We start from the raw sequence: 144179 nt of genomic DNA on the forward strand, positions 1-144179 counted from the left end.
GCCGCAGTTACCAAAACCCACAGTCCTACAGAGGGTGCTTGTCCTATTGGCACTATGGAACCAGCCTTCATTGCCAGATCCCGCAGCCCACATAGGAGTCACCTAAACTGCAGGCACCATAGAGTCGGCTAACCCGACCGCAACACGACAGGACAACGCATTGGAGGCAAAGTGACGTTGACACTACCCGGAAACAGCTGGCGTGCTGGAACCAGGCTGGGCAGGAGGGAGTACCCGTGCCAAAGACACTGCCGAGGACCAGCTGACGGTACTGGAACCCGGATGGGTAGCAGAAGATACAAGAGCAAATGGAACTACCGAGGACCAGCTGACGGTACTGGAACCCGGATGGGTAGCAGAAGGTACAAGAGCCAATGGAACTACCGAGGACCAGCTGATGTTACTGGAACTCGGTTACTAAGCAGGAGGTACCTGTGCCAGAAAGCACTACCAAGGACCAGCAGACGTTGGTGGAACTTGGATACCGAGAAGGAGGCACCTAATCCAAAGGCACTGCCGAGAACCAGCTGACGGTACTGGAACCCGGATGGGTAGCAGAAGGTACCCATGTAAAAAAAAAGTTCAAGGCCGCGAGCCGGCCGCAGTTACCAAAACCCACAGTCCTACAGAGGGTGCTTGTCCTATTGGCACTATGGAACCAGCCTTCATTGCCAGATCCCGCAGCCCACATAGGAGTCACCTAAACTGCAGGCACCATAGAGTCGGCTAACCCGACCGCAACACGACAGGACAACGCATTGGAGGCAAAGTGACGTTGACACTACCCGGAAACAGCTGGCGTGCTGGAACCAGGCTGGGCAGGAGGGAGTACCCGTGCCAAAGACACTGCCGAGAACCAGCTGACGGTACTGGAACCCGGATGGGTAGCAGAAGATACAAGAGCAAATGGAACTACCGAGGACCAGCTGACGGTACTGGAACCCGGATGGGTAGCAGAAGGTACAAGAGCCAATGGAACTACCGAGGACCAGCTGATGTTACTGGAACTCGGTTACTAAGCAGGAGGTACCTGTGCCAGAAAGCACTACCAAGGACCAGCAGACGTTGGTGGAACTTGGATACCGAGAAGGAGGCACCTAATCCAAAGGCACTGCCGAGAACCAGCTGACGGTACTGGAACCCGGATGGGTAGCAGAAGGTACCCATGTAAAAAAAAAGTTCAAGGCCGCGAGCCGGCCGCAGTTACCAAAACCCACAGTCCTACAGAGGGTGCTTGTCCTATTGGCACTATGGAACCAGCCTTCATTGCCAGATCCTGCAGCCCACATAGGAGTCACCTAAACTGCAGGCACCATAGAGTCGGCTAACCCGACCGCAACACGACAGGACAACGCATTGGAGGCAAAGTGACGTTGACACTACCCGGAAACAGCTGGCGTGCTGGAACCAGGCTGGGCAGGAGGGAGTACCCGTGCCAAAGACACTGCCGAGAACCAGCTGACGGTACTGGAACCCGGATGGGTAGCAGAAGGTACAAGAGCCAATGGAACTGCCGAGAACCAGCTGGCGGTGCTGGAGCCCAGGGTAAATACTAAAAACAGAAGAGCCAGAGGTGTATTTGGAGGAGGTTTTAAATCCGTACTACAGTGGATGTGGACAAAGCAGGAGAATTTGCCGGACACACAGCTGGGGATCAGCTGACGTTACTGAATCCCAATAACACTGGAGCAAGCGTTGACTGTGCAGACGGCACTTCTGAGCAGCAACTAGCGGTATTGGAGCCCAGGGTAAATACTAAAAACGGAGGAGCCAGAGGTGTAATTGGAGCAAGTTTTAAATAAGTAGCACAGTGAATATGGACAGAGCAGGAGAAATTGCCGTGAACACAGCAGGGGAACAGCTGACGTTACCGAACCCCAATAACACCGCAGCAAGTGTTGACTGTGCAGACGGCACTTCCGAGCGCCAACTGGCGGTGCTGGAGCCCAGGGATAAGAATGAAAACAGAGGAGCCAGAGGTGTAATTCGAGCAACTTTAAAATGTGTAGTACAGTGGATGTGGACAAAGCAGGAGAAATTGCCGTCCGCACAGCAGGAGAACAGCTGACGTTACTGAACCCCAATAACACGGCAGCAAGTGTTGACTGTGCAGACAGCACTTCCGAGCGCCAACTGGCGGTGTTGGAGCCCAGGGTAAATACTAAAAACGGAGGAGCCAGAGGTGTAATTGGAGCAAGTTTTAAATAAGTAGCACAGTGAATATGGACAGAGCAGGAGAAATTGCCGTGAACACAGCAGGGGAACAGCTGACGTTACCGAACCCCAATAACACCGCAGCAAGTGTTGACTGTGCAGACGGCACTTCCGAGCGCCAACTGGCGGTGCTGGAGCCCAGGGATAAGAATGAAAACAGAGGAGCCAGAGGTGTAATTGGAGCAACTTTAAAATCTGTAGTAGTGAGAATGTGGACAGAGCAGGAGAAATTGCCGTCCGCACAGCAGGGGAACAGCTGACGTTACTGAACCCCAATAACATGGTAGCAAGTGTTGACTGTGCAGACAGCACTTCCGAGCGCCAACTGGCGGTGCTGGAGCCCAGGGATAAGAATGAAAACAGAGGAGCCAGAGGTGTAATTGGAGCAACTTTAAAATCTGTAGTAGTGAGAATGTGGACAGAGCAGGAGAAATTGCCGTCCGCACAGCAGGGGAACAGCTGACGTTACTGAACCCCAATAACACGGCAGCAAGTGTTGACTGTGCAGACAGCACTTCCGAGCGCCAACTGGCGGTGTTGGAGCCCAGGGTAAATACTAAAAACGGAGGAGCCAGAGGTGTAATTGGAGCAAGTTTTAAATAAGTAGCACAGTGAATATGGACAGAGCAGGAGAAATTGCCGTGAACACAGCAGGGGAACAGCTGACGTTACTGAACCCCAATAACATGGTAGCAAGTGTTGACTGTGCAGACGGCACTTCCGAGCGCCAACTGGCGGTGCTGGAGCCCAGGGATAAGAATGAAAACAGAGGAGCCAGAGGTGTAATTCGAGCAACTTTAAAATGTGTAGTACAGTGGATGTGGACAAAGCAGGAGAAATTGCCGTCCGCACAGCAGGAGAACAGCTGACGTTACTGAACCCCAATAACACGGCAGCAAGTGTTGACTGTGCAGACGGCACTTCCGAGCGCCAACTGGCGGTGCTGGAGCCCAGGGATAAGAATGAAAACAGAGGAGCCAGAGGTGTAATTCGAGCAACTTTAAAATGTGTAGTACAGTGGATTTGGACAAAGCAGGAGAAATTGCCGTCCGCACAGCAGGAGAACAGCTGACGTTACTGAACCCCAATAACACGGCAGCAAGTGTTGACTGTGCAGACGGCACTTCCGTGCGCCAACTGGCGGTGTTGGAGCTCAGGGATAATACTGAAAACAGAGGAGCCAGAGGTGTAATTGGAGCAACTTTAAAATCTGTAGTAGTGAGAATGTGGACAGAGCAGGAGAAATTGCCGTCCGCACAGCAGGGGAACAGCTGACGTTACTGAACCCCAATAACATGGTAGCAAGTGTTGACTGTGCAGACAGCACTTCCGAGCGCCAACTGGCGGTGCTGGAGCCCAGGGATAAGAATGAAAACAGAGGAGCCAGAGGAGTAATTGGAGCAACTTTAAAATGTGTAGTACAGTGGATGTGGACAAATCAGGAGAAATTGCCGTCCGCACAGCAGGAGAACAGCTGACGTTACTGAACCCCAATAACACGGCAGCAAGTGTTGACTGTGCAGACGGCACTTCCGAGCGCCAACTGGCGGTGCTGGAGCCCAGGGATAAGAATGAAAACAGAGGAGCCAGAGGTGTAATTGGAGCAACTTTAAAATCTGTAGTAGTGAGAATGTGGACAGAGCAGGAGAAATTGCCGTCCGCACAGCAGGGGAACAGCTGACGTTACTGAACCCCAATAACATGGTAGCAAGTGTTGACTGTGCAGACAGCACTTCCGAGCGCCAACTGGCGGTGCTGGAGCCCAGGGATAAGAATGAAAACAGAGGAGCCAGAGGTGTAATTGGAGCAACTTTAAAATCTGTAGTAGTGAGAATGTGGACAGAGCAGGAGAAATTGCCGTCCGCACAGCAGGGGAACAGCTGACGTTACTGAACCCCAATAACACGGCAGCAAGTGTTGACTGTGCAGACAGCACTTCCGAGCGCCAACTGGCGGTGTTGGAGCCCAGGGTAAATACTAAAAACGGAGGAGCCAGAGGTGTAATTGGAGCAAGTTTTAAATAAGTAGCACAGTGAATATGGACAGAGCAGGAGAAATTGCCGTGAACACAGCAGGGGAACAGCTGACGTTACTGAACCCCAATAACATGGTAGCAAGTGTTGACTGTGCAGACGGCACTTCCGAGCGCCAACTGGCGGTGCTGGAGCCCAGGGATAAGAATGAAAACAGAGGAGCCAGAGGTGTAATTCGAGCAACTTTAAAATGTGTAGTACAGTGGATGTGGACAAAGCAGGAGAAATTGCCGTCCGCACAGCAGGAGAACAGCTGACGTTACTGAACCCCAATAACACGGCAGCAAGTGTTGACTGTGCAGACGGCACTTCCGAGCGCCAACTGGCGGTGCTGGAGCCCAGGGATAAGAATGAAAACAGAGGAGCCAGAGGTGTAATTCGAGCAACTTTAAAATGTGTAGTACAGTGGATTTGGACAAAGCAGGAGAAATTGCCGTCCGCACAGCAGGAGAACAGCTGACGTTACTGAACCCCAATAACACGGCAGCAAGTGTTGACTGTGCAGACGGCACTTCCGTGCGCCAACTGGCGGTGTTGGAGCTCAGGGATAATACTGAAAACAGAGGAGCCAGAGGTGTAATTGGAGCAACTTTAAAATCTGTAGTAGTGAGAATGTGGACAGAGCAGGAGAAATTGCCGTCCGCACAGCAGGGGAACAGCTGACGTTACTGAACCCCAATAACATGGTAGCAAGTGTTGACTGTGCAGACAGCACTTCCGAGCGCCAACTGGCGGTGCTGGAGCCCAGGGATAAGAATGAAAACAGAGGAGCCAGAGGAGTAATTGGAGCAACTTTAAAATGTGTAGTACAGTGGATGTGGACAAATCAGGAGAAATTGCCGTCCGCACAGCAGGAGAACAGCTGACGTTACTGAACCCCAATAACACGGCAGCAAGTGTTGACTGTGCAGACGGCACTTCCGAGCGCCAACTGGCGGTGTTGGAGCTCAGGGATTACAGTTCAGGTGGTAGAAACATGAACAGAACAGGAGACCTGGATACTGTTGCCAACCAATTATTTATTCTGGAAGAGGACTGGCAAATTCATGAGAGATCCAGGCCTTGTTCATATTGAGAAAAGTAAGCCGGTCAACGTTATCGGAGGATAGTCGCATGCGACGGTCTGTTAGTACACCACCTGCGGCACTAAAGACGCGTTCCGATAATACACTAGCAGCAGGGCAAGCTAGCACCTCCAGTGCATACTGACTAAGCTCTGGCCATGTATCCAGCTTACAGACCCAAAACTTGAAGGGAGAAGAGCCGTCTGGGAGTACACTAAGAGGGCAAGACATGTAGTCTGTCACCATCTGACGGAAACGTTGCCTCCTGCTGACTGGAGCTGTCTGTGATGGTGTAGACATTTGTGGCGGCGGGGACACAAAACTTTGCCACATTTCGGCCATACTGGTCTTGCCTTGTGCTGAGGCGCTGCTTCTGCTCCCTCTTTGTGCAGAGCTTCCTCCACTGCCTCGACGCACTGAGCTGCTTTGTAAAGCACTAGCAGCACTGCTCTCGGTTGGAATGGAGAACATGATGGAATGCACCAGTGCGTCTTGGTACTCCCGCATTTTACGCTCCCGGTTCAATGGTGTTATGAGGCTTTGTAAGTTGTCCCGGTAGCGAGGATCTAGGAGGGTGGACACCCAATAATCAGCCGTGTTGAGAATGTGGGCGATGCGGCGGTCGTTTCTGAGGCACTGCAGCATGAAATCAACCATGTGCTGCAGACTGCCAACTGGCCAAGAAACGCTGTCCCCTGCTTGAGGCGTGATCTCTGCCTGCTCTGCATCACCCCACCCTCGCTCTAGATACTGACTACTAGAGCATTGTGTACCTCCCTCCTCTGGACAGATGTCTTCCTCATCCATTGACTCCTCCTCATCCTCCTCACAAAGTGTCCCCTGCCTAGGCCTTTGTGAGGAACCACGTTGCGCAGACTGTAGAGAAGCAGATGGCATTTGTGACTCCTCATCCTCCACCTCTTCCAAAACCTCGTCCCTTAGTGCTTGCAGTGTTTTTTCAAGCAGGCAGATAAGGGGGATAGTCATGCTGACTAGTGCATCATCTGCACTCGCCATCCGCGTGGAATAATCGAAGGCACGCAAAACGTGGCAAATGTCCTTCATAGAGGCCCACTCAGTGGTGGTGAAGTGTGAACGGCGCGCACTGCGACTTGTTTGCGCCTGCTGCAGCTGGTACTCCATTACTGCTGCCTGCTGCTCACACAACCTCTCCAACATATGTAACGTTGAATTCCACCTGGTGGGTAGGTCACATATGATGCGATGTTCCGGAAGACATAATCGGCGCTGCAGAGCTGCAATGCGTGATCTTGCATTGCTGGAACGCCGCAAGTGAGCGCACTCTATGCGGACCTTGTGAAGCAGTGCATCAAGATCCGGATAGTCCCTCAAAAAACTCTGCACGACCAAGTTGAGCACATGTGCCAGACATGGGATGTGAGTGAGGTTGCCTAGGCCCAGAGCTGCCACCAGATTTCGGCCATTGTCACACACTACCATGCCTGGCTGGAGATTCGCTGGCACAAACCACACGTCACTCTGCTGCTTGATGGCATTCCAGAGCTCCTGCGCTGTGTGGCTTCGATTCCCCAAAGAAATTAATTTTAATACGGCCTGTTGACGTTTGGCCACGGCTGTGCTCATATCGGTCATCATAACAGGTAACCGTTCACGGGTCGATGTGGAGGTAGACCGTGACGGCTCCTGCAGCGCTGATTCAGAGGAACTGGAGTATGAGGAGGAGTCAATGTGTACAGACTGGATTCCTGCAATCCTTGGAGTTGGCAGAACACGTACAGCGCCACTCTCAAGATCTGTACCCGGCTCCACAACATTTACCCAATGGGCAGTGAGGGAAAGGTATCGTCCCTGTCCATGCTTACTGGTCCACGCATCAGTGGTCAGGTGGACCTTGCTACTGACGGCGTTTTGTAGCGCATGTTTAATTTTTCCCTCCACATGATGTTGCAGGGCAGGGACGGCTTGCCTGCTGAAATAAAAGCGGCTGGGCACGTTGTATTGTGGGACTGCCAATGCCATAAAGTTACGGAATGTGTCAGTCTCCACCAGCCTGAATGATAGCATTTCAAGGGCCAGTAGTTTAGCAATGCCAGCATTCAGAGCCTGTGCTCGGGGGTGGTTTGCCGAGTATGGGCGCCTTTTCTCCCATGCCTGTGCTAACGATGGCTGTAGACTGGCCTGGGAGTGTGAGGATGACTGGGAAAGTGGTGCTGTGGGTGGAATTACACTGTGTCTCTGTACAACAGTGCCAGAGATTCTTCCATGGCGATCCTGTGAGGAAGCCGAACCAGCTGTGTGTGAGCTGGAGGAAGAGGCTACAACACGAGCTGAAGAGGTGGTAGGTGGCGCGGTAGGTTGGCCTAGGTCTTCAGTGTGTTTGTGTAACTCCACCACGTGCTTGGTCCGCACATGTTTCCACATATTTGTGGTATTGAGGTTGCTGACACTTTTCCCTCTTTTCACCTTCTGATTACACAGCTTGCATTTGACAAAGCAAATGTCATCTGCAACTGTGTCAAAAAAGGACCAGGCACTGCAAGTCTTGGGAGCGCCCGCTTTGGATTTTGGAAGAGCCATGCTCCTAATGGGTGCCGAAGTGGAGGCTACAGGCAACCAAGTCTGCCCCCTCCCTCTCCCTCCTTTTTGGGCCGTTCGGGGAATCTCTTCCTCAGAGCTGCTCCCACCACCTTCCTGTCCCTCACGCCATGATGGGTCAAGGACCTCATCATCTACACCACCCTCTTCAAACAACTGCTTCTCCTGGGTAGTCTCGACAGCACAGTACGCACCAGAAAGTGGCACCTGAGTCTCATCATCAGATGCGTACTGAGGTGTGCTGCTGACCATAGGCACTGGCCCACCCGCCTCTTCAGATTCAGAGAGACAAAACGGTTGCGCATCACTGCATACTACCTCTTCTTCAAATTCTCGAATTCTGCTTGGCTGGCCCCCTCTTTCCAAGCCAAGAGATTCAGAGAACAGAAGTAGAGATGGCTCCTGTCCAGGGCTCTCTGACTGCCTGGGCAATTTGGCAGGTGGTGAAGAGACAGATGGGTGCTCTTCAGTGCTCAGGACCTGAGAGGATCTGGAACTAATTGAAGTCGATGCGTTAGCTGCCATCCATCCGACAACGGCTTCAATTTGGTCCTCGCGCAGCAGTGGGGTACGGCTAGCTCCTACAAAGCTGCGCATAAAGGACTGTTCCCTGGTAAAACTGGGGGATGCTGAGTCACTGGTGCCCGCAGCAGGCACAGAATCCCCACGTCCTCTCCCTGCAGGCACAGAATCCTCACGTCCTCTCCCTGCAGAAACTCCACGCCCACGCCCACGACCACGACCACATGCCTTACTCCCTGCCTTCTTCATCTTGGTAGACTGATAAAGATAGGCAGAAAAGTACTAAGGGCTTAGTGTGCTTATTCCTGAACAGCTGCTAACAGGTATAAGAAACACTAATTTTATAAAGTGTGGACTAGACTTTAATATGAGCTAATGTGGCCTACACAACTGTAAAGTGGAGTGTTTGGTGAACTTTATTTAGGTTTTTTTTGTCACAAAAAGACACTGGATGTGCCTAAAGATGTAATAACGATAGTATCACAAACTTTTTGTAGCTATTACAATGTAGGAAGGTAACCTACAATGCAATAGATGAGGCTGCAAAAAATAGGCTAATACTAATCTGGCTGGGGCTGCAGGGCCCAATGCTGCAGAAAGGCTCCTCTATCTACTCCTATATAGTGTGTTTGGAATCAATTTAGCTGAATATGGATGGAACCACCACACTAATAGGAGATATCAGGAAAAATTATGAATTGGCAATAAAGGACAATGTATGAGGCAGTGACACACACTGAGTGCACTACAACCAGACGGGGTTGAAGCACACACTACAGGGTGAGCTGCACTCACACACCAGACCTTGCAGACAGCGGTGAACAGTACAGATGCAGAGCACTGTGCACTAGTGCTGCAAGACGGAAAAAAAATTCTCTATCTACTCCTATATAGTGTGTTTGGAACCAATTTAGCTGAATACAGATGGAACCACCACACTAATAGGAGATATCAGGAAAAATTATGAATTGGCAATAAAGGACAATGTATGAGGCAGTGACACACACTGAGTGCACTACAACCAGACGGGGTTGAAGCACACACTACAGGGTGAGCTGCACTCACACACCAGACCTTGCAGACAGCGGTGAACAGTACAGATGCAGAGCACTGTGCACTAGTGCTGCAAGACGGAAAAAAATTTCTCTATCTACTCCTATATAGTGTGTTTGGAACCAATTTAGCTGAATACAGATGGAACCACCACACTAATAGGAGATATCAGGAAAAATTATGAATTGGCAATAAAGGACAATGTATGAGGCAGTGACACACACTGAGTGCACTACAACCAGACGGGGTTGAAGCACACACTACAGGGTGAGCTGCACTCACACACCAGACCTTGCAGACAGCGGTGAACAGTACAGATGCAGAGCACTGTGCACTAGTGCTGCAAGACGGAAAAAAATTTCTCTATCTACTCCTATATAGTGTGTTTGGAACCAATTTAGCTGAATACAGATGGAACCACCACACTAATAGGAGATATCAGGAAAAATTATGAATTGGCAAAAAAGGACAATGTATGAGGCAGTGACACACACTGAGTGCACTACAACCAGACTTGGCTGAAGCACACACTACAGGGTGAGCTGCACTCACACACACAGACCTTGCAGATAGCGGTGAACAGCACAGGGAACTGTGCACTAGCACTGCAAGGCACAGTGATTTAGAAAGTAGCTTGGGTAAAGCAGTATAGAGCAAATAGGTAGCTAAAACTGTCCCTCAGAACAACAGCGTCCTATCCCTAACTGAATTCACAGCAGAGTGAGCTCAAAATGGCGGCGGTGGCTTTTATAGTGCATCATGACATCATTTCAGCAGCCAATCACAGCCATGCCATTAGTTAAGATGCCTACATGCCTAACAGGATGTGCCCACACTTCTTAGGATCCTCATTGGCTGAATAAAATGAAAATGTCTCATTGCATTATGGGAACTTCCGATTCCGGTATACGATATTGCAATAGTATCGGAATTAAGTATCGGAATTCCGATACCGCGAATATCGGCCGATACCCGATATTTCAGTATCGGAATGCTCAACACTAGTCAGAAGTGACAGACAGTCACCCTGCAGTTGGTTGCAGGAGATCTCTTCATTTGGCATTACAGACAACTTTTTAGAAGCTGTATCTGTAGGACCCAGCGGCTACCTTCCTCTGGCTAATTAACACCCTTACCTGGGTGTATAAATACCTGCTGTGTGCTAGAGGGAGGTGCCGGGGATATTCATTACTCCTTGTGAAGGCTTGAGCAAGAGCAGTACTTCTTCCTCTCTGGTGCTAGAGGACATGTGCGCATTTGTCTGGAGTCGACTAAAGCTAAGCAATTTTCCCTTGTTGTCTTTAGTATTCAGTGGGGATCGGCTAGTGCTCACCCCCTCCCTTCCCTAGCCTGAGCCTAACGCTAGGGAAAGACAGGGCGAGGTATGCGTGTGGCGACTGGTGAAGAATAGTGTTGAGCGAGTATGCTCTGTTAACCCTTTCGCCGAGTATGCTCGGGCGAGCACCCAGTAGTTACGGCTGCTCGGTGTTATGTTTGAATCACTCCCGTGTACATGATTTACGACTATTTGACAGTTTTATTACATGAGAGGAATGTCTATTTCTTACACATTCCTCACATGTAATAAAGCTGTCAAACAGCTGCAAATCATGAACACGGGAGCGATTCAAACATATCACCGAGCAGCTATAAATACTCAGAGCTCAGCCTGAGCATACTCGCTCAACACTAGTGAAGAACCAATATAGGGACGTTAGTGGAGTCTGGGCTCCCTTTCCCTCTTCCATTTGTGTTGCACTTAGACTTTCCCACACCTTGTGAGACATCATGAAAGTAATAATAATAATATTTATATAGCGCTAACATATTCCGCAGCGCTTTACATACATAATTATTGCTGTCCCCATCAGGGCTCACAATCTACATTCCCTATCTGTAGGTCTTTGGAATGTAGGAGGAAACCCATGCAAACACGGAGAGAACATGCAAACTCCTTGCAGATGTTGTCCTTGGTGGGATTTGAACCCAGGACCCCAGCGCTGCAAGGCTGCATGCTAACCACTGAGCCACCTTAAAGTGATTTCATTAAGTCTAATCTTCCCAAATAAAAGTACAATAAAATAGCATGCGCCTGTTGTCATTAATATTAATCAGAATTGTCATTAATGTATCATATATTAGCATATTTTTAAAGAAACCAAAAAATTCTTCAGTCCGGAGCAACACAGTGAAGTACTGAGCAATATTTGTTCTATTCCCTATTATGCCAATAGATCAATGTAGAAAATATGATTGGCGGATACAATAAGGTTGTCACAGTGCATACTCTAGGTCCATATTGCCATCAATATGTGATTGCAGAGGGTCCAACTTGGGATTTTTAAAGGGTGACTATAAAGAGCTTTTAGAAAAAGCCACGTGGAAACAAAATGACGCAGCTCTTTCCCGGCACTTGTTCTTGTGATTAGTTGAGACCTCTACCGATAGATGTGGATGACTTATCCTACTAACATGTTCTTAAAGTTTTGGAAAACCCTTTTATATTTAGATCACTCATGCATTTTAAACAGCCATACTCAAGATAACTATTCTTTGCTGAGGTTTAAAGGAGTTGTCTAAGATTTTGTCAACATGGATTATAGCAGGGGGGTATGTAACAACTAAATAACTGTTACTTATATGGTAAATCCTCTGCTTTTCCAGCACCTAACAACTCAGTGGTCACTCAGGTCTTTATTATCAGTATGATGTTAAGACTACCACTGTTGCAGGAAACCACTGTCCTTACTGATGTTGTTAGCATATTTGGGATGTGACCTCTGTCAGAACTTGAGAGTAGTGGCAATGTCATCACTGCAGGACAATTAGACCGACGGGACCACCAGAGCTGTGGCGATAAAGTGGCAGAGACTTGCTATGGGAATATAGGTTGTCTTCTCATTTTATCACATCCTCTGTTATGTAGTCATTTTTTTTCTTTTTTATCAACTCTTTCAAAAGACTTCTCTCATTGTCTCCACAGGTTTTAGGAACAAATATTAGATGTATTCTTGGCAAGCAATTTGTTAAGAGAAAAAAGTCTTACATTGTGACTATAGTTACAGTTACCAGTGTGAGACATGTAGATCAGGAGAGCAGACTTTCAGTCATTACATGTCTCACACTGATAACGCCTCCTTTCATATAAAATAAGCTCTGGACGTAGATTCTCAGGGAGATCAGTGTCTGGCCCATAGATCTTAACAGCTCATATATATATATATTAAGAAAAACGTGGCTATCTCTGGAATAAGACCTCACATCACAGATATCAAGGTATCATGTTATTCAGTTTCCTATGACCTACATGTCTATATAGACGGCTTAGGAGGGACCATCCTACTGACAGATTCTTTTTAACCATACATATCTTTAGGATAATGGAAAAAAGGATTTAAAGGGAGAAGTAGAATGACCTTCAGTGGATTTAGGTATTAATCCATAAACCTATTTCTATACCAGACAAAACCACGAAATGTGCGCTTTCTCCCCCTGGCTAATAAATTTCTCTTTATTGGGCAATTTAGGGTGGAACTGCATTGACTGATAGATTATAAGCCCTTAGCTGTGAACGGTTTGAATAGGTTTGGCATCTGATTGGAAACTAAGCCTATATTCCAATAAAAGCAAGCAGAGATCTTTATTTGAAGTACCTTTAATTTCCATGTGAATAGCTAACATTATTAATGATTTCTGTCTTCAGTCTATAATTCTAATAATATGGATATACATTTTAATAACCAATTATGCCCCCAATATCTATAAAAATAATAACATTATATTATTGTTATTTACTAATATTTTGTTAGTTTGATAGAAGATTATCTTATAAAAATCCCATACGCTGCACTGATGTTAGCAGCTTTCTGGCACAACAGAGAACAGTGACAGATTTAGCATTAAATATATTAGTCACAGCCACTTTACCGAAAGCAATGAAAATCTAATTGCAGTAGTTGGTGGAGACAGCAGGGTGAATTCTAAAGCTCCAACACATTGACGATTTTCAAAGGATAATAAAAAAAAAGATGATTTGTATTATGGACTTAAAAGGGGTTTACTATTATAATACTTGTATTTCATCCCCGTGAAATGCCCTACAGAGATCCTAGAAAAATGATGCCCCTTAGAGATGTAAAACTACCTCTGTTGCATGGCCGTGAGGATGGGAACTCCTTGCTAAGATAGCATCAATCTTCTAAGCTCCTTCCCTGCTCCATCCTGCCCTCACCACCTCCATTAGTAGTCTTAATGGCATCATTATAACATCCCTGCTGAAAAGTGTGAGTATTTCTATAGGTTTTCCTATTTCTTTAGGTTTCCTATCAGGAAAATGGTGTCCACGTAGGACAGCTGCATCAGCTTCAATATACAGTCAAGGCTAGGTGACCATGCTGTTTGGTTTTATTTCTTATTGTTACTCCTATAGACTTCAATGATGAAAGCCACCTTTTCATTAGACCCATTTCAACAAATGGCTCCTGGGCGTCTGCTTAGAATTAGTAATCACTTGTTCTCCTGATAGAATATATTGTACTTGGTAATGTTCCCTAGGAATGTGCTTGTGATAATAAAGCACAGTCACTGTACATTTACAAATCTTTTGGCCAGAATGATAGCCATTAACCATTGTGATATATGGCATACCCCTGTATAATAATACACAATTATTATCAATCCTCTTGATTACCTGCCAATGAAACTGACTGTTTATACTGATGTAAATATTGGGATCTCGTACCCACAAAGCTGAACCAATTGGGAAGACAGATAGACTCAATGTAATTGCAAACCATGGAAGAAAACCCTAACATACTCAAAGTGCATGTTCTAAAGCATCACTCGCTGCCGGAGTGGTGCCAATTCATGTCCCCTGTCCATAGCAATATACTTACTGTCACGGTTTCATAACTGACTGTGGCCTTGGGATGCTGTGAGTGACAGTGCAGCTGCCCTATGGAATATAGAGTATGCTGGACTGTCTGTTTTGTGAGTGACAGTCCAGTCATCCAATCTGGTCTGGTCTCTGGGCGTTTCCCCTGGTGCCTCCCATTCTCAGATGATTTTCTAGGTATTTAGCTGGCTTGCTGTGAGCAGCAGATTGTCAGTTGTAGCTTTGCTTTAAGTAGGTGTGTGTGATTAGCCCTGTGTCTGACTTCTGATCTTGTTTTTTACCTTGGATCTGTTGTGACAGTTCTCATGGATTATTCCTTCTGCTTTTGATGCTCTCTGACTTCAGGTACCTGACCTCAGACTTGGCCTCTGACTATCCGTTTGTTGTACTCCCTGGTTTTGATGTACCTTCTAGCATTTGATCTCGGACTGTTACCTGACCACGCCTTTGACTTACTCCTTGTACTACGAGCCCTCCTGGTATCTGACCCCGGACCTCCTGACTACCCTTTCTCACGGCTTGCCTGTGAGTAGCAACTCAGAGTCACACTTACCTGCTAGCATCTTCTGCTGTTCTCGTTGCTGCTCTGATTGTCTTTTGCTGGTTGTGACCTGGCAGATCTCTCCAGTGTTTTGTGCAGGAGCTGGAATTCACTTCTCAATGTACATCTATGAGAGCCAGAATGAGCCTCTCATACTCTTACATTGAGAGCTTGTAACCATTAGCTCAGACTTCTGGCCAGTCAGGAGCTGCAGTCACAAGATGCCAGAAAGGAACCAGAGCGGTGCAGGAAAGAGCAGAAGACGGCAACTGATATTTCACTGAAATAACAAAAAGTAGTGCTTCAAAGCCTGTTTCATTTCTAAAATATTTCTTCATTATACAGAGTTTATATATGGAGTTCTCCTTTAAAACACAACTACCAAAGGTCTGAACAAATCAAATCTGGTTGCTCAGTACCAATTATCTGCAAGCTACTCAATGCATTGTGACATTTGTGTGTCAGCTACCCATAGTTTAAGTCATTGACTTTAATAAACCATTGATCTCTTAGCAGTGCCATACGCTGCAATATATTGATTTCACACAAATGTGAGTTTGCATTGTGTCCTAGCGCTACAGAAAGAAAGGTTCAGTGAACTGAGCATTCTCTCTGCATTTCTACTCCATTTGATAAATTGGAATTGAAATTCAGAATAATAGAGCAGAACAAATAATACATTTTCCTAACTATCTCCAATACATCAGATTTGACATTTATAACATATTATTTTCACAATATTCTTGGAGAAGTGAATTTAACAGTCAACACATCTTAACGCCTTAGCCATTTGCAGCCGGGGAGCTTACATAACCAGTCTATACACTCCTCAGCGGGCGTAATTGCCTGCTCTCTTTATCCAGGTATAGCAGCTGTGTTAGTTTAGCTATACAATCAATAATTTTGTAACTCCACTCCGTGCACTCTAAAGGATTAGTAGATTTAATCCTATTTTCTCTCCCAATGACAAATAGCCATGTGTAACCCTTAAGTACTAAAATTACAGATTGCTGACCCTGGTAAAGAAAACATTGAACTGCTTTCTCTGTCCCCTGACAATATCACAATTAACCATGGTGTGTTTTTTGTATTTGCTACAGAATTACCATATTTTGTAAATCCTATTGTTGTTGAAGTGTCATGCAATGTTTTCCATAACTATGACTATTGGGATTCATAAAAACTAATTTATGAAAAAAAATGTGAGTTACCCTAAGGGTATGTGCACACGGCACCTGTTAGTCTTTTTTAGCATCTTTTAACCTCTCTGTCTTTGAAAGCCGTGAAGTGGCTAAAAGCAATGACCTGACCACTTGACAGACCCTCAATAGTTTATATCAAAATGTCCACCCAAAAAAAGATTGAAGAGACACCAGAAATAAATGCTTCTGGAGAAAATATGCCAGTGTTTCCTGGAGGATCTTTCTCTGGCAAGAATCAGCGAGTACGTCCTGAAGCATTTCTGGTGGCTTTTTCAATCATTTTTTTATCTTCATTTTTGCCTGCATTTTTTAGGACATTTAAATAATATCTATTAAGCCGCTTCACAGCTTTCAAAGTCTGAAACAATTAAAAGAAGTTACAGAACACGCAAAATATGAACAGTAAGTGGTTTTGGCACTGCTATGCATATGTTCATGATTCTTAGAATTTTTAAGCGCTTTTTCAGGCGGGTTCCTGAGCAGACCCACCTGAAAAAGATAACGTGTTCACATACCCTAAAGCAATTGTTACATTTTTCCACTGGCATTTAGTGCCTGGATTATATTCATCTAGTCAGCTAACTATGACCATGCTCTCATTGGAGCTCACAACTAAGGTCAGGTCACTCACTAATCAGAAAAGCTTTGGCCATCCTGGAGGCCGAGGTGGGGCTTATCTTCACTTTGACCCCTACTGACAATCTTTTCACTTGCCCAAGATCCCCAGACCAGACACCAACTCTAGAATGCCTCATGTACACAGGCAGGACCAGGTATTGCCTCACTCTCAAAGGCAACAGGGTCAATCGGTCATTCAGACCTCCAGTGCTAGGTGCCTACTCCTTACTCAAGGTCAGGTGCTGCGTCAGTCATCCATGGACCCTAAGCCAAGGGTTCCTCCTAGTCCAGACACACAGGATCAGGTGCTACTCATAACCCACAAATCCAGAGACATCACTCAGACATATAACTATATACACACATACATATTTGTCTTTATGGATCTGTACTCTCTCCTGCATATCGCAATGTAGATGTCCAGGACCAGTTCAGGCACTTTTTAATAATAGCTCTAAAAGACTCAGGCCATCAGAGATAATTACATGAGGCAGGAAACAGTTATTGCTTCCTGCCATCCTCTCAAGTAACAGGAGCCATAAGGAAAAAGTGCCTGATACTGCAGGTCACTGACAGCTCAGCACAAGTTCAGGCACTGCTGGGGTCTTACTACTGGACCATCAAAGCTTTAGTAAGTGTGAATTAGTCTTCAGAGGTAAACATATGCTTTATCCTGGATCAGAGGCTGTTATTAGATTTTATATCAAACCATACCCATGAATGTATGGGAAACAAAACACCACATTCAACTATCCTCGTGTGGTGAAGAAAGTCTTCCTTTTTAAAGGGTATGGCCATCTTTTGGGACAATTTCGTTTTACTTAAATGCATGTATTTTTACTAAAAATCAATTTTACAAATTGGGTTCATTAAAAATTTTGCTTCGTTTGGATTTTACAAGCTCTTTGTTTCCTGTCACATGTGGTCTGTAGCGATAAATCAGCTCTTAGAAGCTCAGAAAAAGACAGATAAAAAAGAGTTACAAACTTTCCTGTTAAACCAAGGGTACACAATATGTGTCCCGGGGGCCACACGTGGCTCGCCATGCCATTTTGTGCAGTCAGAGGCAAGAATAGAAGCACATAGCTCAGGGGTGGGCAAGCACGAATAGAGCACTGTGTAACCAGATCTGAGACCCCCATACATCAAGAGACTAGGGTTCTTTGACCCCTGTTTAGCACTCTACACAGGCATGTGCAAGCTAGAGTCGTGGCTGCCTGTGTGTGTAACTCTCACTGGTCAATCCTCTACTGAGATAGTTACACACGTGTACAGTCTCCTACTCTCTAGAGTACGGATTGGAGGAAAAGGACACCCCCATTCTACAGATATGTGGGAGTCCTGGTATTGGCACCTGAATCTCACAGATTTTTAAGGCATATGTTGCACTTTTCATATGCCATAAACTTCTCAAAAGTTAATATTCCTTAAATGGAATGTATCATCGGAAAATTAATAATCTACTATATAATCGGCTTATCCTGTCTGTCTGTCCGTCCAGGAAATCCTGCGCCTCTGATTGGTCCGGCCGCGGCCAATCAGCGACGCGGGATTTCAGAACAAGATGGCGGTCGTTAGCGGCTCATCTGCCGCACGGTGGTCAGCGGCGATGCAGCCGGGAGATGACCGGCGCTCGCAGCAGAAGTCCCCCGACCGGCGGCCTAGGCAGCGCCGCTCCCCGGTCCTCCCTTCACACTTGCCGTCGGGAGATCAGCGGCCCTAGCCGCTGACCTTCCGACGGTAGCCACATGGAGGTCAGCGGAGATGCAGCCAGGAGATGACCTGCTGCTCACAGCGGAAGTACCCGCACAGGCAGCGCCGCTCCCTGGTCCTCACTAACACGGTTTGCTGATTGGTCGCGGCCGCCAGCCGCGACCAATCAGCGATATTGGCGCGAAATTTAAAACACCGCTGGCTGCCACCAATCAGCAACGAGCGCAGTCCGGCCGCGAATTGGCGCCGGATTTGAAACACGCTTCGCTGATTGGTCGCACCCGCCGGCCGCGACTAATCAGTGATATTGGCGCGAAATTTAAAACACCGCTTCTCTGGTCGCGGCCAGCCGGCCGCGACCAATCAGCGACTTGTGCAGCCCGGCCAGGAATTGGCGCCGGATTTGAAACACGCAGGCCACCGTCGGGGGATCAGCGGCGACGCAGCTGGGAGATGACCGGTGCTAGCCGGTCATCTCCCAGCTGCTCGCAGCAGAAGTACCCTGACCGGCGGCCTCGCTCCCCGGTCCTCCCTTCACACTTGCCGTCAGGAGATCAGCGGCCCTAGCTGCTGATCTCCCGACAGTAGCCACATGGAGGTCAGTGGCGATGCAGCCGGGAGATGACCGGAAGTACCCGCACAGGCAGCGCCACTCCCCGGTCCTCACTAACACGGTTCGCTGATTGGTCGCGTCCGGCGAACAGGAGACCCCTGGCTGCAGTCGCAAATAGTCGTGATGTAAGCGGAAGCAAGAGCCGGCTGCAAGAGCACGGGGGAATTACGTGCTGGCTGTGCGTGGTCAGCGATGTTGTCACAAGCTGTATTGACAACATGACGTAATTACAAAATTCATTAGGGTCCCTCTAACCATTGGGGCTTTTTTAGACTTTAACTTCCTATTGTTCTAGGTAGGAAATAGCACATATACAGTGCCTACAAGTAGTATTCAACCCCCTGCAGATTTAGCTGGTTGACACATGCGGAATTAACTTGGCATTGTGACATTTGTACTGTAGATCAGCCTGGAAGTGGGAAATGCACTGCAGCAAATTTTTTTTTTTTTTTTTTAAAGTTAATTCAGAGTGTCATTTATTATTCAACCCCTCAAACCACAAGAATTCTGTTTGGTCCCCCAAAAGTATTAAGAAGTAGTTCAGGCACCAAGAATAATGAGCTTCACATGTGTGGATTAAAGATCTCTTTTGCCAGCCTTTTCTGACTATTTAAGACCCTCCCCAAACTTGTGAACAGCACTCAGACATGGTCAACATGGGAAAGACAAAGGAGCATTCCAAGGCCATCAGAGACAAGATCGTGGAGGGTCACAAGGCTGGCAAGGGGTACAAAACCCTTTCCAAGGAGTTGGACCTACCTGTCTCCACTGTTGGGAGCATCATCCGTAAGTGGAAGGCTTATGGAACTACTGTTAGCCTTCCACGGCCAGGACAGCCTTTGAAAGTGTCTTCCCGTGCCGAGGCCAGGCTTGTCCGAAGAGTCAAGGCTAACCCAAGGACAACAAGGAAGGAGCTCCGGGAAGATCTCATGGCAGTGGGGACATTGGTTTCAGTCAATACCATAAGTAACGTACTCCACCGCAATGGTCTCCGTTCCAGACGAGCCCGTAAGGTACCTTTACTTTCAAAGCGTCATGTCAAGGCTCGTCTACAGTTTGCTCATGATCACTTGGAGGACTCTGAGACAGACTGGTTCAAGGTTCTATGGTCTGATGAGACCAAGATCGAGATCTTTGGTGCCAACCACACACGTGACGTTTGGAGACAGGATGGCACTGCATACGACCCCAAGAATACCATCCCTACAGTCAAGCATGGTGGTGGCAGCATCATGCTGTGGGGCTGTTTCTCTGCCAAGGGGCCTGGCCATCTGGTCCGCATCCATGGGAAGATGGATAGCACGGCCTACCTGGAGATTTTGGCCAAGAACCTCCGCTCCTCCATCAAGGATCTTAAGATGGGTCGTAATTTCATCTTTCAACAAGACAACGACCCAAAGCACACAGCCAAGAAAACCAAGGCCTGGTTCAAGAAGGAAAAAGTCAAGGTGTTGGAGTGGCCTAGTCAATCTCCTGACCTTAACCCAAGTGAAAACTTGTGGAAGGAGCTCAAGAATAAAGTCCACATGAGACACCCAAAGAACCTAGATAACTTGGAGAAGATCTGCATGGAGGAGTGGGCCAAGATAACTCCACAGACCTGTGCCGGCCTGATCAGGTCTTATAAAAGACGATTATTAGCTGTAATTGCAAACAAGGGTTATTCCACAAAATATTAAACATAGGGGTTGTATAATAATTGACCCACACTTTTATGTTTAAAATTTAATAAAATTCAACTGAGCAACATAACTTTTTGGTTTGTAAGATTTATGCTTCTGTTCATAAAACCTACTCTCGTTTGCAGTTTGAAGGCTCTAACTTATTTGCATCTTATCAAACCAGCTAAATCTGCAGGGGGTTGAATACTACTTGTAGGCACTGTATGATGTTCTGATCGTGACTATATATTTTGTATTGAAGAGTCAAATGAGCGTGTGCAAAGGTCATTGTGAAAAGGGGGGGGGGGGTCTGTGGTCAGGTGTGACATTGCCTATTGGGATTGGTGAATCCTGTGTTATCACCTGTATCTAAAGGTGTATACTAATAGAACAGTGGGTAAGGGTCCGCACTCAATCGAATAATCGATGGTTCGTACTCAGAAGGAAAGGGATAAATCTATAGTAATATTAACCCTTGGCACAGAACAAAGGAAGTAGTTTTGCTCAGAATATCATATTTAATAGTTCCAACACCAACAGATGATTCCAACACCAACACATGTAAAGATACATACACACCTGTCACATTGGTGTCCAGTGGAAAAGGGAGGCTGCGTACTTCTCTCTTTCCTTGTCCTCCACTAACTCCTCCATATGGTTCTTTTGTAATCTGGAGGACCATGTCAGTCCTTGTGCTATTCTGCCTGGTTACTTCTTACCTAGCAGATATTAAGCTAGATGATTAGGGATTATATATGATCCTGGTGATTCTGTGTTTTTCAGTATGATGTGAAAACATTTTTTATGTATATTTTTCTCTTTTCAAAGATTGGATATTATTGTTACTATTGCTTTTCTTAGTGGATTGGATATTGTTGGACCTTCAGAGAGACGATATAGGAACCGCACTTTACCAACTGAATGATTATATATGTATACATGATGACTACATCCTTTTGGTGTAGCTCTTTGCACTTTTTTCCTTTGTTAGATAAATGTGTTTATTTATCTCTTTATCTTCATGTATCCAGATAAATCTTGATGAAGGCATTTCAGCCGAAACGTTGAACTATTATATCTGGTTTCTACTGTTGATCATCTGTTGGTGTTGGAACTATTACATATCATATTCTGAGCCGAGGGTTAATATTACTATATAGGTGTATACTGTCATTGTAATCCTGCCTGTGATAATAAGGAGCCTGCTGAATACTCTTCCTGGAAGAACAGGAATTATGAGGCTATAAAAGCCCCAGTGGCCGGTGTGAAAATTGCAGTATTTCTATTCTTTTTAAATAAAGATCGTAACATTAACATTACCGTTTAAAAAAAAATACATGCACCACAAAAACCTAATTTAAACAATAGGTCATTTTCTGATGATGCACTCCTTTTAAAGTTTTATTGCGGCCCATGAAAGTCATTCAATTGGACAATGGAGCCATAGGATCAGAATAGGTTGTGAACCCTATATTAGACTGTCAGAATGAGATCACTGAAGGATTCTCAGTTAAAAGGGTTTGGCTACTTTCTCTTTTTAGTGAATCTTTCCGCACAAACGGACCGGCACTTCTGTCCATAAAATGGCTGCCGGTGGAGGAGCAGGGAACCCTGTCCTGTGTCTTCTCTACCTCCTCCAATTCATTACTAGTCCCTGTCCTGTCTCAATCACTACCACAATTCACTAATAGTCACTGTCCTGTGTCCTCCCCCCCAACTGTATTTAACTATGAAAAAAAGCTGAGCTGCTTCATTAGTGGTATAGGCAGGAATTCGACCTGCCTGGTGCGCCACTAATTGTGGAAAAAAGGACTTCCTCCTGGAGCATGAGGCCCTAGGCTGTAGGTCAGGTTGCCCTCATCATATTTTACTCCTACAACTTCTACAGGGGTTGAGAGGTCAGGGCTGGCTCATGGCTTCGGGGCCCACAAGGGGATTCACAGCTTTGCTCCATGGTGGGTTAGTCAGAGCCTGGACAGGTGGTGTCTGCTATATCCACTTAAAGTAAAAAATGTGGACACACCAGTTCATGCAGTGGTTTTCCTTGTTCTTATTGCCATAGGATTCTTATTGGAATGTGCACATTCTGAAGGCAGCACAAATACATATGGAAACAATGAGTAAAGAGACTTGTGTGAAACAAACCAGAATATTTGTTAAATCTTAGATTCCTCAATGTCCCCCCTTTTACTCTGATGATAGTGTAGCATCGGCGTCTCTGCCTCCTGCTAGGCAGAGACGCCGTCCCTCTCACCTTCCTGTTCAGCGCGCGGCGTCCTCCTGCGCTCCTTCCCTCGCTGCTGCCGGCGCGCGCTCCTCCCCGGGCACTGTGCTTAGGGCGCACGCACTCCCCCTCTCTTAAAGGGGCCGCGCGCGTCGTCCTAAGGAGTCCCCGGCCAATTGCCGGAGGACTTCTCATATATAAGGCACCTCCTCCAAAATGGAGGTGCCCGAGCAAAGTTGTTTGCACTGTGTCTCACCTGTGCTTCAGCCCTCAGGTTCCGCTGCTAGCCTGACTCCTCGTCCTGCCTGCCAGCCTGTTACCTGCCTTGCCTGTCAGACCGCTCACCTGGGAGCGTCCACTAGTTACCTGCCTGTTCCTGCTTCGTCTGTCAGACCGCTCACCTGGGAGCGTCCACCAGTTACCTGCCTGGTCTGTCAGACCGCTCACCTGGGAGCGTCCACCAGTTACCTGCCTGTTACCTGCTGTGTCCGTCAGCCCGCTCACCTGGGAGCGTCCACCAGTTACCCGCCTCGTCTGTCTGCCTGCTCACCTGGGAGCACCTGCCTGTTTCCTGCCAGCCTGCCTGGAGACCCTGCCGTCACTTGCTATGACCATCTTCCTGGTAAACCTAAAGACTGTTACCTGTCCCGCTTTCTCGAACTGTGACCACCTGCCAGCTACCAGAGACTTCCGCCTGCTTGCCGTGTCCATCCGCCATACCGGTCAGTCCCAGCCATCTGACCCGTGGGAGCCACCTGCTCTCTTACAGATATGCTTTGTCAAGAGTTCATTTGTGGAATCACTGTCCTTCAGAAAGTGATTGCGACCATCAAGTTTGTTTGGCAGAGGCTTGTTGGCCAGTCCATAGAGGACTGAGACCTATTCTACAACAGTTCTAAATCCTAATATGGCAAGAGCCACTCAAACTAAATAAAAAGAAATGGCAGTCCATTATTACTTTAAGACATGAACTTCAGTCAGTCCAGAAAACCGCTAGAACCTTGAAAGTATCCTCAAGTGGCGTCTTGAAAACTATCAATCACTATGATGAAACTTGCTCTCATTAGGCCAGAAGAAAATAATTATCTCTACTGCAGAGGATAAGTCAATCAGAGTTCCCAACACCTCAGATTGACAGCACTTATAAATGATGCAGAGACTTCAAGCAGCAGACAAATCTCAACATGAACTCTCAAAAGAGGTCAGCGAGAAGTAGGCCTTTATTGTTGCAAAGAAGCCACTATTGAAGATGACAAATAAGAGACTTGTTTGGGCCAAGCAACACAAAGAATGGACATTAGATCAATTGAAATCTGTACTGTGGTCTGATGACTCAAAATGTAAGATTTGTGAGAGTTAGAAAAGGTGAGCAGATACAGTAGTTCCTACATGTGTGGTGCCCATTATGAATCATGAAAGAGAGGTGTGGAAGTGCTTTTCTAATGATTTATTGCAAGTTTAAGGCACATTTACGTATCATGACTACCACAGCATTCTGCAACAACATGCCATCTCATCTGGCTTGCACTTGGTGGTACTATCATTTGTGTTGCAATCATGTGACCTCAACATTATTGAGATGGTTTGGGATTAGTTGAACCACATAGTGAAGGGAAAGCAGCCAACAAGTTCCCCGTTGGGAACTCCTTCAGAACAGTTGGAAAGCTATTCCAGGTAACTACCAGATGAAGCTTCTTTAGAGATTGCCACGGGGGTATAAAGCTGCCGCCATAGTATAAAGAGGGCACTTTGAGAAATCTAAACTTTAACACATATTCTGGATTGTTTCACACGTGTTTCTTTACTCCTTGTTTCCTTGTTCGAATCTACTATGTTCTCATTCCATTAAAAACAAGGAAAACCATTAGCTGAACAGATGTGTCCAAACTTTGCCTGGTACTATACACTGCATTCATATATATGAATATACAGTCATGGCCGAAAGTGATGGCACCCTTGAAATTGTTCCAGAAAATTAAGTATTTCTACCAGAAAATTATTGCAATTACACATGTTTTGTTATACACATATTTATTTCCTTTGTGTGTATTGGGGCGACACAAAAAAACTGAGAAAAGAGGCAAATTGGACATAAATTCACACAAAATACCAAAAGTGGTCCGAACAATATTGTTGGCATCCTCAACTTAATATTTGGTCCCACACCCTTTGGAATAAATAACTGCAATCAATCACTTCTTATAACCATCAACAAGCTTCTTACGATTCTCAACTGGAATTTTGGACAATTCTTCTTTTGCAAACTGCTCCAGGTCTCTCATATTTGAAGTGTGCCTTCTCCCAACAGCAATTTTAAGATCTCTCCACAGGTGTTCAATGGAATTTAGATCTGGACTCATTGCTGGCCACCTCAGAACTCTCCAGCACTTTGTTTCCATCCATTTTTGGGTGCTTCTTGTAGTATGTTTGTGGTCATTGTCCTGCTGGAAGACCCATGATCTAGGACGCAAACCCAGCTTTCTGACACTGGGCATTACATTGCGATCCAAAATCCTTTGGTAATCTTCAGATTTCATGAAGCCTTGAACACAGTCAAGGCACCCAGTGCCAGAGGCAGCAACACAGCTCCAAAACATCTTTGAACCTCCACCATATTTGACTGCAGGTACTATGTTCTTTTCTTTGTAGGCCTCGTTCTGTTTTTGGTAAACAGTAAAATTATGTGCTTTACCAAAAAGCTCTATCTTGGTCTCATCTGTCCACAAGACACTTTCCCAGAAGGATTTTAGCTTACTAACGTACAGTCTAGCTTTTTTATGTCTCTGTGTCAGCAGTGGGGCCCTCCTGGGTCTCCTGCCATAGCGTTTCATTTCAGTCAAATGTTGATGGATACTTCACACTGACACTGATGCACCCTATGCCTACAGGACAGCTTGAATTTATTTGGAACTTGATTGAGGCTGCTTATCCACCATCTAGACTATTCTGTGTTGCAACCTTTCATCAATTTTTCTCTGCCGTCCGCGTCCAGGAAGATTAGCTACAGTGCCATGAGTTGTAAACTTCCTGATTGTGCTGTGCATCATGGATAAAGGAACATCAAGATCTCTGGAGATGGACTTGTAACCTTGAGATTGTTGATATTTTTCGACAGTTCTCTTCTCCTCTTTCTGTTCTCCATGCTTATTGTGGCACACACAGACACACAATGCAAAGATTGAGTCAACTTCTCCCCTTTTTATCTGGTTTCAGGTGTGATTTTCATATTGCCCACACCTGTCACTTGAACGAGCATCACATGCTTGAAACAAAAGTTGTTTACCCACAACTTTGGAAAGGTGTCAAATAATTTTGTCCAGCCCATTTTTGGGGTTCTGTGTGAAATTGTCCAATTTGCCTTTTTTTCTCAGTTTTTTTCATGTTGTTCCAATACATACAAAGGAAATAATCATGTGTATAACAAAACATGTGCAATTACAATAATTTTCCGGTGGAAATACTTCATTTTCTGGATCAATTTCAAGTGTGCCAACACTTTCATACATGTCTGTGTATGTATGTATGTATGTATATATATATATATATATATATATATATATATATATATATATATATATACAGTACTACAGTACAGACCAAAAGTTTGGACACACCTCATTTAAAGATTTTTCTGTATTTTCATGACTATGAAAATTGTACAGTCACATCAAGAGAATGCCAAGAGTGTGCAAAGCAGTCATCAAAGCAAAAGGAGGCTACTTTGAAGAACCTAGAATATAAGACATATTTTCAGTTGTTTCACACTTTTTTGTTAAGTATATAATTCCACATGTGTTAATTCATAGTTTTGATGCCTTCAGTGTGAATGTACAATTTTCATAGTCATGAAAATACAGAAAAATCTTTAAATGAGAAGGTGTGTCCAAACTTTTGGTCTGTACTGTATCTCTCTAGGTACACACTATATACTGTATCTCCCATGCTCTCTCTGTGCCTGCACTATGTACAGCCCTGCTGGTGGGCGGCCAGTAGGCAGTTGCTGGTAGTTGGCGGTGGACACGCCCCCGCGGAAGACCCCGTCGCTCTCAGGTATATGGGGGCTCTGTCGCTGCTGCCCCAGGACCGATAGGACTTACATGGCACATATAGATGTTGGGGGTCGCACTCCTGGACTAGCAGTGACGTGTGTGGCTGGGTCCTTCTGTCATACGGCAGACAGGAGCCGGCCACCCCCGCACACACACGGGAGCCGGCCACCCCGGGCACACACACGGGAGCCGGCCACCCCGGGCACACACACGGGAGCCGGCCACCCCGGGCACACACACGGGAGCCGGCCACCCCGGGCACACGGGAGCCGGCCACCCCGGGCACACGGGAGCCGGCCACCCCCCGCACACACACGGGAGCCGGCCACCCCGGGCACACACACGGGAGCCGGCCACCCCGGGCACACACACGGGAGCCGGCCACCCCGGGCACACACACGGGAGCCGGCCACCCCGGGCACACACACGGGAGCCGGCCACCCCGGGCACACACACGGGAGCCGGCCACCCCGGGCACACACACGGGAGCCGGCCACCCCGGGCACACACACGGGAGCCGGCCACCCCGGGCACACACACGGGAGCCGGCCACCCCCAGCACACGGGAGCCGGCCACCCCCGGCAGCCTTACAGCACACACGGGAGCCGGCCACCCCCGGCAGCCTTACAGCACACACGTACAGTGAGCGGGTGTGAGCGCAGCACAGCGGCAGTGAGTGTCAGTCTCCTCCTCCTCCTCATGTCTCCAGCAGATGAGGCGCAGCCTCCGCCAGTGATGGAGCCGGACACACAGTGACCCCGCACACATCTGCCGCACACACCCGCACCGTTATCAGCCCTCTGCCGCCGGGATGTCAGAGGAGCGGGGGGCTGAGCAGCCTGAGGACGAGCCGGGGGATGGTAAACAAGAGCCCGGGGAGGAAGATGCCGGAACGGCTGCTGCCCCGGACACCAGGACCGACTCGGACAGTGTGGAGAGCAGTGACACCCCGAGCCCGCCGACCTGCAAGATCTGCTTCCAGGGGCCTGAGCAGGTAATGGCCGTGTGAGAAGCATGCGTGTGGGGGAGACTGGCCGCCGCTCCATCCGACTGCCGGGACCTGCTGCCCGATAACAGCCAACTATGGTGGCCATACAGCTGTGCCTGGCCAGCCCAATACACAGGTACCCTGCCCCTGACCAGCCCAATACACAGGTACCCTGCCCCTGACCAGCCCAATACACAGGTACCCTGCCCCTGACCAGCCCAATACACAGGTACCCTGCCCCTGACCAGCCCAATACACAGGTACCCTGCCCCTGACCAGCGACTATACAGCTGTGCCTGTGCCTGACCAACCCAATACACAGGTACCCTGCCCCTGACCAGCCCAATACACAGGTACCCTGCCCCTGACCAACCCAATACACAGGTACCCTGCCCCTGACCAACCCAATACACAGGTACCCTGCCCCTGACCAGCCCAATACACAGGTACCCTGCCCCTGACCAGCGACTATACAGCTGTGCCTGTGCCTGACCAACCCAATATACAGGCACCCTGCCTCTGACCAGCGACTATACAGCGGTGCCCTGTGCCTGACCAACCCAATACACAGGTACCCTGCCCCTGACCAGCCCAATACACAGGTACCCTGCCCCTGACCAGCGACCATACAGCTGTGCCTGAACAACCCAATATACAGGTCCCCTTCCCCTGACCAGCGACTATACAGCGGTGCCCTGCGCCTGACCAACCCAATACACAGGTACCCTGCCCCTGACTAACCCAATACACAGGTACCCTGCCCCTGACCAGCGACTATACAGCTGTGCCTGTGCCTGACCAACCCAATACACAGGTACCCTGCCCCTGACCAGCCCAATACACAGGTACCCTGCCCCTGACCAGCGACTATACAGCTGTGCCTGTGCCTGACCAACCCAATATACAGGCACCCTGCCTCTGACCAGCGACTATACAGCGGTGCCCTGTGCCTGACCAACCCAATACACAGGTACCCTGCCCCTGACCAGCCCAATACACAGGTACCCTGCCCCTGACCAGCGACCATACAGCTGTGCCTGACCAACCCAATATACAGGTCCCCTTCCCCTGACCAGCGACTATACAGCGGTGCCCTGCGCCTGACCAACCCAATACACAGGTACCCTGCCCCTGACTAACCCAATACACAGGTACCCTGCCCCTGACCAGCGACTATACAGCTGTGCCTGTGCCTGACCAACCCAATATACAGGTACCCTGGCCCTGACCCACGACTATACAGCTGTGCCTGACCAACCCAATACACAGGTACCCTGCCTCTGACCAGCGACTATACAGCGGTGCCCTGTGCCTGACCAACCCAATACACAGGTACCCTGCCCCTGACCAGCCCAATACACAGGTACCCTGCCCCTGACCAGCGACCATACAGCTGTGCCTGACCAACCCAATATACAGGTCCCCTTCCCCTGACCAGCGACTATACAGCGGTGCCCTGCGCCTGACCAACCCAATACACAGGTACCCTGCCCCTGACTAACCCAATACACAGGTACCCTGCCCCTGACCAGCGACTATACAGCTGTGCCTGTGCCTGACCAACCCAATATACAGGTACCCTGCCCCTGACCCACGACTATACAGCTGTGCCTGACCAACCCAACACACAGGTACCCTGCCCCTGACCAGCCCAATACACAGGTACCCTGCCCCTGACCAGCCCAATACACAGGTACCCTGCCACTGACCAGCGACCATACAGCTGTGCCTGTGCCTGACCAACCCAATATACAGGTACCCTGCCCCTGACCAGCGACTATACAGCGGTGCCCTTTGCCTGACCAACCCAATACACAGGTACCCTGCCCCTGACCAGCGACCATACAGCTTTGCCTGTGCCTGACCAACCCAATATACAGGTACCCTGCCCCTGACCAGCCCAATACACAGGTACCCTGCCCCTGACCAGCGGCTATACAGCTGTGCCTGTGCCTGACCAACCCAATATACAGGTACCCTGCCCCTGACCAGCCCAATACACAGGTACTCTGCTCCTGACCAGCGACTATACAGCAGTGCCCTGTGCCTGACCAGCCCAATATACAGCAGTGCCCTGTGCCTGACCAGCGACTGTACAGCTGTGCCTGACCAGCGACAGTACAGCTGTGCCTGACCAGCGACAGTACAGCTGTGCCTGACCAGCGACTGTACAGCTGTGCCTGCGCCTGACCAAGGACTATACAGCAGTGCCCTGTGCCGGAGCAGCGACTATACAGCAGTGCCTTGTGCCTGACCAGCGACTATACAGCGATACCCTGTGCAGCGCCTGACCAAGGACTATACAGCAGTGCCCTGTGCCTGTCTCTGACTAACGACTATACAGCAGTGCCCTGCACCTGACCAACCCAATATACTGGTACCCTGTCCCTGACCAGCCCAGTATACAGGTACCCTGCCCCTGCCCCTAACCAGCCTAATATACAAGTACCCTGCCCCTGACCAGCCCAATACACAGTGGTGCCCTGTGTCTGACCAGCGACTATACAACAGTGCCTTGTGCCTGACCAGCGACTATACAGCGGTATCCTGTGCCGCGCCTGACCAACCGACTATTCAGCAATGCCCTGTGCCTGACAAGCCCAATACACAGGTACCCTGCACCTAACCAACACCTGTACAGCAGTGCCTTCTGCTTGACCAGCCCTATACAAAGGTACCCTGTACCTGACCAACCAACTATACGGCAGTGCCCTGTACATGTGCCTGACAAGCCCAATAACCAGTAGTGCCCTGCACCTGTGACCAACCAGCCCAATATACAGCAGTGCCCTGTATCTGTGACTGACCAGCCCAATATACAAGTAACCTATACCTAACCAGCTGACTATACAGCAGTCTGCACCTGTGCCTGCCGAGCTGACTATACAGCTGTACTCTGCACCTGTGCCTGACCAGCTGACTATACAGCTGTACTCTGCACCTGTACCTGACCAGCTGACTATACAGCAGTACTTTGCACCTGTGCTTGACCAGCTGACTATGCAGCAGTACTCTGCACCTGTGCCTGACCAGCTGACTATACAGCAGTACTCTGCACCTGTGCCTGAACAGCTGACTATACAGCAGTACTCTGCACCTGTGCCTGACCAGCTGACTATACAGCAGTACTCTGCACCTGTGCCTGACCAGCTGACTATACAGCAGTACTCTGCACCTGTGCCTGACCAGCTGACTATACAGCAGTACTCTGCACCTGTGCCTGACCAGCTGACTATACAGCAGTACTTTGCACCTGTGCTTGACCAGCTGACTATGCAGCAGTACTCTGCACCTGTGCCTGACCAGCTGACTATACAGCAGTACTCTGCACCTGTGCCTGACCAGCTGACTATACAGCAGTACTCTGCACCTGTGCCTGACCAGCTGACTATACAGCAGTACTTTGCACCTGTGCTTGACCAGCTGACTATGCAGCAGTACTCTGCACCTGTGCCTGACCAACTGACTATACAGCAGTACTCTGCACCTGTACCTGACCAGCTGACTATACAGCAGTACTCTGCACCTGTACCTGACCAGCTGACTATACAGCAGTACTCTGCACCTGTACCTGACCAGCTGACTATACAGCAGTACTCTGCACCTGTGCCTGACCAGCTGACTATACAGCAGTACTCTGCACCTGTGCCTGACCAGCTGACTATACAGCAGTACTCTGCACCTGTACCTAACCAGCTGACTATACAGCAGTACTCTGCACCTGTGCCTGACCAGCTGACTATACAGCAGTACTCTGCACCTGTACCTGACCAGCTGACTATACAGCAGTACTCTGCACCTGTACCTGACCAGCTGACTATACAGCAGTACTCTGCACCTGTGCCTGACCAGCTGACTATACAGCAGTACTCTGCACCTGTGCCTGACCAGCTGACTATACAGCAGTACTCTGCACCTGTACCTGACCAGCTGACTATACAGCAGTACTCTGCACCTGTGCCTGACCAGCTGACTATACAGCAGTACTCTGCACCTGTGCCTGACCAGCTGACTATACAGCAGTACTCTGCACCTGTGCCTGACCAGCTGACTATACAGCAGTACTCTGCACCTGTACCTGACCAGCTGACTATACAGCAGTACTCTGCACCTGTACCTGACCAGCTGACTATACAGCAGTACTCTGAACCTGTGCCTGACCAGCTGACTATACAGCAGTACTCTGCACCTGTGCCTGACCAGCTGACTATACAGCAGTACTCTGCACCTGTGCCTGACCAGCTGACTATACAGCAGTACTCCGCACCTGTGCCTGACCAGCCTAATATACAAGTACCCTGCACCTTTGCCTGACCAATCCCACACACTAGTACCCTGCACCTGAGCAACCCAATACACACCAGTGCTCTACACCTGTACCTGACCATCTCAATATACAGCAGTACCCTGCATCTGACCAACCTTGTATACAGCAGTTCCATGGATCTGTACCTGAGCAACCCAATATGCAAGTACACTGCACTTGAACAGACAAATATATAGCAGTACTCTGCACCTGTACCTGACCAGCCCAGTATATAGCAGTACTCTGCACCTGTGCCTGAGCAGCCCAGTATATAGCAGTACTCTGCACCTGTGCCTGAGCAGCCCAGTATATAGCAGTACTCTGCACCTGTGCCTGAGCAGCCCAGTATATAGCAGTACTCTGCACCTGTGCCTGAGCAGCCCAGTATATAGCAGTACTCTGCACCTGTGCCTGACCAGCCCGGCATATAGCAGTACTCTGCACCTGACCAGCTCAATACAAAAGTACCATATACTTGCCATATACTTGCCCGGCCCAATCTACTGCAGAAGCCTACACCTGTGCCTGACCAACATCCTGAGAATAATACACTATATATAAATATATGCAAACTTAGGATAATATACAACATATACATCCTGAGGGTTATATACAGTTCCTGAGGATAATATAGAATAAAACATATACAAATATATGCATAATGAGGATAGTATACTTCATGCACACATGTGCGTATACACACACACACACACACACACACACACACATCCCTAAGACAGTATACAGCATATATACATATATAAATCCTGAGGATAAAATACAACATATACACATCTGTTGGAAAATAGAAAATATACTATAACTACACATACACATCCCTAGGATAATATGCTACATATACATGTACAATGTGTATACAAAGTCTATAAGTCTATATAAAAAATATCAAAATCATACCAACAATAATAATTTTAGAACTTTTTCCTCCTTTAATGTCCCTCATAATCTGTACAATTCAAGTGAAAAATAAACTTTAACCTTTTTCAAGTGGAAAAATAAAGAACTAAAATAATTTGATTGCATAAATATTCACACCCTTAAATTAATACTTTGTTGAAGTACCCTTTGAATATATGATGTAATTCAGTCTTTTTGGGTTGAAGAGCTCAAAATTTGTCAGATTGTGAGGCCATCTCCCTCTTCAGATCAACCCACAGTATTTCTACTGAATTCAGGTCTGGGCTCTGGCTTGGACATTGCAAAACTTTGATCCTCTTCTGACAAAGCCATTCGTTTGTTGATGTGGAGGCATGCTTATGGTCATTGTTGTGCTTAACAGTGAAATTCATCTTCACAGAAGCCTGAAGGTTTTGTTGCAAAATTGACTGATATTTAAAACTGTTCATAATTCCCTTTACCTTGACTAATGCCTGAGTTCCAACTGTTGAACAACAGCCCCAAAGTATAACACTGCCTCCACCATACTTCACTGTGGGTATGGTGCTCTTTTGGTGAGGCACTGTGTTGGCTTTGCTCCAAATATATCTTTTCTAATTATGGCCAAAAAGTTCATCCTTGGTTTCATCAGACCATGACAGATTTCCCCACATGCTTTTAACAGACCTGATGAAGGTTTTGTCAAAATGTTTTTTGCTTGCATGTTTTTATTTGTAAGAAAACGCTTTTTTCTTGCCATCCTAGCTCACAGGCCAGACATGAAGAATACAGGAGATTGTTGTCACACTCCGTACACAACCAGCACTTGCCATAAATTCCTACGGTTCCTATAATGTTGCTGTAGGCCTCTGGGCTTCGTCCCGGACCAGTTTTCTTCTTATGTTCATCAATTTTTGATGGACGTCCAGTTCTTGGTAATGTCACTGTTGTGCCAAATTTAAGCCACTTCTTGATGACTTTCTTCACAGTATTTCATGGTATATCTAATGACTTGGAAATTTGTTTGCACCCTTCTCTTGATTAATATCTTTAAACAATGAGAACCCTTTGCTGTGTTGTAAGCTGTTTGCAGACCATGACTTTTGTTGTAAAATTCAACTGAAAAATGTCAGGAAAATCCTACTAGAACAGCTAAACTTTATAAAGTGGATAATCAGATAATCAGAATCACTGTAAATGAGGGCAGCTGTGTACTGTCTGCTATTAATATGAGTTTAAATGTGATTGGCTAATTCTGAATACAATCCCATGCCCAGTTATGAGAGATGTTCACACATATGCAACCACGTTATTTTAATTCTATGTTTATTCTACTTCAAAATGATTTTGGTTGGTATCTCAGTGAATTGGTACACATTATGGGTGGAAAAAGTTCTGAAATGATTCTTCTTGGTATGATATTTTTACATGGCAAAGCCCTGGCAGTCTACCAATTGTGTAGCCTTTTTATATACACTATATACACATTCTGATGATAAGCCAAAAGATAGCTGGCCAGCACTCGTCCAAAATAAGTTAAAAACCATAGTTTATTAGGAGAAATGAAAAAACCAACAGTACAAAAAATACAAAGAGCACGAGTTATACGATTCAAACTCTAGTCCTTAAGGTCTTAATCATATTCTGATGATAAAATTCTACATATACACATATACATCTGGTATTCTACAGATACACATATTTAGTCTGAGAATTCATATACATAATATGCAAATATATACAGTCTGAGGAACACATATAATGTATATACATATCCTGAGGATAATATACAGAATATCACATATAAACATACAGAAGATAATGTACTACATATACATCTTGAGGGTAATATACTGTACTATGCATACACATCTTAAGGATGATATACATCATATGCAGTATACAGAAATACATCATGAGGATGAATCGGGAGGATAATATCCAATATTTATCCATTATGAGGACAATGTGCTACATATATACATCCTAGGTATAATGTACAACATATGCACATCCTAAGGATAAAATACAAGTACACATCTACACATATACAAATCCCGAGGATAATGTACAACATATATACATCCTGAAGATAACATACTGCATATACACATTTTGAGGACATTGTACTACATATATACATACACACATGCTGAATGTAATTTATTACCTATACACCTACATTCCAAGGATCATATACTACATGTAGTACATATACTTCATATACACATCCTGAGGATAATACACCACATATACACATTATGCACATTATACATCCTGAAGAAAACATAGTACATATACATATCCTGAGGATAATATACAACATATGTACATTCTGAGGATAATATACTATATATACACATATATATCCAGAAGATAATATGTAACATATATACATCCTGAGGATAACGTACTCTATATACACATCCTGAGGATAACGTACTCTATATACACATCCTGAGGATAATATACTACATATACACATATACATCCAGAAGATAATATATAACATACATGCATACATATATACATCCTGTGGATGACATACCACATACAATGGGTACGGAAAGTATTCAGACCCCTTTAAATTTTTCACTCTTTGTGTCATTGCAGCCATTTGGTAAATTCTAAAAAGTTCATTTTTTTCTCATTAAAGTACACTCTGCACCCCATCTTGACTGAAAAAAAACAGAAATGTAGACATTTTTGCAAATTTATTAAAAAAGAAAAACTGAAATATCACATTTCATAAGTATTCAGACCCTTTGCTCAGTATTGAGTTGAAGCACCCTTTTGATCTAGTACAGCCATGAGTCTTCTTGGGAATGATGCAACAAGTTTTTCACACCTGTATTTGGGGATCCTCTGCCATTCTTCCTTGCAGATCCTCTCCAGTTCCGTCAGGTTGGATGGTGAACGTTGGTGGACAGCCATTTTCAGGTCTCTCCAGAGATGCTCAATTGGGTTTAGGTCAGGGCTCTGGCTGGGCCAGTCAAGAATGGTCACAGAGTTGTTCTGAAGCCACTCCTTTGTTATTTTAGCTGTGTGATTAGGGTCATTGTCTTGTTGGAAGGTGAACCTTCGGCCAAGTCTGAGGTCCAGAGCACTCTGAAAGAGATTTTCATCCAGGATATCTCTGTACCTGGCTGCATTCATCCTTCAATTGCAACCAGTGATGGCGTCCCTGCTGCTGAAAAACACCCCCATAGCATGATGCTGCCACCACCATGTTTCACTGTTGGGATTGTATTGGGCAGGTGATGAGCAGTGCCTGGTTTTCTCCACACATACCGCTTAGAATTATCACCAATAAGTTCTATCTTTGTCTGATCAGACCAGAGAATCTTATTTCTCATAGTCTGGGAGTCCTTCATGTGTTTTTGAGAAAAGTCTATGCAGGCTTTCATATATATTGCACTGAGGAGAGGCTTTCCATCGGGCCACTCTGTCATAAAGGCCCGACTGGTGGAGGGCTGCAGTGATAGTTGACTATGTGGAACTTTCTCCCATCTCCCTACTGCATCTCTGGAGCTCAGCCACAGTGATCTTGGGGTTCTTCTTTACCTCTCTCACCAAGGCTCTTCTCCTACGATTGCTCAGTTTGGCTGGACGGCCAAGTCTAGAAAGACTTCTGGTGGTCCCAAACTTCTTTGATTTAAAGGGGTTGTGCGGTACTTTAGATTTGTTAGAACCCTCCTGTTAGTTCTTTTTCTATTTTGTTGGTCACATGACTTTCTGCCTATATAATCCAGCTCCGCCCTTCTGGCCTTGCTGGACTTCAGTGTTTCATTTACTCTTAAGCTAGCCAGGTGCCTTGTACCTAACTCTGTAGTTTGCTTGGTCCTTTGACCACTAGTACTTTTGTTTGTTTGTCTTTGCTTTGCTACAATTTCTGCTAGGAGGTGTCCATCTATATCCCAGTCCTTAGTTCTTGTAGGGACCCCTCCCTTATATCTATAGGTCTGCGTTCAGACTAGCCGAGGATTTAGGTGGGTCTGTTCACAAGGAACAGGTCCCCCGCTGCATAGTAGGGAATCAACTTAGTCCTATTGTTGGGACAGTTTTCCTATCTTTCCTTAGTGCTTGTAGCAGTTCATAACAAGATTATCCCCCCCATGTTTCCCCCCCCCCCCAGGTCCCTAAGACTTTTTGTAAATACCTTCTGCTGTTGATAATGCCTGTGAGCGGCACTATCAGTGGCCGCTCACAGGCATCACGTGACCCCCGGTTGCAGCCCGCTCTGACATTCGCTGATGTCACGACAAGTGCTGGCAGCAGCTGTGGGTCACAATCTTTCTGGTTCCAGGTGGATGCTAGGCTGTGGGCGGGGTTACCCCCCCGCGTCACACCCGGCATCCATCGCGCGCTCTGCCTCTCCCCATTCATTGGAAAAGCGCGTGGTGGATGCCGGGTGTGACGTGGGTGGTAACCCCACCCACAACCCAGCAGCCACCTCGGGGGACCCCAGCGCTGAGTCACGCCTCACTTAGGGACCTGGGGGGCGATACATGGGGGGGTGATCTAAAGTACCGCACAACCCCTTTGAGGATTATGAAGGCCACTGTGGTCTTAGGAACCTTGAGTAATGCAGAAATTCTTTTGTAACCTTGGCCAGATCTGTGCTTTGCCACAATTCTGTCTCTGAGCTCCTTGGGCAGTTCCTTTGAGCTCATGATTCTCATTTGGTCTGACATGCACTGTGAGCTGTGAGGTCTTATATAGACAGGTGTGTGCCTTTCCAAATTAATTCCTATCAGTTTAATTAAACACAGCTGGACTCCAATGAAGGAGTAGAACCATCTCAAGGATGATCACAAGGAAATGGACTGCATGTGACTTAAATATGAGTGTCTGAGCAAAGGGTCTGAATACTTATAACCATGTGATATTTCAGTTTTTCTTTTTTAATAAATTTGCAAAAATTTCTATATTTCTGTTTTTTTTCAGTCAAGATGGGGTGCAGAGTGTACTTTAATGAGAAAAAAATGAATGTTTTAGAATTTACCAAATGGCTGCAATGAAACAAAGAGTGAAAAATTTAAAGGGGTCTGAATACTTTCCGTACCCACTGTATTCACATCCTGAGGAAAATATGCTACATATACACATTCTGAGGATAGCATATTACATATACACCCAGAGGATAATATATTACATATACAGTTGTGCTCAAAAGTTTACATATCCCGGCAGAATTTTTCCTTTCTTGGCCTTGTTTCAGAAAATATGAATGATAACAAAAAAACTTTTTCTCCCCTCATGGTTATTGGTTGGGTGAAGCCATTTATTGTCAAACTACTGTGTTTTCTCTTTATAAATGTTAATGACAATCAAAAACATCCAAATGATCCTGATCAAAAGTTCACATACCCCAATTCTTAATACCCTGTATTGCCCCCTCTAACACCAATGACAGCTTGAAGTCTTTTGTGGTAGATGTGGATGAGGTTCTTTAATTTCTCAGATGGTAAAACTGCCCATTCTTCTTGGCAAAAAGCCTCCAGTTCCTGTAAATTCCTGGGCTGTCTAGCATGAACTGCGCGCTTGAGATCTCCCCAGATTGGCTCAATGATACTGAGGTCAGGAGACTGAGATGGCCACTCCAGAACCTTCACTTTGTTCTGCTGTAGCCACTGACAGGTCGATTTGGCCTTGTGTTTTGGATCGTTGCCATGTTGGAACGTCCAAGTACGTTCCATGCGCAGCTTCCGGGCTGATGAGTGTAAATTTGCCTCCAGTATTTGCTGATAACGTTCATCTTCAATACGTTCAATATTCATCTTTCCTTCAACTTTTACCAAGTTTCCTGTGCCTTTGTAGCTCACACATCCCCAAAACATCAGTGATCCACCTCCGCACTTTACTGTAGGAATGGTGTTCCTTTCATCATAGGCCATGTTGACCTCTCTCCAAATGTAACGTTTATGGTTGTGGCCATTCAAACCCATTTGTGTCAAATTCTGAGCATGTTATCAGGCCAAAATCTCCAGGGTATGTGAACTTTTGATCAGGGTCATTTTGATGTTTTTGGTTGTCACTAAGATTTAAAAAGAGAAAACATAGTAGTTTGACAATGAATGCCTTCACCCAACCAATAACCATGAGTGGAGAAAAAGTTTTTTTGTTATCATTCATATTCTCTGAAACAAGGCCAAGAAAGGAAAAATTCTGCCGGGGTATGTAAACTTTTGAGCACAACTGTACATACATCTCAAAAATAATATACTACATATACTCATCCTGATAATAATATATAACATATCCATTTTACAGGTAGATACATCCTGAGTAAACTGTACTACATATACACATATACTTCTATAGGATAATATACAACATTTATACTGAGCTAACAGAATAACATTCTACAAAAGCACATCCTGACCTATAACGATACACAGGCTGTAATAAATTACATATACACATCCTGACCTGACACTGTACAAAGGCAGAAATATACCACAAATGCACATCTTTAGCTGTTACTGTATACAGGCGGTAATCTACCCCAAATGCACATTCTGAACTGACACAGATCACAGGTAATAGACCAGAAGCATTCATATTTGGCCAACACTGTGTACAGGTGGTAATATGTCCTCAGCTGCGCATCCTACCTGAGCTGACACTGTATGCGGAAAGTCATATTCCACACACATACTGAGCTGACACTATTCCACAGATGCTCATCCTGACAAAGCAGAGAACCTTCACGAAATTTTTCAACTATGCTTCTGTGAAGATTATTAGCGATCAAATATTTGGCACCTAATGGGTTAACTTTCTCTCCCTCCTGGCTACCTGGCTAATGTTAAGCAGGTAGCAACATAGAAGTGCAGAAGGAACTATGATGATGTCCATCAGGGTCACATGACCTGTCCACAGGTCCTGCCAGCTGGAGTGTGCAGCCTAAATAAGCACTGAAGATATATTACAGTGTAGTTAATAGAGTCACAAACTAAAACATAAAAACTCTGTATTACTAAGCTCTAAGGCCACAATTCCATGATGTGGTGAGTTTACCACGCTCACACTGGTGAAAAGTCTTTTATAAGTTCTCATTATCTAGTAGTGGACAACCCCTTTAATATACTTCAAATACACATGCTGAGCTGTCACTGCACATAGGCAGTAATATACTACAAATACACATGCTGAGCTGTCACTGCACATAGGCAGTAATATACTACAAATACACATGCTGAGCTGTCACTGCACATAGGCAGTAATATACTGCAAATACACATGCTGAGCTGTCACTGCACATAGGCAGTAATATACTACAAATACACATGCTGAGCTGTCACTGCACATAGGCAGTAATATACTACAAATACACATGCTGAGCTGTCACTGCACATAGGCAGTAATATACTACAAATACACATGCTGAGCTGTCACTGCACATAGGCAGTAATATACTGCAAATACACATGCTGAGCTGTCACTGCACATAGGCAGTAATATACTACAAATACACATGCTGAGCTGTCACTGCACATAGGCAGTAATATACTACAAATACACATGCTGGGCTGTCACTGCACATAGGCAGTAATATACTGCAAATACACATGCTGAGCTGTCACTGCACATAGGCAGTAATATACTGTACTACAAATACACATGCTGAGCTGTCACTGCACATAGGCAGTAATATACTACAAATACACATGCTGAGCTGTCACTGCACATAGGCGGTAATATACTACAAATACACATGCTGAGCTGTCACTGCACATAGGCGGTAATATACTACAAATACACATGCTGAGCTGTCACTGCACATAGGCAGTAATATACTGCAAATACACATGCTGAGCTGTCACTGCACATAGGCAGTAATATACTACAAATACACATGCTGAGCTGTCACTGCACATAGGCAGTAATATACTGCAAATACACATGCTGAGCTGTCACTGCACATAGGCAGTAATATACTACAAATACACATGCTGAGCTGTCACTGCACATAGGCAGTAATATACTACAAATACACATGCTGAGCTGTCACTGCACATAGGCAGTAATATACTACAAATACACATGCTGGGCTGTCACTGCACATAGGCAGTAATATACTGCAAATACACATGCTGAGCTGTCACTGCACATAGGCAGTAATATACTGTACTACAAATACACATGCTGAGCTGTCACTGCACATAGGCGGTAATATACTACAAATACACATGCTGAGCTGTCACTGCACATAGGCGGTAATATACTACAAATACACATGCTGAGCTGTCACTGCACATAGGCGGTAATATACTACAAATACACATGCTGAGCTGTCACTGCACATAGGCAGTAATATACTACAAATACACATGCTGAGCTGTCACTGCACATAGGCAGTAATATACTGCAAATACACATGCTGATTTGTCACTGCACATAGGCGGTAATATACTACAAATACACATGCTGAGCTGTCACTGCACATAGGCAGTAATATACTACAAATACACATGCTGAGCTGTCACTGCACATAGGCAGTAATATACTGCAAATACACATGCTGAGCTGTCACTGCACATAGGCAGCAATATACTGTACTACAAATACACATGCTGAGCTGTCACTGCACATAGGCAGTAATATACTACAAATACACATGCTGAGCTGTCACTGCACATAGGCAGTAATATACTGCAAATACACATGCTGATTTGTCACTGCACATAGGCAGTAATATACTACAAATACACATGCTGAGCTGTCACTGCACATAGGCAGTAATATACTACAAATACACGTGCTGAGCTGTCACTGCACATAGGCGGTAATATACTACAAATACACATGCTGAGCTGTCACTGCACATAGGCGGTAATATACTACAAATACACATGCTGAGCTGTCACTGCACATAGGCAGTAATATACTGCAAATACACATGCTGAGCTGTCACTGCACATAGGCAGTAATATACTACAAATACACATGCTGAGCTGTCACTGCACATAGGCAGTAATATACTACAAATACACATGCTGGGCTGTCACTGCACATAGGCAGTAATATACTGCAAATACACATGCTGAGCTGTCACTGCACATAGGCAGTAATATACTGTACTACAAATACACATGCTGAGCTGTCACTGCACATAGGCGGTAATATACTACAAATACACATGCTGAGCTGTCACTGCACATAGGCGGTAATATACTACAAATACACATGCTGAGCTGTCACTGCACATAGGCGGTAATATACTACAAATACACATGCTGAGCTGTCACTGCACATAGGCAGTAATATACTACAAATACACATGCTGAGCTGTCACTGCACATAGGCAGTAATATACTGCAAATACACATGCTGATTTGTCACTGCACATAGGCGGTAATATACTACAAATACACATGCTGAGCTGTCACTGCACATAGGCAGTAATATACTACAAATACACATGCTGAGCTGTCACTGCACATAGGCAGTAATATACTGCAAATACACATGCTGAGCTGTCACTGCACATAGGCAGCAATATACTGTACTACAAATACACATGCTGAGCTGTCACTGCACATAGGCAGTAATATACTACAAATACACATGCTGAGCTGTCACTGCACATAGGCAGTAATATACTGCAAATACACATGCTGATTTGTCACTGCACATAGGCAGTAATATACTACAAATACACATGCTGAGCTGTCACTGCACATAGGCAGTAATATACTACAAATACACATGCTGAGCTGTCACTGCACATAGGCAGTAATATACTACAAATACACATGCTGAGCTGTCACTGCACATAGGCAGTAATATACTACAAATACACGTGCTGAGCTGTCACTGCACATAGGCGGTAATATACTACAAATACACATGCTGAGCTGTCACTGCACATAGGCGGTAATATACTACAAATACACATGCTGAGCTGTCACTGCTCATAGGCAGTAATATATTACAATTACACATGCTGAGCTGTCACTGCACATAGGCGGTAATATACTACAAATACACATGCTGAGCTGTCACTGCTCATAGGCGGTAATATACTACAAATACACATGCTGAGCTGTCACTGCACATAGGCGGTAATATACTACAAATACACATGCTGAGCTGTCACTGCACATAGGCAGTAATATACTACAAATACACGTGCTGAGCTGTCACTGCACATAGGCAGTAATATACTACAAATACACATGCTGAGCTGTCACTGCTCATAGGCGGTAATATACTACAAATACACATGCTGAGCTGTCACTGCACATAGGCAGTAATATACTACAAATACACGTGCTGAGCTGTCACTGCACATAGGCAGTAATATACTACAAATACACATGCTGAGCTGTCACTGCACATAGGCAGTAATATACTACAAATACACGTGCTGAGCTGTCACTGCATATAGGCAGTAATATACTACAAATACACATGCTGAGCTGTCACTGCTCATAGGCGGTAATATACTACAAATACACATGCTGAGCTGTCACTGCACATAGGCAGTAATATACTACAAATACACGTGCTGAGCTGTCACTGCACATAGGCAGTAATATACTACAAATACACATGCTGAGCTGTCACTGCACATAGGCAGTAATATACTGCAAATACACATGCTGAGCTGTCACTGCACATAGGCAGTAATATACTACAAATACACATGCTGAGCTGTCACTGCACATAGGCAGTAATATACTACAAATACACATGCTGAGCTGTCACTGCACATAGGCAGTAATATACTACAAATACACATGCTGAGCTGTCACTGCACATAGGCAGTAATATAATACAAATACACATGCTGATTTGTCACTGCACATAGGCAGTAATATACTACAAATACACATGCTGAGCTGTCACTGCACATAGGCAGTAATATACTACAAATACACATGCTGAGCTGTCACTGCACATAGGCGGTAATATACTACAAATACACATGCTGGGCTGTCACTGCACATAGGCAGTAATATACTACAAATACACATGCTGAGCTGTCACTGCACATAGGCAGTAATATACTACAAATACACATGCTGAGCTGTCACTGCACATAGGCAGTAATATACTGCAAATACACATGCTGAGCTGTCACTGCACATAGGCAGCAATATACTGTACTACAAATACACATGCTGAGCTGTCACTGCACATAGGCAGTAATATACTACAAATACACATGCTGAGCTGTCACTGCACATAGGCAGTAATATACTGCAAATACACATGCTGATTTGTCACTGCACATAGGCAGTAATGTACTACAAATACACATGCTGAGCTGTCACTGCACATAGGCAGTAATATACTACAAATACACATGCTGAGCTGTCACTGCACATAGGCAGTAATATACTACAAATACACATGCTGAGCTGTCACTGCACATAGGCAGTAATATACTACAAATACACGTGCTGAGCTGTCACTGCACATAGGCGGTAATATACTACAAATACACATGCTGAGCTGTCACTGCACATAGGCGGTAATATACTACAAATACACATGCTGAGCTGTCACTGCACATAGGCAGTAATATACTACAAATACACCTGCTGAGCTGTCACTGCACATAGGCAGTAATATACTACAAATACACATGCTGAGCTGTCACTGCTCATAGGCGGTAATATACTACAAATACACATGCTGAGCTGTCACTGCACATAGGCAGTAATATACTACAAATACACGTGCTGAGCTGTCACTGCACATAGGCAGTAATATACTACAAATACACATGCTGAGCTGTCACTGCACATAGGCAGTAATATACTACAAATACACGTGCTGAGCTGTCACTGCATATAGGCAGTAATATACTACAAATACACATGCTGAGCTGTCACTGCTCATAGGCGGTAATATACTACAAATACACATGCTGAGCTGTCACTGCACATAGGCAGTAATATACTACAAATACACGTGCTGAGCTGTCACTGCACATAGGCAGTAATATACTACAAATACACATGCTGAGCTGTCACTGCACATAGGCAGTAATATACTGCAAATACACATGCTGAGCTGTCACTGCACATAGGCAGTAATATACTACAAATACACATGCTGAGCTGTCACTGCACATAGGCAGTAATATACTACAAATACACATGCTGAGCTGTCACTGCACATAGGCAGTAATATACTACAAATACACATGCTGAGCTGTCACTGCACATAGGCAGTAATATAATACAAATACACATGCTGATTTGTCACTGCACATAGGCAGTAATATACTACAAATACACATGCTGAGCTGTCACTGCACATAGGCAGTAATATACTACAAATACACATGCTGAGCTGTCACTGCACATAGGCAGTAATATACTACAAATACACGTGCTGAGCTGTCACTGCTCATAGGCGGTAATATACTACAAATACACATGCTGAGCTGTCACTGCTCATAGGCGGTAATATACTACAAATACACATGCTGAGCTGTCACTGCACATAGGCAGTAATATACTACAAATACACGTGCTGAGCTGTCACTGCACATAGGCAGTAATATACTACAAATACACATGCTGAGCTGTCACTGCACATAGGCAGTAATATACTGCAAATACACATGCTGAGCTGTCACTGCACATAGGCAGTAATATACTACAAATACACATGCTGAGCTGTCACTGCACATAGGCAGTAATATACTACAAATACACATGCTGAGCTGTCACTGCACATAGGCAGTAATATACTACAAATACACATGCTGAGCTGTCACTGCACATAGGCAGTAATATAATACAAATACACATGCTGATTTGTCACTGCACATAGGCAGTAATATACTACAAATACACATGCTGAGCTGTCACTGCACATAGGCAGTAATATACTACAAATACACGTGCTGAGCTGTCACTGCACATAGGCAGTAATATACTACAAATACACATGCTGAGCTGTCACTGCACATAGGCAGTAGTATACTACAAATACACATGCTGAGCTGTCACTGCACATAGGCAGTAATATACTACAAATACACATGCTGAGCTGTCACTGCACATAGGCAGTAATATACTACAAATACACATGCTGAGCTGTCACTGCACATAGGCAGTAATATAATACAAATACACATGCTGATTTGTCACTGCACATAGGCAGTAATATACTACAAATACACATGCTGAGCTGTCACTGCACATAGGCAGTAATATACTACAAATACACGTGCTGAGCTGTCACTGCACATAGGCAGTAATATACTACAAATACACATGCTGAGCTGTCACTGCACATAGGCAGTAATATACTACAAATACACATGCTGAGCTGTCACTGCACATAGGCAGTAATATACTACAAATACACATGCTGAGCTGTCACTGCACATAGGCAGTAATATACTACAAATACACATGCTGAGCTGTCACTGCATATAGGCAGTAATATACTGCAAATACACATGCTGAGCTGTCACTGCACATAGGCGGTAATATACTACAAATACACATGCTGAGCTGTCACTGCACATAGGCAGTAATATACTGTACTACAAATACACATGCTGATTTGTCACTGCACATAGGCAGTAATATACTACAAATACACATGCTGAGCTGTCACTGCACATAGGCAGTAATATACTACAAATACACATGCTGAGCTGTCACTGCACATAGGCGGTAATATACTACAAATACACATGCTGAGCTGTCACTGCACATAGGCAGTAATATACTACAAATACACGTGCTGAGCTGTCACTGCACATAGGCAGTAATATACTACAAATACACATGCTGAGCTGTCACTGCACATAGGCAGTAATATAATACAAATACACATGCTGATTTGTCACTGCACATAGGCAGTAATATACTACAAATACACATGCTGAGCTGTCACTGCACATAGGCAGTAATATACTACAAATACACGTGCTGAGCTGTCACTGCACATAGGCAGTAATATACTACAAATACACATGCTGAGCTGTCACTGCACATAGGCAGTAGTATACTACAAATACACATGCTGAGCTGTCACTGCACATAGGCAGTAATATACTACAAATACACATGCTGAGCTGTCACTGCACATAGGCAGTAATATACTACAAATACACGTGCTGAGCTGTCACTGCACATAGGCAGTAATATACTACAAATACACATGCTGAGCTGTCACTGCACATAGGCAGTAATATACTACAAATACACATGCTGAGCTGTCACTGCACATAGGCAGTAATATACTACAAATACACATGCTGAGCTGTCACTGCACATAGGCAGTAATATACTACAAATACACATGCTGAGCTGTCACTGCACATAGGCAGAAATATACTACAAATACACATGCTGAGCTGTCACTGCACATAGGCAATAATATACTACAAATACACATGCTGAGCTGTCACTGCACATAGGCAGTAATATACTGTACTACAAATACACATGCTGATTTGTCACTGCACATAGGCAGTAATATACTACAAATACACATGCTGAGCTGTCACTGCACATAGGCAGTAATATACTACAAATACACATGCTGAGCTGTCACTGCACATAGGCGGTAATATACTACAAATACACATGCTGAGCTGTCACTGCACATAGGCAGTAATATACTACAAATACACGTGCTGAGCTGTCACTGCACATAGGCAGTAATATACTACAAATACACATGCTGAGCTGTCACTGCACATAGGCAGTAATATACTACAAATACACATGCTGAGCTGTCACTGCACATAGGCAGTAATATACTACAAATACACATGCTGAGCTGTCACTGCACATAGGCAGTAATATACTACAAATACACATGCTGAGCTGTCACTGCACATAGGCAGTAATATACTGCAAATACACATGCTGAGCTGTCACTGCACATAGGCAGTAATATACTACAAATACACATGCTGAGCTGTCACTGCACATAGGCAGTAATATACTACAAATACACATGCTGAGCTGTCACTGCACATAGGCAGTAATATACTACAAATACACATGCTGAGCTGTCACTGCACATAGGCAGTAATATACTACAAATACACGTGCTGAGCTGTCACTGCACATAGGCAGTAATATACTACAAATACACATGCTGAGCTGTCACTGCACATAGGCAGTAATATACTACAAATACACATGCTGAGCTGTCACTGCACATAGGCAGTAATATACTACAAATACACATGCTGAGCTGTCACTGCACATAGGCAGAAATATACTACAAATACACATGCTGAGCTGTCACTGCACATAGGCAATAATATACTACAAATACACATGCTGAGCTGTCACTGCACATAGGCAGTAATATACTGTACTACAAATACACATGCTGATTTGTCACTGCACATAGGCAGTAATATACTGCAAATACACATGCTGAGCTGTCACTGCACATAGGCAGTAATATACTACAAATACACATGCTGAGCTGTCACTGCACATAGGCGGTAATATACTACAAATACACATGCTGATTTGTCACTGCACATAGGCAGTAATATAATACAAATACACATGCTGATTTGTCACTGCACATAGGCAGTAATATACTACAAATACACATGCTGAGCTGTCACTGCACATAGGCAGTAATATACTACAAATACACGTGCTGAGCTGTCACTGCACATAGGCAGTAATATACTACAAATACACATGCTGAGCTGTCACTGCACATAGGCAGTAATATACTACAAATACACATGCTGAGCTGTCACTGCACATAGGCAGTAATATACTGCAAATACACATGCTGAGCTGTCACTGCACATAGGCGGTAATATACTACAAATACACATGCTGAGCTGTCACTGCACATAGGCGGTAATATACTACAAATACACATGCTGAGCTGTCACTGCACATAGGCGGTAATATACTACAAATACACATGCTGAGCTGTCACTGCACATAGGCAGTAATATACTACAAATACACTTGCTGATTTGTCACTGCACATAGGCAGTAATATACTGCAAATACACATGCTGAGCTGTCACTGCACATAGGCAGAAATATACTACAAATACACATGCTGAGCTGTCACTGCACATAGGCAGTAATATACTACAAATACACATGCTGAGCTGTCACTGCTCATAGGCAGTAATATACTACAAATACACATGCTGAGCTGTCACTGCTCATAGGCAGTAATATACTACAAATACACATGCTGAGCTGTCACTGCACATAGGCAGTAATATACTACAAATACACATGCTGAGCTGTCACTGCACATAGGCAGTAATATACTACAAATACACATGCTGAGCTGTCACTGCACATAGGCAATAATATACTACAAATACACATGCTGAGCTGTCACTGCACATAGGCAGTAATATACTGTACTACAAATACACATGCTGATTTGTCACTGCACATAGGCAGTAATATACTGCAAATACACATGCTGAGCTGTCACTGCACATAGGCAGTAATATACTACAAATACACATGCTGAGCTGTCACTGCACATAGGCGGTAATATACTACAAATACACATGCTGAGCTGTCACTGCACATAGGCGGTAATATACTACAAATACACATGCTGAGCTGTCACTGCACATAGGCAGTAATATACTACAAATACACGTGCTGAGCTGTCACTGCACATAGGCAGTAATATACTACAAATACACATGCTGAGCTGTCACTGCACATAGGCAGTAATATACTACAAATACACATGCTGAGCTGTCACTGCACATAGGCGGTAATATACTACAAATACACATGCTGAGCTGTCACTGCACATAGGCGGTAATATACTACAAATACACATGCTGAGCTGTCACTGCACATAGGCAGTAATATACTACAAATACACATGCTGAGCTGTCACTGCTCATAGGCAGTAATATACTACAAATACACATGCTGATTTGTCACTGCACATAGGCAGTAATATACTACAAATACACATGCTGAGCTGTCACTGCACATAGGCAGTAATATACTACAAATACACATGCTGAGCTGTCACTGCTCATAGGCAGTAATATACTACAAATACACTTGCTGATTTGTCACTGCACATAGGCAGTAATATACTGCAAATACACATGCTGAGCTGTCACTGCACATAGGCAGAAATATACTACAAATACACATGCTGAGCTGTCACTGCACATAGGCAGTAATATACTACAAATACACATGCTGAGCTGTCACTGCTCATAGGCAGTAATATACTACAAATACACATGCTGAGCTGTCACTGCTCATAGGCAGTAATATACTACAAATACACATGCTGAGCTGTCACTGCACATAGGCAGTAATATACTACAAATACACATGCTGAGCTGTCACTGCACATAGGCAGAAATATACTACAAATACACATGCTGAGCTGTCACTGCACATAGGCAATAATATACTACAAATACACATGCTGAGCTGTCACTGCACATAGGCAGTAATATACTGTACTACAAATACACATGCTGATTTGTCACTGCACATAGGCAGTAATATACTGCAAATACACATGCTGAGCTGTCACTGCACATAGGCAGTAATATACTACAAATACACATGCTGAGCTGTCACTGCACATAGGCGGTAATATACTACAAATACACATGCTGATTTGTCACTGCACATAGGCAGTAATATACTACAAATACACATGCTGAGCTGTCACTGCACATAGGCAGTAATATACTACAAATACACGTGCTGAGCTGTCACTGCACATAGGCAGTAATATACTACAAATACACATGCTGAGCTGTCACTGCACATAGGCAGTAATATACTACAAATACACATGCTGAGCTGTCACTGCACATAGGCGGTAATATACTGCAAATACACATGCTGAGCTGTCACTGCACATAGGCGGTAATATACTACAAATACACATGCTGAGCTGTCACTGCACATAGGCGGTAATATACTACAAATACACATGCTGAGCTGTCACTGCACATAGGCAGTAATATACTACAAATACACTTGCTGATTTGTCACTGCACATAGGCAGTAATATACTGCAAATACACATGCTGAGCTGTCACTGCACATAGGCAGTAATATACTACAAATACACATGCTGAGCTGTCACTGCACATAGGCGGTAATATACTACAAATACACATGCTGAGCTGTCACTGCACATAGGCAGTAATATACTACAAATACACATGCTGAGCTGTCACTGCACATAGGCAGTAATATACTACAAATACACATGCTGAGCTGTCACTGCACATAGGCAGTAATATACTACAAATACACATGCTGAGCTGTCACTTCACATAGGCAGTAATATACTACAAATACACATGCTGAGCTGTCACTTCACATAGGCAGTAATATACTACAAATACACATGCTGAGCTGTCACTGCACATAGGCAGTAATATACTACAAATACACATGCTGAGCTGTCACTGCACATAGGCAGTAATATACTACAAATACACATGCTGAGCTGTCACTGCTCATAGGCGGTAATATACTACAAATACACATGCTGAGCTGTCACTGCATATAGGCAGTAATATACTACAAATACACATGCTGAGCTGTCACTGCATATAGGCAGTAATATACTACAAATACACATGCTGAGCTGTCACTGCTCATAGGCGGTAATATACTACAAATACACATGCTGAGCTGTCACTGCATATAGGCAGTAATATACTACAAATACACATGCTGAGCTGTCACTTCACATAGGCAGTAATATACTACAAATACACATGCTGAGCTGTCACTGCACATAGGCAGTAATATACTACAAATACACATGCTGAGCTGTCACTGCACATAGGCAGTAATATACTACAAATACACATGCTGAGCTGTCACTTCACATAGGCAGTAATATACTACAAATACACATGCTGAGCTGTCACTGCACATAGGCAGTAATATAGTGCAAATACACATGCTGAGCTGTCACTGCACATAGGCGGTAATATACTGCAAATACACATGCTGAGCTGTCACTGCACATAGGCGGTAATATACTACAAATACACATGCTGAGCTGTCACTGCACATAGGCAGTAATATACTACAAATACACGTGCTGAGCTGTCACTGCACATAGGCAGTAATATACTACAAATACACATGCTGAGCTGCCACTGCACTTAGGCAGTAATTTACTACAAATACACATGCTGAGCTGTCACTGCACATAGGCAGTAATATACTACAAATACACATGCTGATTTGTCACTGCACATAGGCAGTAATATACTACAAATACACATGCTGAGCTGTCACTGCACATAGGCAGTAATATACTACAAATACACATGCTGAGCTGTCACTGCACATAGGCAGTAATATACTACAAATACACATGCTGATTTGTCACTGCACATAGGCAGTAATATACTACAAATACACATGCTGAGCTGTCACTGCACATAGGCAATAATATACTACAAATACACATGCTGAGCTGTCACTGCACATAGGCAGTAATATACTGCAAATACACATGCTGAGCTGTCACTGCACATAGGCGGTAATATACTACAAATACACGTGCTGAGCTGTCACTGCACATAGGCAGTAATATACTACAAATACACATGCTGAGCTGTCACTGCACATAGGCGTGAATATACTACAAATACACATGCTGAGCTGTCACTGCACATAGGCAGTAATATACTACAAATACACATGCTGAGCTGTCACTGCACATAGGCAGTAATATACTACAAATACACATGCTGAGCTGTCACTGCACATAGGCAGTAATATACTACAAATACACATGCTGAGCTGTCACTGCACATAGGCAGTAATATACTGCAAATACACATGCTGAGCTGTCACTGTACATAGGCGGTAATATACTACAAATACACATGCTGAGCTGTCACTGCACATAGGCAGTAATATACTACAAATACACATGCTGAGCTGTCACTGCACATAGGCAGTAATATACTACAAATACACATGCTGAGCTGTCACTGCACATAGGCGGTAATATACTGCAAATACACATGCTGAGCTGTCACTGCACATAGGCGGTAATATACTACAAATACACATGCTGAGCTGTCACTGCACATAGGCGGTAATATACTACAAATACACATGCTGATCTGTCACTGCACATAGGCGGTAATATACTACAAATACACATGCTGAGCTGTCACTGCACATAGGCGGTAATATACTACAAATACACATGCTGAGCTGTCACTGCACATAGGCGGTAATATACTACAAATACACATGCTGATCTGTCACTGCACATAGGCGGTAATATACTACAAATACACATGCTGAGCTGTCACTGCACATAGGCGGTAATATACTACAAATACACATGCTGAGCTGTCACTGCACATAGGCGGTAATATACTACAAATACACATGCTGAGCTGTCACTGCACATAGGCGGTAATATACTACAAATACACATGCTGAGCTGTCACTGCACATAGGCAGTAATATACTACAAATACACATGCTGAGCTGTCACTGCACATAGGTAGTAATATACTGCAAATACACATGCTGAGCTGTCACTGCACATAGGCAGTAATATACTACAAATACACATGCTGAGCTGTCACTGCACATAGGCAGTAATATACTACAAATACACATGCTGAGCTGTCACTGCACATAGGCAGTAATATACTACAAATACACATGCTGAGCTGTCACTGCACATAGGCAGTAATATACTACAAATACACATGCTGAGCTGTCACTGCACATAGGCAGTAATATACTACAAATACACATGCTGAGCTGTCACTGCACATAGGCGGTAATATACTACAAATACACGTGCTGAGCTGTCACTGCACATAGGCGGTAATATACTACAAATACACATGCTGAGCTGTCACTGCACATAGGCAGTAATATACTACAAATACACATGCTGAGCTGTCACTGCACATAGGCAGTAATATACTACAAATACACATGCTGAGCTGTCACTGCACATAGGCAGTAATATACTACAAATACACGTGCTGAGCTGTCACTGCACATAGGCGGTAATATACTACAAATACACATGCTGAGCTGTCACTGCACATAGGCAGTAATATACTACAAATACACATGCTGAGCTGTCACTGCACATAGGCAGTAATATACTACAAATACACGTGCTGAGCTGTCACTGCACATAGGCAGTAATATACTACAAATACACGTGCTGAGCTGTCACTGCACATAGGCAGTAATATACTACAAATACACATGCTGAGCTGTCACTGCACATAGGCAGTAATATACTACAAATACACGTGCTGAGCTGTCACTGCACATAGGCGGTAATATACTACAAATACACATGCTGAGCTGTCACTGCACATAGGCAGTAATATACTACAAATACACATACTGAGCTGTCACTGCACATAGGCGGTAATATACTACAAATACACATGCTGAGCTGTCACTGCACTTAGGCAGTAATATACTACAAATACACATGCTGAGCTGTTACTGCACTTAGGCAGTAATATACTACAAATACACATGCTGAGCTGTCACTGCACATAGGCAGTAATATACTACAAATACACATGCTGAGCTGTCACTGCACATAGGCAGTAATATACTACAAATACACATGCTGAGCTGTCACTGCACATAGGCAGTAATATACTACAAATACACATGCTGGGCTGTCACTGCACATAGGCAGTAATATACTGCAAATACACATGCTGAGCTGTCACTGCACATAGGCAGTAATATACTACAAATACACATGCTGAGCTGTCACTGCACATAGGCAGTAATATACTACAAATACACATGCTGAGCTGTCACTGCACATAGGTAGTAATATACTACAAATACACGTGCTGAGCTGTCACTGCACATAGGCAGTAATATACTACAAATACACATGCTGGGCTGTCACTGCACATAGGCAGTAATATACTACAAATACACATGCTGAGCTGTCACTGCACATAGGCAGTAATATACTACAAATACACATGCTGAGCTGTCACTGCACATAGGCAGTAATATACTACAAATACACATGCTGGGCTGTCACTGCACATAGGCAGTAATATACTGCAAATACACATGCTGAGCTGTCACTGCACATAGGCAGTAATATACTACAAATACACATGCTGAGCTGTCACTGCACATAGGCAGTAATATACTACAAATACACATGCTGAGCTGTCACTGCACATAGGTAGTAATATACTACAAATACACGTGCTGAGCTGTCACTGCACATAGGCAGTAATATACTGCAAATACACATGCTGAGCTGTCACTGCTCATAGGCAGTAATATACTACAAATACACATGCTGAGCTGTCACTGCACATAGGCAGTAATATACTACAAATACACATGCTGAGCTGTCACTGCACATAGGCAGTAATATACTACAAATACACATGCTGAGCTGTCACTGCACATAGGCAGTAATATACTGCAAATACACATGCTGAGCTGTCACTGCACATAGGCAGTAATATACTGCAAATACACATGCTGAGCTGTCACTGCACATAGGCAGTAATATACTGTACTACAAATACACATGCTGAGCTGTTACTGCACTTAGGCAGTAATATACTACAAATACACATGCTGATTTGTCACTGCACATAGGCAGTAATATACTACAAATACACATGCTGAGCTGTCACTGCACATAGGCAGTAATATACTACAAATACACATGCTGAGCTGTCACTGCACATAGGCAGTAATATACTGCAAATACACATACTGAGCTGTCACTGCACATAGGCAGTAATATACTACAAATACACATGCTGAGCTGTCACTGCACATAGGCAGTAATATACTACAAATACACGTGCTGAGCTGTCACTGCACATAGGCAGTAATATACTACAAATACACATGCTGAGCTGTCACTGCACATAGGCAGTAATATACTACAAATACACGTGCTGAGCTGTCACTGCACATAGGCGGTAATATACTACAAATACACATGCTGAGCTGTCACTGCACATAGGCAGTAATATACTACAAATACACATACTGAGCTGTCACTGCACATAGGCGGTAATATACTACAAATACACATGCTGAGCTGTCACTGCACTTAGGCAGTAATATACTACAAATACACATGCTGAGCTGTTACTGCACTTAGGCAGTAATATACTACAAATACACATGCTGAGCTGTCACTGCACATAGGCAGTAATATACTACAAATACACATGCTGAGCTGTCACTGCACATAGGCAGTAATATACTACAAATACACATGCTGAGCTGTCACTGCACATAGGCAGTAATATACTACAAATACACATGCTGAGCTGTCACTGCACATAGGCAGTAATATACTGCAAATACACATGCTGAGCTGTCACTGCACATAGGCAGTAATATACTACAAATACACATGCTGAGCTGTCACTTCACATAGGCAGTAATATACTGTACTACAAATACACATGCTGAGCTGTTACTGCACTTAGGCAGTAATATACTACAAATACACATGCTGATTTGTCACTGCACATAGGCAGTAATATACTACAAATACACATGCTGAGCTGTCACTGCACATAGGCAGTAATATACTACAAATACACATGCTGATTTGTCACTGCACATAGGCGGTAATATACTACAAATACACATGCTGAGCTGTCACTGCACATAGGCAGTAATATACTGCAAATACACATACTGAGCTGTCACTGCACATAGGCAGTAATATACTGCAAATACACATGCTGAGCTGTCACTGCACATAGGCGGTAATATACTACAAATACACATGCTGAGCTGCCACTGCACTTAGGCAGTAATTTACTACAAATACACATGCTGAGCTGTCACTGCACATAGGCAGTAATATACTACAAATACACATGCTGAGCTGTCACTGCACATAGGCGGTAATATACTACAAATACACATGCTGAGCTGTCACTGCACATAGGCAGTAATATACTACAAATACACATGCTGAGCTGTCACTGCACATAGACAGTAATATACTGCAAATACACATGCTGAGCTGTCACTGCACATAGGCAGTAATATACTACAAATACACATGCTGAGCTGTCACTTCACATAGGCAGTAATATACTGTACTACAAATACACATGCTGAGCTGTCACTGCACATAGGCAGTAATATACTACAAATACACATGCTGAGCTGTCACTTCACATAGGCAGTAATATACTGTACTACAAATACACATGCTGAGCTGTCACTGCACTTAGGCAGTAATATACTACAAATACACATGCTGATTTGTCACTGCACATAGGCAGTAATATACTACAAATACACATGCTGAGCTGTCACTGCACATAGGCAGTAATATACTACAAATACACATGCTGATTTGTCACTGCACATAGGCGGTAATATACTACAAATACACATGCTGAGCTGTCACTGCACATAGGCAGTAATATACTGCAAATACACATACTGAGCTGTCACTGCACATAGGCAGTAATATACTGCAAATACACATGCTGAGCTGTCACTGCACATAGGCGGTAATATACTACAAATACACATGCTGAGCTGTCACTGCACATAGGCGGTAATATACTACAAATACACATGCTGAGCTGTCACTGCACATAGGCGGTAATATACTACAAATACACATGCTGAGCTGTCACTGCACATAGGCGGTAATATACTACAAATACACATGCTGAGCTGTTACTGCACATAGGCGGTAATATACTACAAATACACATGCTGAGCTGTTACTGCACTTAGGCAGTAATATACTACAAATACACATGCTGAGCTGTCACTGCACATAGGCAGTAATATACTACAAATACACATGCTGAGCTGTCACTGCACATAGGCGGTAATATACTACAAATACACATGCTGAGCTGTCACTGCACATAGGCAGTAATATACTACAAATACACATGCTGAGCTGTCACTGCACATAGGCGGTAATATACTACAAATACACATGCTGAGCTGTCACTGCACATAGGCAGTAATATACTACAAATACACATGCTGAGCTGTCACTGCACATAGGCGGTAATATACTACAAATACACATGCTGAGCTGTCACTGCACATAGGCAGTAATATACTACAAATACACATGCTGAGCTGCCACTGCACTTAGGCAGTAATTTACTACAAATACACATGCTGAGCTGTCACTGCATATAGGCAGTAATATACTACAAATACACATGCTGAGCTGTCACTGCACATAGGCGGTAATATACTACAAATACACATGCTGATTTGTCACTGCACATAGGCAGTAATATACTACAAATACACATGCTGAGCTGTCACTGCACATAGGCAGTAATATACTACAAATACACGTGCTGAGCTGTCACTGCACATAGGCAGTAATATACTACAAATACACGTGCTGAGCTGTCACTGCACATAGGCAGTAATATACTACAAATACACATGCTGAGCTGTCACTGCACATAGGCGGTAATATACTACAAATACACATGCTGAGCTGTCACTGCACATAGGCAGTAATATACTACAAATACACATGCTGAGCTGTCACTGCACATAGGCAGTAATATACTGCAAATACACATGCTGAGCTGTCACTGCACATAGGCAGTAATATACTACAAATACACGTGCTGAGCTGTCACTTCACATAGGCAGTAATATACTGTACTACAAATACACATGCTGAGCTGTTACTGCACTTAGGCAGTAATATACTACAAATACACATGCTGATTTGTCACTGCACATAGGCAGTAATATACTACAAATACACATGCTGAGCTGTCACTGCACATAGGCAGTAATATACTACAAATACACATGCTGAGCTGTCACTGCACATAGGCGGTAATATACTACAAATACACATGCTGAGCTGTCACTGCACATAGGCAGTAATATACTACAAATACACATGCTGAGCTGTCACTGCACATAGGCAGTAATATACTGCAAATACACATGCTGAGCTGTCACTGCACATAGGCAGTAATATACTACAAATACACATGCTGAGCTGTCACTTCACATAGGCAGTAATATACTGTACTACAAATACACGTGCTGAGCTGTCACTGCACATAGGCAGTAATATACTACAAATACACATGCTGAGCTGTCACTGCACATAGGCAGTAATATACTGCAAATACACATGCTGAGCTGTCACTGCACATAGGCAGTAATATACTACAAATACACATGCTGATTTGTCACTGCACATAGGCAGTAATATACTACAAATACACATGCTGAGCTGTCACTGCACATAGGCAGTAATATACTACAAATACACATGCTGAGCTGTCACTGCACATAGGCAGTAATATACTACAAATACACATGCTGAGCTGTCACTGCACATAGGCAGTAATATACTACAAATACACATGCTGAGCTGTCACTGCACATAGGCAGTAATATACTACAAATACACATGCTGAGCTGTCACTGCACATAGGCAGTAATATACTACAAATACACATGCTGAGCTGTCACTGCACATAGGCAGTAATATACTACAAATACACATGCTGAGCTGTCACTGCATATAGGCAGTAATATACTGCAAATACACATGCTGAGCTGTCACTGCACATAGGCAGTAATATACTACAAATACACATGCTGAGCTGTCACTGCATATAGGCGGTAATATACTACAAATACACGTGCTGAGCTGTCACTGCACATAGGCAGTAATATACTACAAATACACATGCTGAGCTGTCACTGCACATAGGCGGTAATATACTACAAATACACATGCTGGGCTGTCACTGCACATAGGCAGTAATATACTACAAATACACATGCTGAGCTGTCACTGCACATAGGCAGTAATATACTGCAAATACACATGCTGAGCTGTCACTGCACATAGGCAGTAATATACTACAAATACACATGCTGAGCTGTCACTGCACATAGGCAGTAATATACTACAAATACACATGCTGAGCTGTCACTGCACATAGGCAGTAATATACTGTACTACAAATACACATGCTGAGCTGTCACTGCACATAGGCAGTAATATACTGCAAATACACATGCTGAGCTGTCACTGCACATAGGCAGTAATATACTACAAATACACATGCTGAGCTGTCACTGCATATAGGCAGTAATATACTACAAATACACATGCTGAGCTGTCACTGCACATAGGCAGTAATATACTGCAAATACACATGCTGATTTGTCACTGCACATAGGCAGTAATATACTACAAATACACATGCTGAGCTGTCACTGCACATAGGCAGTAATATACTACAAATACACATGCTGAGCTGTCACTGCACATAGGCAGTAATATACTACAAATACACATGCTGAGCTGTCACTGCACATAGGCAGTAATATACTACAAATACACATGCTGAGCTGTCACTGCACATAGGCAATAATATACTACAAATACACATGCTGAGATGTCACTGCATATAGGCAGTAATATACTGCAAATACACATGCTGAGCTGTCGCTGCACATAGGCAGTAATATACTACAAATACACGTGCTGCGCTGTCACTGCACATAGGCAGTAATATACTACAAATACACATGCTGAGCTGTCACTGCACATAGGCGGTAATATACTACAAATACACATGCTGAGCTGTCACTGCACATAGGCGGTAATATACTACAAATACACATGCTGAGCTGTCACTGCACATAGGCAGTAATATACTACAAATACACATGCTGAGCTGTCACTGCACATAGGCAGTAATATACTGCAAATACACATGCTGAGCTGTCACTGCACATAGGCAGTAATATACTACAAATACACATGCTGAGCTGTCACTGCACATAGGCAGTAATATACTGCAAATACACATGCTGAGCTGTCACTGCACATAGGCAGTAATATACTACAAATACACATGCTGAGCTGTCACTGCACATAGGCGGTAATATACTACAAATACACATGCTGAGCTGTCACTGCACATAGGCGGTAATATACTACAAATACACATGCTGAGCTGTCACTGCATATAGGCAGTAATATACTACAAATACACATGCTGAGCTGTCACTGCACATAGGCAGTAATATACTGCAAATACACATGCTGAGCTGTCACTGCACATAGGCAGTAATATACTGTACTACAAATACACATGCTGAGCTGTTACTGCACTTAGGCAGTAATATACTACAAATACACATGCTGATTTGTCACTGCACATAGGCAGTAATATACTACAAATACACATGCTGAGCTGTCACTGCACATAGGCAGTAATATACTACAAATACACATGCTGAGCTGTCACTGCACATAGGCGGTAATATACTACAAATACACATGCTGAGCTGTCACTGCACATAGGCAGTAATATACTACAAATACACATGCTGAGCTGTCACTGCACATAGGCAGTAATATACTGCAAATACACATGCTGAGCTGTCACTGCACATAGGCAGTAATATACTACAAATACACATGCTGAGCTGTCACTTCACATAGGCAGTAATATACTGTACTACAAATACACGTGCTGAGCTGTCACTGCACATAGGCAGTAATATACTACAAATACACATGCTGAGCTGTCACTGCACATAGGCAGTAATATACTGCAAATACACATGCTGAGCTGTCACTGCACATAGGCAGTAATATACTACAAATACACATGCTGATTTGTCACTGCACATAGGCAGTAATATACTACAAATACACATGCTGAGCTGTCACTGCACATAGGCAGTAATATACTACAAATACACATGCTGAGCTGTCACTGCACATAGGCAGTAATATACTACAAATACACATGCTGAGCTGTCACTGCACATAGGCAGTAATATACTACAAATACACATGCTGAGCTGTCACTGCACATAGGCAGTAATATACTACAAATACACATGCTGAGCTGTCACTGCACATAGGCAGTAATATACTACAAATACACATGCTGAGCTGTCACTGCACATAGGCAGTAATATACTACAAATACACATGCTGAGCTGTCACTGCATATAGGCAGTAATATACTGCAAATACACATGCTGAGCTGTCACTGCACATAGGCAGTAATATACTACAAATACACATGCTGAGCTGTCACTGCATATAGGCGGTAATATACTACAAATACACGTGCTGAGCTGTCACTGCACATAGGCAGTAATATACTACAAATACACATGCTGAGCTGTCACTGCACATAGGCGGTAATATACTACAAATACACATGCTGGGCTGTCACTGCACATAGGCAGTAATATACTACAAATACACATGCTGAGCTGTCACTGCACATAGGCAGTAATATACTGCAAATACACATGCTGAGCTGTCACTGCACATAGGCAGTAATATACTACAAATACACATGCTGAGCTGTCACTGCACATAGGCAGTAATATACTACAAATACACATGCTGAGCTGTCACTGCACATAGGCAGTAATATACTGTACTACAAATACACATGCTGAGCTGTCACTGCACATAGGCAGTAATATACTGCAAATACACATGCTGAGCTGTCACTGCACATAGGCAGTAATATACTACAAATACACATGCTGAGCTGTCACTGCATATAGGCAGTAATATACTACAAATACACATGCTGAGCTGTCACTGCACATAGGCAGTAATATACTGCAAATACACATGCTGATTTGTCACTGCACATAGGCAGTAATATACTACAAATACACATGCTGAGCTGTCACTGCACATAGGCAGTAATATACTACAAATACACATGCTGAGCTGTCACTGCACATAGGCAGTAATATACTACAAATACACATGCTGAGCTGTCACTGCACATAGGCAGTAATATACTACAAATACACATGCTGAGCTGTCACTGCACATAGGCAATAATATACTACAAATACACATGCTGAGATGTCACTGCATATAGGCAGTAATATACTGCAAATACACATGCTGAGCTGTCGCTGCACATAGGCAGTAATATACTACAAATACACGTGCTGCGCTGTCACTGCACATAGGCAGTAATATACTACAAATACACATGCTGAGCTGTCACTGCACATAGGCGGTAATATACTACAAATACACATGCTGAGCTGTCACTGCACATAGGCGGTAATATACTACAAATACACATGCTGAGCTGTCACTGCACATAGGCAGTAATATACTACAAATACACATGCTGAGCTGTCACTGCACATAGGCAGTAATATACTGCAAATACACATGCTGAGCTGTCACTGCACATAGGCAGTAATATACTACAAATACACATGCTGAGCTGTCACTGCACATAGGCAGTAATATACTGCAAATACACATGCTGAGCTGTCACTGCACATAGGCAGTAATATACTACAAATACACATGCTGAGCTGTCACTGCACATAGGCGGTAATATACTACAAATACACATGCTGAGCTGTCACTGCACATAGGCGGTAATATACTACAAATACACATGCTGAGCTGTCACTGCATATAGGCAGTAATATACTACAAATACACATGCTGAGCTGTCACTGCACATAGGCAGTAATATACTACAAATACACATGCTGATTTGTCACTGCACATAGGCAGTAATATACTACAAATACACATGCTGAGCTGTCACTGCACATAGGCAGTAATATACTACAAATACACATGCTGAGCTGTCACTGCACATAGGCAGTAATATACTACAAATACACATGCTGAGCTGTCACTGCACATAGGCGGTAATATACTACAAATACACATGCTGAGCTGTCACTGCACATAGGCAGTAATATACTACAAATACACATGCTGAGCTGTCACTGCACATAGGCAGTAATATACTACAAATACACATGCTGATTTGTCACTGCACATAGGCAGTAATATACTACAAATACACATGCTGAGCTGTCACTGCACATAGGCAGTAATATACTACAAATACACATGCTGAGCTGTCACTGCATATAGGCAGTAATATACTACAAATACACATGCTGGGCTGTCACTGCACATAGGCAGTAATATACTGCAAATACACATGCTGAGCTGTCACTGCACATAGGCAGTAATATACTACAAATACACATGCTGAGCTGTCACTGCATATAGGCAGTAATATACTACAAATACACATGCTGAGCTGTCACTGCACATAGGCAGTAATATACTACAAATACACATGCTGATTTGTCACTGCACATAGGCAGTAATATACTACAAATACACATGCTGAGCTGTCACTGCACATAGGCAGTAATATACTACAAATACACATGCTGAGCTGTCACTGCACATAGGCAGTAATATACTACAAATACACATGCTGAGCTGTCACTGCACATAGGCAGTAATATACTACAAATACACATGCTGAGCTGTCACTGCACATAGGCAATAATATACTACAAATACACATGCTGAGATGTCACTGCATATAGGCAGTAATATACTGCAAATACACATGCTGAGCTGTCACTGCACATAGGCAGTAATATACTACAAATACACGTGCTGAGCTGTCACTGCACATAGGCAGTAATATACTACAAATACACATGCTGAGCTGTCACTGCACATAGGCAGTAATATACTACAAATACACATGCTGAGCTGTCACTGCACATAGGCAGTAATATACTACAAATACACATGCTGAGCTGTCACTGCACATAGGCAGTAATATACTACAAATACACATGCTGAGCTGTCACTGCACATAGGCGGTAATATACTACAAATACACATGCTGAGCTGTCACTGCACATAGGCAGTAATATACTACAAATACACATGCTGAGCTGTCACTGCACATAGGCAGTAATATACTACAAATACACATGCTGAGCTGTCACTGCACATAGGCAGTAATATACTACAAATACACATGCTGAGCTGTCACTGCACATAGGCAGTAATATACTACAAATACACATGCTGAGCTGTCACTGCACATAGGCAGTAATATACTACAAATACACATGCTGAGCTGTCACTGCACATAGGCGGTAATATACTACAAATACACATGCTGAGCTGTCACTGCACATAGGCGGTAATATACTACAAATACACATGCTGAGCTGTCACTGCATATAGGCAGTAATATACTGCAAATACACATGCTGAGCTGTCACTGCACATAGGCAGTAATATACTACAAATACACATGCTGAGCTGTCACTGCATATAGGCGGTAATATACTACAAATACACGTGCTGAGCTGTCACTGCACATAGGCAGTAATATACTACAAATACACATGCTGAGCTGTCACTGCACATAGGCGGTAATATACTACAAATACACATGCTGGGCTGTCACTGCACATAGGCAGTAATATACTACAAATACACATGCTGAGCTGTCACTGCACATAGGCAGTAATATACTACAAATACACATGCTGAGCTGTCACTGCACATAGGCAGTAATATACTGCAAATACACATGCTGAGCTGTCACTGCACATAGGCAGTAATATACTACAAATACACATGCTGAGCTGTCACTGCACATAGGCAGTAATATACTACAAATACACATGCTGAGCTGTCACTGCACATAGGCAGTAATATACTGTACTACAAATACACATGCTGAGCTGTCACTGCACATAGGCAGTAATATACTACAAATACACATGCTGAGCTGTCACTGCACATAGGCGGTAATATACTACAAATACACATGCTGAGCTGTCACTGCACATAGGCAGTAATATACTACAAATACACATGCTGAGCTGTCACTGCACATAGGCAGTAATATACTACAAATACACATGCTGAGCTGTCACTGCTCATAGGCGGTAATATACTACAAATACACATGCTGAGCTGTCACTGCACATAGGCGGTAATATACTACAAATACACATGCTGAGCTGTCACTGCACATAGGCGGTAATATACTACAAATACACATGCTGAGCTGTCACTGCACATAGGCGGTAATATACTACAAATACACATGCTGAGCTGTCACTGCACATAGGCGGTAATATACTACAAATACACATGCTGAGCTGTCACTGCACATAGGCGGTAATATACTACAAATACACATGCTGAGCTGTCACTGCTCATAGGCGGTAATATACTACAAATACACATGCTGAGCTGTCACTGCACATAGGCGGTAATATACTACAAATACACATGCTGAGCTGTCACTGCACATAGGCGGTAATATACTACAAATACACATGCTGAGCTGTCACTGCACATAGGCGGTAATATACTACAAATACACATGCTGAGCTGTCACTGCACATAGGCGGTAATATACTACAAATACACATGCTGAGCTGTCACTGCACATAGGCAGTAATATACTACAAATACACATGCTGAGCTGTCACTGCACATAGGCGGTAATATACTACAAATACACATGCTGAGCTGTCACTGCACATAGGCAGTAATATACTGCAAATACACATGCTGAGCTGTCACTGCACATAGGCAGTAATATACTACAAATACACATGCTGAGCTGTCACTGCACATAGGCGGTAATATACTACAAATACACATGCTGAGCTGTCACTGCACATAGGCGGTAATATACTACAAATACACATGCTGAGCTGTCACTGCACATAGGCAGTAATATACTACAAATACACATGCTGAGCTGTCACTGCACATAGGCAGTAATATACTGCAAATACACATGCTGAGCTGTCACTGCACATAGGCAGTAATATACTACAAATACACATGCTGAGCTGTCACTGCACATAGGCGGTAATATACTACAAATACACATGCTGAGCTGTCACTGCACATAGGCGGTAATATACTACAAATACACATGCTGGGCTGTCACTGCACATAGGCAGTAATATACTACAAATACACATGCTGAGCTGTCACTGCACATAGGCAGTAATATACTGCAAATACACATGCTGAGCTGTCACTGCACATAGGCAGTAATATACTACAAATACACATGCTGAGCTGTCACTGCACATAGGCAGTAATATACTGTACTACAAATACACATGCTGAGCTGTCACTGCACATAGGCAGTAATATACTGCAAATACACATGCTGAGCTGTCACTGCACATAGGCAGTAATATACTACAAATACACATGCTGAGCTGTCACTGCATATAGGCAGTAATATACTACAAATACACATGCTGAGCTGTCACTGCACATAGGCAGTAATATACTACAAATACACATGCTGATTTGTCACTGCACATAGGCAGTAATATACTACAAATACACATGCTGAGCTGTCACTGCACATAGGCAGTAATATACTACAAATACACATGCTGAGCTGTCACTGCACATAGGCGGTAATATACTACAAATACACATGCTGAGCTGTCACTGCACATAGGCAGTAATATACTACAAATACACATGCTGGGCTGTCACTGCACATAGGCAGTAATATACTACAAATACACATGCTGAGCTGTCACTGCTCATAGGCGGTAATATACTACAAATACACATGCTGAGCTGTCACTGCACATAGGCGGTAATATACTACAAATACACATGCTGAGCTGTCACTGCACATAGGCAGTAATATACTACAAATACACATGCTGAGCTGTCACTGCACATAGGCAGTAATATACTACAAATACACATGCTGAGCTGTCACTGCTCATAGGCGGTAATATACTACAAATACACATGCTGAGCTGTCACTGCACATAGGCGGTAATATACTACAAATACACATGCTGAGCTGTCACTGCACATAGGCGGTAATATACTACAAATACACATGCTGAGCTGTCACTGCACATAGGCGGTAATATACTACAAATACACATGCTGAGCTGTCACTGCACATAGGCGGTAATATACTACAAATACACATGCTGAGCTGTCACTGCACATAGGCGGTAATATACTACAAATACACATGCTGAGCTGTCACTGCTCATAGGCGGTAATATACTACAAATACACATGCTGAGCTGTCACTGCACATAGGCGGTAATATACTACAAATACACATGCTGAGCTGTCACTGCACATAGGCGGTAATATACTACAAATACACATGCTGAGCTGTCACTGCACATAGGCGGTAATATACTACAAATACACATGCTGAGCTGTCACTGCACATAGGCGGTAATATACTACAAATACACATGCTGAGCTGTCACTGCACATAGGCAGTAATATACTACAAATACACATGCTGAGCTGTCACTGCACATAGGCGGTAATATACTACAAATACACATGCTGAGCTGTCACTGCACATAGGCAGTAATATACTGCAAATACACATGCTGAGCTGTCACTGCACATAGGCAGTAATATACTACAAATACACATGCTGAGCTGTCACTGCACATAGGCGGTAATATACTACAAATACACATGCTGAGCTGTCACTGCACATAGGCGGTAATATACTACAAATACACATGCTGAGCTGTCACTGCACATAGGCAGTAATATACTACAAATACACATGCTGAGCTGTCACTGCACATAGGCAGTAATATACTGCAAATACACATGCTGAGCTGTCACTGCACATAGGCAGTAATATACTACAAATACACATGCTGAGCTGTCACTGCACATAGGCGGTAATATACTACAAATACACATGCTGAGCTGTCACTGCACATAGGCAGTAATATACTACAAATACACATGCTGGGCTGTCACTGCACATAGGCAGTAATATACTACAAATACACATGCTGAGCTGTCACTGCACATAGGCAGTAATATACTGCAAATACACATGCTGAGCTGTCACTGCACATAGGCAGTAATATACTACAAATACACATGCTGAGCTGTCACTGCACATAGGCAGTAATATACTGTACTACAAATACACATGCTGAGCTGTCACTGCACATAGGCAGTAATATACTGCAAATACACATGCTGAGCTGTCACTGCACATAGGCAGTAATATACTACAAATACACATGCTGAGCTGTCACTGCATATAGGCAGTAATATACTACAAATACACATGCTGAGCTGTCACTGCACATAGGCAGTAATATACTACAAATACACATGCTGATTTGTCACTGCACATAGGCAGTAATATACTACAAATACACATGCTGAGCTGTCACTGCACATAGGCAGTAATATACTACAAATACACATGCTGAGCTGTCACTGCACATAGGCGGTAATATACTACAAATACACATGCTGAGCTGTCACTGCACATAGGCAGTAATATACTACAAATACACATGCTGGGCTGTCACTGCACATAGGCAGTAATATACTACAAATACACATGCTGAGCTGTCACTGCACATAGGCAGTAATATACTGCAAATACACATGCTGAGCTGTCACTGCACATAGGCAGTAATATACTACAAATACACATGCTGAGCTGTCACTGCATATAGGCAGTAATATACTACAAATACACATGCTGAGCTGTCACTGCACATAGGCAGTAATATACTACAAATACACATGCTGATTTGTCACTGCACATAGGCAGTAATATACTACAAATACACATGCTGAGCTGTCACTGCACATAGGCAGTAATATACTACAAATACACATGCTGAGCTGTCACTGCATATAGGCAGTAATATACTACAAATACACATGCTGGGCTGTCACTGCACATAGGCAGTAATATACTGCAAATACACATGCTGAGCTGTCACTGCACATAGGCAGTAATATACTACAAATACACATGCTGAGCTGTCACTGCATATAGGCAGTAATATACTACAAATACACATGCTGAGCTGTCACTGCACATAGGCAGTAATATACTGCAAATACACATGCTGAGCTGTCACTGCACATAGGCAGTAATATACTACAAATACACGTGCTGAGCTGTCACTGCACATAGGCAGTAATATACTACAAATACACATGCTGAGCTGTCACTGCACATAGGCAGTAATATACTACAAATACACATGCTGAGCTGTCACTGCACATAGGCAATAATATACTACAAATACACATGCTGAGATGTCACTGCATATAGGCAGTAATATACTGCAAATACACATGCTGAGCTGTCACTGCACATAGGCAGTAATATACTACAAATACACGTGCTGAGCTGTCACTGCACATAGGCAGTAATATACTACAAATACACATGCTGAGCTGTCACTGCACATAGGCGGTAATATACTACAAATACACATGCTGAGCTGTCACTGCACATAGGCGGTAATATACTACAAATACACATGCTGAGCTGTCACTGCACATAGGCAGTAATATACTACAAATACACATGCTGAGCTGTCACTGCACATAGGCAGTAATATACTGCAAATACACATGCTGAGCTGTCACTGCACATAGGCAGTAATATACTACAAATACACATGCTGAGCTGTCACTGCACATAGGCAGTAATATACTACAAATACACATGCTGAGCTGTCACTGCACATAGGCAGTAATATACTGTACTACAAATACACATGCTGAGCTGTCACTGCACATAGGCAGTAATATACTACAAATACACATGCTGAGCTGTCACTGCACATAGGCGGTAATATACTACAAATACACATGCTGAGCTGTCACTGCACATAGGCAGTAATATACTACAAATACACATGCTGAGCTGTCACTGCACATAGGCAGTAATATACTACAAATACACATGCTGAGCTGTCACTGCTCATAGGCGGTAATATACTACAAATACACATGCTGAGCTGTCACTGCACATAGGCGGTAATATACTACAAATACACATGCTGAGCTGTCACTGCACATAGGCGGTAATATACTACAAATACACATGCTGAGCTGTCACTGCACATAGGCGGTAATATACTACAAATACACATGCTGAGCTGTCACTGCACATAGGCGGTAATATACTACAAATACACATGCTGAGCTGTCACTGCACATAGGCGGTAATATACTACAAATACACATGCTGAGCTGTCACTGCACATAGGCGGTAATATACTACAAATACACATGCTGAGCTGTCACTGCACATAGGCGGTAATATACTACAAATACACATGCTGAGCTGTCACTGCTCATAGGCGGTAATATACTACAAATACACATGCTGAGCTGTCACTGCACATAGGCGGTAATATACTACAAATACACATGCTGAGCTGTCACTGCACATAGGCGGTAATATACTACAAATACACATGCTGAGCTGTCACTGCACATAGGCGGTAATATACTACAAATACACATGCTGAGCTGTCACTGCACATAGGCGGTAATATACTACAAATACACATGCTGAGCTGTCACTGCACATAGGCAGTAATATACTACAAATACACATGCTGAGCTGTCACTGCACATAGGCGGTAATATACTACAAATACACATGCTGAGCTGTCACTGCACATAGGCGGTAATATACTACAAATACACATGCTGAGCTGTCACTGCACATAGGCGGTAATATACTACAAATACACATGCTGAGCTGTCACTGCACATAGGCAGTAATATATTACAATTACACATGCTGTGTCGACGTTTTATACCTATAGTAATTTAACACTAATGCACAGCCTGAGCTGATTGATCACAGGCGGTAATATATTACTCATTCATACTATAACACACAAGTCCTATGTACAGTCATGGCCAAAAGTATTGAGAATGAGACAAATAGTAATTTTTCCAAAGTTTACTGCTTCATTTTTTGTAATGGCAATTTGCATATACTCCTGAATGTCAAAGAGTGATCAGCTTAACAGCAATTACTGTACTTGCAAAGTCAATATTTGCCCAGAAAATGAACTTTAACCCCCAAAACACATTTCAACATCATTGCAGTCCTGCCTTAAAAGGAACAGCTAACATCGTTTTAGTGATTGATCCATTAACACATGTGTGGGTGTTGATGAGGACAGGGCTGGCGATCAATCAGTCATGATTAAGTAAGAATGACATCACTGGACACTTTAAAAGGAGGCTGGTTCTTGGTATCATTGTTTCTCTTCAGTTAACCATGGTTATCTCTAAAGAAACATGTGCAGCCATCATTGCACTGCACAAAAATGGCCTAACAGGGAAGAGTATCGCAGCTACAAAGATTGCACCTCAGTCAACAATGTATCGCATCATCAAGAACTTCAAGGAGAGAGCTTCCATTGTTGTCAAAAAGGCTCCAGGGCGCCCAAGAAAGACCAGCAAGCGCCAGGACCGTATCTTAAAACTGTTTCAGCTGCGGGATCGGACTACCAGCAGTGCCGAGCTAGCTCAGGAATGGCAGCAGGCTGGTGTGAGTGCTTCTGCACGCACTGTGAGGCGGAGACTCTTTGAGCAAGGGCTGGTTTCAAGGAGGGCAGCAAAGAAGCCACTTCTCTCCAGAAAAAACATCAGGGACCGACTGATATTCTGCAAAAGGTACAGGGAGCGGACTGCTGAGGACTGGGGCAAAGTCATTTTCTCTGATGAATCCCCTTTTCGATTGTTTGGGACACCTGGAAAACAGCTTATTCGGAGAAGAAGAGGTGAGCGCTACCACCAGTCTTGTCTCATGCCAACTGTAAAGCATCCTGAAACCATTCATGTGTGGGGTTGCTTCTCAGCCAAGGGAATCGGCTCACTCACAGTCTTGCCTAAAAACACAGCCATGAATAAAGAATGGTACCAGAATGTCCTCCAAGAGCACCTTCTCCCAAACGTCCAAGAGCAGTTTGGCACCCAAAAATGCCTTTTCCAGCATGATGGAGCACCTTGCCATAAAGCAAAGGTGATAACAAAATGGCTCATGGAACAAAACATAGAGATTTTGGGTCCATGGCCTGGAAACTCCCCAGATCTTAATCCCATTGAGAACTTGTGGTCAATCATCAAGAGACGGGTGGACAAACAAAAAACAACAAATTCTGGCAAAATGCAAGCATTGATTATGCAAGAATGGACTGCTATCAGTCAGGATTTGGTCCAAAAGTTGATTGAGAGCATGCCAGGGAGAATTACAGAGGTCTTGAAGAAGAAGGGGCAACACTGGAAATATTGACTTGCTGCATTAACTCATTCTAACTGTCAATATAACCTATTGGTACTCATAATATGATTGCAATTATATTTCTGTATGTGATATAAACATCAGACAAACACTAATAAAAACCAGAGGCCAGCAGATCATGAGAAAATATAATTTTGGTGTCATTCTCAAAACTTTTGGCCATGACTGTAGACAGTGAAACGCCATAAATTCTCAGCTGCGATGTAGATCCGCTCTAGGCTCCAGTACATGCACATCAGTGCACACCCCCAGCCATCCTTCCTACTATCTATGGGCTCACCAGCACCATCCAGCTCTGCAGTGTGTCATCTCCATCCTCACTTGCTGTGTGTAATGTCGGCTGCTAATTGCAGATTCTTCTATGTCTATTCCTGTCTCATGGCATATTCCACCAGTGCACCATTTCACACTCCTGTCCACTCTTTTTATACTTGTTATGACTGCCACATCTTGTTTTAGTATTGATGGCTTTTCACAAGACTATCGGTAATCTAATGGATTCTTTTGTAAGGGTTATTGGATGTCATAGTTGTTATTTTCTGCTTAGAACTCCCTTTATGAACCGAAGCGGAGATCCTCTGCTGGATTTATCCCGATTCATTGGACCGTGTGCCATGTTTTACTACACTTCTACTGCACTACACTAATAGCTGATCTCTAGGGATTAGAGAAGCAAAGTCATAATGCTGCTTGTTAGAATTAATACAAAATATACAGATTTGTTCAACCCCTTGCAAGGTTACAGGGTCACCCCTTTCAGAAGACTTTTCCTCATGTTTTCATTTGGTTGTTAAAAAACAAACTGACCTTTACTTACCCTCCTGGGGTCCCGTGCAATGTGTCTGCTACTGCCCTGGTCTCCGTTACTTGGCAGCATCGATGTCGTCACTTCAACATCACTGCAGCCAATCACTGAGCCCAGTGGCGCTGAGCGGCTTATGCTGTTTACATGGGCATAGCCTATGATGTCAGAGATTGGTGGCAGTGATATCAACGTGGCTCAGTGGTTAGCACTATTGCTTTGCAGCTCGGGGGTCAAATCCCTCCAAGGACAACATCTGCAAGGAGTTTGTATGTTCTCCCCGTGGGTTTCCTCCGGGTTCTCCGGTTTCCTCCCACACTCCAGACATACTTATAGGGAATGTGGATTGTGAGCCCAATGGGGACAGTGATGATAATGTATGTAAAGTGCTGCAAAATATCATAACGCTATATAAGCAAAGAATTACAAGAAATAAATGACTTCAGCTGTGCAGCCAAGACATGGAGACCAGCGGAGACACTGTGTTGGACCCAGGAAGATAAGTAAAGCACAGGGTTTTCTTTTCTGCTCTGGTGATGCTCTGGTCAATTGCAGCCTTGACATCACATATATCTAGGTGACTGCTGCAGTCAATCACTGACATGTACGTTGCACAAGACTGCTGAGGCCTGTGATTGGCTCCAATTTATGTGGATATATGTGGTATCATTAGTGCGGATGGGGAATACCAGTTTTTCACTTTTTCAACGAGCTCCTTGCTCTGACTCATAGTTAGGATCCCGTCAATGATGTGATATGCTGTAATGACATCTAATATCTTTTCTGCGGTAATACCAGTGGCTTCACCAGTAGTCCCCTGAAATCATCATCACATCGTAAAGATGAGCTGTGCCAAATAAGAGGCATCATTACCAATCCTAGATGTTCTGCTGCTCCATGTACGTGTATTGATTCCCTTTGTTAATTAATGTCATATTGTTTATTGCTGTGTCTAGTTACCATTTTATGTTTTGTATTTTTCTTCAATGCTCACAATCATGATTGAATAGGCAATCACAGCAGACAGGAACATCTACCCTGGTTTCTTCCACAGTGGCTTACATTGATCTGGGATTACAGACACTTGCATGCCCCAGTGCCTGTTCTGCTTGATAGCTTTCCATGAATAGCTTTGCTTTGGTCTATCCTTGTGGTTCCATCCATCACATCCTCAGAATTATTTGCACATGCATGTCCGTGTTTGCCCGGGCCTCACTTGTAACCTGTGCATATATTGTGTGTCAGTCATGGACATGTTTGCTATAATTCTCCATTGTAGACCATGCCTCAGTATCATGATCTCTCTTAGAAAACAATCCTTTGATGATGAGCAATAATCACTGTTGGACCTGTCCGTTTGCAGTTGTGTAGACACGTCTGATCAGAGTCTACACTGTGTGCAGAATTATTAGGCAAGTTGTATTTTAGAGGATTATTTTTATTATTGATCAACAACTATGTTCTCAATCAACCCAAAAGACTCAAATATCCAAGCTTAATATTTTTGAAAGTTGGAGTGGGTTTTTTGGATTTGGCTATCTTAGGAGGATATCTGTTTGTGCAGGTAACTATTACTGTGTAGAATTATTAGGCAACTTAATAAAAACCAAATATAATCCCATCTCGCTTGTTTATTTTCACCAGGTAAACCAATATCAGTGCACAAAATTTAGAAATAAACATTTCTGACATGCAAAAACAAAAACCCCAAAAAATTAGTGATCAGTATAGCCACCTTTCTTTATGATGACACTCAACAGCCTTCCATCCATAGATTCTGTCAGTTGCTTGATCTGTTTTCGATTAACATTGCGTGTAGCAGCCATCACAGCATCCCAGACACTGTTCCGAGAGGTGTACTGTTTTCCCACCCTGTAGATCTCACATTTTATGATGGACCACAGGTTCTCTATGGGGTTCAGATCAGGTGAACAAGGGGGTCATGTCATTATTTTTTTTTCTTTTAGACCTTTACTGGCCAGCCACGCTGTGGAGTAGTTGGATGCATGTGATGGAGCATTGTCCTGCATGAAAATCATGTTTTTCTTGAACGATACCAACTTCTTCCTGTACCACTGCTTGAAGAAGTTGTCTTCCAGAAACTGGCAGTAGGTCTTGGAGTTGAGCTTCACTCCATCCTCAACCCGAAACAAGTTCATCTTTGATGATAGCAGCCCATACCAGTACCTCACCTCCACCTTGCTGGCGTCTGAGTCGGAGTGGAGCTCTCTGCCCTTTACTGATCCAGCCTCTGGCCCATCCATCTGGCCCATCAAGAGTCACTCTCATTTCATCAGTCCATAAAACCTTTGAAAAATCAGTCTTAAGATATTTCTTGGCCCATTCTTGATGTTTTATCTTATGTTTCTTGTTCAAAGGTGGTCGTTTTTCAGTCTTCCTTACCTTGGCCATGTCCCTGAGTATAGCACACCTTGTGCTTTTTGATACTCCAGTAACGTTGCAGCTCTGAAATATGGCAAAACTGGTGGCGAATGGCATCTTGGCGGCTTCACGCTTGATTTTCCTCAATTCGTGGGCAGTTATTTAGCACCTTTTTTGGCCAACACGCTTCTTGCAACCCTGTTGGCTATTTGCCAGGAAACGCTTGATTTTTCGGTGATCACGCTTCAAAAGTTTGGAAATTTCAAGACTGCTGCATCCCTCTGCAAGACATCTCACAATTTTGGACTTTTCAGAGCCCGTCAAATCTCTCTTCTGACCCATTTTGCCAAAGGAAAGAAAGTTGCCTAAAGATTAAGCACACCTTATATAGGGTATTGATGTCATTAGTCAACACCCCTCCTCATTACAGAGATGCACATCACCAGATTTACTTCATTGGTAGTTGGCTCTCAAGCCTATGCAGCTTGGAGTAGGACAACCATGTATAAAAAGTATCGAAGTGATCAAAATACTCATTGGCCTAATAATTCTGCACACTGTGTATATGGGCTTATGTGAAATATCTGTCTTAGGGAGGAGAATCAGCACCAGGGACAGCTCACCAAACCAGCATTGCCTCTGGGTCTCCTAAGGCTTAGCTAACCACAGCACTTCCACATCTAGATCTTACAGGGGAAATACTTTCTATTAACACTTTCATACTGAATTTATTGCCCCAGTGATATATAAGAAACTTTGTACGGCCCCATTAATCTATACATTCCCAGTTGCCATGGGTTTGGTAGATAGTTACGTGTAACTTTATGTTGGAATAAGTTATACTGGTATGTGGATATTTCTCACACTGCGTACGCCCCACGGTGGGGCTTATTCCCCTCACTGACATTTGCTTCTCTGTGCACTTTATGTTGTGTCACTTCAGTATTGTCTGGGTCATGAAGTATTATATTGTCAGTGTGTTATTTTCAGAGATCATATCTTTCCGTTTCTCTTCTAAAGATACTGTAGATAGATATAATATGTACACTGATAGATAAGGAGATAGGTACAGAGAGACAGATAATGGACAGATAGATTTACTTATTATGCTTTGCTTATATAGCGCCATTGTATTCCGCAGCGCTTTACAGACATTATCATCACTGTCGCCACAATCTACATTCCCTATCAGGATGTCTTTAGAGAGTGGGAGGAAACTGGAGAAATAAGAGGAAACCCACGGGGAGAACATACAAACTCCTTGCAGATGTTGTCCTTGGTGGGAATTCAACCCAGGACCCCAGCGCTGCAAGGCTGCATGCTAACCACTGAGCCACCGTAGATACAGTAGATATAGATAATATGTACATTGATAAATAAATATTTACAGATAGATAGAGACTGATAGATGCAATTAGATACAGGAACACAGATAGACACATAGATAGAAATAAAAAAGGCAGGTAGCACTCCGATATTTACCAAAAGCAAGTTGACTTTATTGAGCCCATGTGGCGTGGCGAAGTTTTGGTTCAAATGAACCTTTCTCAAGCTTTCTGAAGCCGCGTCCACTGGACTATAACGCATTCATACCCTCTGGTCCTGGCTCAGAAACCAGCGAATCCCCACCGCACACAGTGCGTGTGCTGGGGGGATGCATAAGTCTGCAGTCACACAGAGTAATGGATAGATAGGTACAGAGACCGATACAGAGATATACATAGATAAATGGATAGGTCCAACGAGACAGAGATAGATAGATAGATAGAAAAAATATATAGGTGCAGCACCAGTAGTATCTAAATGAATCAATTGGGTGCAAAATAAATGCCTTTCAGGCATAACCAAACCTTAGTATATCCATAAAAGACAAAGGCAGCACTCCATAGGACTATGGAGTGCTGCCTATGTCTTTTATAGATAGATAGATAGATAGATAGATAGATAGATAGATAGATAGATATGAGTAGCAAACAATTAAAATCCACATGCTGGAGATAGAAAAAACACTCTCTATGACTAAGGGCGCACACAGCGCCGGAAACGCGTCAGAGTGTTTTTTCTATCACCAGCATGTGGATCTTAATTGTTTGCTACTTATGGAATAAAATTTGAAGATTTTATCTATTTTTTTTGGATGTGCCGATCAACCTTACTTTTCTTGATACTGTAGATAAGTTATGTACTTGTCCTATAAATGAAGATTCATCTTACTTTGATGTGACATAGAAGAGTCTTCACTGTGATCCATTATTGCTTTCATGCTTTGATGAATTCACATTCCCCGAGCTTCAGAGGAAATGAAAATACTATAAACATATTTATCTGATATAAAATCGCAGTTCTCAGGTGAATGTAATACACATTTATATTATTACTTTACTTATCGCTTCCAATAAAGATCTATTGGCTTGAAGATCCTGCTGCTACAGCTTAAAGTGGCTGCATGAACTGTACAGAGGTTGTCTTCCTATGTTTGGGGAAAAGTGGGGCAGAAGCGCTTCTTCTACCTCTCCACATAGTCTCAGTCAGAACTATTAAGAAATATTACTCCTTGTTATAGTAGAAGGAAGAAGGGAACCTTTGGTGGTCCAAGCACTGGCATCATGGACAGGGGTTTCATCTACAGTACATATAAGTTGGTATAAAGGGTGGGCTGTGAAATAAAATATGGCCGTTACTTGCAGCCATCCTAAGTTTGATGGCCATTTTGAAAGCCTTCATGTACTCTCTACTGTGTTATTAAGGGCTATGTGTATATTCTTCATGATGAAGACGATTAATTCTGAGCAGTAGGCTTTGCCTCCTCAAATCTCTTAACACATAATAGTAATGGAATATAATTGAAAGCAGCAATAATTTCATATATTTGAGCCTCATGATATCTCAATATGTGTAATTGCAGCACAATGCTTCCAACAATGTCTGGTTTTTACATGCCTTTTAAAGGGTTGTCCCATCATTCCCCGAAACTACAACTATCCGCCGCTAGAAATCCTGCTGATCAGCAGTTGTTATCAAACATGGCAGACTTCACTGATAGGTCGGCTAAAATGATCGTTCATTAATAAGTCTTTACCCAACGAACAGTCGCTTTTGCCTAAATCTTTCAATATCAACAACTTTCCTCTTAATATGTATGGGGCCCTTAAAGGGGGTCATCACACTTTCAGAAAAGTTTTCCTATAAGGTGCAATAGTAGTATAAAAACAGACTGTACGTTGCTTATCCTTCCTGGGTCCAGCGCTGAGTTTCTGCCACTGCTCTTGGTGTCTGCTGTTGTCTGCAGCGTTAAAGTCACATCGACAATGCTGCAGCCAATCAGTGGCTCTTAACGGCCCATGCCGTCTACATCAGCAGAGCTGCCGAGCTCAGTTATCTGCTGCAGTACTACCGATGAGATATTGGCGCTGCATACAATGACAGACACTGGGAGCAGCAGTGGAGATTCATCACTGGACCCAGGGAGGGTGAATACGGCGTGGTTTGTGTTTTTACTACTAACGGAGCATACAGGAAAAGCTTTTCTGAAAGGGCACAACCCCTTACAGTGCATTTTCTGACTTCTCGCCTCAGGTTGTTACATCACTGGCTCCTTCACAGGTAAAGTTCATTTTAGAAGCACAGACCAAATAGATTCTTGGCCCCCTAATAAAGCACAATAGAGACTCAAACACGGGTAATGATTAGGCATTAGCTTAATGCATTTTGCTGTCTGCTAAGATTTATTCCTTAGAAATTAGATTTGTACTCTGGAGTGATTCCCAATGTCTTCGGTGAAGTCAATCAGAATGACTGGGCATTTTTTGCTTCTTGCATTCGGTTGAGATGCCTGTCATGTGGGCATGATAATAGATAAAATAAGGATCTCAGCCTTTCTATGTAAGATGTATTTATGCTCAAGTCATCTACTGCAAATACAGTTACGGTACAATGCACAAGTGCAGTCATGGTATTTTAACCATTGGTTATTCTAAAGGGGCATTTACATTGCAAGATAATTGTGAATGAGCATTGTTAAAAACGCTCATTTCACAATTACGTGCTGTGTGAATAGGATGCCGATCAACTAATGAACAAGCAAAACGCTCATTCTTCGAGTGAAATGATCTTTTGCGGAAAGTAAAAGATCATTGTTCTCTCCGGTTCAATGTCCTATGTAAACAGGACTCGTTCTGTTGAGAACAATGGCACCCTATGGGCATTGAGCATTCTAGTATAGATCATTCAGTGCACATTGCCTTTAAAATTACTTCTGATCAGCTATATACAAAGTAATTTAGTGAACACTCGTTCTCAGTTATTGGCTCTTATGAGTAGGCCTTTAGTTTAAAATGGATGTCCTACCTTAGGGTACAAGTCTGCAGTCACTCTATGTGACTTCAGACTTATGAATCCTCAACAGTGCTAGCGTCAGGCGCGTGAACGAAAGTATGCGATTTGAATACATATGATCATGTGCCGACTAGACGTACACAGCCTTGCTCAATGCATGTGTATTGAGTAATGCTGGACACCACTTGTCAGAATGTGGCTGGAAGTATGCATATTGCCCATGACCGTCCGCTCCCGGCACTGGAGAATCCTCACAGCACAGCATGCGCGCACTGTGAGGGTTCACAAGTCTGCAGTCACAAAGAGTGACAGTAGACTTCTACCCCAAGGCCAGACAATCCGTTTAATCTTGAGTTGAAGACATGAATAATGGAATTGACTCCAAAAAATCAACCATCATCTATATGCCCTTTTAGAGAATTTGGACATCAAACATGTGAATCTAGTAATGATCTCCTTTTAGATGGCCCTTCATCTAAATGCCCACAATGTAATGCTACATTTTCCCTGCGCTGGCCATGGCAGGGAAAATAATTGGCTGGCCGTGCTTTGCATCAGAAAAATTAGCTACGGTATTTGTGATATCAAGAGCCAGATAACACAATAGTTTTAATTAGGTGAATGCTGCATGAAAAACCTAAAGGAGATCTGTCAGAAGGATCAACCCTCATATGCCTATATGGGCATGCAGGTCATAGGAAGCTGAATAAAATAATACAATTATATCTGCAATCTGATGTCTTATTCCAGAGAAATCCACATTTTTCTTAATATGTTAATGAGCTGTTAAGATCTATGGGCCAGACACTGATCTCCCTGAGAATCTGTCTCCAGAGCTTATTTTATATGAAAGGAGGTGTTATCAGAGTGAGACATGTAATGGCTGACAGTCTGCTCTCCTGATCTACATGTCTCACACTGGTAACACCTCCTTTCATATAAAATAAGCTCTGGAGACAGATTCTCAGGGAGATCTGTGTCCGGCCCATAGACCTTAACAGCTCATTAACATATTGAAGATATCAAGATAACATTTTATTCAACTTTCTATGACCTGCATGGTTATATAGATGACCTAGGGCTGTATTAGATCACTGATCTTATATCCCGCAATACTTTTGTACTGCAGGCTAATAGATTTGTCAGTTTTACACTGACACTTCACCTGTTAGACTCTACTTATTGCCGGGCCTTATAGGCCACCGTAGTTTGTTGACCCAAAGACCATTACTTGGCACTGGGTTGTGATGGCAACTACTGCCACCCCACAATTGTAGAGTATAGGTTTAAAGCCTCAAAGGCCTAAAATAACCTAGATACCGCTGTCACTATTGACAGCAGTATGTAAGGACTAAGTGGCCATTATTTGGCCATTGTGGCAGGGTGCCAGCTGTGACATACAGCTGATGCCCTCAGATGATGGTGCCAGTTCTGCTGGTGAGCTGGAGCCATCATTGCTCCGTACATTTACTGTGGCTTGCAGGACGTCACCTCCCGGTGCACCGTACATGTATGGCAGATGTTGGAAAGGGGTTAAAAGAAATCCTTTTCTCCATATTCACCTATCCCTTAGGATCCAACAGTGTTGTAAAATAACAGCTCTGCTCCAATAAACTGGTCCGGGGTGATGTCAAAGGGGCATTGGCTTGCTCCTCTTTCAACCTGCTCTCTGCTTCCTCGAGGATGACCCACTGGCTGCAGACGACAGTCTCGGGCTGCATGTGGTCCCGAGGCCGTGTATTTGAGACCCCTGGCTTAGGTGGTTATATGTCCCCTGAAAACTTCATAAGATTTTCCCTTTTGTTTCTGCCTTGTGTTGGCGATGCAGTTCTGCAGAGTGCTCTTTATTACACATATTTTGTAACTGCCCAAAGATCTTTGACATTTGGAAAAAAGGTACATGTAATCCCCTATTCATGTAGGTATTTACACCACTATTCTGGCATAAAACATCTTCAAATATCGCAAAATTTTTGTGCTACTTGGAAGTTGTTCAAAAATTTTGTGACTTTTGACATTTTCACACAAGTAGCTGCCAAAAAATAATTAATGAAAAGTCCCTGACTGGAGTACATTTCTGCAGGAGGCGACGACACTTGTAAGATGGGCCTAATTCATTAAGTGGCATGCGACTCAGGTGCATCTTACTCCAGCCATACTTGTTTATGACCTCCTGTTGAGTACATACAGGAAAACCATTTATTCTATCAGTGATGCCCTATCAAATATGCCAGCTCACTGGAAGTCAACTCAGTAACCCTATGAATGATTTTATGAGAATGGAGGCGCTCACCACATTGCTGCAGGACCCCATAGAGTGGATCCCATGAATCTTAGTTCAGGGCTCCTTCTCTTTTCTGCCTAGCACTGGTTAGACTCTTTTTCTATGGTTTTGTGTCTTCCTTTCTTTTGTATATTTCTCTGCTGTGGCAGGTAGTTGTATGAAGCCTGTACGTTGTTTATGTGCGGAGACCAGATAATAGACATGGCTGATCCAAAACTTCACAGTTGTATATTCCATGTGTATAATGATGGATGCCTTATTCTTTTGCACTGCGTCTATTGTTAGCCATGGCGTTGTACGGTTATTACTGTTTCTTCATGCTTGCTTGATTTGCATTGGAAATTTTGAAAACATTAAATAAAGAATTAAAATGTAGCATTATGATGAATTAAAAAGGAGAGATTAATCGTGGGAAGCACTGATTCCTAATTTTTATAAGTGCAGGTTTATATCAGCTAGGTATAGGATAACCATACACCAATGTTCTAGAGAGTGAAATTAATATATTAATAGGATTCACATAAAGATGATATGTTAAAAATATATATATATGACTCCAATATATAATATAATAGTACTAAGGTAGAGAAGGTCTCATCCTGTATAGCGACAATGGAAAATTACATCTTACTATCCTTTATAACTGCCATTTTATACCCTCCCTATCAGTTCAACACTAAAAAACATGGATTTACGCATATTCCCAATCCGATTAACTCCATACACATTGAAGTCAAAGCATCTGAGATACATCACATCAGTTCAAAGCAGTGTCGGATTGGGGTGTCAAGGGCCCACCATTAACTAACTCCAGGGCCCCATTTTTTAGCTACATGCAAATGTGACATTACCCTCAATCACAAATGTATATAACAATGAACTGGTAGATTGTTAAATGAATAAGATGCTGCCTTTATCTGTACATAATGATTCAAGTATATTGTGCCAAGTACTGCTCATATGGTCACTCTTGCACAGGGGCCCACCAGAGGATTCCCCTGTTCTCCTGTGGGCCAGTCCAAGCCTGGCTCAAAGTATGGGTCAACCTGGTCAATTGGGCTAATATGTTCAGGCATTTAGACATGCTGGAAAATCTTTGATGAGATGCACTTCATTAGTAAATGTTGAAGGGAGTGAGGGGCTTGCTTAAGGCTATGTGCCCACGTTGCATTTATGAAGCAGAAAATTTCTGCTTCATAAATGCAAGTCCTCTCCCGGAAAAACGCATGCGGAATTCCGCACACGTTTATCGCGCATTTTTCGCGCGTTTATCACGCGTTTTCCACATGCGGAATTGCCTTGCGTTTTTTATGCATTGGACAAAGGCAATTCCGCTTGCGGAAACGCAAAATTAAATGACATGCTGCGGATTTTTGAACGCAGCATAAACGCTGCGGAAAAATCCGCAGCATTTGCATAGAACTTGCGGAATCCCATTGGGGACCATGGGGACCATGGGGTGCGGGTTACCAAGCGTTTTACAAGCGTTTCCGCTGCGGAAATTCCACATCAAAAACGCTTGAAAAACGCTACGTGGGCACACAGCCTAAAACAGATTTCAGCAGATTTCTCCCCTGTAAATCAGTCCTTGTGAGGTAATACAATTAAAGACATGAAAACAAGTCGTTTATGTGCTAAACGACCAATTGTTGCAGAAAAAATAACTTTTAAGCATTAAGTAAATTCTGTGGCAAGCACCCAATTGTCATTCCCAAACTATGCCAGTGCTCTGGCTATGGCCAATAAACTCTCTAACTCCTCCCCTTTGGCATTGATTGATGCCCTAGCACTGTGCAATGTCATTGTGTCCTGCTCATCCATGAATAACAATGCAGAGGCATTGGAGGGGTGTAGTTTTGACACTTGCTGGGCCTCGGGGGACCACACATTGGGAGAAATCTGCTGACAGACTCCCTTTATTATACATGAGTAGAGAGCTGCTTTGTTCACCTGGGTTTAGTTTTGAGTCACCACTTGGAAACGTTGTAATGAATAATTTATTTTGGAAACTTGAAAAGTAAGAAAGGAAACTTTTATACAGTAGTGTATCAATGATAATAGTCATTAGATATCACCCTCTAAACAGCTATTTAAAATAATCAAGAGGTATTAAGTAGCACATGGATGCAAAGATGAGGTCACCATACAGAGGTAGTACTAAAGAGAAGTAACATGTCAGGAAAAGAAAACAGTACGAAAAATATAGTGAGGTCGTAGGGCATAGTATTGTAGGAAAAGTACCACGCTGATGTCACAGCACCGGAATAATAAATGCAATACCATAACACGCAAGAATATTGCATATAGTGATGTCACAGCACACAGCTAATAAATATAAGTGATGTCACAGCAGGTGATGGACACAGTGATGTCATAGCACACAGCTAAAAAATATAAGTGATGTCACAGCAGGTGATGAACACAGTAATGTCACAGCACACAGCTAATAAATATAAGTGATGTCACAGCAGGTGATGAACACAGTAATGTCACAGCAGGTGATGGACACAGTGATGTCATAGCACACACTAATAAATATAAGTGATGTCACAGCAGGTGATGGACACAGTGATGTCACAGCACACAGCTAATAAATATAAGTGATGTCACAGCAGGTGATGGACACAGTGATGTCATAGCACACAGCTAATAAATATAAGTGATGTCACAGCAGGTGATGAACACAGTGATGTCATAGCACACAGCTAATAAATATAAGTGATGTCACAGCAGGTGATGAACACAGTGATGTCACAGCACACAGCTAATAAATATAAGTGATGTCACAGCAGGTGATGGACACAGTGATGTCACAGCACACAGCTAATAAATATAAGTGATGTCACAGCAGGTGATGGACACAGTGATGTCACAGCACACAGCTAATAAATATAAGTGATGTCACAGCAGGTGATGAACACAGTGATGTCACAGCACACAGCTAATAAATATAAGTGATGTCACAGCAGGTGATGGACAAAGTGATGTCACAGCACACAGCTAATAAATATTAGTGATGTCACAGCAGGTGATGGACAAAGTGATGTCACAGCACACAGCTAATAAATATAAGTGATGTCACAGCAGGTGATGGACAAAGTGATGTCACAGCACACAGCTAATAAATATAAGTGATGTCACAGCAGGTGATGGACAAAGTGATGTCATAGCACAAAGCTAATAAATATAATTGTCACAGCAGGTGATGGACACAGTGATGTCACAGCACACAGCTAATAAATATAAGTGATGTCACAGCAGGTGATGGACAAAGTGATGTCATAGCACACAGCTAATAAATATAAGTGATGTCACAGCCGGTAATAAACACAGTAATGTCACAGCACACACTAATAAATATAAGTGATGTCACAGCAGGTGATGAACACAGTGATGTCACAGCACACAGCTAATAAATATAAGTGATGTCACAGCAGGTGATGGACACAGTGATGTCACAGCAGGTGATGGACACAGTGATGTCACAGCAGGTGATGGACACTCATTTCACAGTTCAAGTACAGTAATTTCACAAATTAGTGGCGATGAACATTGTCAAAAAGCTAAAATATAAGGCTTGCAGTTATATCACAGTACAGGGTTAATAAACAATTGTATTCCATGTGGCCCCCTATAAGACCCTATGGCTTGCTGCTTTTTTTTTGCAGTTTTGTAACTGTGAATCATCTAATCCTGTTCACACAAGCAGCATTTTTTCTTTTTATTTATACTACAGCTGTGTTGAGCGCTTTGTAATTTCCCTGTGAGTAATATAAGTGAATGGGCTGAGATGTAATACCATATACAGGCCATAGACAAGAGTGGCGCTGTTTTGGACCACATTGTTTTCTTCCACAGATCCCTTACAGAAGCTATATTTTGCTTTCAGCCTTTTCTGTTGGTATTCTGCCTTGTGATGTTTCTGTCCCTTATGTTTCTGGTCAGTGATGTACACATTGTTAGCCAGGTGGTTGTACTGGGTGATTTACCATAATGTACTGCCGGCTTCCTGTGACGTTCCTCCTACTGATCTCCTATCTAAGTGGGTAATTCATCCACTGGATGTCTACATCTGTTTAATGGGGATTTACCAATATCTTTCCATACTGGTGTTTACATGGCTGTTTCTTGGCTTCTTTTATCTATCACAGCATTTTCCCTTCATGTTAAAGAGCAGATGGCCAGAGAACGTACCTTACCAACCAGTTAATGGCTTTTAGAGTACTCTGGACGTGTTTGTAATTTCCCAGGGGCCATAATGAGCGAGAAAATACACTTATGTTTAGAACATATCCACTGTTTGGGCTATTTGTTTTAATTAGTGGTTATAAACAGGCTTTGTATGTGTTGAGTTGTTAAAGACTTTTAGTGCATAAAATCTCTGTGTTTGATAAAAAAGCAAACAATTTTATCCTGTGCCTATTTTCTAACTATACTGTTTTTAATATATTCAAATTCAGATTTATATTATTTCCCAATTCTTCGGCATCATAATGACTAATACATACATTAGGGCATTATTATTATATACCTAAACTCCCATGGCGCTTTACATGACATAATATTCCAGGAACGTAAAGAAAGAATTAAAAAAAACAATGTACCGCACAGACAAAAAAAAAATTGTAAGAAAAAGGTATTCAGGAGCCTTTAGGAAAGGTTATGTGGTTATTGAAAGAGGTAAGGGCACATAGCTGGCATTTTCCTGCCCCAGCTTGGATGCTCTCTATAAGGCCATGTTCACATGATCAGTATTTGTAAGTCAAAACCAGGAGTCAGTGAAAAATGCAGAAGTGGTGCCGTATAGATATAACAATTTTCTTGTATCTCTGGTTCCAAATTGATGCACTATAAGAAACGAAAATTCTTAGCAAAATTTTTTCCACTATGTAATAGTAATAGTGGAAACTTAGGCCGTAATAGTAAAGATGCCCCAAATTTATCCTGCAGCAAGAAGTATAATTTTGGTGCATTTTAACACTATCCACTCTAAGGTTACTCTGTCTAAAAATGAAACAGTCTCAGTAATTCTGACCAATTGATTTAGAGTACCTGCTGTTTACCTGGACCTATTACTGTGTATCTATTAGTCTAAAAAGGCAGTGGGGTTTGTGACACTTTTCTCCAAAAAATTTTCATGCACCATTTTTAGTTTCTATGCCAAAATTTTTAAATGATGAGAAAATGGGTCGTGGTTAACCTTGTGGTGTAAAGCATGGCAATTATTTGTCATTTTGATCTTTTACTTTTGCAGTCTAATTTTCTAGAAAGGTCATAGCTGCCTTAAAAAAGTGTAAACCAAATACATTTATGTTGTAACCATTATTCACTTGCATAAAAGTGACAATTTCAGCAAAAATGCTGTATGTACTTGCTACATTTGACACATGGGTCTCAGGCTCCTGGAAGTGTACTGGGGCTTAATTTGTGCCAAATTTATCATTAAGGTGCGACATTTGATAAACATGGAGTTGAGTGAATACACTAAAAAGTTGGCACAATTACGTATTTTATATATATATATATATAATATATATATATTTTTTTTTATATAATGTGAGAATCAGCATTGATTCATATAATAATATTGTGGAGGGAATGTATTAAGCTCTGTGTTTTTTCATGCTGTTATTAATATATTCCTGCTGCAGTAAGATGGCTCATTTATTAAGAGGGTCACCTTTTTAATAAATCAGGTGCATCTCTTGAGGCAGGCAATCAGATTTGCACTATAATTTACAACACTATTTGTGATTTTCCTATTGCCAGAAATCTGGCATAGGGTCAATTAAGAATTAACCTCTGTATTCGTGAAAGTGACAACATTTAGCTAGCAATTTCCTTTCTGTTAAGAGTTGACATAAGGCCAATGGAAGCAGTTTGTATGCTACGGTGATATAGTAATGCTGCTGTGGCTCTGTTTTTACATTTCACTAGATGTCTTTGGAGCCAGCCCTGTTTTATAATGGTCTCTTCATATTTCCGATCACCAGGGCTGAAGGACTGCTTGCATGTACCAGCTCACAGCAGCTTTGGGGGGTTAAAGTATAAACAAGAAGATTGTGTAAAGGGGTTGTCGTGCCTCAGGCTACAAGTCTGCAGTCATCCTATGTGACTGCAGACTTGTGAATCCTCACATTGTGCATACTGTGAGTATTCTCTGGTATTGGCACAGGCAGAGTAGGCGGTCATCATGTGATCACAACTTGTTCACAAGTATGTTATTTGCATACTTCTGGCCACATTCAGACTAGACTGTGTCCGGCCTCACTCAATACACTTGCATTGAGAGAGGCCGCCCCTATCTAGTTGGCACGATTAGCGAGCAGTGCGGAGTATCACATGGTGCTCGAGTGCTCGAATCCCCGTAAGTGAATTATCTAAGCCTGGCGCAGAGACAAAGAAAATTTTTCCGTCCTCCAGAAAAATGCTCGAGTTTGCCATTCACTTACATTATGCTCTCTACTCAAGTCGAGCACGTCTGAGCGTCCGACGTGCTCAATTCGAATACCGAGCACTTCACTGCTCGATCAACACTAGTCCTGAAGAATTTACTTTCACCAACTTCAAAGCTTTAGTTGTATAAATGTAAGTTTAATGTTTAGCAGTATTTTTCTTAAAGATGCACTCCCATCAAAGTTTTCTCCTCTTAATATTATTGCAGTCGTCCTATTATATAGCAATGTCTACTTACAGTTTCTCATTTTGTCTTTCTACCCAGCTAATTTATCTCTTTTCCCTGCTCTGTGTAGAAACAGGAAGTCCCTTTTCCCTGCATTTATCATTCCCCGCTTCAACTCCTGACCCAGCTGCTCCCTCCTCTCCCCTGCCAGGGACTTTTGCAGTGACTCATGTCTCATGCAGGGAAAATTGAGCTCCTGTTTCTAAATAGAGCTTAGGAGGATTCAGCTAGTTAGTTATTAATCATGTCATGTCATAGACCTAATGATAAACAGAAGAATTAACTGGGTAGAAAGGCAAAATGAGCAATTGTAAGTACACAGTGCTATATAATATGATTATTGCCAATTTTCCATCTTTTTCTCCACCTCCCAACTGGAATGAGTTTATGTCTTTTTATAAATTCTCAATTTATAAATGTGGCTTAAACCTTATTTGCATAGCTAACCACAACAAGAATACATCCACTTTTTAACAGTGGCAAGCGCAGAGTAAAATAGAAACTATGTTTTTTGTAACTTTTTAAAGAGGCAAAAGCCTGTGGAAAGTGCCAGCTGTAAAATAATTTTCTTAGGAGAATGTGTTAGAGTATTAACATTTTCATGGCAGTTTTCTGGTGTAAATAAATGTAGTGTTTCGGCCAACTTCCATATTTATGATTCCCATTCAGGTTGGCTGGCACCCACTGCTGTCGGGCAAACAATGGCACACCCTTCGCACAGTGCGCCAGGCGTAAAGAATATACTTAATAATATGTTCTATATTATTAGTGGCGATAACCTATTCCTTCCAGTATACCGAGGAGAGAACTGTAACTATCACAGTTACGGGGAGTAGAAGGTAAAGACCTGAGGCAAAATGTGAAGCCCCTCTTAGGCTTTGTCTTCCCCTGTACACAATTTCATTCACATGGGTGAACCTGGGAACTGTGTGGTGGGTCCGCACATGCGCACTGCTATGATGCCAGTGAACTGTCGAGGTTAGGGAAGTCACTGCTGACATTTTGCCTACTGGCCAGTGCTCAGGAGGCATGGAGCCACATGAGATGTAGCCATGACCTCACCCAAGTCAGTTGGAGACTGCCGGAGACAATCCCCATACTGGGCTAAATTAGTAACATAAATAAGAAAGTTGTTATGGCATGATGGACACTTCATAGGGGAAAAGTTTGCAACCGGACAACCTCTTTAACCCTTTCACCTGCTCCTCACCAATCATGGTAAACTGATCTACATTCATTCATCCATGACTTATTGACATGCCATAAAAGTTATTAGCGGGAAAGCCACTTTCACATGTATGGAGAATATCTTATTTCAATCACAGACCTTTTTTTCCCTCTGTGAAACATTGTTCCTTTTTTCATACATGCTCACATAACCTACCAGCCATATTGATTTCTTGCTGATTGTCATTCCAGGGTGAGTTACTCAATCCTTGTCGCTGTGATGGATCTGTGAGATATACCCATCAGCTCTGCCTATTAAAATGGATTAGCGAACGAGGATCGTGGACCTGTGAGCTGTGTTGCTATAGATATCATGTCATAGCAATTAAAATGAAGAAACCATGTCAGGTAGGAAATCTCCACAATGCGTATATTTACTCTGTATGTTATCTTCCAGACAGTAGAAATGTTGCTTATTTATGGTCTGCTTAGAATGCCCCTTTCTTATAAGAAATCTCCTGAATTACATGCTAAATGTGGACCTAGTCTTCTATCCAGAGGGAAAAAAGGGTGTCCATCTGGTCTGTAAATAAAAAGTTATGGAATAGCATAGTAGTAGACTGCACTATTCCAAACAATGGTATCCAGTTAAAGAATGCATAGGTTTAAAGGATACCTTAAAGGAAACCTGTCATGTCCAGAAGTGCTACTTACCTGCAGATATAAGTGTAATCTGCAGGTAAATAACATTTAAATCCTGTGTAGCTGTCTTACTGCAGCTGCGGTTACAGGGCGAAAATTAAGTTTTTTCTCTCTGCAGCCACTCCCTTCCAGTCATTGGGGTGATGCAGGGAGCTGTTACAGTCACTGCTCAGTACACAGTGACTGCTGCTGTAACTCACCTCTCCCGCCCCTCTCCCAGCACTTTCACAGTCTGCGCTGCATACACGCTGCACTTGCACCCTTCAGAGCCGGCTGTCAATCAAAGTGTTGGGGAGTGATTACAGCAAGCTCACTGTGTAGTGATCAGTGATTGTAACAGCTCTCTGCACCGCTCTGATGACTGCAAGCCAGAGGCTGCCGAGAGAATAAGACTATATTCACACTAGGTGTTTTTTCAGCGTGTTTTTTCTGCAGTAAAACCTAATCTCTTGGCAGGAAAGAAGCTTCACCAAAAACACAGGTTTTGGTGCGTTTTTCAGGATCCCAAAGTTCAGCTTTGCTTCCACCACAGAAGCATGAACACAGGTCACCAATGCAAGACATACAGTGGGTACGGAAAGTATTCAGACCCCTTTAAATTTTTCACTCTTTGTTTCATTGCAGCCATTTGGTAAATTCTAAAAAGTTTATTTTTTTCTCATTAAAGTACACTCTGCACCCCATCTTAACTGAAAAAAACAGAAATGTAGAATTTTTTGCAAATTTATTAAAAAAGAAAAACTGAAATATCACATGGTCATAAGTATTCAGACCCTTTGCTTAGACACTCATATTTAAGTCACATGCTGTCCATTTCCTTGTGATCCTCCTTGAGATGGTTCTACACCTTCATTGGAGTCCAGCTGTGTTTAATTAAACTGATAGGACTTGATTTGGAAAGGCACACACCTGTCTATATAAGACCTCACAGCTCACAGTGCATGTCAGACCAAATGAGAATCATGAGCTCAAAGGAACTGCCCAAGGAGCTCAGAGACAGAATTGTGGCGAGGCACAGATCTGGCCAAACTTACAAAAGAATTTCTGCAATGCTCAAGGTTCCTAAGAGCACAGTGGCCTCCATAATCCTTAAATGGAAGAAGTTTGGGACCACCAGAAGTCTTCCTAGACCTGGGCGTCCAGTCAAACTGAGCAATCGTGGGAGAAGAGCCTTGGAGAGAGAGAGGTAAAGAAGAACCCCAAGATCACTGTGGCTGAGCTCCAGAGATGCAGTAGGGAGATGAGAGAAAGTTCCACAAAGTCAACTATCACTGCAGCCCTTCACCAGTCGGGCCTTTATGGCAGAGTGGCCTGATGGAAGCCTCTCCTCAGTGCAAGACATATGAAAGCCTGCATAGAGTTTGCTCAAAAACACTTGAAGGACTCCCAGACTATGAGAAATACGATTCTCTGGTCTGATGAGATGAAGATAGAACTTTTTGGTGATAATTCTAAGCGGTATGTGTGGAGAAAACCAGGCACTGCTCATCACCTGCCCAATACAATCCCAACAGTGAAACATGGTGGTGGCAGCATCATGCTATGGGGGTGTTGTTCAGCTGCAGGGACAGGACGAGTGGTTGCAATTGAAGGAAACATGAATGCGGCCAAGTACAGAGATATCCTGGATGAAAACCTCTTCCAGAGTGCTCTGGACCTCAGACTTGGCTGAAGGTTCACCTTTCAACAAGACAATGACCCTAAGCACACAGCTAAAATAACAAAGGAGTGGCTTCAGAACAACTCTGTGACCATTATTGACTGGCCCAGCCAGAACCCTGACCTAAACCCAATTGAGCATCTCTGGAGACCTGAAAATAGCTGTCCACCAATGTTCACCATCCAACCTGATGGAACTGGAGAGGATCTGCAAGGAAGAATGGCAGAGGATCCCCAAATCCAGGTGTAAAAAACTTGTTGCATCATTCCCAAAAAGACTCGTGGCTGTACTAGCTCAAAAGGGTGCTTCTACTCAATACTGATCAAAGGGTCTGAATACTTATGACCATGTGATATTTCAGTTTTTCTTGTTAAATAAATTTGCAAAAATTTCTACATTTCTGTTTTTTTCAGTCAAGATGGGGTGCAGAGTGTACTTTAATGAGAAAAAAAAATAACTTTTTAGAATTTACCAAATGGCTGCAATGAAATGATTTACTTTCACACTATGGTCTGCCATTCAGTTGCACAGGCATTGTTCAGTTTTACACCTCCGTGGGCCACTGGTATTGTTCAATCTCACCCGTAGCTCAGCCAATGTTTACACTGTACACATCACTAATTTAATTAAACTCTCCTAATACAAACTACCATCTTAGTGGCCAAGACAAGATGGTAAAATCACAAAAATAAATGTTTCACATTCTTTTGTACTTGCTTTTCACTAAAAACCCAGCAAAACCTGATAGCTATATTCACACAAGACGTTTTTTCACTACCCATTACTTCCAATGGGTGAAAAACACTGAAAGAAGTGACATGCTCTACTTTGCAAAAAAACATGCAAAGCACAAAATCCTGATTAAAAAAAAAACAAGGTGTGTTCATGAGATTTCTGGAATCTCAGACCTTGCTGGTACTGTAAAATTAGCAAATTTACATAAAAAAACGCATCAAAAAATGCTGAAAAAACCAAGATGTGTGCACATAGCCAAAAACTTAATTTTGTCCCTGAAGCTGCAGCTCCATTAAGGCAACCAGGCACGGTTTAAATGCTATTTCACTGAAGATTACCACTATATCTGCAGGTAAATAGAATTTCTGGATGTTTCGGGTTTCCTTTAATAGCCTGAGGGTGACAAAAGCCAGTGATTAGCATCCATCATCAGTTTCTATTAAATGAATATGTTGGGGATCTGCAGAGACATGTCATATATAGGCAGTTAGCACTGCAGCAACAAACATGTGTCCTCATCCCCTCTATATTGACATGTGCTGCTGATATGCTGTTGGGGGGCTCTGTCATCCACATAGGAATCTATGGAAAGGTCATAACACTCCCTAAGCACATGACAATCCCATCTTCTACACCTGCCATCAACAAGTCAGTCTGTGTCCAGTGATCCGTCCTGTCCCTGACTAATCTGCCTATCGCCCGGCTTCCCCAAAGAGGTGTTATAGGATCATATACTGTATTATATAAGATGAGGCTGCCACACTGAAAGAGCACAGTTTCTGCACTGCCGGCCATACTCTACTTCTGCTACATGCTAGCAAATAGCAGCAGATCACATAGCTCTAATTTCTAATTTGTTTGTATATCTATAATATAACCGGAGATGCGCGTCTCTGTCCGAAGCCTCAATAGACTGCGCATGCGTGACGCGCAGTCTGGCTCCAGACAGAAGCACGCATCCAGCCATTACAGGTAAGAGGAGTGTGTATGTAGCCGGAGATCGCGTGGTATGCGTAGGCACTGAACGCACACTACAATCTCCGGCGCCATACTTACCTGACCGGGAAGAGCGTTGCCGCGGCGACTCTCTTCAGCGGAGACTGGGGGCGGAGTGAGACGTCGGATCGGCGCGTGCGCATAGCGCTATCTGGCGCCATTTTACTGAAGACACATTTACAGTGTGTCTTCAGCAAAATGGCGCCGGACAGCGCGGTGCTCTGTCGCCGCACTCCTCCCCTGGCCTCCGGCAGAAGAGGACGCAGCAGCGCTGGAGTACAGAGAAGAAAGATGAGTATAACTGTTTATTTTTTTGGGGATGTGTGTATAGTGGGGGGTGAGGGGTGCCACGCATACCAGGATTGGGGATGAGGGGTGCCACGCATACTAGGATTGGGGATGAGGGGTGCCACGCATACCAGGATTGGGGATGAGGGGTGCCACGCATACCAGGATTGGGGATGAGGGGTGCCACGCATACCAGGATTGGGGGTGAGGGGTGCCACGCATACCAGGATTGGGGATGAGGGGTGACACGCATACCAGGATTGGGGATGAGGGGTGCCACGCATACCAAAATAGAGATGAGGGGTGACACGCATACCGGGATTGGGGATGAGGGGTGACACGCATACCAGGATTTGGGATGAGGGGTGCCATGCATACCAGAATAGGGATGACGGGTGTCACGCATACCAGAATAGGGATGAGGGGTGCCACGCATACCAGGATTGGGGATGAGGGGTGCCACGCATACCAGGATTGGGGATGAGGGGTGCCACGCATACCAGGATTGGGGATGAGGGGTGCCACGCATACTAAGATTGGGGGTGAGTGGTGCCACGCATACCAGGATTGGGGATGAGGGGTGACACGCATACCAGGATTGGGGATGAGGGGAGCCACGCATACCAGGATTGGGGATGAGTGGTGCCACGCATACCGGGATTGGGGATGAGGGGAGCCACGCATAACGGGATTGGGGATGAGGGGTGCCACGCAAAACGGGATTGGGGATGAGGGGTGCCACGCATAATGGGATTGGGGATGAGGGGAGCCACGCATACCAGGATTGGGGATGAGGGGTGCCACGCATACCAGGATTGGGGATGAGGGGTGACATGCATACCGGGATTGGGGATGAGGGGAGCCACACATACCGGGATTGGGGATGAGGGGAGCCACGCATACCGGGATTGGGAATGAGGGGAGCCATTCATACCGGGATTGGGGATGAGGGGAGCCACGCATACAGGGATTGGGGATGAGGGTTGCCACGCATACCGGGATAGGATGATGGGGGTTGCACAAATACCAGGAGGGGGGCAGCACATACCAACATGGGAGACCATATACCAATAAAAATGCTCGCCACCCGGGCGTAGAACGGGTTCAATAGCTAGTAAGTCATATAGACGGCTATAGAAGTGATATATCCATATATCATTGGCAAGGGAGGCTGCACAGCTATAAGCAGTGAACCTTTCATAGTGAAGGGTTAAAGGGAAGCTTTCATCAGAAACAGACATATCGTTTAAATCAGGTTTTTGTGTTACATGCATTTTTTCAGAATGTTTGGCAATATTATTTTTTTCATATCAAGATTTTTATTTAAAAAATGTAATCTTGTGATTTTCACACTGGCTCTTGGGGCTTTTCTACACTTTAAATTTCTGCTGTTTCCAGAAACAATATATGCACATTAGCCACAATGGACCCTATCTTTTGTATTGAAGCATTTAATGAGCGTATGTAAAGGTCATTGTGAAGGGAGGTGGTGCAGGGGGAGGTGGTAGCTGAACACTTATTCACCCACAGTGTCTGTATGGCTGCTTTACTATTTTCTTGGTGCTCTTCCATATTTATATTACTCCTAACACAGAACACATTACCTAGTGTGAATCCACCTGGATATTTCAAGCCTTTGGTCTAGATGAGGAGATGGAATTCAGCTCGGACTGGTAATGTTGATACAGCAAGGAAATCCATCCGGAGCAACTGAGGCTGTATAGGCTGAATGACAACTGGAAGCATGGAGGCTGTAGAGAATGGATGGCAGCTGGAGCTTTGGAGACTGAAGTAGATCACAGGAAACCCAGAGACTCAGCAAAGCAGTAGACTTACAGAACAGCTGGGCTGGATGTGGCTGGAGACTCGCATGTGGTGATATTACTATTATAGACACCCTAGTGGTGATATAGCACAATCCAGCGGAATGGCAGAGCTGCTTATATTGGGCAGCAAACTAGTGCTATTGTAGCAGAGCCGAGTGACATAACAGAGCTGAGTTTGTTATAATAGACACATTTGGTGGTGTATTAGAATCCAGTGGTTGTAGCATGAGTAAGGCAGGTAGAGTTGGGAATGTTAGGACCACCTAGTTTGACATTTTCCCGAATTCACCTGTTATATTTGTCAAGCACTAGGGCTTTGAGTCCTGATTTCCCCCACACTGATGAACACTAGTATTGCGTGAACATGTTCGGATATGGGGTATCTTTGGCGTTCTCGGAAAATATGTTCGCGTCGCCGCAGCTGCATGTCTCGCTGCTGTTAGACAGCCTCAACACATGCAGGGATTGCCTGTTTGTCAGAGAATTCCTGCATGTCTCACAGCTGTCAAATAGCTTTGAATCATGAAGCTGCGGCGACGCAAACATATTTTCCGGCACGCCGAAGATACTCGGTTTGGACTTTCAGCGTGCTTGGATAACCCCTTATCCGAGCACCTTCGCGCAACACTAATGAACGCTCTTCTATGAGTCTGTATGTGGGAAGATCTGACATTTACTCTATGTGGTTGTGGGAAGCCAGACACTGGCTTTCTCTGTCAGTTTTGGCTGCATATTTCTGAGCTTATAATTTCCTCCTTTATACTACAGTGTCCTTACATAGTATAGTTGAATATCCTTTTAATGGGGTTTTCAGTTTTCTAAAACCCTTGTCCACTGTCTGCAGTTTGTTTTAAAAAAAACAAACTTTTCTTTACTCATCCTTCACAGGTCTAGCGCTGACTCTCCACCTCTGCGTCCGGTGTCTGTTAAAGGGACTCAGAATGAGTGTTCAAATCAAGTACTGGCACTCAGTGCATCATGGCAGGGCCAAATATTTATGTATACCTTCCTACCTGCTTGTTTTCCCACTATTTCCACACCCCCTCTTCTTTGATTGACAGCTCTGGCCTCAGATATCCAGAGAAGGGAGGCGATACATGGCAATCAAGCTGGTGGGAAGGTGCACTTACAATGGCTTGCAAAAGTATTCACCCCACTTGGCATTTTCTGTGTTTTGCTACTTCACAACCTGGAATTTCACTTTTATTGAAGGTTTGCATCAATCATATAAAGAACATGTCTACAACTGTGAACATTTGGTATTCTTTTTATTGTCAAGCAAACAAAAAATAGGACAAAGTTACCAAAAACTTCAGTGTGCATAGCTATTAACTACCCTCGAGTCAGTACTTTGTAGAGCCTCCTTTTGTGGCAATTACAGCTGCAAGTCGCTTTGGATAAGTCTCTATGAGCTTTCCACATCTTGTCACTAGGATTTTTGCCCATTCCTCAAGGCAAAACTGCTCCAGCTTTTTTAAGTTAGAGGATTTCCTCTGGTGAACAGCAATCTTCAAGTCTGACCACAGATTCGCAATTGGATATAGGTCTGGGCTTTGACTAAGCCACTCCAAAATACTTACATGTTTTTACTTAAACCACTCGAGTGTTGATTTAGCAGTATGCTTTGGGTCATTGTCTTATTGGAAGGTGAACCTGCTTCCCAATCTCAAATCACTGATAGACTATAACAGGTTTTGCTCAAGAATATCTCTGTATTTTGCACCATCCATCTTTCCCTCATCTCTTAACATTTTCCCTATCCCTGCCGCCAAGAAACATCCCAACAGCATGGTGCTTCCACCACCAAGGTTTCACTGTGGGGATGCTGTTCTTGGGGAGATGACGAGATGCATTGGTTTGGCGCCAGACATAGCGTTTACCTCGGTGGCCAAAAAGTTCAATTTTGATCTCATCTGACCACAACACCTTACTTCATACATTTGACGAGTGTCCCACATGTTTTTTGGCAAGCTTAAATCAAGCCTTACAATTTTTGTGTGTAAGTAAAGGCCACCTCTATGGAGTGTGGGGCTTATTGTGGCCGTATAGACAGATACTCCAGTCTCTGCTTTGGTCTCTGTGCTTCCTCTCTGAGTAATGCCCTCCTTGCCCGGGCTGAGGAATTTTGGTGGGCGGCCCTCTCTTGGCATGTTTGTTGTGGTACCATGTTCTTTCCATTTGATGATAATGAATTTGATGGTGCTCCGGGCGATCATCAGAGATTGGGATATTTTTTCATAACTCAACCCTGACTTGTACCTCTCAACAACTTTGTTTCTTACTTGTTTGGAAATCTCCTTGGTCTTCATGGTGTTGCTTGGTTAGTGGTGCCTCTTGCTTTATGGTGTTGCAGCCTTTGTGGCCTTTCAGAAAAGTTGTGTATATACTGACAAACCATATGACACTTAGATTGCACACAGGTGGACTTCCTTTCACTAAGCATGTGACTTATCAAGGTACAGTGGGTACGGAAAGTATTCAGACCCCTTTAAATTTGTCACTTTTTGTTTCATAGCAGCCATTTGGTAAATTCTAAAAAGCTATTTTTTTTTCTTATTAAAGTACACTCTGCATTTCTGACTGAAAAAAACAAATGCAGAAATTTTTGCAAATTTATTAAAAAAGAAAAACTGAACATGGTCATAAATATTCAGACCCTTTGCTCAGTATTGAGTAGAAGCTCCCTTTTGAGCTAGCACAGCCATGAGTCTTCTTGGGAATGATGCAACAAGTTTTTTACACCTGGATTTGGAGATCCTTTGCCATTCTTCCTTGCAGATCCTCTCCAGTTCCGTCAGGTTGGATGGTGAACGTTGGTGGACAGCCATTTTCAGGTCTCTCCGGAGATGCTAAATTGGGTTTAGGTCAGGACTCCGGCTGGGCCGGTCAAGAATGGTCACAGAGTTGTTCTGAATCCACTCCTTTGTTATTTTAGCTGTGTGCTTAGGGTCATTGTCTTGTTGGAAGGTGAATCTTCGGCCAAGTCTGAGTTCCAGAGCACTCTGGAAGAGGTTTTCATCCAGGATATCTCTGTACTTGGCCACATTCATGTTTCCTTCAATTGCAACCGGTCATCCTGTCCCTGCAGCTGACAAACACCCCCATAGCATGATGCTGCCACGACCATGTTTCACTGTTGGGATTGTATTGGGCAGGTGATGAGCAGTGCCTGGTTTTCTCCACACATACCGCTTAGAATTAAAAGTTCTATCTTTGTCTGATCAGACCAGAGAATCTTATTTCTCATAGTCTGGGAGTCCTTCATGTGTCTTTGAGCAAACTCTATGCAGGCTTTCATATGTCTTGCACTGAGGAGAGGCTTCTGTCGGGCCATTCTGCCATAAAGTCCCTACTGGTGGAGGGCTGCAGTGATAGTTGACTTTGTGAAACTTTCTCCCATCTCCCTACTACATCTCTGGAGCTCAGCCACAGTGATCTTGGGGTTCTTCTTTACCTCTCTCACCAAGGCTCTTCTCCCATGATTGCTCAGTTTGGCTGGACGGCCAGGTCTAGGAAGACTTCTGGTGGTCCCAAACTTCTTCCATTTAAAGATTATGGAGGCCACTGTGCTCTTAGGAACCTTGAGTAATGCAGAAATTCTATTGTAACCTTGGCCAGATCTGTGCCTTGCCACAATTCTGTCTCTGAGCTCCTTGGGCCGTTCCTTTGAGCTCATGATTCTCATTTGGTCTGACATGCACTGTGAGCTGTGAGGTCTTATATAGACAGGTGTGTACCTTTCCATATCAAGTCCTATCAGTTTAATTAAACACAGCTGGGCTCCAATGAAGGTGTAGAACCATCTGAAGGAGGATCACAAGGAAATGGACAGCATGTGGCTTGAATATGAGTGTCTAAGCAAAGGGTCTGAATACTTATGACCATGTGATATTTCAGTTTGTCTTTTTTAATAAATTTGCAAAAAATTTTACATTTTTGTTTTTTTCAGTCAAGATGGGGTCCAGAGTGTACTTTAATGAGAAAAAAAAATGAACTTTTTAGAATTTGCCAAATGGCTGCAATGAAACAAAGAGTGAAAAATTTAAAGGGGTCTGAATACTTTCTGTACCCACTGTAATTGCTTGCACCAGAAATTTTTAGGGGCTTCATAGCAAAAGGGGTAAATACATATGCACATGACAATTTTTAGTTGTTTGATCCCATAAATTTAATTTATGCCTATATTTTTATCACTTCATCAACTTAGACTATTTAGTGCTGATGCATCACACACTAATCGGATTACAAAAATATTTACACACAGGTTGTAATGTAACAAAATTGGTAAAGAGCTAAGGGGGTGAATACTTTCGCAAGTCACTGTAAATGTTTGGCCGCACCATGATACCATGGTACTTAGCATGAACAGTCAATCTGTGCTGACAGAGTTCCTTTAATGCCTGTGGCGCTGACGTCACATCAACAACACTGCGGCCAATAGCTGAGCACAGAGTTTCTGTCAAATTAACAACACAGACGGCACAGAGCTCACTGATGGGCTGCAGTACTGTCGACATGATGTCAACGCTACAGACATTAAAAGACATCGGTGCTATGGGGAAATTTGTCACTGGAACCAGGGAGGGTGAGTGAGCCCGGGGACAGAGGATTTACAAAACCATGAAACTTTACGTTTGTAATTCACAACGCCCATAGGTTTCAAACAGTTCATACATCCTTTATAATAAGCCTCTGCTTAAACCCATTTATACGATCTATAGTAACTGTGTAATGTTTTGTATTAGGCAAATTTCTTATTTCATTAAGAACATCTGCTGTGTACACTGTATGCTGATTAGTAGAATTTATCGACGTCAAGCTTGGAGCCTAGGGTTGTACTCCTTGCCCTTCTCCATCTGGCCATACTTCTCTCGTGTTCCTACATTATTCATTTATACACGTATGGACTATTTTTCATTGAACAATTTGTTTGCGCACCTCATTCTTTATCATGTATTTTTTTATTTAAGACTTATTAAAGTTTTAGATTTTGTGTATTATTTGATGTTGTGTGTTTGGTAGTTGATAAAATTGTATAGTTTTCAGAAAGTAGTCAACAAGATTATGGTTTATATACAGTGGTGTGAAAAGGTGTTTGCCCCCTTCCTGATTTCTTATTCTTTTACATGTTTGTTACACTTAAATGTTTCAGATCACAAAACAAATTTATATATTATCCAAAGATATCACAAGTAAACAAAAAGTGTATTTTTTAAATGAAGGTCTTTATTATTAAGGGAAAAATAAATCCAAACCTACAGGGCCCTGTGTGAAAAAGTGATTGCCCGCACCCCTTAAAACATAAAGTAACTGTGGTTTATCACATCTTTGGGAAGCTGAGTTTAATTTCCCTAGCCACAAACAGGCCTCATTACTGCCACACTTGTTCTCAATCAAGAAATCACTTAAATAGGACCTGCCTGACAAAGTGAAGTAGACCAAAAGATCCTGAAAAGCTAGACATAATGCTGCGATTCAAAGAAATTCAGAAATAAATGAGAAACAAAGTAATTGAGATCTATCAGTCTGGAAAAAGTTATGAAGCCATTTCTAAAGATTTGGGACTCCTGTGAACCACAGTGAGAGCCATTATCCACAAATAGCGAAAACATGGAACAGTGGTGAACCTTCCCAGGAGTGGCTTGCTTACTAAAATTACCCCAAGAGTGCAGCGACAACTCATCCAAGAGGTCACAAAAGACCCCACAACAACATCCAAAGGACTGCAGGCCTCACTTGCGTCATTTAAGGTCAGTGTTAATGACTCCACTATAAGAAATAAACTGGGCAAAAATGGCATGCATGGCAGAGTTCCAAGATGAAAATCACTGCTGAGCAAAAAGAACATAAAGACTCGTCTCAGTTTTGCCAGAAAACATCTTGAAGATCGCAAAGACTTTTGGGAGAATACTCTGTGAACTGACGAGACAAGTTGAACTTTTTGGAAGGTGTATATCCCATTATATCTGGCGTAAAAGTAACACAGCATTTCAGAAAAGGAACATCATACCAACAGTAAAATATGGTGGTGGTAGTGTGATGATTTGTGGCTGTTTTGCTACTTCAGGACCTGGAAGACTTGCTGTGGTAAATGGAACAATGAATTCTGCTGTCTACCAAAAAAATCCTGAAGGAGAATGTCTGGCTATCTGTTCATGACCTCTAGCTGAAGCGCACTTGGGTTATGCAGCAGGACAATGATCCAAAACACACCAGCAAGTCCATCTCTGAATGACTTAAGAAAAACAAGGTTAAGACTTTGGAGTGACCTAGTCAAAGTCCTGACCTTTATCCGATTGAGATGCTGTGGCATGACCTTAAAAAGGCCGTTCCTGCTCTTAAACCCTCCAATGTGGCTGAATTACAACAATTTTGCAAAGATTAGTGGGACAAAATTCCTCCAGAGCGTTGTAAAATCTCATTGCCAGTTAACGCAAACGCTTGATTGCAGTTGTTGCTGCTAAGGGTGGCCCAACCAGTTATTAGGTTTAGGGGGTAATCACTTTTTGCACACAGGGCCCTGTAGGTTTGGATTTCTATTTCTCTTAATAATAAAGACCTTCATTTAAAAACTGCAGTTTTTTGTGATCTGAAACATTTAAGTGTGACAAACATGCAAAAGAATAAGAAATCAGGAAGGAGGCAAACACTTTTTCACACCACTGTATAAAAGCAATCATTTGAAGATTGCTAAAATGAAAATTTCATTGACTGGTAAGAAATGGACTTCATGCTATAAGATGATGTATTCAAATGAGCATAGCGAGAGAGCACATCAGTGTTATATACTTTATAGCTAATACTGGTGATAACATTCATATTTGGTATTTTACTACCATGGAATAATACTAACCTGGAGTTAGTATTATTTTAATTAGTACTTTTATTAATAATATAAGATGAGGTAGCAAAAACCTGGTGACAGATTCCCTTTAAGGAGATGGTTTACTTCTGTATGTCTTGTAATAATATGGGAGGCCACAGACATGTAAAACATAAAGTACTATGAAAGGCAAGCTTCTATCTTGCTCCAAACATTTAGTTGTCTTAGTGGATCTTTACTGGCTTACTGTCAGTAGATAGTAAAATATTCACTAATGTATGCTCATAGATTTTGACAAATTATCTTCTGCACACTAGGACCTCATGGTCAGGATGGGTTTTCAGTCTATGAATGTAACACAAGAATCTTTTTATTTATAGACAGCAAGCAAAGCTCTTAAAAAAGTGAGCTAATTAGAACACAAAGAATAGTACATCAAAGGTCCGATCTTCATACTGTACAGACCAAAAGTTTGGACACACCTTCTCATTTAAAGATTTTTCTGTATTTTCATGACTTTGAAAATTGTACATTCACACTGAAGGCATCAAAACTATGAATTAACACATGTGGAATTATATACTTAACAAAAAAGTGTGAAACAACTGAAAATATGTCTTATATTCTAGGTTCTTCAAAGTAGCCTCCTTTTGCTTTGATGACTGCTTTGCACACTCTTGGCATTCTCTTGATGAGCTTCAAGAGGTAGTCACTGGAAATGGTTTTCACTTCACAGGTGTGCCCCGTCAGGTTTAATAAGTGGGATTTCTTGCCTTATAAATGGGGTTGGGACCATCAGTTGTGTTATGCAGAAGTCTGGTGGATACACAGCTGATAGTCCTACTGAATAGACTGTTAGAATTTGTATTATGGCAAGAAAAAAGCAGCTAAGTAAAGAAAAATGAGTGGCCATCATTACTTTAAGAAATGAAGGTCAGTCAGTCCGAAAAATTGGACAAACTTTGAAAGTGTCCCCAAGTGCAGTTGCAAAAGCCATCAAGCTCTACAAAGAAACTGGCTCACATGAGGACCGCCCCAGGAAAGGAAGACCAAGAGTCACCTCTGCTTCTGAGGATAAGTTTATCCGAGTCACCAGCCTCAGAAATCGCAGGTTAACAGCAGCTCAGATTAGAGACCAGGTCAATGCCGCACAGAGTTCTAGCAGCACACACATCTCTTCAACAACTATTAAGAGGAGACTTTGGGCAGCAGGCCTTCATGGTAAAATAGCTGCTAGGAAACCACTGCTAAGGACAGGCAACAAGCAGAAGAGACTTGTTTGGGCTAAAGAACACAAGGAATGGACATTAGCCCAGTGGAAATCTGTGCTTTGGTCTGATGAGTCCAAATTTGAGATCTTTGGTTCCAACCACCGTGTCTTTGTGCGACGCAGAAAAGGTGAACGGATGGACTCTACATGCCTGGTTCCCACCGTGAAGCATGGAGGAGGAGGTGTGATGGTGTGGGGGGCTTTGCTGGTGACACTGTTGGGGATTTATTCAAAATTGAAGGCATACTGAACCAGCATGGCTACCACAGCATCTTGCAGCGGCATGCTATTCCATCCGGTTTGTGTTTAGTTGGACGATCATTTATTTTTCAACAGGACAATGACCGCAAACACACCTCCAGGCTGTGTAAGGGCTATTTGACCAAGAAGGAGAGTGATGGGGTGCTACGCCAGATGACCTGGCCTCCACAGTCACCAGACCTGAACCCAATCGAGATGGTTTGGGGTGAGCTGGACCGCAGAGTGAAGGCAAAAGGGCCAACAAGTGCTAAGCATCTCTGGGAACTCCTTCAAGATTGTTGGAAGACCATTTCCGGTGACTACCTCTTGAAGCTCATCAAGAGAATGCCAAGAGTGTGCAAAGCAGTCATCAAAGCAAAAGGTGGCTACTTTGAAGAACCTAGAATATAAGACATATTTTCAGTTGTTTCACACTTTTTTGTTAAGTATATAATTCCACATGTGTTAATTCATAGTTTTGATGCCTTCAGTGTGAATGTACAATTTTCAGAGTCATGAAAATACAGAAAAATCTTTAAATGAGAAGGTGTGTCCAAACTTTTGGTCTATACTGTATATGGAGCCAGACCAGGAGCAGCGCCCGCACGATTTTGGGGAGGTGCCGGCTGTATTACAAAGGCAACATTTGTCTGCAACAGCAGCAGCTGGAATGTGCCCCAGTCGCCCCTGTTTAACTATTTAAGTGCCTTTGTTAGTCATTTAAAGCAAAATCTCAATATCGTCAGTGCACGCATGCATTGGTACCCATTGGCTCCCGCGATGCATTGAAGGGGACTGTCAGGCAGTTGAGATCCTACCAAGGGCCCCCACAGTTGCTACCATTGCCTGTTGCTGGGCTTCAAAAGAGAACGTCATTTTAGCTATATACTGAAATACAGTTGTATAGCAATATATTGTAAGATTAATTATTAATTATTCTCATTAAACAATTTTTCCCAAGTTGTCTCTTCAGTAGTTCACAACTCTACAGTCACCTACTTCCTGGTTTCTGGCAGAGCAGGCTTCTTCTTGAGTGACAATTCTGGTGAATAGTTGAACTGCAGTATTGGTAGTACTATAAAGCTCGGCACAAGTATTGCTATGAGGAGTGGATGATAATCCCTCAAACAAGAATTGAAAGACTCTTGACTGGCTACAAAAAGCATTTAGAAGCTGTGATAGTGGCAAAAGGGGGTGCTACTAGGTACTAACCATGCAGGGTGCCCAAACTTTTGCATTGGACCATTTTCCTTTTTGCAATTTTTAAAATATAAAAAAATTGCAATAATTTTTTTTGCCTAAAATACAAAGTAAAAGTGAAATCTTTAACTTTAGCCCTTTTAGAGATCATTTAATCTTCAACTTGCTTAACTGTTCACAATAACTGTAATTTTGACCAGGGATACCCAAAATTTTACATGCCACTGTATAGAGAGCACATAGCTCAGGAAAGTCAAAGCCATGATCCTGTGTTCTGAGGAGTGTGGGTGAGAGATTGTAGTTTTTCAGAATTGATAAGAACAGTTCATTAGGAGCTGAGAGGGAGATGAAGGGTCCTGAGCAACAAACTGCAGTATAGAAATCAATGGGCTGGACAGAGCTGACTGGTATGTTAAGAGTTTACTACTCTCCTGGAATGCAACTACTGCGAACACTCTGCCAGGGTCTGGGCTGGCACCAGTGTTCAAGCTCCATGGAAAACAACTGTAAACTATTAAATATTAAATTTCTCATTGGAGGAGAATAACTGCAAATAGAAAGAGCAAATCAATTGCAAACATGCTTATTCTCATGCTGTCTAACTAAGTTAAGCATTTTAATAACTAGAAATACCCCTTTAAAAGCTGGCCATTGATAATTTTGCTGGGTGCTAATCCTCTGGTGATCGCCAGATAAACCTCCACAATGTAGAAAAAAATAGACTTGGCACTTTTTTTCTTTATCATAAAATCATTCCTTGATTTTATATTTTGTTAAGACATTTCCATTCATAGTAATTGACGCGTTTCCAATGAACGCAGCGTTCTTGATCATAGTTATCAGTGGAATGTCGGGTAAAAGCATTTAAAGCATGAACCACCCATCACATGCGGTAACATCACTAATTAACAAGCTATATACATAAAACATTATTTGATAACACGGGTCTACAAAAAAATATTTTTTGTAATCATTGCAGTTGACCTTGTAATTTTCTGAATAATTTTTTTGTTCTGATTTAAAAAATGTTTATAGTTTTTCTGTAGCAGGTATAGTTTCCACGGAGCAGCATCATTATTATAAGGTATAAGAAATATACTGGCGACATTAAGAAAACAGTAATCTACATATCAGAAAAAAAATGCTTGACCTTACAAAACAGTTTTTATTGAACCAAATTAATTTCACATGCAAAATAGAAACCAAAATATGAGCAAAATTAAAAGTGCTTGACATTAGACTGTCTTTGATATGATTTTTCAGGGTTGTCCCTATATAACATCCAACAGTAATCTGCCATCATTGAGTCATTCCAAAAACCCTGGTAGAGGTGTTCCATTACTTTAATGTCCTGGTGAAACCGCTCGCCTTGTTTATCGCTTACATCCCCAAGATTTGGAGGGAAGAAATCTAAATGTGAATGCAAAAAAGTGCATTTTCAGAGACATGCGACATCCAAGACACTAGTATGCATTTAGCAGTTCCTCAACACCTTCAACATATTCTGGAGATTTATTTTATCCTGAGAAGTTTTCACAGATCCACTTGAAGCATTTCCAAGCTCTCAATTCCTTATCATTTAGAGTTCCTTCAAGCATATCACCTCTCATAAGCTCTCTGATGTGAGGACCTACAAATACCCCTTCCTTCAGTTTTGCTGGTGAAATGCTGGAGAATTTCTGTGAAATGTGCTGGAAGCCTTGTGAATTTGTCTTTGCAATGGCTTTCACAAAGTTTTTAACCACTTCGCACCAGAGCCTGTTTTTGCCTTCGTGACCGGGCCAATTTTTTCAATTCTGACCACTGTCACTTTATGAAGTAATTACTCTGGAACGCTTCAACGTATTCCCCTGATTCTGAGTTTGTTTTTTCGTGACATATTGTACTTCATGATACTGGTAAAATTTCTTCGATATAACTTGCGTTTATTTGTGAAAAAATCGGAAATTTGGCGAAAATTTTGAAAATTTTGCAATTTTCTAACTTTGAATTTTCATGCCTTTAAATCAGAGAGATGTGTCACACAAAATAGTTAATAAATAACATTTCCCACATGTCTACTTTACATCAGCACAATTTTGGAACCAAAATTTTTTTTTGTTAGGGAGCTATAAGGGTTAAAAGTTGACTAGCGATTTCTCATTTTTCCAACAAAATTTACAAAAACATTTTTTTAGGGACCACATCATATTTGAAGTCACTTTGAGGGGTCTTTATGACAGAAAATACCAAAAAGTGACACCATTCTAAAAACTGCACCCCTCAAGGTGCTCAAAACCACATTCAAGAACTTTATTAACCCTTCAGGTGCTTCACAGGAATTTTTGGAATGTGGAAGAAAAAAATTAACATTTAACTTTTTTCACAAAAATGTTACTTTAGACCCAATTTTTTCTATTTTCACAGGGGTAACAGGAAAAAATGGACCCCAAATTTTTTTGTGCAATTTCTCTTGAGCGTGCTGATACCCCATATGTGAGGGAAAACCACTGTTTGGGCGCACTGCAGGGTTCGGAAGGGAAGGAGCGCCATTAGACTTTTTGAATATAAAATTTGTCTGAATAATTAGCAGACGCCATGTTGCGTTTGGAGAGCTCCTGATGTGCCTAAACAGTGGAAACCCCCCACAAGTGACACCATTTTGGAAACTAGACTCCTTAGGGAACTTATCTAGATGTGTGGTGAGCACCTTACTTATCTAGATGTGTGGTGAGCACCTTGAACCCCAAGGTGCTTCACAGAAGTTTATAATATTGAGCTGTAAAAATAAAATTTTCACATTTTTCCCACAAAAACGTTTTTCATCCCTTAATTTTGCATTATCATAAGGGTAATAGGAAAAATTGCACCATGAAATTTGTTGTGCAATTTCTCCTGAACACGCTGATACCCCATATGTGGAGGCAAACCACTGTTTGGGCGCACGTTAGGGTTTGAAAGGGAAGGAGCGCCATTTGACTTTTTGAATGTAAAATTTGTTTGAATAATTAGCGGACGCCATGTTGCATTTGGGGAGCCCCTGATGTGCCTAAACAGTGGAAACCCCCCACAAGTGACACCATTTTGGAAACTAGACCCCTTAGGGAACTTATCTAGATGTGTGGTGAGCACCTTGAACCCCAAGGTGCTTCACAGAAGATTATAATATTGAGCTGTAAAAAAAAAATTTTCACATTTTTCCCACAAAACCGTTTTTCATCCCTTAATTTTGCATTATCATAAGGGTAATAGGATAAATTGCACCATGAAATTTGTTGTGCAATTTCTCCTGAGTACGCCGATACCCCATATGTGGGGGAAAACCACTGCTTTGGTGTACGGCAGGGTTCGGAAGAGAAAGGAGCGCTATGTTGGCTGGGATAGGTGGCAGACACCATGTCACATTTGAAGAGTCGCTGACATGCCGAAACAGCAGAAACCCCCACAAGTGACCCCATTTTGTAAACTACACCTCTCAAGGAATTCATCTAGGGAAGTAGTGAGTATTTTTTAATTTTTAAATTTATACCATTGGACAGTGAAAAAAAGCATAATTATATTTTTACTACAAAAAATGTTTTACCCTCAGATTTTACATTTTCACACAGGGCAATGGGTAAAAATGGTGCCGAAATGTGTCACACAATTTCTTCTAAAAGTGGCAATACCCCATATGTGGCTGTATCGTACCGCTCAGCCATACGGCGAGATCTGGGGGGGACGGAGTGCTATTTGACAATTGGAGAATAAATTATTGTAGAATAAGCATTTGGATTTGGGAGCACAAAATTTTCTGAATTTCTTTTGGGGGGCAAGGGCCATTTCGCTTTTCCAGAGCCTTTCTGCTACCAGTAACTTGGAAGTCCCTTATATTTTTAACAGATGACAGACCTGAGTGGGGACTAGCTTTTTTTGAGGACTGAGTTGAAGCTTTTATTGGGAACATTTTACGTAACATTTATCCGGCGCTCGAGGCTGAGCACTTACATCGGGGTTTCCATCTAAATTTCCAAGTGATATAATTCAGATGAAACCCCTGCGGGATCCATTCACTGTAATGAGGCAGCAGAGTTACTCTGGACTCCGTCTGGCCTCTGTTTAGCGGTGACCTTTTTTTCAGAAGTGCACAAAACTGGCCAACCGCACTTTTATGCATGCCTAAAACAAATGACACCGTGGGATCCCAGGCTAGACGGCATCCACAGTGGCCTATATATGCCTCATTACAGGGAATCTTCCGTCATGGGTTCTGGCTGAATCACGTATTTCAGAGATTTACATGGACACTCTGCTGTAAGTGCTCAGAGCAGAGCGCAGGATAAATGTGAGCAGAGCCTTACTGCGATCTTTCGGAGACATAATAAACAAATCAGTAGCAGGTGAAGAATTGGTTTTATTTATTTTTTACGCCGCTCCTCGTGCGGTATAAGTGATGAGATTACTTTATTCTTCGGGTCGGTGCGATTACAGAGATACCAGATTTATATCGGGTTTTTATGACTGACAGCTGTCACACACTAAAAGACGCTTTTTTTTGCAAAATCTAGTTTTTGCATCACCATATTTTGAGAGCTATAATTTTTCCATATTTCGGCCGACAGTCATGTGATGGCTTGTTTTTTGCGGGACGAGTTGACATTTTTATTGGTACCATTTTTGGGTACGTGACATTTTTTGATCGCTTTCTATTCCGTTTTTTGGGAGGTAAAATTAACAAAAACCAATTCAGGAATTGTTCTTTGAGGTTTTTTTCTATGCCGTTCTGCGTGTGGTAAAAGTGATCAGGCAGCGTTATTCTTCGGGTCGGTACGTTTACAGCGATACTACACTTACTGTATATTTTTTTATGTTTTGGCGCTTTTACACAATAAAACAAATTTATAGAAAAAAATATTTTTTTTGCATTGCTTTATTCTGAGCACTATAACTTTTTTATTTTTCGACTGATGGAGCTGTATGGCGGCTTGTTTTTTGCGGAACAAGATGACGTTTTCAGCGGTACCATTTTTATTTCCATTTTGCTTTTTGATCGCATTTTTTTCCACTTTTTGTTTGGCGATATGATGAAAAAGCATATTTTTTTGCTCCTTTTTTTATTTATTTTTATTACGGTGTGCACAGAAGGAGTTAATTAGTGTGACAGTTTTATAGCTCGGGTTGTTTTGGACGCGGCGATACCAAATATGTGTTCTTTTTTTGGTTTTGTAAAAATATACGGATTTATTGGTTTAATATTTATTTTTATTTATTTTGTGATTTTTTTTTTTAATAGTTTAAAAACTTTTTTTTTAACTTTTTTTTACATTTTTACTTAGTCCCTGTATGGGACATTAATTTTTATTTTTCTGATCACTGATCTCATGTAATGTAATAGACATATATTACATTACATTACATGAGATCTTCCCTGTTTCAGTCAGAGTCTCCTGTCTGGCTCAGCTTGCAGGCTGAGCCAGACAGGACACCATATATGGCAGAGCTGGAGGCGGTCATGTGACCTCCAGCTGCCATAGCAACCCCAGGTCCTGGAAGGAATCGGAGGTCTTCGGAGAGGTAAGTAAGACGACCCCCTCTCCTCCTGCTGTCTCCTATATGCCGCGATCACTATAGATCGCAGCATATAGAAGACAGCTAAGGGTTAACATCACTGGGACCTGATCCAATCAGGTCCCGATGATGTTCCCTGTCAGAGCTAACGCTCTGCACCGGAATCGCAGCGCTTGCAGGACCCTGGGGGTCCTGAGCGCTGCGAGACCACCCACCGTTTTTAAACGTCCGCGCTGCACAGAGCGCAGGCAGCGCGGACGTTTATGTACAGTGGGCGGTCGGGAACCGGTTAATCAATCCCAACTTTATATATAGTGGAGGAAGAAAGATTTTTGTTGGAGCAATCAAAGGATTATGCTGTACATTGATGATGATGATGATGATGATGATGATGCTGCTTATATTGTATAGCATCCAAAACAACGGACAGATTTTCATAACTTTCCTTTAGATGATATGAGTGAGCAATAGGTAGTGATGGTTTCATATTTCCATTGTGAAGCAACACCGCTTTCAAACTTCTCTGGGATGAGTCAATAAATAATCGCCAATCTGCAACAAAATACTCTTGATTCAGTTCTTCAAAGAGGCCATTCGCATTGTTACAGTACACCATTGGTCCATCAACTGTGAAAAATTGTGTTACACTGTTATTTCTGTTTCGGTAATAACACACTTTGACATCATCATGAAGAAGATTCTTCTGTTTCAACCTAGATGCAAGAAGTTTGGCTTTATCTTTTGACAATGACAGGTCTCTGATGAGATCATTGAATTCATGTTGAGTAAAGCGTTCTGGCTGCTCCATCAGGTACATACTCATCTTGACTTGAGGTCTCCTTGCCTTTGCTAGTACCTTCAGCTCCATATTCTACTTCAATTTCATGCAATCCAGACAACAGTGGTACAGGAACTGGTAAGGTATCATCATATGGAACTGGCCTAATCGCAGATTCAAGTTCAGGGTAATTAATCTTATGTTTGTTCTTTGTAGAACAGCCCTTCAGTTTGACAAAACAACAGTAGCAGTCATCACTATGGGTTCTCTCCAAATCATGGGAACAGCAAATGGCATAGCCACTTTCCTCATATTCAACCAGTCATGAAGACCATTTGAACTACTTGAGCATATCACATGAGGGGACAGCTTTTGTCTTGATCGCCAAGTGGACAGTTGAAGTACATCTGGTACATCGTTTTAATATCATGAGTGATTGAACATACTTGGCCTTTTGATGTAAAAGAACCACACACATAGCAGAATCTGTCTGGATGATTTTTCTCCTTTAAATCAGATCAAATAGTAGAGTAAGTTCAGTTCAATGATGGTGACAAACTCAAAAAAAAAAAAGGCGATGAGCCTGTATGTAGATATTTCCCCAGAGATGACAGAGGCAGCTTGTATTTAGAACTGATTTTACTGGAGGTAATCTGGTAGATAACTAAAGGTGTGAAGTAAACAGGTCAGCCTATTCCTTACAGATGAACACTTGCAGACAGGCAGTTTCTCAGTGTGATATTGGCTGCTTTCAGGTTCTCTCTGTGGAGACCCTCACTCAGTTACACCTCAGTGTAAGAGGTCTGTAGAGGTCGGTCTCCTGTCACAGTCTCACATACTAGTCCTTGCTGCCATCACCATCCTTTTCTGAGTGACTCAAATCTTACCACCTCATAACAGTTAGCTCCTCCCCATAACATGTGACTTTCCGAGAAGCCGTCATTGGCTGACTGCACTGTCAATATTCCTTCCCATAAAACTCACTAAAAACTTTACTGATGTTGTCCATGTAAGTAAGTTCACAATTAAGTACGACAAGCAAAGAAATGGGAATAACATAGAAAAATCACATACATTGAAAATGTAGAAATAACGTAATAACAAAAATGCTTCTATATCAGAAACTTTATGCGATAGAGCAAAACTAAGCATATTTTTGGAATCAGCACATCAAACTCCATAAAACAGACATATTACCTTTGCTGGTGATTTTTTTGTGTTGACCAGTGTAATTGGACATTGATAAGTAAATCTAATAAATATATTGCAGACCTTTTCCATAATTCATTCATTTGGGTATTCTGGTGTCAAGGTTTAAAGGCAGTCTGTAACTGAAGTTGAACTATTTAGTCCTTCATATAGGGGATTGTACCCTATAAAAATCATACATGTGCTATGGAATTTAGTAAATGTACTTTGTTGAAAAACAGTCACACCCCCCCCACCAATCTGATATTCATAGCCTATCAAACAAATAGGTTATTAGTATCAAAGCTCTAAACAAGTCCTTTAAACAATTCATCAATGTAAAAAGCCTTAATAAATTGATTTTGCAACAATTTAGTAAACTAAAAAATCACAAATGAGAAAAAAAGCTTGTGCTTTTTCTCCAGTAACTCCTTTTCTCCATAAGCTGTGTATTGGATTACAGGTCAGCCCAAATGATGTGTGTGGTTTTAGGCCTTATGCTTATTTCTGATTGGATGTTGTGGTGTAATGACATATTCCTATATAAACACTTGCATATGTACAGTACAGACCAAAAGTTTGGACACACCTTCTCATTTAAAGATTTTTCTGTATTTTCATGACTATGAAAATTGTACATTCACACTGAATGCATCAAAACTATGAATTAACACATGTGGAATTATATACTTTACAAAAAAGTGTGAAACAACTGAAAATATGTCTTATATTCTAGGGTCTTCAAAGTAGCCACCTTTTGCTTTGATGACTGCTTTGCACACTCTTGGCATTCTCTTGATGAGCTTCAAGAGGTAGTCACCTTAAATGGTCTTCCAACAATCTTGAAGGAGTTCCCAGAGATGCTTAGCACTTGTTTGCCCTTTTACCTTCACTCTGCGGTCCAGCTCACCCCAAAGCATCTCGATTGGGTTCAGGTCTGGTGACTGTGGAGGCCAGGTCATCTGGCGTAGCACCCCATAACTCTCCTTCTTGGTCAAATAGCCCTTACACAGCCTGGAGGTGTGTTTTGGGGTCATTGTCCTGTTGAAAAATAAATGATGGTCCAACTAAATGCAAACTGGATGGAATAGCATGCCGCTGCAAGATGCTATGGTAGGCATGCTGGTTCAGTATGCCTTCAATTTTTAATAAATCCCCAACAGTGTCACCAGCAAAGCACCCCCACACCATCACACCTCCTCCTCCATGCTTCACGGTGGGAACCAGGCATGTAGAGTCCATCCGTTCACCTTTTCTGCGTCGCACAAAGACACGGTGGTTGGAACCAAAGATCTCAAATTTGGACTCATCAGACCAAAGCACAGATTTCCACTGGGCTAATGTCCATTCCTTGTGTTCTTTAGCCCAAACAAGTCTCTTCTGCTTGTTGCCTGTCCTTAGCAGTGGTTTCCTAACAGCTATTTTACCATGAAGGCCTGCTGCACAAAGTCTCCTCTTAACAATTGTTGAAGAGATGTGTCTGCTGCTAGAACTCTGTGTGGCATTGACCTGGTCTCTAATCTGAGCTGCTGTTAACCTGCGATTTCTGAGGCTGGTGACTCGGATAAACTTATCCTCAGAAGCAGAGGTGACTCTTGGTCTTCCTTTCCTGGGGCGGTCCTCATGTGAGCCAGTTTCTTTGTAGCGCTTGAAGGTTTTTGCAACTGCACTTGGGGACACTTTCAAAGTTTTCCCAATTTTTCGCACTGACTGACCTTCATTTCTTAAAGTAATGATGGCCGCTCGTTTTTCTTTACTTAGCTGCTTTTTTCTTGCCATAATACAAATTCTAACAGTCTATTCAGTAGGACTATCAGTTGTGTATCCACCAGACTTCTGCACAACACAACTGATGGTCCCAACCCCATTTATAAGGCAAGAAATCCCACTTATTAAACCTGACAGGGCACACCAGTGAAGTGAAAACCATTTCCGGTGACTACCTCTTGAAGCTCATCAAGAGAATGCCAAGAGTGTGCAAAGCAGTCATCAAAGCAAAAGGTGGCTACTTTGAAGAACCTAGAATATAAGACATATTTTCAGTTGTTTCACACTTTTTTGTAAAGTATATAATTCCACATGTGTTAATTCATAGTTTTGATGCCTTCAGTGTGAATGTACAATTTTCATAGTCATGAAAATACATAAAAATCTTTAAATGAGAAGGTGTGTCCAAACTTTTGGTCTGTACTGTAGATCATGGCATACATGGTCCTACTTCTGATGGATTTCATGGGTACAGAATCAGTTCTTTGCTATGTAAGTGCTAACTATTCCTTGTGTTTCAGTGGCAGCGTATTACAGTGACATTGGTGGAAAAAGTTCAAATGATCGCAGTCATTCTTGGATCACTATTCCTAGTATCAAGTGTGACTTGGCTTCTGTGGTCAGCTTTTAGCCCTTATGCGGTATGGCAAAGAAGAGACATCCTTTTTCAAATATGCTATGGCATGTACGGCTTTATGGACTTAGTATGTATAGGTAAGTTTCTTATTTATTTCCAGTTACCAGTTTTCTAGATATGGACCTAGAGGACTGGAGACACATAGGTCTACATTGGAGCTGCAGATGGCCAGACATGTTTATTATTATTATAAAGTTGCTTCATTTTCATTTCTTTTAGATTTATTGAAACTATAAAAATAAATTTGTGTTTATTCAAATTATTATTATTATTTATTGTTATAGCACCATTTATTCCATGGCGCTTTACATGTGAAAAAGGGGTATACATACAAAAACAATTACAATAATCTTGAACAAAACGTGACTGCGACTGGTACAGGAGGAGCGAGGACCCTGCCCGTGAGGGCTCACAGTCTACAAGGGATGGGTGAGGATACAGTAGGTGAGGGTAGAGCTGGTCGTGCAGCGGTATTGGTGGAGTGGTGGTTACTGCAGGTTGTAGGCTTGTCAGAAGAGGAAGGTCTTCACGTTCCTTTTGAAGGTTTCCACGGTAGGTGAGAGTCAGAAATGGTGGGGTAGAGAGTTCCAGAGTAGAGGAGATGCCCGGGAGAAATCTTGTATGCGATTGTGGGAAGAACAGATAAGAGGGTAGTAGAGCAGGAGATCTTGTGAGGATCGGAGGTTGCGTGCAGGTAAGTACCAGGAGACTAGTTCACAGATGTATGGAGGAGACAGGTTGTGAATGGCTTTGTATGTCATGGTTAGGGTTTTGAACTGGAGTCTCTGGGCAATGGGGAGCCAGTGAAGAGATTGACAGAGAGGAGAGGCAGGGGAATAGCGGGGGGACAGGTGGATTATTAGGGCAGCTGAGTTTAGGATAGATTGTAGGGGTGGGAGAGTGTTAGAATGGAGGCCACAGAGCAGGAGGTTGTAGTAGTCGAGGCGGGAGATGATGAGGGCGTGTACTAGTGTTTTTGCAGATTCGTGGTTGAGGAATGTGTGGATTCGGGAGATAATTTTGAGTTGGAGTCGGCAGGAAGTGGAAAGGGTTTGGATATGTAGTTTGAAGGAGAGATCAGAGTCCAGGGTTACCCCAAGGCAGCGAGCTTGCGGGACTGGGGAGAGGGGACAGCCATTGACGATGATAGATAGGTCAGGTGGGGGGGATGAATGAGATGGTGGAAAGATGATGAATTCAGTTTTATCCATGTTAAGTTTTAGAAATCTAGCAGAGAAGAAGAATGAAATAGTGGACCGACTTAAAGCATAATTACTTTAGCTATTGGAAATGAATACCCTTATTGGTATTATAATGTGACAGTAAGCACAATCGTATTTCAGCGTAATTTCATCGTGAGAAAGTCTTCAGAAATAGGAATGAATGCTTGATTTGAGCATAGTTATGGCTTACGTGGCATGTAATACTTAGAAACGCTGCTACAATCGGCACAGATCTGAGCCATAAACGTCACTGTAGATGCATACAATTAATTAGAACAGGGACCGGAAAGACAATGTGTGACATTTATTGACATTTCCAGGCAGCGAATACATCATTAAACGATTATTGTTAGTAATTACAAACCAAGCTGACCAAAAGCATCATGAGAAGAGCATGGATTACTGCAGGCCATTCAAGTATTGTTTGTCATTTAGTACGACAAGTTAATATAAAGCTGTGGATAAAGGGAATAATGAGGAAATGCTGACATATTCCCTGTAAGAAGCTCCAGTCTGATGGCAATGTTCTGTTCTTGTTAAATCTATTTTTTCTTAAACTTATTCATTAAAGGGAGTCTGTCAGAAGGATCAACCCTCCTAAGCCATCTATATGAGCATGTAGATACTAAAAAGTTGAATTAAACGATACCTTAATATCTGCGAGGTCATATTCCTGAGAAATTCACGTTCCTAATATGTAAATTAGCTGTTGAGATTTATCATAGATCTCCCGGAGAACCTGCCTCCAGAGCTTATTATAAATGAAAGGGAGCATGACCAGTGTGAGACATGTAGATCAGGAGAGCAGACTGTCAGCCATTACATGTCTCACACTGGTAATGCCCTCTTTCATTTATAATAATCTCTGGAGGCAGATTCTCAGAGAGATCTATGTCCAACCTCTAGACCTTAGCGTTACATATAAAAAAATGTGGATTTCTTTGGCATAAGACATCGGATCACAGATATCAAGGTATCATTTTATTCAGCTTCCTATGACCTACATGCCCATATAGACGGCTTAGGAGGGTTTATACTACTGACAGATTCCCTTTTAAGTACATTGATTACTTTGTGTATGTAATTTAGATACTATCATGCCAAAATAGCATGAAAACAGTCAGTCTTTGGATAACAGTCATGTACCTCTGTGTCATCATATTCAGTGCCACTATACGGGGATACATCACCATTCACATCAGTCCCTGTTCCAAAGGGCGCTCACATTCTAGTTCCTTTTTTTAGATAAAACCATTAAAAAATATATCCAACCTAAATAAATTAATTAAGTGAAAACACCTAGAAAATAGTGGCCATAGGAGATATTACTGACATCAGTGCTCAGAGAAGGGCCATGATGCCAATAGTACACTATGAAACAGTGCTGGATAAGGCTGTGTTCACAGATAGTTATTTTCATTTTTGGATCCGTTTTGGGTTGCCAAAATGGAAATAAAAAATCCAGTACATGATCCATTCATTTGAAGGCATTTAAATGGGGACAGAAATGTCCTTAAATGTACTCCATTTAGTTGCAATCTAGTTGCAATCTTTGTTTATAGCTGGATTAAAAAAATGTATTCTGCACAATTTTTTTTGCCCAGCTTAAAATACAGATAGCAACTGGATTATTTTTTTTAAAATTGAAGTCTATGGGAAACGGATCATAACATCAATAAACATCTGTTATGTCCTCCATTAATGGACCCGTTTTTAAAAAACTACTCAAGCCTAGAAAACTATAGTTGTTTAGAGACACCTCTAGTAAAAACGGACTTTAATGCATCCGTTCTTTTGTTCCATTTATAATACATCCATTTTTTTTAAATACTGGGCACATTACAAAAGGATCACAACTGGCCATGTGAACAGAGTCTTACCCCATTGAGGCACACTTTCTTGCCCATTACCTTTTTAGTATGTTTTGAGAGGAAACTTAAATAGCTTGAGAAAAGCAACACAGACATGTTAAGAATCTGCAAAGTCTCCATGCAGATGTTACCACCAAGCTGGATTCAAACTCTCATCCGCAGTGCTGCAAGGTAACATTGATAACCACTGATCCAACCTGCCATCTCTCAGGACATGAGACAGGGACATCTCTGATTACTGACAACTATCGTTTGTTTTTTTGAAAGGATAGCAGCTTGGGGAGCAAATATTTGATAATCCAGTCATGTCTATGGGCCACGTGGTGTATTGCTGGAGGTGTCCAACTGCTGGGACCCCCACTGATCATCAGAAGAGGGTGTTTTGTGACCCTTCTGTGAATGGAGCTGTGGTCGAGCATGCGCATTACTTCTCGGATTCACTGTCTTTAGCGCCCCCATACACAGTGAATTGAGTGGAAGCATGCATGTTTGACCAACACTCCATTCACACAGAGGGCGGGAAACCTCTATTTGCCCCTGGATCTCAGTCGTTCTACCTCATGATCAACCAACCTATCCTATGTGTGGGTGAAAGTTGGTGATTACTTTGTATAAGTTTATTCATATGCATTGCAGAAACCTAGAGTGTTATGGTGAAGTAAAGTACCAGTTTATCACACTGCCGCCTTACATGCAGTGCAAGCAATTGAAATCAATACTAAATCGTAGGAAGATCAATTAGGTATAAGATGTTATAGCTGATCCACCGCTTGACACATCATATTCTCCACCTTCTGCTGCCCCTGACCTGAGGGATCCCCCTTTATTACCTTGTAAGCAGACAACTTTTATTAAAAAATAATCAGATGTTGTATAAAATCTACAGACCCCCAGTTTATTTTTATTCATGTGTGAAACCAGCCCTTTATGTATGATCTGTGCTTTGCTTACTGACTAGCTGCTTTTTATGTCATTTTCTAGAAGCCAGCCATAGGCTTTGTATTGTTTATTTGACCCACCGCAGCTGTAATTGTTCCTTCATTGGGTATGTAAATGTATCTTCAGAAGTTATTAATATGGAAATGCTGTGCGATTCCAGGTTTAATTGTCCACGAAGGAGCAGCTGTTTATAAGGTCTTCAGGAGATGGAGAGCCGTGAACTTGCACTGGGATGTGCTAAACTACGACAAAGCGACAGACATAGAAGAAAGCAGCCGTGCTGTGCCTTCAACCAGTAGGACATTGTGGCTACCACTAACTGCATTCCGACCCAGGACCTTGGTTCACCCCACACGCTTAAGCTCTCCCAGACTGCAATGTGGATATGTATTTCTACATTTGTTCAACAGAATGAGAACGCCTCCTGAAGACTCCATAGAGGACAGTACGTCTGGTGAGGTTGTAATGAGAGTCACCTCTGTATAAGGAGTCCGGATGACCACAAACATTCCTGTAGCCCTGGACAGTGTTTTTGAATGTTAGTGCAATGAACCCAAAGCACTTTTAAAGTATTTAAAAAAAAAATATATATATATATATATTAAACTTTTTCTAACTTAAAAATTCTTTTTTATAGAAGCTGTTATATTAAAATACAGTTTTCAGAAACAACATATTTTGGCAGTTTTTGACTATTTGTATGTTTTTATAAAATGTGATTGAAGTATGATTGGTCAGTTATAGTATTTCTTTACAATTATTTCTACTTTCCTTTTGATATCACACAGGGATACTCATGGGACCGTGTACTAATGTCACTCATAAGTCATTCAGTTGTGATTGCCTTATGTAATGTATTCATGTAGAGATAAAGAGGGCAACAGCTGGAATGTATATTATAGTGTAATTACCTTATTATGAGCAAAATCTAACTAGCTAGAGTGTCTCAAGATAAGCTACACACTAAATCTGTTTAATATATTCTGCTATTAAGGACAGAAGCTGTCACATGAACTGGATTTGTTTTATTTGAAGGGTGAGTAAGAACCTGGACAGAGGGGTAGCTGTGGATATAGAATTTTGGGACTTTGTAAAGGTGTCCCACCTACAGGTCTAACAAGTGAATAAGGTATGGAAAGTAAAGTCTTCTATTGGATGGAAAACTGCCATTAGGACCAATTCCATAGAGTTGTGGTGAATGGCTGCTCTTCTGAATGGTCCTCGAAAATCAGTGTGTACTCCAAAGTTCAGTGCTGGGTCTGCTGTTATTGAAATTCATTATTATTGATGTAGAAGAGGAGATTAATAGTGTGTGGGAATCCACTTGTCATATAAGGCTCAATGTGTGTAAGTGTAAAGTTATGCACCTGGGCACTGATAATAAGTGGGCATCATGTGTTCTATGGGGACTAAATCTAGGAGAGTCACTTGTAGAGAAGGATCTAGGTGTACTTACAGTATAGATCACTGACTAAATAACAACATGCACTGTTAATCATCAACTTCTAAGGCCAGCAGGATATTGTTATGTATTAAAAGAAGCATGCCATACCATCATTTTACAAAGCATTAGTGGGCCTAATCTAGAATATGTATACAAACATCAAAACACTGACTGTCTCTTCCAAACAGAAAACAGGTGTGTACAGGTGCATACTAAGAGTAGCCATCTGAATATATACCTAACAAATAAAGAGCTACTGCTTTAGAAAATAGGAAAAAATGAGAATGCTTAGCTCATAAATTGGCCAATTCATGTGTACCCTGCAGCCGCGATAAGGGGATTCTCTCTGCTGGGGCGATTCTCTATCCTGATGTGACTCCTCTCAAGGGCCGATAGCCTACATTTATATGGGTTTTAATCACAGCAGGATCCTATCTTCCCATATAAATGTAGGCTATCAGCCCATGAGAGGATTCACATCAGGATAGGTCCCAGCAGAGAGAATCGCCTTATCGTGGCCGCTGGGTACACATGAATTGTCCAATTTATACGCTAAGTATTCTCATTTTTTCCTATTTTCTAGAGCAGTAATGCAATACAAATGCCATATATTTCATGTTTGCATGCTATAGCACTACAGAGTGCTACTTTATCTAGAAAATGGGCGTACCAAATTTGGGAGGTGAAAAGGTGTTGATTCAAATTTTTATGTTGTTTTTTTTATGTTTTTAAAAAATTTTCACACAGTTTTAAAAGTTTTCTTTTACTTAACATTAAGCTTTTGATTTTTCAAGTTAAAGGGGTTGTAGACAAATCACTGTATGTGACTACAGATTACTAAATCGTGGCAGTGCAATAAATTTTTTTTTTTTTACAAAAGGATATTGCTTGCACAGCGTTTCCTAAAGCATACTATCAGGATTGTCCCTTGGATGCAGTGGTGTAGATATACTGCATCATGACAAATTAGCTTTTGTGACAACCAGCACATGTGCAGTGAAGTGGAGCATTCTGGCATCTGTACACTGCACATGAGCTGGATGTGCCGCAGGAGCCATTAAGTGTTCTATTCGGAAGAGAGAACATAGTATGTGAAAAAGCAGACATATATTATCCTGTACATACCATCTCATGTCTGTGTGCGTAGTATACCATAAACAAGATAATATATGTAATATAAATGGTTTATACAAGATAATGTGTGTTGGTATAATATACTGTGACTTCAGAAGATAAGATATTATATCAGTCACATATTATGATGTATATAACATCTAACGTCTGAGTGCACAGTATATTATAGAGTACAGGATGGGAAGTGACTGATATATGATATACTGTGATTACAGATCACCAGATATATACAGGATAAGTGAACAGTATAATATTTGATGTTCTGCAGTTATGCTATAATTTCTAAAAGTCACATATTGCCTGTTCCTATAGTATATCATATACAAATGCAACATATCAGATGTTATATACAGGATAATATATGACAGGTACAATATTTGATATCCATAATATAATGTATACCAAGCACATATCTTTTCTATGGGAAGTGATGTAGGTTATTGATCAATGCTGTACCCAATTCTTTATTGCAGTAGCAGCGATCCTTCTGCTGAGGCTCTTGTTGTGTGTTATAGCAGCAGCTTGAACTTTCACACTGATTGAGTGATCCTTAAGGCAATGAACTCACACTGACATCATGACCTTATCAGAATGAAAGATTAAGCTGCTGCTATAAATTGTCTTACACTGACCCTCAGCAGAGCGGCCATTGAGTCCTGCCATTTCCTCACTCTATAAGCATCTCCCTTCCCCAGCATTGTCCCAAGCTGTATCTCTCTCTCTCAGCAGCACTCTGGCACTCCATGGCTTCCTTCACCATTGCTGTGGCTTCCATTCACCTCTATATTTGCCCCGTCTTCCAAGACAAAGCTAACTGATTTTACCACTATGATCAAAATTAGAATTGTACAGAAGAAAAATTGCAATTTTCCTATAGCCCTATTTTGTTAGTCCCACTAGGGGACTTAAATCTGTGATCTCTCACCCTATTGGTACAATACACTGTTATACTATTTATTTAGAAAGGGCTATTTCAATGTACAACTTTTTGTTATATTTTTACAATTCATTAATTTTCAAGATCTTTTGAGGAGTTATTCATTATAACGTTATTTTGATTGATTCTTATAAAATTGCAGTTTTGATGGTTTTATATATGGTTCTGATTTAATACAGTTGAAACCAGAAGTTTACATACACTATATAAAAAGACACACATGCATGTTTTTATCAATATCTGATATGAAATCAGAATAAACCTTTCCCGTTTTAGGTCAATTAGGATTTCATAAAAACCAACAGACATTAGCCCCTACTAGTTTGTGTATCACAGCTGGGAACTGGGGTGATTTCTGATAGTATACACCGTGCACTTTAGCTCCCCTGATGAACCTGGAGGGGAAACGCGTCAGGAGACGCACGCGGTAATATTGTAGGGCCTTCTATATATAAGGGCTAGCTGTGGACTGCCCTTGTTAGGGCGGGAGCTCTGGGGTTGAGGGATAGAATAGCCTGCACAGGGCTTAATAGGATCTCTCCTCTGGCTCCAGCTGGCAGTGACCCTACTGGCTTGAAGAAGTCTATCATTGAATGCTTGGACCACTACTCGCCCCTAACCAATACAGAAGACTCTGAGTGAGATTGTTCTAATTGTTTATTCAGGTCCATTTAGTAAGGTGACACTGTCACATAGCATTTATAGACAATCTTCGCATTTGATGTATGACCTTTGGTCGATTGTTTTTAGTACATTTGGTCCATGCTAATGGATATGTGTTTTTTGATAATGTCTGTTGGTTTTTATATGATATATTAAAGGTTATATTTTAGGTTCTCCATTAATGCTGTTTTTGTTAAATACGAGAACACGGAGAAACTGAGTGGCATATTTCCAAGCAGAGTCAACCAGAGCGGTGTGACTGTAACGGTGGCTAAAACCTCTTTAAGCACTGCCCTTTTTTGTTCTTTAGGATTCAGGAATTTCTTCTGTTTTTTTTATTCATTAACTGCTCTCCAACCCAGCAGCATTCACCTATGTATTAGTAACGTCCCTGTCTAACCAGCCCTGTGTAATGTTAGTAAATGAAAACAACGTATAAAAAAAGGATTTACAGTATATACTCGTGTATAAGCCGACTTTTTCAGCACATATTTAATGCTGAAAAAGCCCCCCTTGGCTTATACTCGAGTATATACTTACATTCCGGCTGTGGAGGGAGGAGGTGGTGGGGTGTTGCATCGGCGAATGAGCGGTGCACAGGCAGTAGCCGGCTGCTGCAGCTATCACGTGAGTCCACTGCTAAAGAAAATGAATATTCACTCCACTCTCATGGGAGTGGAGAGGAGTGAATATTCATTTTCTTTAATATCGCGCGCAATATCAGTCGCAGCCGCTGGCTTCCTGCTGCGGCTCAGCGATCCTCTGTGCCCATGGGAGTGGAGAAAAGTGAATATTCATTCTCTTTAGTAGCGAGCACACAGGATAACTGAGCCACAGCAGGAAGCCGCCGGCAGCGGCTACAGAGTGCGCTATTAAAGAAAATGAGTACTACTAACATAGTCTCGGCATGGAGAGGAGTGAATATCCCCGCAGCTAACCTCAGCATCTCAGGGTGCATGGCAGTGATGTCATTCGCTGCTTAGATTCTGAGGTGAGCTGCTGGCAGAACAGGACACAGCGCTGGAGCAGAGGTAAGTAAGGTGAGTAGAAGTGTTTATTTTTTTCATGTGTGCAGTGATGGGGGGCCATGTATACCATGATAGGGGGGCCATGTATACTAGGATAGGGGGGCCATGCATACCAGGATTGGGGATGAGGGGGCCATGTATACTAGGATAGGGGGGCCATGCATACCAGGATTGGGGATGAGGGGGCCATGCATACCACGATTGGGGATAAGGGGGCCATACATACCACGATTGGGGATGAGGGGGCCATGCATACCAGGATTGAAATTTACCAGTAGCTGCTGCATTTCCCACCCTAGGCTTATACTCGAGTCAATAAGCTTTCCTAGTTTTTTGTGGTAAAATTAGGGCCTTGGCTTATATTCGGGTCGGCTTATACACGAGTATATATGGTATTTCTACGTTTGCTATGCTGAGAGCTTTGACTAGTCGATGGGGCGTTAGTTCCCCAGACTAGTCAGCCCTCTTTCCATGTTACCACACCCCTGTGGGCGTGATAACATAATTTGCACGAGCCGACGTTATCGCAGCTCATGCAAATGTAGCGCATACTTGCCACTTATTCCAGCAGCACCACTGCATCTCTGAAGCCAAGTGCACGCTTCCCGGCTTGAGAGGCGCATTGCACATGTCCGGAAGTTCAGAACCTGAATATGTTTTTACATATTTGGCAGGCACTTTAATGGCCTGCAGATCAGAGGGGTACCAGGTCCTGAGACCCCCCACCCTCCCACCTATTGCTCCATAGACCCGTGAACAGTGCACAGCTCAGCAGTGCACAACTCCTGCCTGTACGAGCACACAGAGTGGGGCATGGATTCAATTGAAAGCTTCATACCCCATGCTTTGTATTGAATCTGCACTGCACCCTGTGTGCGCATACAGGCGGGAGCTGTGGACTTTGGTTCTGCTGAGCTGCGCACAGAAGTCTGTTGAGCTTTGTTGAACATGTGAAAAAAAAGTTGTCTAAAATGTCTGAAACACATAAATGTGGTTCATGGAGTGAAAGACAGTTTTTTGGGCGCTAATTAAGCCATATTTCTGACACGTAGCATAGTAAATCAGCCACATTATGTTATAAGGCTGGGGCTACACGTCGAAATGTATCGCACAACACTAAAATCACTGTGTCGATTTTAGTGTTCCGACATTGAATCTAAAGATCTCTGGTGTGCTGGTCGCAAGTCACGTGTAACTCATTTGCCATTGGCTTCATTGTAGGTCTCATGTGACTGCGTCTTGCGTGTGACTTTTCTGCGATTTGACCATTTTTTACAGTAAAATAGAGAAACTTTTTTTTAGATCTTGTGTCGCAAGACACGTCATGTAGCTCTAGCCTTATTCTTCCCCATTATGAAGCTAATTAAAGGGTTAAGCTTCATTTATCTATCACTAGAAAATCCCTGTAATGTTTTTGATGTGTTTACTGCTTTTATTTTAATATTTTAGAGACAGAACTAGAAGGTAATATATGAGAAATGTCACACTAATTGGGGTATAAAAACTCCTGGTTTTGGCTCCCACTCCTGAGAAAAAATACTGATCGAATACTTATAGTGGGGCCGTGGCCTTATACTTATAAAGGCATGCTGCTCAAACTATCTTGCAATTGTTTCAGAGATGTTTGCCTGTGTCCCATTTGTCTGTGTGGGGTTTGCAAACATCTATATGTGTCAGAGACCATCCTATTAGGATCACACTTTGGTCCTTGTCACAGATCCGTATGCTTGCCCATTTTTTCAGTCCCCAAAACATCAACTTGTTCACTTCATGCCAAATATATCCTACCCCTTGGCAAGTGCCATGTGTATGAGATAATCAATGTTATTTGCCTTACATGTAGGGATGAGCGGACCCATGGTAGTTAGAATTCTGGTACCTGATCCAAACTTTAGTGCAAAGTTCAGTTCTGGTCCAAGAAGTGTACCCGAACTTGAACCAGAACCCGAACCCTGTTGAAAAAAAATGGGGACCCGAAATTTGGAGCAGGAAAATTCTCTCTCTCTCGTCTGGACCTCTCCCGGAACTCCGAACATTAAAACGAACTTCCGTGGTCTGCGTTTAGCACCGTACACTGGTGTCCAGTACAAACACCAAACTTTTAAATTCGGGTTTGCTCCTCTCTACTTACATGTCATATACATTCAAAATAAAAATTGCATAATGTCAAATAATAAAAATTGAAATAATTTATAGGAAAATACTGCATTACTGTCAGTATCAGGTTATGTGCACATAATCTTTTTCAGGTGGGTACACTCCATGCTAACTAAAAGCTAAATACCGTAGATTGAACAGTTGCACTGCGATGTAAAAATGACTTGCTGTGCATGTATTTAGACTTTTGAGCTTCTTTTAACTGATTCAGGTTTCTAAAGATGTGAAGCAGCTAAAAGAAATGAACCTGGCCATATCAGTTTATACAATACTAGTAAAAAAATGTCAACGGTAAAAGATATTTCAAAAAGCGCTCAGGAAATGGCTGAAAAAACGTAAGAAAAGAAGCTTCTGGACAAAAGACCCCTGAGTCATGAAGGTTTACCTTCTCCAAAACTCGTCAGGTTCGTACACAACTAAAAGATGTTATATGCATATACCCTTAGATTGTCATTTACAAGTGTGTGTTTGTCTATGCAGTAGGACTAAATGTGCGAATGATAGTTACAGTTCCTCAGACTAAAAAAAGTGTTCAAGTGTTTTTTTGGTTAAAGTCACCACTACCCTATACTGCAAGGCTTTTGTTCAGCAAATTTGGCTCCATGGAGAGTGTATGAAAATAAGTGGATTTCCCCCCCACAAGCACAATAGAAAATGCTCAGTTCATGTACATATTTGTGTTTGATCATTCATGGAGGCTTTGGTTATCTTCTATGATTTTACTAGAGAAACCTTGACAAACTTTCACCTGGTTTGCTGTTTTCACTCTATCCTTCAGGTGCATTATCTTACTTATAACCATTCATTGCATCATAATTTTGCTTTTTACAGCTGGTTACTGTTCCTCTATCCTAAAATTCAACCGTCTGCTTTTGTTCAACACGTTTTTATTTTGACAAGGCCTTTGGCTTTGGAACAAACATGTGGAACTCTCTTAAAAAATGTAATCAGTATTGATTTCATTTTCAATAAATTTAAGATCAACAAATTTAACATAAGCATAAATAGTCCCTACATGTTAGAGGTACATTGATGATACCATGATCACTAAGTGTCTCCTCCCTGTAAGCCCCCATTTTAGTTAAAAGGTGATGATCTTTTATGTTCCATAGTATGTAATGTTACATACCTATCTATTTTTTAATAATGGAAAGAGGCACATTTTGTTTTTTCATTTACACTAGGCTGTGGACTGACCAACCCCAGCATTCATAATACACCGTAGACTGCATGTTCGATAGACTATGGGCCAACCATCCTCGGCATTTACACTAGATTGTGGACTGACCAATCCCAGCATTTACACTAGACTGTGGACTGACTGTGGACCGACCAACCCCAGCATTTAAAGTAGACTATGGACTGATCACACCCCAGCATTTACATTCAACTGTGGACTGATCCAGCCCAGCATTTACATTCAACTGTGGATTGATCCAGCCCAGCATTTACACTAGACTATGGACTGATCCACGGCAGCATTTACATTCAACTGTGGACTGATCCAGCCCAGCATTTATACTAGACTGTGAATTTACCAGACTCCAGCATTTACACTAGACTGTGAACTGACTGACCCCAGCATTTACACTAGACTGTGGACTGACTGACCACATTAACACTAGACTGTGGACTGACTGACGCCTTAATTTAACAAAACTGTGGACTGTCTAATCCCAGCATTTACACTAGACTGTGGATCGACCAACCCCAGCATTTACACTAGACCATGGACTGATCCACCCCAGCATTTACATTCAACTGTGGACTGATCCAGGCCAGCATTTATACTAGATGGTGAATTGACTGGACTCCAGCATTTACACTAGACTGTGAGACGACCAACCCCAGCATTTACACTAGACTGTGAACTGACTAACCCCAGCATTTACACTAGACTGTGAACTGACTGACCCCAGCATTTACACTAGACTGTGGACTGACTGACCACATTTACACTGGACTGTGGACTGACACACGCCAGCATTTAACTAAACTGTGGACTGACCGATCCCAGCATTTTCACTATACTGTAGAGTGATCCAGCCGAAATTTATACTGGACTATGTACAGACCAACCCCAGCATTCACACTAGACTGTGGACCGACCAACCCCAGCATTTATGCTGGACTGCGGACCAGAGGTGCACAATATTTTTTAACCAAGGGCAACATTGCCATACTGAACTAATCCCGAGGGGCGCAAAAAATTGTAAAGGGGTAATTACATCAATACTGCACCAAAACCACCATTAGTACATTAATGCATCACTAGTTTTGAGTATTTGAGGCGCATTTGGAGAGTTTCTGAGAAACAAAAATATCAATGTGTACTCAACTTAAACAGTTTTCGGAGCAGAAACTCGCCAAATCCTCCTCACAATCTCAAATTCTAAGTTTTGAGGATTTTTAAGTTTTAACATAAGCCATAAACTACATTATGGATTGCTGCATGTGTACAAGATCAGAAGCACAATCACATGAATGCAGCCTCAAAACCACCGTCAGCACATGAGTACGGCACCAGAACAACCATTAGTACTTGCATGCCGCATCAGAACCACTGTAGGTATATGAATGTAGCTCCAGAACCACCATCAGTACATGAATGCAGGTTCAGAAACACCATCAGTATATCTATACAGCACCAAGCTTAGTACAGCGAGCAATTGCAATGTCAGGTCATCCCCATATACAATTGTATCGCATGGACATGCAACTCCCAGTATATCCTTAACAATGATAAGGAAATGTCTGGAGTTGCTGTTACTAGTCATCATCAGACTGTGACCATACAGGAACCACAGTACTGATAAGATGCAGTCAGTATCACAAATATTTACATACAAATACCTTATAAGTGACATCTGTTTTGGATTGAAGTTAGTCTCCCATTTTTCTCCATTTCATCCAGACTACATGATGAGATTTTCATGCCCTGAACTCGTCTCTCCAGACTTCCCTCTTCTCCGTTTTCAGCACCACATCCCAACACTGTGCCCTTAAAAATAAAAGTATAATTATACTGCTCTATAAATATAAATATCTCCTTTCCTGCGCCTCTGAATTATTATTATTATTTATTTATATAGCGCCGTTGATTCCATGCTGTTGTACATAAGAAGGGGTTTCATACTAAATACAGATATCACTTACAGTAAACAAACTAACAATGGTAGACTGGTACAGAGGGAATAGGACCCTGCCCTTGCGGGCTTACATTCTGCAGGGACGGGGAAAGAGACAGTAGGTTGGGGGGATTGCTGTAGCTCCAGTGTTGTTGAGGTGGCAGCAAGCAAGGTCATGGCAGGCTGTAAGCTTGTTTGAAGAGATGGGTTTTCAGGTTCCGTCTGAAGGATCCAAATGTGATGGATAATTGGACGTGTTGAGGCACAGAATTAGATAGGATGGGGGATATTTGGGAGAAATCTTGGAGGCGATTGGGTGAGGAACGAATAAGTGTGGAGGAGAGAAAGAGGTCTTGGGAGGACCGGAGATTACGAAAGGCAATGTATCGGAGATTAGTTCAGAGATGTACAGAGGAGAGAAGTTATGGATGGTTTTGTAGGTCAGTGTTAGTAGTTTGAACTGGATACGCGGGGCGATTGGGAGCCAGTGGAGGGGGGTAGCAGAGGAGTAGCAAGGCAAGAGATAAACCAGTCGCGCAGCACAGTTAAGGATGGACTGGAGGGGTGCGAGAGTGTTAGCAGGTAGGCCACAGAGGAGGATGTTGCAGTAGTCGAGGCGGGAAATGATGAGGGCATGCACAAGCAGTTTAGTAGAGTGTGGGTTGAGGAAAGAACGGATTCTGGAAATAATTTTGAGCTGGAGGCAACAGGAGGTGGCGAGAGCTTGGATATGGGGTTTGAAGGACAGGGCTGAGTCAAGGGTTACTCCGCAGTAGCCGATTGCCGGTACAGGGGAAAGTGTGATGTCATTTATTGTGATAGAAAGATCAGGTGGGGAAGATATGCGAGATGGGGGAAAGATGATGAGTTCAGTTTTGTCCACATTGAGCTTGAGGAAGCGTGAGGAGAAGAAGGAGGATATGGCTGCTAGACATGCTGGGATTCTGGACAGCAGAGAGGCGACGTCTGGGCTAGATTGGTAGATCTGGGTGTCATCAACGTACAGATGGTACTGGAAGCCATGGGATTTTATGAGCTGTCCCAGGCCAAGGGTATTGATTGAGAAGAGTAGGGGTCCTAGGACAGAGCCTTGAGGGACTCCAACAGAGAGGGAGTGGGGTGAGGAGGTAGTGTGGGAGTGGGAGACACTAAATGTGCAGTTAGAAAGGTATGAGAAGATCCAAGATAAGGCAAGGTTTTTGACGCCAAAGGAAGAGAGGCTCTGTAGTAGGAAGCAGTCGTCAACTGTGTCGAAAGCAGAGGACAGGTCAAGAAGAAGGAGTACATAGAATTGTCTGTTAGCTTTGACTGTAAGTAAGTCATTGGTGATTCTGGTAAGGGCAGTTTTGGTGGAATGGTGGGGGAGGAAGCCGGATTGTCGGTTGTCAAAGAGAGAGTTAGATGAGAAGTGAGAGGAAAGTTCAGCGTGAACGTGTTGCTCAAGGAGTTTGGAGGCAAATGGGAGTAGCGATATGGGGCGGTAGCTGGACAAAGAGGTTGGGTCGAGGGATGGCTTTTTGAGGATGGGCGTGATTGTGGCATGTTTGAAGGCAGCGGGGAAGGTATCAGAAGTTAGTGATAGGTTGAAGAGATGGATTAACGATGGGATGAGTGTGGGGGTGAGGTTTGGGAGGAGGTGGGTTGGGATGGGGTCGAGTGCACAAGTGGTGAGGTGTGATTTGGAGAGGAGACGAGTAAGGTCTCTTTCTGTGATGTTGGGAAGGGAGGTTATGGGGGAAGGGCAATGGTCTGGAAAAAAAAGGGGTTGTGGTGGTTGGACAGTAAAGACTTGCCTTGTTTGGTCAATCTTGTTTTTGAAGTGTGAGGCAAACTCCTCAGCAGAGATAACAGAGGTTGGAGGGGGAAGTGGAGGTTGGAGGAGAGAGTTAAAAATGTTGAATAGCTGTTTGGGGTTGTACGATAAGGAAGATATGAGGGTTGTGAAGTAGGCCTGTTTAGCCTACTGTATCTAGCCTGAATAAATAATTGCCCTCATTGTGCTTCCTGCACAAAATATCCCCCAGAACTGCCCCTCTCTATAATACCCCCCCCCCATACTGCTCCTCTCCATAATATACCATATTTTTCGGACCATAAGACGCACTTTTTTCCCCAATATTTGGGAGGAAAATGGTGAGGTGCATCTTATGGTCCGAACGTTACCTGCGGTGGTGGTAAAGTGGGATCGCAGGGCCCTCCAGGAACGCGGTGGTGGTAGCGGCTTCAGCGGCAGCAGAGGTGAGCGGCTGGGGCCGGCACCTGTGCCTGGCCGGTGCTTGGGCCAGTGTCGGGCTGTGAGCGGCGTGCGGCCTGCGCAGGTTTCCGGTGTGCGCGGCTATCTTCCTAGAGCTGTGATCTACAAGAAAATGTGCAGACCGGTAGCTCAGACGGCCATTTTCCTGTAGATCACAGCTCTAGGAAGATGGTCGTGCACACCGGAAACCTGCGCAGGCCGCACTGCTTCGGCACTCACAGCCTGGCACCGACCGCAGCTCAGTACAGGCCCCAGCCCGAGGCCCCGGCCTCAGCCAGAGGCCCTAGCCCGAGACCTCGGCCTCACCCAGAGGCCTCAGCCCCAGCCAGATGCCCCAGCACCAGCCCCAGCCAGAGGCCCCGGCCTCAGCCCAAGTCAAAGGCCTCAGCCTTGGCCCTAGCCAGAGGCCTCAGCCCCAGCCAGAGTCCCCGGCCTCAACCGCAGCCAGAGGCCTCGGCCTTGGCCCCAGCCCCAGCCGGAAACCCCAGCCTCAGCCACAGGCCCCGGCCTCAGCCCCAGTCAGAGGCCTCTGCACAGGAACCGGCCAGGCTAAGGACCTCAGCCAGGCACAGTCCCCGCCCCTGCACAGGCTCCACAGCATCTGACCTCTTCTGCTGCAGCGGCCGACTTCCTGAGGGACCCTGCCTCCGGGTTCCCCTTGCTCCACTGCCTCCCAGGTAAGATACCATACCTATTCAGACTATAAGATGGACCCCCATCTTATAAAAAATTTTTTTTTCTATTTTCCACCCCAAAATTTGGTGTGCGTCTTATGGTCCGGTGCATCTTATAGTCCGAAAAATACGGTACCCCCTCACAGTCCCTCTCCATACTAAACCCCCTCACAGCCCCTCTCCATAATATACTTTCTCACGGTCCCTCTCCATAATATACCCTCTCACAGCCCCTCTCCATAATAAACCTCCCACACTGCCTCTCTTCCATAATATCACCCAAACTGCCCCTTTCCTTATCTCCCTCACAATGCCTTTCTACATATTGTCTCACTTCCCCTCGCTATACTATGCCCCCTTTCACAATCCACCAATTACCCCATAATGTCCTGCACTGCCTCATATTGTAGCCCATAATGTCCTCCATTGCCCTTTTATGTGCCCTTGAAGTAAACCCAATCATTCCCTCCCCCCAGTCCCCTCTTCTAAAATGAAAGCACATTTCATCTTCAGCTCTGCCGTGGAGTATTTACCAGTACCCGACTTCTCCTTTTCCTGTGTGACCCCTCTCCATAACATAACCCTCTCCATAATGTCCCCCCATACAGCCCTTCTCTAAAATATTCTCTCATACTGCCTCTCTCCATACCGTCCCCCCACAGACTACAAGCCTCTTCATAATAACCCCCCATAGTGCCACTCTCCATAATATCCCCCCCCACATACACACGGAGCCTCTTCATAATATCTCCCTCCACCCCTGAGTGTCCCTCCCCACCCACACACAGTGCCCCACTCCAAAATATACCCACCCTATACTGATCCATTCCAAAATGCCCCCCAAACTGCCCCTTTCAATAATATTCCCTCCATAATGCTGTCTTCCTCATAACATCCACCTACCCCACTACCCCTCGCTATATTGTGCCCCCTTTCACAATCCTCCTCATAATTTGCAGCGCCAGCAGCAGTGTGATGACGTCAACAGCATGTCAGGGCTGGCGCTGCAGTGTTCAACTGTATTAATGTCTAAAAGACGCAAATATATTTGAATATAGGAGGCAGGAGAGACTAGACAGACTGCTGCGCGAACCGCATAACATTGCTTGGTGAGCCGCTTGCGGCTCGCGGGCTGTAAATAGTACAGGCCTACTGTGGACCAACTGATCCATCCCAGCATTTACGCTACACTGTGAATTGTTCCACCCCAGCATTTTTGCTAGACAGTGAACCTACAGGACTCCAGCATTTACACTAGACTGTGGACCAACCGATCCTAGCATTTACACTAGACTGTGGACCAACCGATCCCAGCATTTACACTAGACTGTGGATTGATCCATCCCAGCATTTACACTAGACTGTGGACCAACCGATCCCAGCATTTACACTAGACTGTGGCCAACCGATCCCAGCATTTACACTAGACTGTGGATTGATCCATCCCAGCATTTACACTAGACTGTGGACCAACCGATCCCAGCATTTACACTAGACTGTGGACCAACCGATCCCAGCATTTACACTAGACTGTGGCCAACCGATCCCAGCATTTACACTAGACTGTGGATTGATCCATCCCAGCATTTAGACTAGACTGTGGATTGATCCATCCCAGCATTTACACTAGACTGTGGACCAACCGATCCCAGCATTTACACTAGACTGTGGATTGATCCATCCCAGCATTTTTACTAGACTGTGAAACTACAGGACTCTAGCATTTACACTAGTCTGTGGATTGACCAACGCCAGCATTTACCTTAGACTGTGGACCGACTGACCGCAGTATTTACAATAGACTGTGGACTGATCCACTCCAGCATTTACACTAGACTGGACCGACCAGCCCCAGCATTTACCCTAGACTACGGACCAACCAAGCCCAGTATTTACACTAGACTGTGGATTGATCCACCACAGCGTTTATATTAGACTATAAACCAACCATACTCTACCATTCACTAGACTGTGGACTGACCGCAGCAGATACTGATTGCACTCACAATGGTTACAGAAACATGCAGTCAAACAACAAACATTAATCACTGAGAACACTGCACTAAGATTTGCTCAAAAATCAGAAAAACTCAAACAGCCAAAGCACTACCGCTTTACCACTACCCATCTCACACGAAACCTCCCTCGGGCAGGATTGGAGTCATGCACAGACGGTACGGCAGCATACACACCCCATCTCCTGGGTCTAGTCATACAAGCATCTCCCTCTCTGCGTGGACTGACAATGGTGACCCCTGGTCACTGGTAGGTGATTAATATTTCTTTTGTTATTCTACAAAATAAATCAGCTACTATATAAGTTGTGAGGTGGTATTAATCAGCACCTTTTGCATCTGATACCTTCACATAATTACACATGGCTGCACATCTTCCTTTTGTTTGATAGCATATTTTCTATAAAATATATCACTGAACTGAAGGTCAGGTAAGTATAGATAGAATACGCTTGATCAGACCTGAGCAAAGTCCGGCCAAGGGACCATTTCCTGCTCTGTCTGTTTCTACCTGGCCCACACCCCACACTTTCCCTTGCCCGGGACACAGATACCAGTGAGTATAATGGTAGAGAAGAGATCAGTCGGCTCCCCAGCCACCATTCTGCCTGTGTGATGGAAACGCAGCGCATCAAGTATGATGACTTCTATAGCTCATGACTAGTGTGCAAAGTCTCTGTCTGCACACAGCAAAGACCGGAACAGTATGTTGGTGGAATGGGAGCAAGTGTGTATTTTTTTTTTTTATTGTCAATCACTCGTGGCAAGAATATGTGGGTCCATCATACCATGTGGGGAGGGGGTACCATACTGTGTGGGAAGCTGTGGGCTATTTCATATTGTGTGTTAGGTTGTTCATCAGAGTGTGTGGGGATGGCTGTGGGTGCCATTATACTGTGTGTGAGGGGGCTGTAGGATTGTATGGGCCATCATACTGTGGGGTCCATCATACTGTGTGGGGGTGGCGGTGGGACCATCATACTGTGTGTGTGGGTGCAATAACACTGGGTATGTGTATGCCATCATACTGTGTGTGTAGGGGGGGTGGGTGTTGTGAGGCCATCATTCCGTTTGTGTTGGCGGTCTGTGGGGGTCATCATATTGTGTGTGAGAGGCAGTTGTGGGGGCCATCATACTATGTGTGTGTGGGAAAGTTGTGGGGACCATAATACTGTGTGTGGAAGTATTTTGGCACTATAATACTGTGTGTGGGAGGGTTGTGGAGACCATCATATTGTGTGTGTGGGAGGGTTGTGGGGACCATCATACTGTGTGCATGGTAGGGTTGTCGTGACTGTCATACTGTCATACTGTGTGTGTGTGTGTAACACAGGTACTTTAGATGCAGTGACACAGAAACACAGAGCAGCCAGTACAGGGTTAATAAACAAGGGGAATTTACTGTAACAGGGCCAATCTCCACGCAGGGAGTAACGGGAGATATGGGGAAAACAAGGGAATTAGCAGGTAATATGCTATAACTGACAATCCACAGTTGGGCTAGATGTAGCAGAGTTGTAATTGGCAGTTTTTGTACTTAGCTGACTCTTGCTCCTCACAAGGCAGTTGCCGGCTGGTGCCGGTGTTGCTTTCTTCTGGCTTCCCCGCCTAAACAATGCTCCGTCTTCTGGCGGCAGCGGGCGGTCTCCGGTTTGACCCGCTGAGCCCCTAGTCCATAACAGTGCACCTCACTTGCTCGGCTCCAGGAATCCTGCGTCTCTTCTCCCTCTAGTCGGGCTTGACTCCCACTGTCCACTACCGCTTTTCCCGCTCAAAAATCTCCTTTTCCACCCTCTTCCTAGACACGAGCTCAGCTCCCCAGTCACCTGACTCCTTAGCTCTCTCTCTGGACACACCCCCAGCTTCCCGGTCACCTGACTCCTGTCTCGCAGTCTGTCTTCCCCCTGCAGCAAGAGGCACGGCCCCGGCAGTTCCGGATCCCTTGTTCTGAAAGTACTTACACCCCTGTCTTCCCCCTTACACTCCCTCTCTCTTAACTCGCCATTCCACGGGCGAGAGTTCCTTCACCAAACGTTCACATTCTTGGACTTCCTGGACGATACGTTGCCATATAAATTCATCTTGTTTGTAACGGTGAGGAGGCACTACTGCTGTTATCTGTTCTGACCGGCGTAACTCAGTTTGACCGATGGGGGGGTGCAGGGTCACTTGGATTCCCAATCTCCGCCTGCCCGGTGGCTTCAACCGATGGTGTTCCCTCTCCGCCTGCACTGGGGACTGCAGGTAATTGAGTGCTGGGGCTCGGAGGTAGAATCAACAATTCTTCATCCACATCGTGGTGTGGGGCAGCTGTGACAGGACCCTCTCTAGAAGCAGGTGATTCTTCTTCATCCTTGTCATCTTTAGACAGACAGGGCCGTAGCATACTACGATGAACCACTCTGGTAGGGGCTCCTTCAGCCCCCTCGGGTTGAACTTCATACACAGGTCCTTCAGCACCAAACCTGCGCTTCACTCGGTGCGGGGTCCGTTCCCACCGCCTACTCAATTTGTCCCGGGGCTGCCTGTCTCGAACCAACACCCGCTCCCCGGGCCTCAGAGCTGTCCCTCGAAGAGGGAATGTCTCATGATGTTTGAGCTCCCGAAACTTTTGTTGTACCAACCGTCGGAGGGTCTGCAGTCGATGACGGTGTTCTCGGACCCAGGAAGACATCCCCGTCCGTAGGTAGTCCTCCTTGGGGTCCAGCTCTAACTCGGTAATCTCTCTCCCCTTTCGCCCGAACAGTAAGGTATAAGGAGTGATCCCCATCGTACTATTCACTCGGTTGTTGTAGACCCACACCAGCTCGGCTACAAACTCAGGCCATCGCACCTTCTGATCTTCCTCCAAGGTGTGGACCATTTGGATCAGTGTCCGATTAAAGCGTTCACAGGCCCCATTTCCTTGAGGGTGATAAGGAGTAGTCCGTGACTTCTCAATCCTGTACAACCGGTAAAGCTCTTCCATCATCCGGCCCTGGAAGCAGGCGCCTTGATCGGAATGGATCCTCTTTGGGCAGCCGTACACCCGAATGAAGTCTCGGCAGATGGCCTGTGCAGCTGATTCGGCGGTCTGATCATCTTTTGGCGTCACCACCGCAAACTTTGTGAAGTGGTCTGTCATTACCAGGCAATGTTCATATCCGAGATGCACCGGTCCAATAGTCAAATAGTCGATCATCAGCACTTCCAAGAGGGCAGAAGTCACAATGGTTTGTATGGGGACCCGCTGCTCTGGGGGCTTAACCAGCTCACAGCTCCGGCATCTTCGACAAGTGTCTTCTATTGTTGCTCGCAGTCGGGGGTGATACACCAGCCTCTGCAACCACTGAAATGTATTCTCTGGTCCAAAGTGAGCCCCTCGTTCATGAGCCTCCTTAGCCACTACTCCGACCTACTTCTCTGGGGTCACCACTTGCCAGGTGGTCCCGAACTCTCGCAGTAGCTGTACCCGTCGGTACAGCAGCCCATCTCGCAAACACTGTCTCTCCCATTGTCCCAGCATTTTCAGCGCTCCCGGGGACAGGGTACTCCTCTCCTCTCGACTGGGGACCTGCCTCAAAGCCACCCATTGACGTAATTGAGCAACTTCTCTGTCAGTCTGTTGAAGTTGGACTCAGTCATCTCTTGGCCGCCCTAGCACTTGTTCTTCCGACTTCTCTCCGATCTGTCCCTGCGCCGTGACCAGCGGTCCCACAAAACTTCGGAAGCTAGGGATCTCATCTGCCTCCAAATCTTCATCGCGGTCATGATCAGGCCGTTCATATGTCACTCTGTAGAGGGTGTCGGCATGAGTATTCTCTGCCTTAGACCGGTAGGCGATTTTATACCGGTACCTGGCCATGCGGGCCACCCACCGCTGCTCCAGGGCCCCCAACTTCGCATTCTCCAGGTGAGCCAACGGGTTATTATCTGTTCTCACCAGTACTTCAGACCCAGACAAATACTCTGCAAACTTCTCGGTTATTGCCCAAACCAGAGCCAGCAACTCTAATTTGAAAGAGCTATAATTATCTGGGTTCCTCTCAGAGTCGTGAAGGGAGCGACTGGCGTACGCAATCACGCGCTCTTTCTCCTCCTGTACTTGGGATAACACGGCACCCAGACCATGTAGGCTCCCATTAGTGTGGAGTATGAATGGTTGGGAGAAATCCGCATAGGCAAGTATTGGGGCCTCGGTCAGGGCCATTTTTAGGGCACGGAAGGCCTCTTCCTGGCTGCTTTCCCACCGAATCGCCCAATACTTGGAACCCGCCGACACTCCCTTAAGTAGCTCCAGCAATGGGTTGGCTATGCAGGTGAAGTTGTTCTTGAATCTTCTGTAGTACCCGGCAAGTCCCAGGAAGGCCCGAACGTCCTTCACTGTCTTCGAGGTAGGCCACTTCTGTACGGTGGCCACCTTTTCCCGGGTGGACCTGACTCCTTCACCAGACACAGTATGACCGAGATATTCGATCTGTTTGAGGAACAGGTGACACTTCTGGCGCTTCACCTTTAGACCATGACTCTGTAGGCGGCTCAGTACTTGCCCCAGTCGCTGGAGGTGCTCCTCGAAGGTAGCGGCATAGACATTTATGTCGTCAAGATAAATCAGTGTCGCCTTGAAATTCAAATCGCCCAGGCACCTCTCCATCAGATGCTGGAACGTCCCAGGGGCGTTAGTCAGGCCGAAGGGCATCCGATTGAACTCGAACAGTCCCATGGGTAATATGAACGCCGTCTTCGCACGGTCATGTTTGGCCACAGGCACCTGCCAGTACCCGCTGGCGAGATCCAAGGAGGAGAAGTATCTTGCCTTCCCTAAGACTCTTCGATTCGGGGTAATGGGTAAGAGTCTGGTAATGGGTAAGAGTCTGGTACTGTACAGGCATTCAGTCGTCTATAGTCCACACAGAACCGCAGGGTCCCATCTTTCTTCCGGACCAGGACAATCGGGGCTGCACACGGACTCTGACTCTCCCGTATCACACCATTTTGTAACATATGGGCTAGCATCTCCTTATTCTCTTTATACGTCTGGGGAGGTATCTGCCGGTATCTCACCAGCACTGGGGCAGCGCTCCCCGTGGGAATCTCGTGGGTAATGGCTTCGGTGCAACCAAAATCATCCTCATGGCGAGCAAAGGCTTCCTGGTACCGCTCCAGTACCTCCTCAACCTGCTGCCCTTTTCGAGGTGAAAGTCCCATCAATTCAGCCCGCATTCATTCTAGGATTCTTTGTCGCACAAGCGCTTTGGGACTCCGGCGACACAGTGACCGCCAGACTCCAGGGGTCTCCTCATACAGCGGACAGCTGTACCGCATCAGGTCGCACCAACTTCTCTGGCATCCCCAGAATCTGGGCTATTTCCGCCCTGGGAGGAAGTGTGAGATCACATTCGCCCAGATTAACTCATCACACTATAACATTGGCACCCTGGACGGTGGCCAGTGTCCAAGCCACCAGGAGTCCGGGGGGTACTTTGTCCATCGATGTTGGTTCTATCTGTACTTCGACCCCCTCAAGAGGTATGCAGGCCCGTGCGGGTAACGTGAGTACAGTTTGTCCTGGCGGTAAGGTGAGCGCCGTAGCTGCTGGTACTATTACTTTCCCCAGGACCTTCCCTTCACTCAACGTCTCCTGAGCCTGAGCGGCTCGAATTAATTGTTGGAAAACCCTCCTTTGGGGGGTTCGTGGGTCCCACCGATCTAGAGGAATCTCCTTCGGCTCACTAATCAGGATTTGCCCGATCTCTTTCAGCACGTTCATTCCGAGGGTCACCGGGGGTCCACTTCCGATTCCCCCTGCGACCAAGACGACCCCTTTTTTTCCCACATCTTTTCCACACACCCGATTCTTCATCCACACCACCCCTGCGACCGGGATGGGTAATTGATTAGCTGCCGTGAGTCTAATTACTGGTCCCCATTCAGGCCGTGCTATCTCTGGAAATCGCTGTTGAAAGTAGGCTTCTGTCATCGTAGTCACCTGGGATCCCGTGTCAATCAGGCAGTGAACGGCCCGACCGCTCATTTCGGCCCACACAGTCGGGCAGGTGGAAACTAGGTCCTTGGGACTTCCTCTTTTTCTTTCCCCTTCCTTAGGCTCCGGGCTGTGTGCCCCAAACACGGAGCCTGCTAGCTTAACGGCTGCTGTGACAGGGGCCCCCCTTGGCTAGCACAGTCCCTGGCGTAATGTCCTGCGCCTCCACACTTCCAGCAGGTCGTGTCTCTGTCTGTGTAGGGCTTCCTCACTTCTCTACGGAACTCTCCTGCCGGGCGGGGCCTGAATTCAATTCTTTCTCTAACTGGGGCAATCAATCCAGGTATCTCTGGTGTCGGTGCAGGGGTCTTCTTGAGCCTGGACAATTCACCCCGTATCTCCTGTATCTCCTTTCGCATCTCTCGAGCCCATTCCGGTACAGCTGCAGGCAGGGAGGGTACCTCGTTACTCCGGACCATCCCTGCCAGGGCCGTCACCCCCATCTCCTGCTCTCTCAAACGTACCTCCGCCCCCACTTCACGAAAAGTTATACGTGGGTTAGCGCGCAGGCGCTCCCACAAGGCCTGCTGCAGCTGCACATCCCTGAGGCCTGCCACAAATTGGTCCCTTAAGATCATGTCAGGAGGGCCCATTCCCAAATTCCCCATGTCGTCTTTTCTAGTGATATAGGCATGCACCCTCTGTAATGCATTAACATATTGCGTCACAGTCTCCCCCTCCTGCTACACTTGGTGAAACAGCCGTATCCTCAGCTCTCTTACATTGGTGGGATCCCCATGCATCTCCTCCAATATCCGCACCACTTTTTCTGCAGTATCCCGGTCATGGTGAGGGTGGTACATCACAGATTGTCGGGCCTCGCCGTTCAGGGCCAGTAAGGCTATTTCGGCTTGCATAGCTGGGGTCATCGGATGCATACGTAACATACTCCTAACTCTCTCAACCCAGTCCTACAGCATCATATTGTCCCGGTGAACTTTGTGAGATTGCTGAGCATGGCCCCCAGTGGCAAGCTAGATCTAGGGGCTCCCAGGATGTACTGATCTGCAGTGTCTGTGTCCAAAGACTGCATCCTGCCGACTACGCCAAATGTAACACAGATACTTTAGATGCAGTGACACAGAAACACAGAGCAGCCAGTAAGGGTTAATAAACAAGGGGAATTTACTGTAACAGGGCCAATCTCCATGCAGGGAGTAACGGGAGATATGGGGAAAACAAGGGAATTAGCAGGTAATATGCTAAAACTGACAATCCACAGTTGGGCTAGATGTAGCAGAGTTAACATGGTTGTAATTGGCAGTTTTTGCACTTAGCTGACTCTTGCTCCTCACAAGGCAGTTGCCAGCTGGTGCCGGTGTTACTTTCTTCCGGCTTCCCCGCCTAAACAATGCTCTGTCTTCTGGCGGTAGCGGGCGGTCTCCGGTTTGACCCGCTGAGCTCCTAGTCCATAACAGTGCACCTCACTTGCTCGGCTCCAGGGATCCTGCGTCTCTTCTCCCTCTAGTCGGGCTTGACTCCCACTGTCCACTGCCGCTTTTCCCGTGCAAAAATCTCCTTTTCCACCCTCTTCCTAGACACGAGCTCATCTCCCCGGTCACCTGACTCCTCAGCTCTCTCTCTGGACACACCCCCAGCTTCCCGGTCACCTGACTCCTGTCTCGCAGTCTGTCTTCCCCCTGCAACAAGAGGCATGGCCCCGGCAGTTCCGGATCCCTTGTTCTGAAAGTACTTACACCCCGGTCTTCCCCCTTACATGTGTGAGGGTTGTGGGGACCATCATACTGTATGTGTGGTAGGGTTGTGGGGACCATCATACTATATTGAGGGGAGCTGGTGATCAAGATATGAGGGTTGAATAACAGGAGCAGTATGATTTCTAAACATTATAAAAAGCAATAAAGTATATGGGTTTGATTAGTTTTTGATTATGTTAATAATAATCTTAAACACGCTTGTATGACTGAATGCCGATAGATCTCAAGAGAAACTAAGTTCCTTCGTTGCAACTTCAGTACATCCATTAAGGACATCCTTGCACAGTTATAGGCAGAAAATCCATGCTGCGAAAAAACGCTACAGATTTTAGAGCAGAAATGCTGAGGAATTGCTAAAGATTTGATCCTTCTCATTGCACTGAAAATCTGTAGTTTCCACTGCATGGGGTTAAGATTTCCTAAAATCTTGTGCACTTTGCTGCAGCTGTAAAACCTAACATTTGTTTCGTCATGAAAATCCACAGTTAAAAATCTGTGACATAGCCTAAGAATAAAATTAAAAAAAAGCCAAGAATGAAAAAAAATCATAACTAAAAAA

At 43.4% G+C, this 144179-nt stretch overlaps 1 protein-coding gene across 1 annotated transcript; it reads left to right on the forward strand.

The window, feature by feature from the left end:
- The first annotated feature begins 27510 nt into the window (after nt 1–27510).
- Nucleotides 27511–121176, forward strand: MARCHF11 (membrane associated ring-CH-type finger 11). The gene is made up of 4 exons (XM_073676641.1): nt 27511–27973; nt 91030–91185; nt 116298–116490; nt 120607–121176. The coding sequence occupies exons 1-4, from the start codon at nt 27791–27793 to the stop codon at nt 120930–120932; spliced, it is 858 nt and encodes a 285-aa protein (XP_073532742.1). The 5' UTR covers nt 27511–27790; the 3' UTR covers nt 120933–121176.
- Nucleotides 121177–144179: the final 23003 nt, after the last annotated feature.

This window comes from Phyllobates terribilis, unplaced genomic scaffold, assembly GCF_046119375.1.
Source record: "Phyllobates terribilis strain yellow unplaced genomic scaffold, ASM4611937v1 Scaffold_4__5_contigs__length_816908805, whole genome shotgun sequence".
In the NCBI taxonomy this organism is placed as follows: domain Eukaryota; kingdom Metazoa; phylum Chordata; class Amphibia; order Anura; family Dendrobatidae; genus Phyllobates; species Phyllobates terribilis.

What these genes read in the sequence shown, in the direction of transcription:
- MARCHF11 (XM_073676641.1), top strand. Translation starts at nt 27,791, where the DNA reads ATGTCAGAGGAGCGGGGGGCTGAGCAGCCTGAGGACGAGCCGGGGGAT. An exon ending in GCTTCCAGGGGCCTGAGCAG is followed by an intron (nt 27,974 to 91,029) that starts GTAATGGCCGTG and finishes TTGTCATTCCAG; the next exon opens with GGTGAGTTACTCAATCCTTG. An exon ending in TATGGACTTAGTATGTATAG is followed by an intron (nt 116,491 to 120,606) that starts GTAAGTTTCTTA and finishes GTGCGATTCCAG; the next exon opens with GTTTAATTGTCCACGAAGGA.